This window comes from Gymnoscopelus braueri, assembly GCF_963280865.1.
Source record: "Gymnoscopelus braueri genome assembly, chromosome: 4".
NCBI classification, from domain to species: domain Eukaryota; kingdom Metazoa; phylum Chordata; class Actinopteri; order Myctophiformes; family Myctophidae; genus Gymnoscopelus; species Gymnoscopelus braueri.
The window spans coordinates 6136902-6269401 of NC_137605.1; the positions used below are offsets into that span (position 1 = coordinate 6136902).

At 41.2% G+C, this 132500-nt stretch overlaps 8 protein-coding genes and 1 pseudogene across 9 annotated transcripts in view; 4 read left to right on the forward strand and 5 right to left on the reverse strand.

Annotated features, from left to right (window-relative positions):
* Nucleotides 1-8875: 8875 nt before the first annotated feature.
* osgin2 (oxidative stress induced growth inhibitor family member 2) lies at nt 8876-20277 on the forward strand (the record flags this gene model as incomplete). Its single annotated transcript, XM_080426379.1, has 5 exons — nt 8876-8963; nt 10625-10761; nt 15406-15597; nt 17059-17150; nt 19017-20277. The coding sequence occupies exons 1-5, from the start codon at nt 8897-8899 to the stop codon at nt 20275-20277; spliced, it is 1749 nt and encodes a 582-aa protein (XP_080282505.1). The 5' UTR covers nt 8876-8896.
* An 8743-nt stretch (nt 20278-29020) lies between these two features.
* Nucleotides 29021-73375, reverse strand: nbn (nibrin). Its single transcript, XM_080426356.1, has 18 exons — nt 72985-73375; nt 69489-69610; nt 67465-67592; nt 64132-64291; nt 62058-62161; nt 60158-60275; nt 58600-58793; nt 57004-57107; nt 56011-56152; nt 53582-53757; nt 49379-49541; nt 46383-46719; nt 44055-44411; nt 40847-40936; nt 40048-40188; nt 39159-39272; nt 36877-36926; nt 29021-29672 (listed from the first exon to the last, which is right to left on the reverse strand). Exons 1-18 carry the CDS (start codon nt 73013-73015, stop codon nt 29636-29638), a joined length of 2568 nt encoding a protein of 855 aa, XP_080282482.1. The 5' UTR covers nt 73016-73375; the 3' UTR covers nt 29021-29635.
* LOC308083944 (beta-1,3-galactosyl-O-glycosyl-glycoprotein beta-1,6-N-acetylglucosaminyltransferase 3-like) lies at nt 53980-55965 on the forward strand (annotated as a pseudogene). Its single transcript has one exon. The product of its transcript is annotated as a beta-1,3-galactosyl-O-glycosyl-glycoprotein beta-1,6-N-acetylglucosaminyltransferase 3-like (transcript).
* Nucleotides 73376-76897: 3522 nt separating the features above from the next.
* Nucleotides 76898-79588, reverse strand: LOC308083945 (interferon-induced very large GTPase 1-like). Its single transcript, XM_080426377.1, has one exon. It carries the CDS (start codon nt 79452-79454, stop codon nt 78279-78281), a length of 1176 nt encoding a protein of 391 aa, XP_080282503.1. The 5' UTR covers nt 79455-79588; the 3' UTR covers nt 76898-78278.
* A 243-nt stretch (nt 79589-79831) lies between these two features.
* LOC308083937 (interferon-induced very large GTPase 1-like) lies at nt 79832-85516 on the reverse strand. The gene is made up of 5 exons (XM_080426367.1): nt 85464-85516; nt 85154-85276; nt 84589-84668; nt 83864-83923; nt 79832-83468 (listed from the first exon to the last, which is right to left on the reverse strand). The coding sequence occupies exon 5, from the start codon at nt 82109-82111 to the stop codon at nt 80213-80215; it is 1899 nt and encodes a 632-aa protein (XP_080282493.1). The 5' UTR covers nt 82112-83468; nt 83864-83923; nt 84589-84668; nt 85154-85276; nt 85464-85516; the 3' UTR covers nt 79832-80212.
* A 9289-nt stretch (nt 85517-94805) lies between these two features.
* On the forward strand, nt 94806-96686 carry LOC308083938 (ATP-binding cassette sub-family F member 1-like; the record flags this gene model as incomplete). Its single annotated transcript, XM_080426368.1, has 1 exon — nt 94806-96686. Exon 1 carries the CDS (start codon nt 94839-94841, stop codon nt 96684-96686), a length of 1848 nt encoding a protein of 615 aa, XP_080282494.1. The 5' UTR covers nt 94806-94838.
* A 2011-nt stretch (nt 96687-98697) lies between these two features.
* acbd7 (acyl-CoA binding domain containing 7) lies at nt 98698-103960 on the reverse strand. Its single transcript, XM_080426400.1, has 4 exons — nt 103872-103960; nt 100917-101034; nt 100125-100187; nt 98698-99433 (listed from the first exon to the last, which is right to left on the reverse strand). The coding sequence occupies exons 1-4, from the start codon at nt 103881-103883 to the stop codon at nt 99360-99362; spliced, it is 267 nt and encodes an 88-aa protein (XP_080282526.1). The 5' UTR covers nt 103884-103960; the 3' UTR covers nt 98698-99359.
* Nucleotides 103961-105508: 1548 nt separating this feature from the next.
* rpp38 (ribonuclease P/MRP 38 subunit) lies at nt 105509-113947 on the forward strand. The gene is made up of 5 exons (XM_080426384.1): nt 105509-105611; nt 107084-107297; nt 109522-109765; nt 111579-111944; nt 112711-113947. The coding sequence occupies exons 2-5, from the start codon at nt 107089-107091 to the stop codon at nt 112912-112914; spliced, it is 1023 nt and encodes a 340-aa protein (XP_080282510.1). The 5' UTR covers nt 105509-105611; nt 107084-107088; the 3' UTR covers nt 112915-113947.
* Nucleotides 113948-121919: 7972 nt separating this feature from the next.
* nmt2 (N-myristoyltransferase 2) overlaps nt 121920-132500 on the reverse strand; it is a gene marked incomplete at its 5' end in the record, with an annotated part of 29774 nt that continues 19193 nt past the window's right edge. The window contains 5 exons of the mRNA XM_080427211.1: nt 121920-122347; nt 125413-125550; nt 128468-128635; nt 129725-129895; nt 130027-130135. Of these exons, the coding sequence (XP_080283337.1) occupies nt 122327-122347; nt 125413-125550; nt 128468-128635; nt 129725-129895; nt 130027-130135 (607 nt within the window). The 3' untranslated portion in view covers nt 121920-122326. The remainder of the gene's footprint in view (nt 122348-125412; nt 125551-128467; nt 128636-129724; nt 129896-130026; nt 130136-132500) is intronic.

Below are 132500 nucleotides of genomic sequence, written 5' to 3' on the forward strand. Positions count from 1 at the left end.
CTTCCCCACTAGAAACAAACCGAAACTCATTTAACAATAGCGTCCTCGGAGCAGACAAAACCACGGAAAGATATTCACATTTTAACTTGCTCTTTCATCATAGAAACAAGTGGGCTTATAACCAAAACGATCCATGTTCTCTGGGAGAAGTGGTGTTAGTGTTCCGTGTAGAAATATTGTTAGTGGGAATGAAAACATAGTCGCACCACCGGAAGTGATGCGCTGAAGGCAGACCAAAACCCCGGTTTCCTTGCGCACGTGTGCTACGTCAACTTCCTCCCAGAGCCAACTGAGATAGTAAAAAACAGCAGAGGGCGCTGTTTTTCCTTTTCATTTGGCGATGGGTTCCCAGATTGAGGCCCCTGTAACAAAACCTTATAATGTTTTAATTGTCTCCATTGATAACAACTCTAACCAGTTTACAGGTAGCCTATAACATTGGCAGATTATTTCATGTTGTTTAATTGTTGTTGTTGTTGTTGTTTTGCTGTTTAATTTATCATTAGCCTATTTAAACAGGGTAGCCTATTAACACATTGGGTGCCAGAGGTTTATTAAAATAGTATACGTTGAGTGCCAGCATTTCTTCCATCCACTTGCGTTATACGATTCGTGCTGTGAGAAGCCCCGACGCGGAAATGCATGTAAACAAAGCGTGCGTGCGAGACGGCGGAGGGTCCCGACTAACGCCTGGAACAATAATATTTCCAACGCGACCCTCCATTGCAGCGTGATCGCCGATCGGAAACGGCTCGTTTCCACCACATTAAAAAGAAATGGAGATATTAAGCTTTTAATCAAGGAGATAACATTGAAAACGCCGACCGGAAGGATTTTTGACATGGAGCCAGATCCAGCCTCTTCTTCTCAGAAAATGCTTGGGTGATGTCAAAGTTTCGTTTTAGCGCCCCACGTGGCCCACATGTATAAAAATAGAATTGGGTCAAAAACGGTCCGGACCGTTTTCGGCACTTCTCGTTTGGACCCTCAAAAACGGTCCGGACCGTTTTTGGCATTCAATGTGTTAATAAATAGGCATTATCCATGAATGTTTTTTTAATAACAAATGATCTCCCTATACATATATATATATATATATATATATATATATATATATATATATATATATATATATATATATATATTATTTTTTTTCATCATCTCACCTTATAGCCTACAATAAATCATGTATCTGGACAAAATAGGACCGCTGGACTCGAATTCAGTAGGTCACCGATTACGATGTAACAGCAGTGAGGATGGGACGCACACAGTATAATGACGTGTCCATTGCATCATTTTATTATTTTGTGTTCAATGACAATATATTGTTAAAGCTACTAATTATCCTGGACTTAATTTGATGAAATTAGTCAGTGGAAAGTAACTAAGTACATTTTACTTAAGTACTGTACCTAAGTACATTTTTAGGTATTTGTACTTACTAATTTCCAATACTTTTACTTCTACTCCACTACATCTCAGAGGCAAATATTGTACTTTTACTCCACTACAATTATTTGAAAACTTTTAGTTACTAGTTACTTTTCAGATACATTATGATATTTTGAAACATACATTAACCACTTTAGCCCTATTTTATACCTAGGCTATTTGAAAATAGCCGATCGACAAGCTCACAACGCGATGCGACACGTTGTGAGCTTGTAGATCTGCTATTTTCAAACATTTTTGTACTTTTACTTTTGGTACTTTAAGTACATCTTGATGCCAATACTTTTGCACTTTTACTCAAGTGCATTTTTAATTCTGGACTTTTACTTGTAACAGAGTATTTATATATTGCAGTATTTGTACTTTTACTTAAGTAAAGACTTTGAGTACTTTTTCTATGTTTATTCAATTACTAGTAGGCCTATTTGCAGTGGCTATTATGCTGAGACATTCTTTAGACTCTGCTGTCGGGTAGGACACCTGCTGGTTGAATAGCAGTACTGCCTGAAGCTCATTAGTGCAATATCTCCTCTGGCCAAGCAGGGGTTGCAGTCTTGGCAGAGTGGTAGAAGTTTGGGTAGAAAATGATTGCATAATATGATAATTGGCCTTCAGTCGCTGTGTGTACAACTACAGTTCTGCAAAATCTGCATGTGAATATGCCGTTATGTTAGATACCTGACAACCTTAATGGATAATTTAACCCATTAAGACCTAAGGACGATTCTACAAATGTCTTCTAAATCAGTAGTTCTTTCGTGCCAAGGACCCCCCAAAATTACATTTGCCTGCGGACGACCCCCCCCCCATTTGAAAATGTTATGTGCCAGTGACGGTGCCTTGATAGCCGATCTACAAGCTGCGACGCGTTGTGAGCTTGTAGATAGGCTATTTTCAGAACGCAACACCCGAGCGCAACCAGACATAAAATGACGTCTTTTAGTTCTACTGGATCTCTTCTCCACTAGTCCCTCACTAACATTTTAGTCTAGTTTTTATTTGTTGACGAAATTGTCAATATATCTAGTCTTTATATTTTATTCTTTTTATACATTTTTTTTATCCCGCGATTTTTGTAACCCATTTTTTTCACCCGGTGCCAATTTCCTAAGTGATCCTGGGCGCTACACCTGCCCTACACCAGCGCTACACCAGTCCCCTTCAGCCTAGGGAGGCCAGGGCCGAGCTCATGCTTCCTTCAATGCATGAGAGCCAACTGACCTTCTTGTCACCTGACAGGGGGGAGTTTCCCTGGTAGGACGTAGCGCGTGGAAGGAACACGTTATTCCAACCAGTTCCTTTCCCCTCCATCAGGCGCCCCGGCTGTCATGGGGGAGGCGGTATAGCGACCAGGATTACTACATGTTTTTGTGAGGGTATTAACTACCCTAGGAGACACGGGGAGAACATGCAAACTCCACACAGAGTAGGCCCTTTCGCCAACCCCACCTAGGGTATGGGCGCTGATGACGCGGAGGAGAAGACACGCCCCCAGCGCCCACAGCGTCCCCGGCGGGAATCGAACCCAGGACCTTCTAGCTGTGAGGCGACAGCGCTACCGACTGCGCCAAAGTGCCCCACAATATATCTAGTCTTAGTTTTAGTCATCGTAGCTTAGTTTTTATTTAGTTTTAGTCAGTGAAAAAAGGTAGTCGACGAAATCAACACTGGTATGTGGAAAAAAACGTCTCACAGAGATACGTAGTTGCAAAAGGTAAAAGAAAAACACATTGGTTTTACTGTGCGCTCCGGGAATTCTGACTGACAACTTATCCAGAAGTTCACAGTGACAGAGTGTGTGGATCTATAAAGTAGTGGTAAAGCTTGAAGTTCCAAGTTTTGGAATTGAAGCACAAGCCTCCTCAAATGGCCACTGATAGTGATGATGATAATGTCTTTAATTCCACTGTCCTCATATCACTAAAATACCAACAGTTGTGGTGTAAGATACTCAACAAAATAAAACAATAATAATAATAATAAAATAATAATAAAATAAATAAAAACAATACATGTAAATGCATGGACCACCCATATGCAATACCTTGCCACCAGTTAAAAAACACTGAGATACATAGATCTTTATTGATGCAGAGGGGAATTTAGTTGTCATAACAGCACCGCTGTAAGGATGAAACATAAATACAGGTAAGGAACAAGTAAGACGCGCGAACGCGGGAAGCGAACGCCAAAAAAATTAAATAATAATGAAAAGATATTATTTAAAAAAAGTAACCAATAACAAAATATATAAAAAATACGAAAAAATTCCGGACTTTTACTTAACAACTGTTACGGACTTGTAACAGAGCACTCCTACAGTACATTGCAGTATTGATACTTTTACTTAAGTAGAACATTTGAGTACTTTTTCCACCACTGGACAGCGTCACCATCCTTACTGGAGGCAGAGCTTCCACATAAACGCAGGGTAAACAAAGCCTGAATGCCCACAACACGTCCTCAGCGTTCATTCAACTCAGAGAGTGTACAAATAGGCTCTATGCACAGCAACCATATTTTCACTGCCTTCACAGGTGTTACCAATGATACTAATGAAGGCTCTGTTCCATTTAGTGTAGCACAGTGGTTCTCAGATTTTTCAATTTCCACGACCCCCATAACTCTGAGAGTATACAAATGGAACCAAATGGACCCTTACGGGTCCATTTGGTTCCATTTGTACACTCTCAGAGTTACACACCTGTGAGGTTCCATTTGGAAACCCCTTAACTCATTCCCTGCCAGACTTATTTCTGGCTGTGTTTGCCCACTGCCAGCGATTTAGCGTTTTTTATAACTATTTTTTTTCCCATTATGATCGCAAGTGCAATCGTTTCTAAACACACAGGCGAGTCGTGCACGCCACTCAGACAACAAACATTCCGATCGGGGCGGAGTCTCTGTCCTCCAGCCCAGTGTAAAAACACCATGTTTCGCTATGTAAACGGAAAACTCACTTACTTTTTCCACCTCGCCACAGACCTCGCTAAATCCCTTATGATCGCGTGTTCAACTGTTTGTAGACACACAGGGTAGTTGTGTGAGTGGCCCAGAGAAGAAATGTTCAATCGGCGACATTCCATTTTGCAGTAGTAGCAGTTTCAAAACAGCGTCGCTAAACAGCATTCCACGGCGGAGAGATGCAAAGCCGAGAAAAGACCGTTTTTGGGGCGGGACCTAAACAGGAAGCGGACGGAAACGAAAATCTTCGATTTGACGTATTTCCGTATCCGGGTGTAAGGATAATTCCTTTTAACAGGTCCGTTCATGAAAGTCCTTGCGGTCTTGTTTCCAATGAGGGCCTGTGAGCAATTAGGGGTTAAGAGTCTTGCTCAGGGACACATTTCATTTCATCGACACATTTGCTGGCCTGGCCTGGAATCGTACCTGGGGCAACCAGGGCCTCTGGCTCCCTAGGCGGGCTCACTAAGCACTCAGCTATGGCCGCCCCTAATGCCCACTACAATGAAATGTGTCACTGCGAGAGATGAAGGAACGTGAGATCTTGTTTAAAAAAAATATTTTTAAAAATTACGTTTTTTACGTCCTAGGCAGGTTTGGTAATTGGAAAAAAATACGTTTTTTTACGTCCTAGGCAGGGAATGAGTTGTTAAGGACCCCTTAAGGATCAGCACCTAACCCTATAACCCTAACCCAGAATGGAACAGAGCCTTCATTAGTATCATTGGTAACACCGGTGAATGTCTTCACAATATGGCTGCTGTGCATAGAGGATATTGAACCAAGTGGACCCTTCCAGGTCCATTTGGTTCCCTTTGTACACTCTACGAGTTAAATTAAAGGGGGTGTAAGTGATATTGTTTCGTTAAAACTATTTTAACAAAACAATATATTAGACTATATAGAGAAGGGAAGGTGAAATGATAAAGAGATACTGGCGCTATCACCAGAGGTGGAAAAAGGACTCAAATGTTTTACTTAAGTAAAAGTATCAATGCTGCAATGCAGAAGTACTCTGTTACAAGTAAAAGTCCGGAATTCTAAATGTACTTGAGTAAAAGTACAAAAGTATTGGTATTAAAATGCACTTAAAGTACCAAAAGTAAAAGTACTAAAATGTTTGAAAATAGTGTTTTTTTTTTGTTTGTTTTTTTTAATAGCCTAGTTATAAAATAAGGCTTAAGTGGTTCATGTATGTTTTATAATGTAATCATTTATATCTGTTAAGTAACTAGTAACTAAAGTTTTCAAATAATTGTAGTGGAGTAAAAGTACAATATTTGCCTTCTGGAAGGCAAATATTTTGAATTTTGAACTCTCGACTTTTACTTGTACTACTTCTACATTGCAGCATTGATACTTTTACTTAAGTAAAACATTTGAGTAGTTTTTCCACCACTGTACAGAACCCTTAGGATGACGATTTGACGGGCCATCTATTTTTACGTTGATTTGTACAGGACATTATCGTACACAAACAATTCAAAGTGTCAGCATCAAGCGCCTGGTTTGGACCAACAGTTAGCATGAGAGAAAAACGGAGGGCTCAGCATAAACGGAGACAGACGGGGGCATCGTTTTAGGTTTTGACACAGGAAGCGGGAAGCATGTTTTTGGGCGGGAATCGGTGCGTGTCTGCATGTATGGCGGGGAGGGGGTGGTTGTTGTTTGCCTGGTGTCGGGGGTCTGTCTGCATGCCTGGTGCCACATTCCCGCGCTCGCGGCAGGGTGAAAAGAGGGCGGTCAGTGACATAAACAGCGACGGTGGGGATTAGGGCCCTACTCAGGGGAGTGATCAGGGGGGATTTGCCGGCCGGGCCGGGCGTACAATGGCACCGCCGCATAAACACGCACACACACGGCCCCCATACACACACACACACACACACACTCACACACACATACACACACACGCACTCAATGGCAACCGTTTCACAACAGAGCGAGGCCCCGGGGGCCGGCATAAATCTGATCAGAACCTCAACCTTTTGTCTTGGGAAGCGACAACACTAGAGAGAGAGACGGGGGAAAACAGGATAGCCCGCGGGCCGGCCCAAAACATCGGACGGGGGGAACAGTCATGCGTGTTGCAGAGTCGCGGTGTGTTGTGGCGGGGGGGGGGGGGGGGGGGGGGTCATTTGCACGTGAATTGAAGCCCCAGACAGAGGGGGGAGGGGTGTATGTGTATGTTAGCGGGGCACAATAACAGGATGAATAGAGGTGTATGCGTGTGTCTGTGTGTAGTCTGTAGTGTGTGTGTGTCTGTGGGTCAGCTGATGGGAGGGACAGTGGCTCTACGCTGGCATAAAACAACAACAACATGAGAGAGCGGTGGCGACAAAGACAGCACGGCCAGTTTGAGCTTGTCTGTGTCCGTCCGACATGACCCACAACTGTAGACACAAACCCAACAACGCTGCTGCCTCGGTTAAACCTCCCTTTAGAACAGCGGTGGGCAACTTTGATGATGGAGAGGGCCACTGTATTTCCACACTCACTCCAGAAGGCCACATTGCATATACTGTCTCTCCGTATTTTAACTTTTTTTCACCATTCTGTGTCACACAAAAGTAGCAAAAAATAGCCAATCTACCAGCTAAAACGCGTCGCACTGCGGCGCTTTTTGAGCTTGTAGAGCGGCTATTTTGCAATTTTTTTTTGGGAATCAATATTTTCTTTTGCTATTTTTGTATTGGAATCCTGAAAAGTAACATTTTTATTTAATTTCAAATGCATTTAGTTATACTTATTGTGTTAACTTTTTTTAAACTTAAATACAAATACAAATACATTGGACATAAAAAAGACAATAGAATTGTAATACTAGTCATTAAGATACTAATATAGAAGTAATTGAAGTGGGTCATGTTTGGAATTGTAACAGCTGAAATCAATAACATATCATCCCATCTTAACCTGCGGGCCGCATTAAGTGAAGGTGGGGGCCGCATGTGCCGCCAGTTGCCCACGTATGCTTTAGAACTTCATGCAGAGACAATACGGTAGGAAAGCTGAGATGGAGGCTCTGTAGGAGAGACGGCTAGTGGGACAGCCAAGTGTAGGAGAGACAGACGCGAACAGCCTTTTTGCATGTAGTTTGGAAGCCTCGCCCCGAGGCTTCCCCTATTGGGCGGGCGCGCGGGCGGGGACTTCTTTCCTCTACATTAGAAGAGTTAGGACGTCACATTCTAATACAGCCCGAATACCCAAAATTAGCATCGGCCTCAGTGGCGCACCTCGCTAATCATTAGACACTAAATCCCCTATCACTGGGTGTCTGGGTTCGACTCCCGCTTGGGACGATACTTTTTCAAACAACCGCAGACTACTTTTTTCGCCGATAAAGTATAGTTTTGGACCATGACGGAGGCGCGCCGACTCAGCAGACCTTGAGGCCGAGGAGTCGCACCCGAGCGCCTCCAGGCGCGAGTGCCCGCGACGACCGGCCGATGGTCTGCTAGTCGACTAAGCGCCGTCCGAGTTATGTACCGATAGGTACAGAATCGTAAATGATGTTGTGGGGACTGCGTTTGCCCCAACTGCCACTCAGTGCACTAACATAGCTTGCGTCGCCAGGCTCTCTCCCCACCCGCCACCCGCCCCCCGCCCCCTTGCGCTTAAACTAAATGCAAAAAGGCTGTTCGCGAGACAGACGGCAGGAAAGCTGGGAGAGCTTTGGGAAGCGTAGGAGAGACGGACAGTAGGAGGGAAACCAGTAGTGTGTGGAACGGTACTGTATTATCTTCATCTCTCTGCAGTGGTGGAAAAAGGTCCTCAAATGTTTTACCTAAGCAAAAGTATCAATACTGCAATGTAGAAATACTGCGTTACAAGTAAAGGTCATGGAATTCAAAATGTACTTGAGTAAAAGTATAAAAGTATTGGCATCGAAATGTACGTAAAGTACCAAAAGTAAAAGTACTCATCATGCGAGATGTCCCATTTCAAGTTTTTAAAAGTATGCAAATCGTTTGAAAATAGCCGATCGACAAGCTCACAATGCGTCGCAGCATCGTGAGCTTGTAGATCTGCTATTTTCAAATGGCCGAAATGTATCCACAAGTTTCCCTATAGGGCTGTGTGGGCATCACTTCCTGTCGATATCATTGGATTTCATTGGATTTCATTGGATATCATTGGATATCATTGGATATCATTGGATTTAATTGGATCAAATGGACAGGAAGTGATGCCCACACAGGCTAGGAAACGTGTGGATATGGGGCTGAAGTGGTTACTGTATGTTTTGTAATAATAACCAAAATCACCAAAAAAGTAACTAGAAACTAAAGTTTTCAAATAATTGTAGTGGAGTAAAAGTACATCATTTGCCTCTGAGATGTAGTGGAGTAGAAGTCAAAGTATTTTGAAATTGGAAGTACAGCACTTGAGTACATGTACTTAGTTACTTTACACCACTGTCTCTCTGTCGTCCTCTTCTTCCTCCTCAGTGCCGGCTCTGGCCCTGGCTATAGCCATGCCCCTACTGGAAGAGACCGCTCTGCCCAGAGAGCAGCCCCCCACCCTGCCCGTGGTCATCATAGGTGAGACAACCACCTTTATGAACAGGCTCTATATGCACAGCAGCCATATTGGAAAGAAATTGGGACTCTTCCTTACTTCCTTCACAGGTTTTTACCAATGCTACTATAATGAAGGCTTTGCTCCATTTCATGTGTGGTTCTCAAACCTTTTAATTTCAAGCCCCCCCCCTTAACTCTGAGAGTGTACAAATGGAACCAAATGGACCCATTTGATTCCATTTTGTCCACTCTCAGAGTTACACGCCTTTTAAGGTCCCTGGACCACACTTTGAGACCCACTGGTGTAGCAGAGTGTTTCCACTGAGCCAACATGACGCAACATCAGCACCCTGACTCTGTTTGAACAGAATGGAACAGAGCCTTCATTAGTATCATTGGTAACACCTGTGAGGGAAGTAAGAAGAGGCCCAATTTATCTCCAAAATGGTTGCTGTGCATTGATTGATTGATTGATTGATTGATTGATTTATTGACAATTTGCACATAACAAAACAATGTACACAGGGAATAGTCAAAAGGATAGACACAAGAAAGCCAGAAGCTTATTTCCATCGTGGTCCTGTTGATCTTGGTGTAGGTGCGGGCGTGCGTGTGAGTATCTATATGTGTATGCATGTGTGTGTGCGTGCGTGCGCGCGCGCGCCTGTGCGCGTGCGCATGTGTGCGGGCGGGGGCTGGGGAGGATACGAACCCTAATTAAAAAATGTACTTTTAGGTCGCACTGGTAGTGAGCCATCTTAGGGAGAACTTAAAGCCAGCCATGGAGCTAGTGGTCTTGATGCTTGTTGGTAGTTCGTAGCATAGAGCCATACTGTGTTGCATGGATGTCATGGTAAACACTAACACACATCCTAAACTCTCCTCCTTGTGGTTTGAGGTCTGACACACATGCGCGCACGCACATCACTCGCATGTCACATGACTAATAAGCAAACCACTGAGCTAATAGAGACAGGGAAGATGTGACAAATAACTTACATTTTCAAAGAAATGACTGACAACGACCGATACAATAATCAAATGTACTATGGCCAAAATAGGCCATATTTAATCATTTTATATTCAATGTTTTTTTTTTTATCTACACTTTGTGAGCTTGTAGATCTGCTATTTCCACTTTTTAATGTTTAAATATACATAAACATTTTCCAACATGGATTTTGGTGATTATGCAAATAATTGCGATTTGGCGATTATGTATTCATTGTGACAGCCCTGATGCATTGGTTCTCAAAGTGGGGTCCGGGGACCCCCAGGGGTACTTGAGGGTGTTCCAGGGGGTCCCCAGCAAAATGTGTTAATATAGCATCAGAATAGTTATGACCTTTTATACCTTGGCTATTCAAAAATAGCAGATCTACAAGCTCATAGCGTGGCACCGAGTGCCGCGCTATGAGCTTGTAGATCTGCTATTTTTGAAAAATCTTGAAAATGTGTGCAAATCTTTGAATATATATTTTTTAAAGCAAAAATTTGTAACTCAAATCTTTGCTTCTGGGGGGTCCCTGGAACAACATATTTTTAGATGGGGGTCCGCGGCCAAATACATATCAATTTGGGGTCCCTGGCATGAAGAAGTTTGAGAAGCACTGCCCTTATGCACCTGCTGCTTGCTCAGTGCCAGCTTCATGTGTCCTCCACGGACCTGTGTGTCTTACTAGGCAACGGGCCCTCAGGTATCTGTCTGTCCTACCTGCTGAGCGGATACGAGCCCTACCTGGACACAGCCGCTGTCCACCCCAACCCAATACTCTACCGCAAGCTGCAGGAGACCAAGCACCTACCCGTCACTGAGCAGGTAATCATCACACATGACGCACAGGCCGACATGCATGCAGGTGTGGAAAAAAGTACACAAATGTTTTTACTTAAAGGGATTGTAGGCAACATTAACACATTGAATGCCAGTCGCGTAGATCTACGCGAACCTATTTAAAGCCGCAGCGTGCCAGTCGCGTAGATCTACGCGAACCGCCGATTCCCATTGAAATTTCCCCAGGTGCACTTTCCGATTTTTTTTGATCCATTTCCGTTTCCGGTTTCCGGTCGGAAACAGAATTATTCGGGTTCCGTTTTTTTCGATCGTATCCGCTTCCTGTCTGGGATCCTGTTTAAAACTCGATTTTCTCGGTTGTTGTTTTTCTCCTCGCTGATCACTGTTTAGCGTTGATCCGCTGTATCGTATCTTCAAGATGGCGGCTCGCATTTGGAAACTATTTTCGCTGGCCGTTTCTCACAGATCCGCTGTGTGTTTAGAACCAAATGAACGCGCACTTTTAACTTATTTAGCGAGGTCTGTGGCGACATGAAAAAAACAAAAAAACAACAATAAAACGCTGGCACTGGTGAGTACATTATGAGATTAAACTCTGGCATGGAATGTGTTAAGCCTACATTTTAAGAATATTTATATATATATATATATATATTGCATTTTTTCCCCTCTATCAGCCACTACAGTATATAATGATGCTGGGGTGTTTTCCTGCATTGAAACACAGTCCTCTTTCTGAAATCCGTATTTTCCCTACTATTTATGTTTGTCCGGGACATAAATGAACGGACGCGCATGTGCGCGTCCGCCCGTGTGAACTGTTCGGGTGAAACCGAATGGGACCGAGTGCAGCCGACAAAAATGGAACGAGCCGCCATTGTTTTCTGTGGGCAGTTTATACTTCTTACTTTCGGTTTTAAAACGCTCTCAAACTTCTTTTTTGAGGCACGGAATTTACTTTTAAGATATCGTTTGGATAGAATTTAGTTGTTTAACTTCATATATGTGGTCAATTTATCATGAAAGAGCCTATTTATAAATAGAAATTCAGAGAACCGGCAGGGGCGGGCAGTGACACGCATTGTATCCGAGTAAAGAAGTCCCCCTGCGTCACCCCCTGGTGGTCGGGGAAACGAACTGCTGATGAGGAGGGGGGGGAGTGGAGGTGCGGTGTTTGACAATAGTTTTTTTCTTTTTTTTATCTCTGAACTTGCCTACAATCCCTTTAAGTAAAAGTATCAATACTGCAATATAGAAATACTGGTAACACTTTACTTAAAAGGTCGGGTCTATAATGCGTTATAACCGCATTTATAATGATTATAATGGCATAATAAGGCATCATAACACTTGTTATAAATGATTATAATTATGCATAACAACTTATAACAAGGTTTATGAAGTATTATAACTAATAATAATGTATAAATGCTGGTCATAATGCATTATAAATTCAGTGGAACAGCACATTATAACTACCAGGTAACACTTTACTTAAAGGTCGGGTCTATAATGCATTATAATCACATTTATAATGCATTATAATGCATCATAACGCATTACAATGCACTTGTAATGCTTCATAACACTCGTTATAAAAGGTTTATAATTATGCATAACAACTTCCAACAAAGACACTTTATAACTGACTACGTTATGGTAGTTATAATGTGCTGTTCTACTGAGCTTATAATGTATTATGACCAGCAGTTAAAATACATCATAAACATTGTTATGAGTACATGATTATAAACATTTATAACGAGTGTTATAATGCCTTATAAATGTGATTATAATGCATTATAGACCCGACCTTTAAGTAAAGTGTTACAAGTTACAAGTAAAAGTCCGGAATTCAAAATGTACAAAGTATTGGCATCAAAATGTACTTAAAGTACCAAAAGTAGAAAGTACTATACTCATTATGCAGAATGTCCCATTTCCCCCAAAAATGTATACAAATCTTTTGAAAATAGATCTACTGTACAAGCTCACAAAGCGTCGCATCGAGACGCATTGTGAGCTTGTAGAGCGGCTATTTTCAAATGGCCAAAATGATAGGAACCTTTTTTTTTCAACAACTTAGCCCTATATAGCATCCCTATTCTAGGGGGAACAGTCACCGAAAATAGCAGACCTAGGCTCATAACGTGTCGCGCTGCCATGCTTGTAGATGGGCTAATTTAAGAGGTTTGGTGTAGAGGGGAAAAGAGCAGACCAAGTACAGAGCCGCAGGTCAAGTATTGAGGGTTTAAGAAGTGGTTAAATGTCTGAAAATACACATCAACGTGAATCTGTAACACTATTTGATACAGTATATGAGTAGTGGGGGGCCCTGCTTCATCTCTCTCTCAGCTAAGGGGTCCTTGGCATGAAGAACGGTGAAGATCCCTGCTTTACTTCAAGGCTATCATCATATTTACACCAGTGCTTCTCCAACAGTGGTCAGGGGACCACCAGTGGTCCTTGAGGAGATTCCAGGTGGTCCCCAGCTAAGGAGAGTTGGTAACCAAATGGACTCTTATTAGATCTTCAACTCTTGAGAGCGTAAAATGAAACCGTACGGACCCTTAAGGGTCTCAAGAGTTAAATTATTGTTAAACATCACTTAAAGGGACTACACCATGAATTTAAAAAATAATAATAATATTTAATATCATATTGTTTATGTCCCTCAAACGTTTTTCAAAAGGTTTGAGCCTAAATCAAGCCTCAGATATACTCATTCCAACTAACTTCTCTCTGGCTTATAAAGCACTTTTACCTGCAATACCACATTGTCCTGTTTGGCACGGGGCGCTATTGAGCCAGTTTGTATGCATGTTAATTATTTCTTTTTAACGTTTAATTTTTTTGGTTGGAACAGGTTGGTCCCTGACGTGACGTCACGTCAGGGACCAAATCAGTTTGGCCTGTTTTGAGACCAATTTACAGAAAACCCCAGATTTTCTTTGAAAGCCTGAGTGTTCAAACTGGGGTATTTTTGAGGATAGAAGAGAGGTAGGGGAGACCAAAAACACACAAAAAATAAGAAAAAGTTCAAATTCATGGTGTAGTCCCTTTAATTTACAAGAAGTCTACACAATTAGAGAATGTAGAATAATTGTTATTTTGATCAACGTTTGGCTGTTATCTCTCCTAATGGTACCAACACCAATACAGCATGGAATTGTGGACAAAATCGTATCCAACGACAACAAAATATTCTATGTTTTGGGTCTGAGAGGCTAAATCTCATCAAACCGTGGTCCGTGGCTCAAATGCCGAATAAATAATGGACCTTGATATGAAAAAAAAAGATATCGAAAACCACTGATTTACACTGTCACGTGTGACTTAAATCACAGCTCCTAATAGTTAGGAGGGGTAACTAGAATACCAAAAATCCCAGACAAATCCCAGGTATGTGCAAATGACTCATAGGGCACGATTACAAATTTAAGTCGACGATTAATTGTCACTCAAATAATTGCGATTAACAATTTAATTGTGTGTTTAGCATTGAACATTGGAACATATGAATTAAAGATTAATTTCTGTTTGCCTATTACGCTTCGTAATTAAAAATTGCCCAGGGCAGATATATGACAAATAACTTTACAAAGAAATGATTGACATTTAAAGGTTTCATGACGTTCAGTTTTACCACACATTAAAAGTCTTTGTCATGGTCCTTCAAACGTGTATAGAAAGTTTTAACAAAAAAATCCACTCCATTGATCCATGGCAGGTGTTTTTCTCTCACATTTCTAAAGCCTTTTCAACTGCAATGAAAAAAGAAATCTTTGCCTGCGGGTGTCGCTGGTGAGGGATTTTGCCTGTCAATCATCGCCTCTGCTCCGCCCCCCCCCCCAAAGGAAAGGATAGGGGAGGGGCGCGGAGGAGAGTGGGCGGGATTAATCGGCTGTGACATCACTGCCGAAGGGCCAACCTTTTCAGCCTAATTATTCAGAAAACCCCAGACCACAGAAAATCCACTGAATGTCCAAAGTTCAGATTTTTTTGGGTGTAATTGAGGTCATAAAACCCCCCAAAAAAAACATTAAAAAAAAAAAGAATGTCATAGAACCTTTAATGTAAAAATAGCGGATATAGCTTCGCGGCGCGTTGTAAGCTTGTAGATCTGCTATTTCTGCTTTTTTATAATTGAAAATTGGTGAACATTTTTCAGATTAATCTAACATAATAGGCTCTACGCACAGCAGCCATATAGGAAAGAAATTGGGCCACTTCTTACTTCCCTCAAGTGTTACCAATGATTCTAATGAAGGCTCTGTTCCATTCTGGTCAAACAGAGTCAGGGGGCTGATATTGTGCATTTTGGCTCACTGGAAACACTCTGCCACACCAGTGGGTCTCAAAGTGTGGTCCAGGGACCCTCATGGTTCCTTGAGGGAGTTCCAAATGGACTCTAGCGGGTGTATAACTCTGAGAGTGTACAAATGGAAAAGGGTCCATTTGGTTCCATTATAGGAGTCCTTGAAATTAAAAGGTTTGAGAACCACTGTGCTACACTAAATGGAACAGAGCCTTCATTAGAATCATTGATAGCACCTGTGAAGGAAGTAAGGAAGAGGCCCAATTTCTTTCCAATATGGCTGCTGTGCATGGAGCCTATTGTGACGGGCCTAACGACTCGGCCGTGACGGTATACGGTTCTCTGTGCAGGACCTGGAGTACCTGAGCGAGGGGTTGGAGGGGCGGTCGGGGAACCCTGTGGCGGTGCTGTTTGACACCCTGCTGCATCCCAACGCCGACTTTGGCTACGAGTTTCCCCCGGTGCTACAGTGGCGGAGGGACAAGCAGCAGCACATGCCTCATCTGGTGCTGGGTAGGGCTACGCCTGGAGGGGCCTGGCATGTAAGTGAACTCATTCTTAGAAATATATAATAACTATAAAACGGGCTTCGCTGTTCCGTGCACATGCTAATGGTCAATGGCTGTGTGCAAATTCAGATCAATTGCTCCAGCCACTGAGGAGAACCGGGCAGAAGAGATTTTGGGCTCACCACCTCACCACACGCACAGAGCTTTGTAGAATTATAGGAGGACTAGTCTATACCCGTGGGGGGATATGCGCACATGATCTGGCAACCCGGGAGGCAGTTCGTCCCATAGCTCGCGGGGCCATCCCACAGCTGGGCAGCCCCGTAACCATGGTGACATTGTTTTACACAAAAACGCTAATAAACAGCTGAGATTTGGTGAAATCGAAAAACGGGCTTCGCTGTTCAGATCAAATTCAGATCAATTGCTCCAGCCACTGAGGAGAACCGGGCAGAACAAATTGTGGCCTCACCACCTCACCACTACAGAGCTTTGTAGAATTATAGTAGGATAAACAATGGTGGAAAAAAACATAAAGTAGGGTAAGTGATATTTTTTGGTAATTTATTTTGTTTTGTTAAAAAGGTTAAAGAGCTGGAGAGACATGGGAGACTCCATTTACTGAACAAACACTGTATAGTGAGTACAATCAGAATATTGAGCTATTTAACACTTATTCTAACCAAAGTAAATCACTTACCCTACCTTTAAGTAAAAGTATCAATACTGCAATATAGAAATACTCTGTTACAAGTAAAAGTCCAGAGTTAAAAATGTAATTGAGTAAAAGTACAACAGTATTGGCATAAAGATGTACTTAAAGTACCAAAAGTAAAATTATTAAAATGTTTGAAAATAGCAGATCTACAAGCTCAACGCGTCGCGATACGACGCGTTGTGAGCTTGTAGATCGGCTATTTTCAAATAGCCTAGGTATAAAATAGGGCTGAAGTGTTTAATGTATGTTTCACGATATCATAATGTATCTGAAAAGTAACTAGTAACTAAAGTTTTCAAATAATTGCAGTGGAGTAAAAGTACAATATTTGCCTCTGAGATGTAATGGAGTAGAAGTTAAAGTATTGGAAAAGCTCAAGTAAAGTACAAATACCTCAAAATTGTACTTAAGTACAGCAATTAAGTAAATGTACTTTCATCCACTGATAATAAACATATTGGCAACAGATCCTAGGACAGCTGTGGGTGAAGTCTGATTTATCACCCCGCTGGTAAATCACAATGTGTCACGCTGCGACGCATTGTGAGCTATTTTCGACGTGCAACACCCGCGTGCAACAGAGTATAAATCGGGCTTAACCCCACATGATGCTGTGACAGACATTCAAAAAGCACCGCCATATGCGGCGATTCTCAATCCTGGACCGACATTGACAAGACATGTAATTTGTCTCTATTGGCTACTTGAAATTACCAAATTTTTCACCCCCAAGGATGAAGGAAACTTGGTCTTATCTCATCCTGTCTTGTCCTTAGGCGATGGAGGGTTCCATGTTGACTATTAGCCTTGGTATCTGGATGGAACTTCCTGGCGTTAACTACCGAGACCTAACCAACGGAAAGCGCAGGTACTGTACATTTTAGGCTTTTCTCTGACGTTCCCAAAGCGACTATAGACAAGTTGAATCACTGACTAAGCTTCAGTTTCTCACCAATATTACGTGGAACCAATAGTAAGGACGGAGTGCAAGGGTCAGAGTCATAATGGTCACACAATATTCCATTGAACTTAGAAGGATCACGCCAGAGTATGGTGTATGGTTTGAGCTTGCAGATCTGCTATTTTTGCTACTTGTGTGTGACACTGTAGTATGACAAAGTAGGAAAAAAAAAAGAAAAAAAAACAGTAAAACTACATAAAAAGTTATATGGAGATAAGTGGTCTCTGCCTAGCAGCAACACTTTACAGCAGGGGTGATGCAACTTTAATGATGGAGAGGGCCACTATATTTCCACTCTCACTCCAGAGGGCCACATTGATATACTGACATTGACATATATACTGGCGGGCCCAGGGACGTGCAGAAGGATTTGGAGAGGCAGGGGCTGGAATTTCTCAAGGGCACCTATTGGACTTTACGAACAATTACCATACTTGTAGGCCCAAAAACCCGAAACAGTATCATAACGTGCTTAATGTCCTCAAAGTCACGCACTCAACAAGCTTTGAACTGAGCAGATTGGACCTTCTGTTCCAGAGATAATGGCCAAAACAACTTGAAAACGGCCACTTTCGCCGGTTTTCGATCGCGATTTTCGATTGAGTTTTGGTCATTTGTCGCCCGTTTTTCTTTAATAACACAGGCTAGGAAGGTCGTACGGCGACAAACTAGATACCTGAGGAAAGTTCACTTTGAGCTGCATCCAACACATCCACTGACATTTCCTTCAGCTTTACCGATAGGCCGCAAGGGGCAGTTGAAATATATTTTTGGGTAAAAAAAAAAAAAAAAAAAATTGTCTGGAGAGGGCACTTTTTTGCCGACGGGTAAAAGGGCAGGGGCTGAAGCCCCCTTTCATGTCTATGTGTGCACGTGCATGGGCGGGCCATTCTATGTCAAACAAAAGTAGCAAAAATAGCTGATCTACAAGCTCAAAATGTGTCGCAGTGAAGGTGGGGGCCGCCAGTTACCCATGTATGCTTTACAGCAGGGGTGAACTTTGATGATGGAGAGGGCCACTATATTTCCACTCTCACTCCAGAGGGCCACAACAATGCATATACTGTCGGGCCATTCTATGTCACATAATGGTAGCAAAAATAGCCGATCTACAAGCTCAAAACGCGTCGCAGCACAACGCGTTTTGAGCTTGTAGATCTGCTATTTTTGCTACTTTTGAATTGGAATGCAGATTTTTTTTTTGCTATTCTTTTTTTTTTTTAATCCTGAAAAGTAACTTTTATTTAATTTCAAATGCATTTAGTTATACTTATGTTAACTTTATGAACTTAAATACAAATACATTGGACATAAAAAAAGACAATAACATTTAAATACTAGTCATTAAGCTACTATAATATAGACTGAAGTCATTAAAGCGGGTCATGTTTGCAATTGTAACAGCTGAAATCGATAACATATCAGTATTCCGATATTAACCCATTAATACCTGGAACGCATCTGTGTCACTTTTAGATTTCTTTAGGCTATTCAAAAATAGCAGATATACAAGCTCATAGCGCGGCACCGAGTGCCGCGCTACGAGCTTGTAGATCTGCTATTTTTGAAAAATCGTGAAAATTATTTTTAAAATATTTTTTTTCCGATTTTTTTTTTAGGATTTTGAAAATGTTTAGAAGCGGCCTCAGGTCTTAAAGGGTTAACCTGCGGGCCGCATTAAGTGAAGGTGGGGGCCGCATGTGGCCCCCGGGCCGCCAGTTACCCATGTATGCTTTACAGTATCTTCTTACCTCTCTGGCTTGGTCTCTCTAGGGGTGTGACCAACGACAGAGCCACACCTGAGGAGATCTCGTCCTACTACCAGAACTACGTCAAGCTGATGGGCCTGAAGAAGAACTTTGTGGACGACGCCTACGTCACCTCCGTACAGAAACTCCACCGGCGGGGGAGGGGCGAGGAGGGCGAGGAGGAGGAAGAGCGGCAGCGGCGGCCGGAGAACGGCCACGGCGGCGAGGGCGACGGGGGCGACGCGGGAGAGGTGGCCGGGGAAGGCGTCACGTTCGAGGGAGTCGAGCGCGTAGACGGGGGAGGGGGAGGAGGGGGAGGTACTCTGTGGGAGGTGCGAGGGTACCGTGCGAGGGTACCGTGCGAGGGTACCGTGCAGAATGACGCCCACGTGCCCTTCCGCCTGTTCTCCGAGAACGTGGTCCTGGCCACGGGGGCGTCCGACGTCCCCGCCCGGCTCGGCCTGGAGGAGGGGGAGGACCTGCCGTTCGTGTTCCACAGCGTCTCCGACCTGGGACTGGCCGTGAGCCGGAAGAGACTGGACGCGAACTCCGACCCGGTTCTGATCGTGGGCGCCGGGCTGAGCGCCGCGGACGCCGTCCTGTGCGCCCGCGGCGCCCGCGTGCCCGTGCTGCACGCCTTTCGCAAGGGCGTCGACGATCCCGACCTCATCTTCAAACAGCTGCCCGAGACCCTCTACCCCGAGTACCACCGGGTCTACCGCATGATGCGCTCGCAGACCGACGCCGCGACGAGCGCTTCCTCCTCCGTCGCCGATGGCGGACCGCGGGCGCTCGGCGTCGCCTCCTCGGTCTGCGCCAAGATGTGCTCCAAGCCGCCGAACGCCACGACTAACGTGTCCACCAGTGGTGGCGCTGGTACCGACCCGTTCCCCGAGTACACTAGCTTCCCCGAGCACTGTGTGCTGTCCTTCCAGCCGGACAGGAGGTGCGTCCTGCAGGGGAACAACTCCCTCAAGGCCTTCAAGATCTCCATGGCCCTGGTTCTCATCGGGACCTATCCCAACCTGTTCTTCCTGAAGGGACGGGGTCAATACCTGGGCCTGGATCCCACCAAGCCCATCTCCTGCAAGCAGAACCCTATTGACATCCACCCGTACACCTACGAGTGCACCAAGGAGCCCGGTCTGTTTGCAATGGGCCCCCTGGTTGGTGACAACTTTGTCCGTTTTCTGAAGGGTGGAGCGCTGGGCATTGCTTCTTGTCTGCTCAAGAGGGTCAAGAAGAAGGGAAAGGTCATCACCAATGGAGGCAATGACTTTATTTAATGACAAGAGGAAGGCAACAAGTCAACTCCAGTATCATGCTGGCTGCACCTGCTATCTCAAGAGTGGTTACCAAAGGGGGAACCGTTTTCTTTTTCTCTTTCAAAGCTTTCTTTTCAGCGTTTAGTTGTGGTGTTTTCTAATCTAAACAGAGGCGTTCTTACCATTTTCCTGAGACATACTGAGCAGATAATGAGAATGGATGGGAGCACATTGGTTTCAACCTAACTAACTAGTTTTCACCTGAGTCTCGCGTGACTCCTTTTTTTTTTTTTTAAGTGTCCAGAAGTCCAAGCAGCAGCGTTTGCCCAGTGTTTGCTCAGTGTTTGCTCATCACATCTGTGTGACATATCTTATTTTATTCAGGGTTTCTTTTTTATCGTTCAACATGTCCTGTAGTGAAGCCCTACTCCCCAATTCATTATGCTACATTAAAACCCTACTCCACAATTCGTTACGCTACATTAAAACCCTCCTCCCCAATTCATTATGCTACATTAAAACCCTCCTCCCCAATTCATTATGCTACATTAAAACCCTACTCCCCAATTCATTATGCTACATTAAAACCCTACTCCACAATTCGTTACGCTACATTAAAACCCTCCTCCCCAATTCATTATGCTACATTAAAACCCTACTCCCCAATTCATTATGCTACATTAAAACCCTACTCCCCAATTCATTATGCTACATTAACACCCTAATCCACGATTTATAAAAACCCTACTCCACAATTCACCTCAAGCCCTACTCCCTGCACTCGCAATTCATTACACTGCATTAGGGCTGTCACTAGCTCCGACGGAACCTCTCCCTCCGCTGTATAGCTCCGAGATGAGGTTCCTCGTTGTTTCCTGCCGTTTGCGGTCGACATTGTCGCACATTTTCCACTTTACATGTTTCTTACCCCTTTCTGCACATCGTATCCAAAAAGTAAAGCATTTGCGCCACTCTCTCAGATGTTTTAAGTTCTAGCGGACCATAAAAGCTATCCAACGAGTTGAAGAAAGTATTTAATTTGCCTCGGTTTTCATCCGGTTACATGTTTTTAAGACATTGCGCAAGAGTTGCGCCCGTAGAGATAACATTACTGATTACCCTACTGGTCAAATGTTGAATTGCATCTTCTAATGCAAAATATTATGGAACCGGATGAAAACCGAGGCAAATTAAATACTTTCTTCAACTCGTTGGATAGCTTTTATGGTCCACTAGAACTTAAAACATCTGAGAGAGTGGCACAAATGCTTTACTTTTTGGATACGATGTGCAGAAAGGGGTAAGAAACATGTAAAGTGGAAAATGTGCAACAATGTCGACCGCAAACGGCAGGAAACAACGAGGAACCTCATCTCGGAGCTATACAGCGGAGGGAGAGGTTCCGTAGGGGCTAGGCTGTCACATGCAGCTGTGCAGTGAAGCCCTACCCCCTCATCAAGGGAAGGTCAAACCGAGCATGGATGCTCTTTAACCACTTAAGCCCTAAGGTTACTTTTGTAACCCCCGTTCTCTGATGATGTTTTTATACTTCGTAATACGGCGGTGTCACGCGGTGAAAATAGCCAGTCTACAAGCTCACGATGCGTTGCAACGCAATGCATTGTGAGGTTGTAGATCAGCTATTTCTGCTACTTTTGAAAATGTTTGCCTATGACAAGCTCATAATTGGGACGCCTGGGTTAACATGGCTTTTAATGCCCTATGTCAGTATTCTACTGGTGGCTGCTGAGCAGCTAAACTGGAGCCGTACCCGAACGCACCTACTGTGTTTGCCGGGGTAGGAGAGTAGTTCTCATTCACCCACCTCTTCATCTACTTCAGGGAATCAAACCAGCAACCACCCTGTCTTGTTGTCTTAACATCCGCCATAGAGGCTCATTCAATCTAGGACCCCCGATAGTTCACTCACTGTCATCTTTTCTTTAGTCACGCTAAATGCATTCTGCAATCTTCTCTACAAAACAGCGTTTAGCTTAACAATTTCGAATGGATTTTTCATATGATTTTCTTCAGCGCTCATCTAAAAGTTTTCTCTAGATTCTTGAAACGAAGGACATCAACGATACCGGTCTAAAGCCTCAGCCTGTAATAATGTGAACACTTGAATTCCACAAGCATCATTTTCATTCTTAGATGTTTAACTTACAGAATGAGCTGGGTTTGTGTCTTGGCTGCTGCTGCTACTGCTATTGAACTTGCAACCGTGCATAAAAGGGATGAGAACTGGGCCCACAAGCCCATGCTACAGTACACACAGTAACCCTTCAACTCAAGTTGCCATCAGTATACCAATTGAGACGAAAAAAACATCTAAAACCCAAATAAATCATGGACCCAACTCTTAAAAAAAACTTAAGGCATTGGTAAATTAGGCATACTGATGCAAACCAAGGCATGGAGACACAATATCTAATGACCTACTGATTGTAATAAAACATCTCTTGGGGAATGCGTTCCACACGGATGCTGGAACAAAATACACTTCAGATGGTTCATGGGTAAATGTTCCTGATGATTCTGAGCCTAAAGCCACAGCATGTTGTCCCTTTTCTCAGAGGAATCTTCTTATAGCTGCTATGTTGTACAATAGGTAGATGTAGCCGTATAGCCAGACAGAAGTGTAATTTAAGAGACTTTCTATGCAAAACAAGTATACAGTATACTTTCACCTGTAAACCTGAATGTATTCTGGGTTGTACATTTTCACTGTTAATTGACCACTTGAACCCCAGCATCCCTATTTTGAGGGGAACATTCGGTGAAAATAGCCGATCAGCTCAAGGAAAATACAAGTCATACAAGTATAGGGTTTAAGTGGTTAACTATCGTCACCTTGATAAAATAACGGCCCGTCGTTTTTTAAGTTTTTCAGAAAACAGAAAAAACTTGCAAACACCGGCCAAATTGTCACATAATATAAGAAAGAGGGAAAGAATTTGAAAATACCTGATCGGCTATTTTCACAACAATTTATCTGCGCAACCGAGTCAAACTAAATGTAAAGCCTCGACTCCTACAATTCCAAGTGTTTGACAGTCTTATAGACACACAGAGTAGCAGCTAATGAAGTAGATTCCCATCCAAGCCAAGTGTTGTTCATGTTGGAACAGTGAATTGAACGGAGCATCAGTTTGTATGTTTTCCGTTAGTTGTCTTGTAGTCTCGCCCATACGTAACTGTCGGTAGACCAGCAGGAACAGTGACCGTTATAATTGACAGAAGCTATTAACCCCTTAAGACCGGGAACGCGTCTGTGTGTCATTTTTAGATTTCTTTGGCTATTGATTATTTTTATTTTTTTTAGCAAATCTTAACATATATATATATTTTTAAGCGAACATTTGTAACACAAATCTTTACTTCTGGGGATTCTACAAAATGTCTTTTAAATCCTCAGTTTTTTGAAAAAACTTTTGTTTCTATATCTTATATTTCTATATAAGTTTTTTTCATGTCAAGGACTTCATGTCAAGGACCAAAATTATAAGTATTTGGCCGCGGACCCCATTCTCAAAATATGTTGTTCCAGGGACCCCCCAGAAGCAAAGATTTGAGTAAAAATATAAATCGCTTTAAAAGAAAAATAGATATATACCGAGTGCAGCGCTATGAGCTTGTAGATCTGCTATTTTTATGAATAGCCAAATAAATTCTTAAAATGACAAGAGATGCGTTCCCGGTCTGATTAATCCTATACCTGGATAATGAAACTGATGACATTTCACACAAATCACCACTGTACGCCTCGTGTGGATTCACTGTACAGTAACGTTGCGACCAGGTGCCAAACAACTGTTGTAAAGGTTGAATTAAGTGTACAGATCTGGTCATATTTTCCATGGTTTTTACATATTTTCATGTCGATGCTCGCATCCAGAAGCACTTAACAGTAATAAGCCAGCAGCTACAGTAGAGGTTTATCGTCTTTGCTCAAGGACACCTTGTCGGCACACACAGCCCGTTGACAGACACGCGTAAGACTGTTGCAGGGATCGACCCCGTCACCTTTTAGTCATGGAACCCCTGCAGTCTTAACCCAGGGAGTCCCCAAAACCTTTCCATTCAAAAAGAACCCCAAGTAGCCAATTATGGCTGTTAACATTATTCAGAAATGAAATTTGAGTATTGGTCTTAAAAATTGGTTAATATTCGAATATATTCGATTATTATTATACTTTAAGTATAATAATAATATATATAATTTTTTAAAAGTTTTTTTAATGTTTATTTGAGAGGGACAATACAAAAATGTTTTTATAACTTCATACGTTGTTTTTTTGTATTGTCCCTGTCAAATAAACATAACAAAAAATAAATCGAATATACATTTTTATATTTGAATATACATTTTTTCCCCATATTCGAGGAATATTCGAGTATTGGATATTAACTTACCAGCCCTAGTGGCCATATGGCTACACAATGCAACGTGTTGTGAGCTTGTAGAGACAATGTTTGACAATGCTAAAAAATGGGGACGGCCGGTTGGACGTGGTTAAACTGGCATAATAATCGTATGAATTGAAAGGACTTTTTTTTTCGCCCGCCTATAGGGCCCACTTTGAAAACCACTGGTTTAAACCCAGTGGGCTGCCGGCGCACACCACCAGTGGTGGAAAAAGTACTGAAGTGTTTTACTTAAGTAAAAGTATCAATACTGCAATGTAGAAGTACTCTGTTACAAGTAAAAGTCTGGAATTAATTCCAGACTTTTTTAATTTACTTAAAAGTACAAAAGTATTGGTATCAAAATGTACTTAAAGTACCAAAAGTAAAAGTACTAAAATGTTTGAAAATAGCAGATCTACAAGCTCACAACGCGTCGCGCCTACAGTGTATGTATAAAATAAAAGTGGTTAATGTATGTTTTATAATGTAATAAATCATATCTGCAAAGTAACTAGTAACTAAAGTTTTCAAATAAGAGTAAAAGTACAATATTTGCCTCTGAAGATGTACTGGAGTAGACGTAAGAGTATTGGAAATTGGAAATACTCCAGTCAAGTAAAAGTACCTCAAAATTGTACTTAAGTAAATGTACTTAGTTACTTTACACCACTGGTACACCACCACCTTTGCAGACATGGATTTGTTCTGGTTGGGACACACAGACACATCAGATGTTTTAGTGACGATGTCCAACGTCATCAAAATGCATTTAGGTACCATTACACCTACATTCACCCCCGGAAATCAACTTCTGCTGCCCAGACAAACTTGTACAATGAACATGCTAGGGCTGGTAACATTCCTCAGAAATGATATTTGATTATATTGGTCTTAAAAATTGGCAGATATTCGAATATATTTGAATATTATAAAAAATACATTTTATTTTCCTTTTTTTTTTTATCTCATTCAGTGCCAAAATTATTTCTGGCTTTATCACCCCTGTGCCAGGGCCAAAAATACATTGTAAAAAAAAAGTGCTATAGGAGCCGAGATACAGCCTTTTTCAGTAAGAAGTTAAAGGTAGGGTAAGTGATTTGCTTTGGTTAAAATAAGTGTTAAATAGCTCTATATTCTGATAGTACTCATTGCTATAGAGTGTTTGTTCAGTATTAGGAGTCTCCTTGTCTCTCCACCTCTTTATAAAACAGAAAATGCATTTTCGTTTCAGTTTCAGTTTCATTTCCAATTTTATCCAACCAGGACAGAGAACTCAATCAGGATACAGATTAAACAAGTGAAATTGGAAGTGATGACACTAAGAAATGAGCAGACAAAATTGGAACTGGAACACTATACAAATTAAGCTTAAAAATGGGTACTTTCTCCTGATTGGCTGAGATTTTGACACCTACCGAAAAATGTATTTTCTGTTTATTAAAGAGCTGGAGAGACAGGGAGACATCTGTTACTGAAAAAACACTCTATAGTAATGATTACTATCAGAATATAGTATTTTAACCTTTTAACAAAATACTTTTTGTTTTAACCAAAAAATATCACTTACCCTACCTTTAAACAAGAAGTGAATGGAGCAGCAAATCTTCAAATCATCATATCTTGGGTTCTGAACATTTTTTGTCAATTTTTTATTTAATTTTTATTATTATAAATTATTATTATTTTATTTAATTTTTTATTATTACGTCGGCGACGTCATTGGCACTCTGGGCTTATGAAAAACGTGACGTCGGCGACGTCATTGGCACTGAATGAGTTAATTATGTTTATTTGACCGGGACAATACAAAAAACAATGTAACAAGTGCTCGGATCAAAAAAATATATATATTTTGTTTGTTTTTATAACTTGATATATTTTTGTATTGTCCCTGTCAAATAAACATATATATATTAAATATATACATATTCATTTTCATATTTGAATATTCATATTTCCCCCCATATTCGAGGAATATTACAATATCGAATATTAATTTACCAGCCCTAGAACATACTAAGAAGAAAAGGGTGTGTGTGTGTGTGTGTGTGATTAACACTATTTTGGAGCACATACGCTCTTAAAGGGCAAGACCACTTTGGTAGAGGTTTGGGTTGTGTAGTTACCTTGCCATGATGTAACTCCAAAGGTGGGCAAGAAATAAAAAATAATTGCTCCATTGATTAGAAATTGATAATTCAAAATATGCTCCTCATTGACTTACATTGTACGGTAAAACAGCTCTCAAAGTCACTCTTTTAGCACATAAACGAACGCAAACAAAGTTGATTCAGACAATATAGAACATCACCAAACCCAGTACTGTTTTTTTTTAAAATATAAATGTCAACTTCCTGTTGATTTTGCCATTTTTAATAAGTAGAAAACCTGGACTGGATCCGCGGATCCGGATCCAGATCTTCAAATAGTAAAATCAACAGGAAGTTGACATTTTTATTAAAAAAACAAACAGTACTGGGTTTGGTGATGCTCTATATTGTCTGAATCAGCTATGTTTGGGTTCATTTATGTGCTCAAAGAGTGACTTTGAGAGCTGTTTTACCGTACAATGTAAGTCAATGAGGAGCATATTTTGAATTATCAATTTCTAATCAATGGAGCAATTATTTTTTATTTCTTGCCCACCTTTGGGGTTACATCATGGCAAGGTAACTACACAACCCACACCTCTACCAAAGTGGTCTTACCCTTTAAGTCTAGACTGACAGCCCACATCCGATTTCTGAATCAGATTGATTTTGATCAAGTTCCGAACATCAGAAAGCAACATGAACACTGATTTTTGCTAATCAGATTTGACCCACATTCCTTGGTTTGAAAGATGCGTCTCAGTCGAGACTCTCGGACACTGAAGCCTGATTTATACTTATACGGTGTTCTACCAACTCAGTACAGTACAGTGTTCTTAACCCATTGAGACCTGAAGCCGATTCTACATGTCTCCTAAATCTCAACAGTTTTCTGAAAAACGCATGTTTCTATATCAGTGGTGCTCAATCTTTTTCATGTCAAGGACCCCCAAATTTATATGTTTTTGGCCGCGGACCCCCATCAAAATATTTTGTTCCAGGGACCCCCAAAAGCAAAGATTTGAGTTAAAAATTTTCGCTTTGAAAATATATTATGTTCAAAGATTTGCACACATTTTCATGATTTTTCAAAAATAGCAGATATACAAGCTCGTAGCGCGGCACTCGGTGCCGCGCTATGAGCTTGTATATCTGCTATTTTTGAATAGCCCAAATTGTAAAATAATGCTTTTTAGCTCAAATCAAAAAATGACACAGTTCCAGGTATTAATGGGTTAAAGCTCACGGCGTGTTTATGAGTGTAGATTGGCTATTTTCAGCAATGTCTGAATACACAAATCCGATGTGATCACGTGCAAATATCAGTGTGTGGACAGTCCTTATATATAATCAGATTTGAGTGCGACTGTTCTGTGGCTTTCGCAGGGCTTCTCTACTCTGAGAATCAGCTGGGCGGCGACCTTTGACATCTGTATGCAAGTGCCTTACAGGTGGCTTCTTGATATGCATGACGGGACGACTGGAAATCGTTTGCGGAAATCTTGCATGTCCAAAAAAAACGTTACTTTTCAGAAGTAGGAGCCTGTGCTCCCAATGGATCCAATGTGGTCATTTAGCCACAAGCTTGTGTTAATGCGTTTCATTGGCTAAAAATTTAACCCATTAACTCATTCAGTGCCACTCGACGTCTAAGACGTCCGTTGTATCATAAGCCCTGTGCCACTGGGCGTCTAAGACGTCCAAAAAAAAAATGGAAAAAAATGTTCAGAACCCAAGATATCATGATTTGAAAATGTTCTGCTCCATTCACTTCTTGTTTAACTTCTTACTGAAAAAGGCTGTATCTCGGCTCCTAAGCATTTTTTTTTACAATGAATTTTGGCTCTGGCACTCTGAGAAAAACATTAAAACGTCGAACTATGGAGATGCAAGGTTTCTGCCCGACAACAACATAATGTTAACCGCTTAAGCCCTATTTTATGCTTTGTCGTACGATGGGTGTCGGGCAGCGGAAATAGCCGACCTACAAGCTCATAGCTGTGAGCTTGTAGATCGGCTATTTTCGCCAGTTTAGAAAAGGCTGAAGGTTGGTTAACGTTCCGTTCCCTCTCTCTTCCCAGGTTTCCTCGTGCATACTGTAAATGGTCTTCTGTTCATGCTTTGTGCATGTGCTAGCGTTATGACTCCGCTCTCTATTGCACAACTGAAATGGGTTTTTACCGTTTTGTACACTGTATTTTTTTTTTATTATCAACTAATAAAACACCTTTTCAAAAAGACACAACTTTGAATGTGAGAAACGGTTTTGTACATTAACATTTTTAATGTCTTAATCAACCCCGCAATGCAATTAGTAGTGTGCGGCATGAACATTATTTCGGGCAGTATATTATGAACAAAGAACAAGAAATAAAAACAAAACAAAATTTAAAAAAAAATATCTGCCACTGGTAAACATTCTTTCAGGTGATTTTTTTTAACACTGTGATCAAACATAACCCACAGTCTGAACTGTTGGACATTATTTTGGCTAAACTTAACTGACAATTGTAAATAAGCGTTTTTTTTTAACTGCTATAGACTCCTTGCTATTGCTTGCAGAGTAGAGTTTCCCAATTGACAATGGGAACAGAACTGTGTGTAGTAAATATCAAACTATTCCTGTGTGTGCATGTGTGTGTGTGTGTGTGGTGTGTGTGTGTGTGTGTGTGTGTGTGTGTGTGTGTATGTGTGTGTGTGTGTGTGCGTGTGCGTGTTGTTGTCGTTTTAGTCTGTGAATCAATGGTTCAGAAAGGCCATTCTAGAAACATCTCTGAACATTGTCGATGGTGGAATCCAACCCACTGGTTGTCTGGTGTAGAGCGACGTACATTCTCTGCCGGTAAAACGGACTCCTGCTCCCTCAGGTTGGATGCGTTTCATCTCTTCCTGATGTTGACTTTGCTGGGGTTGTACCTGCGCACACACAAAGAAAGACACACACACACACACACACACACACACACACACACACACACACACACACACTCTTCAGGATATCAGCATTTTAGAACGGAGATTTGGCGGTATGAAAATGTTTTTGTTTGTATTTAACCCTAAGCCAATAGCAGAGTCATTGCAAGCTCACAACGCACTGCACTGCAATGTGTTGTGAGCTTGTAGATCGTCTACTTTCGGTGCGCGGCATAGCCATGCAACTAAGTATAAATCAGGAATAACCCTAACCTCTAAATGCCTCAGCCTAATAAAAAAATAAATAATTATATATATATATATATTTTTAAACTCGGGATAACTCGTTCTTGGCACTGAGGGCATTCAGAAAAAACTCGGGATAACTCGTTTTTGGCACTGAGAGAGTTAACTCATTCAGTGCCACTGGACGTCTAAGACGTCCGCTAATGAGTGCCACTGGACGTCTAAGACGTCCAATGAGGGGGGGGGGGGGAATGTTCAGAACCCAATATATCATCATTTGAAAATATTCTGCTCCATTCACTCTTTGTTTAACTTCTGACTGAAAAAGGCTGTATCTCGGCTCCTAAGCACTTATTTTTTACAATGAATTTTGGCTCTGGCACTCAGAGCCAAACTGCCATAAATAAGCCGGGCACTGAATGAGTTAAGGACCAGGGAAATGGTCCTCACGTCTAATTCTCAAATTCTACTATAATTGTGGGGACATCTGGCCCTCCCAACTAAAGTCTCACACACACGGTTTCAATCCATGTTGGTGATACCTGGGCCTGGATTGGGGCTTTTAACATTCCTGCCGAGTCATTCCTCAGTGTTCTTGGTGGCATTTAGAACAAACAGTAAAAAAAAAAAAAGGGGGGGGGGGCAAATTAAGTGCTGTAAAACATGGGACAGTGTTTGAACAGCTCTTAAACCAAACATCCTTCCAGCGAGCCAGCGTCTGGACGCCTGCTTTCAGCCCAACACCGAAAAATAAAAGCGCTTGTTTTCTTTAGCGGCAGAGACTGTTCCCTGAACACGCATGACTGGCTGAAACACTGGGTGCACAGTGAACACACAGCTTGGCCCTGACACACACACACACACACACACACACACACAAACACACACCATCTCTCTCTCTCTCACATATACACATTCTCTCTCCAACTGTCTCTTGCTCTCTCTCCCTATCTCTCTCTCCTACGCACATTATCTGTCTCTCTCTCCCTCTCAGTCAGTCACACACACACACACACACACACGCACACGCACACGCACACGCACAGCCTCGTTTCTGCTTAGCCAGAGAAAACAAGACAGCCTTAGGGCCAGCTTACATCACCTCCGTTACCCCGGCAACAGCAGTGACGCAGGTACAGCTGAATTCGGACTGGATGAATAGTGTGTGAAAACAAGGCTGACATTTTTAAACAAACTTTTCTAAAATGATTTCTGGTTAAGAATGTAAAAATGACTTCAAATTACTATCAAAGTTATGAATATCTAATTATTTCGCATAATCGTTTCCATGTTGAAAAATGTTAATATATTTTCAAAAACGTTTTTAAACAGTGAAAATAGCAGATGCACAAGCTCACAAAGCGTCACGATGCGTTGTGAGCTTGTAGATCAGCTATTTCCACTATCAATGATTTTTTTAAAGTATAAAGTTATTCAATATGACGGTCATTTCTTTGTTTATTTAGGTTATAATTCGTCATATCTGCAACTTCAAATCCTACCATACATTCCAGTGTTCAACAACAGAAACACAATTCATTCGTTTAATCGCAAATTATTTGAGTGAAAATTAATCGTCAGGTAAAATCTCATAATCGTCTCAATGCTTTTCCACAGCGTCGGAACGCTGGACAGTAAGAAGTGCAGGGTCAAAAGTTGATTAAAACCTCAACCGTCCTGCGCGTGTGTACATACAAATATGACTGGCACAGAACGGACCTGCCGACCACCGATCGCAGCCGATCAGCTGAAGCCGCCCGATTCCGACCGGTGGCTGAGTGCTCAGTGCATCTGTAGAAACAACGGTAGCCGGGAACGCTCGCCCCAAAACACACTCGCCCCCCCCCCCCCCCGCCCCCTCTTGTATTCTTGTATTCGTTTTACTGAGGTTAGGTTTAGGATTACGTTTTGGTTCAATAATAAGGTTAGGTTTAGGCATAGTTTTACTGAGGTTACGTTTAGGAATAGGTTTAGGGTTAGGCGTAGTTTTACTGAGGTTACGTTTAGGAATACGTTTAGGCGTAGTTTTACTGGGGTTACGTTCAGGAATAAGTTTAGGTTTATGCGTAGTTTTACTGGGGTTACGTTTAGGAATAAGTTTAGGTTTATGCGTAGTTTTACTGGGGTTACGTTTAGGAATAAGTTTAGGTTTAGGCGTAGTTTTACTGGGGTTACGTTTAGGAATAAGTTTAGGTTTAGGTGTAGTTTTACTGAGTTTACGTTTAGGTGTAGTTTTACTGGGGTTACGTTTAGGAATAAATTTAGGTTTAGGCGTAGTTTTACTGGGGTTACGTTTAGGAATAAGTTTAGGTTTAGGTGTAGTTTTACTGGGGTTACGTTTAGGAATAAGTTTAGGTTTGGCGTAGTTTTACTGGGGTTACGTTCAGGAATAAGTTTAGGTTTATGCGTAGTTTTACTGGGGTTACGTTTAGGAATAAGTTTAGGTTTAGGTGTAGTTTTACTGGGGTTATGTTCAGGAATAGGTTAGGTTTATGCGTAGTTTTACTGGGGTTACGTTTAGGAATAAGTTTAGGTTTATGCGTAGTTTTACTGGGGTTACGTTTAGGAATAAGTTTAGGTTTATGCATAGTTTTACTGAGGTTACGTTTAGGTGTAGTTTTACTGGGTTTACGTTTAGGAATAAATTTAGGTTTAGGCATAGTTTTACTGAGGTTACACCCCGTGGCGTAGTCACGATCATGACATTTTACTCGATTAATTATCATACAAATAATTTTGATGAACAATTTTATTGTGTTTTTGGCATTGGAAAAAAAATGTATTTAAAAAAATCTGTTTGGCTTTTAGGCTTTGTACACCCAAAGCACAGGGAAGATATGACAAATAACTTAAATATCCAAAGAAATTACTGATATATTTAATAATTTTATAAAAATGTTTCAAAATAGTGGAAATAGCCGATCTGCAGGCTTTTTGATTGATTGAATACTTTATTAGTCAAAAAATGTATTCAAGTAATTCTGATCAGCAATCTACTTTTGAAACTTGATTTAATATGTTGAGATGATCAGGTAAGCGCATAGTTATTAACCCCGGAATATGAAGCGATACGCCGTTCTGCAAATACAAGCTTCGGCTGAGCGGCAAGCCCATTGAAACCTGTGACCCATAGAAAGGCGTTTCACAGGAGACCCATAGACTGAGGAAACCATGCGGAGCGCGTCGTGTATACAAAACAACATTTTCATAAGAATTAAGCAGCGGCGGTCACAAATCAAGGATGTACAGTAAAAATGGTAAATGGTGCATTTATATAGCGCTTTTACCCAAAGCGCTTTACATGGATTGTGCATTACATTCACCCGTTCACACACACATTCATACACCGATGGCGGAGGAAACCATGCAAGGCACCAACCTGCTCATCGGGAGCAAGTTCAGCGTCTTGCTCAAGGACACTTCGACACCAACTCTGGGGGAGCCCCGGGATCGAACGTCACGGTTCCCATCCGGCCACTCTACCCCTGAGCCACTGCCGCCCCATGTGTTAAATGTACGTTAAATGCATATGGTGGAAACACTGAATTTAGATAGCATGTTATTTAACCGGATGCCATGTTCGTTGTTAACTCTTTGACTGCCAGAGTATTTTCATAAAGTACTCCCCCAGTGCCGTGTTTTTTTGTTTTGTTATTTTGGTACTTAATTTCCATATAAACTGTCCAGGTTGGACTTTTGAACTCATACGATCACCCACCACTAGAGAGCAGCACATAGCCATCTTCATCATCAGCTTGATCACTCACTGGCCCTGTTCACAGCCAGTGCAATTGTCAAATACATGAATCCGGGTGTGAAGTCGTCACAGATTCTCTGATCGGCGAAAATTACGATGTGATACACGACGGCGATGACTGATCGTCACCCAGACCATAGATTATAGAAGAGAACCTGTCCGTTTGTTAGTTATACCATGTGAAAAAACGTTTGTTTACCTATTATGGACGAAAATGACCGGGGGAAAAGAATCAAAAACCGGAAACGGAACCCAGGTCATGAAACCGGATGCAGATGTGGGTGAAGTAAGTGGAACTCGAAAATAACATTGAATTTTAAGCAGCATAGCGCGATCAGAGATTAAACAATGAACGCGAGTCCAACGCGTCAAACGCGTCAATGGCGTGGGTGGATTAAGTAGTAATTGACGCGTTTTCGAGTCAATGGCGTTTATAGAGTTAAGCTGGTATCCCGTAGTTTCAATGCACAGATTGTTATTTCGATAGTACATTGTTTAGACTGATGCTGGGTTCTAGGTTTACCTGGGATCCTAGTTTTCTTGAGGCACTACACTTGTCTCTCTGCACGTTATGCATGTGATCACCTGTGCTTTACTGAAAGTCTCTCTGAATTGTGCTAAATGCCAAAATTGTAATTGTCTGATATAAGGAATGCGAGACAGGCCTGTTCTATCCTACTGATGTGTTCATAATAATGTGTTCATGTTCTCATGGTGAGAGGAACTGCTGTAAGAACATTGGTTCTCAACTTTTTCAGGCTGTGACCCCCCCCCCAAATAATCATATTTGAACTGGGGACCCCCCACCCTGACAAGCACTTGGAATGTAGGAGTTTGAGGCATTCAATTTAGTGTGACTTGGTTCCACAGATACATCTTGTGAAAATAGCCAATCAAGGCGTCGTAAGCTTGTAGCTCGGCTATTTTCAAATGTTTCGCCTCTTTCATTCAACAATTTGAATAATTGAATAATGAATAATTTTATTTTCTTTCTCTCTTTCTTTCTTTTCTCCAAGGTATTAACCCATTAAGACCTGAGAAGATTCTAGAAATGTCTTCTAAATCCTAACAATTTTTTGAAAAAAAAAAAAAAAAAATGTTTTCCTCGATTTTTCAAAAATAGCAGATCTACAAGCTCATAGCGCGGCACTCGGTGCCGCGCTATGAGCTTGTATATCTGCTATTTTTGAATAGCCAAAGAAATCTAAAGTGACACAGATGCGTTCCAGGTATTAATGGGTTAACACATTGCGTGCCAATCGCGTAGATCTACGCGAACCTAAATAATTGCGCAGCGTGCCAGTCGCAGGTTCACATTTCATTGTAGGCCTCCCTCGCCCACGACGCATTTCATTGTAGCACACCCGGAAACGGAAATATCCGTATCCGGAGATTTTCGTTCCCACCCGCCTCCCGCTCTAAATCTTCCCCTAATCCTCCATTATCTCGGAGTATTTTTTTCTCCTCGCTGATCGCTGTTTAACATATACCGCGACTACCGGTACTTCAAAATGGACGATCGCCGATTGAAACAGTCTTCTCTGGGCCACTCACACAGCTACCCTGTGTGTCTACAAACAGTTTAACGCGCGATCTTAAAGGGGTAGTTCACCCCCCAAATAACTTTTTTTCTATTGATTACTCACCCCATGGAGCCTTGAATTCATGGATATTTTTTTGTTTTTGTCGCATTCCTTCCTTTATTATTTGATTATAATAAATTTAGCCCCATTGATTCCGGTAGGAGACACAAATGCATTTGTGTCTCCTACCGGAATCAATGGGGACACATTTATTATAATCAAATTATTGGCTTAGGAATGTGACAAAAACAAAAAAATATCTATGAATTCAAGGCTCCAGATGGTCAGTAATCAATAGAAAAAAAGTTATTTTGGGGGTGAACTACCCCTTTAAGGTATTTAGCGAGGTCTGTGGCGACGTGAAAAAAAACAACAATAAATCGCTGGCACTGGGGAGTACATTATGATATTAAACTCTGGCGTGGAATGTGTTAAAAAAGGTCTTAAAAGTCCTTTAGTTAACTAGTTAAAGGGTCTGTCATCTGGGGGACCTCCCCCAAAATCAGGGGGGTCCCGACCCACAGGTTGAGAACCACTGCTGTAGTGGACGACGTGCTTGGCTGATCAAAGCCCTGGGCGCTATGACCATGTGAGGCTCAGCAGCCATATTGGAACGAAATTGGGCCTCTTCCATACCTCCTTCACAGGTGTTTACCAATGATACTAATGAAGGCTCTGTTCCATTCTGGTCAAACAGAGTCAGGGTGCTGATAGTGTGCATGTTGGCTCACTGGAAACACTCTGCTACACCAGTGGGTCTCAAATTGTGGTCCAGGGACCCTCATGGTTCCTTAACCCTTTAAGACCTGAGGTGATTCTTTAAAAAAAATCTAAATCCTAACAGTTTTTGGAAAAAAATCTAAACATTTTTTTTTTCACGATTTAAAAAAAATAGCAGATCTACAAGTTCATAGCGCGGCACTCGGTGCCGCGCTATGAGCTTGTATATCTGCTATTTTTGAATAGCCAAAGACATCTAAAGTGACACAGATGCGTTCCAGGTATTAATGGGTTAAGGGGTTTCCAAATGGCCCCTTACGGGTGTGTAACTCTGAGAGTGTACAAATGGAACCAAATGGTTCCATTTGTACACTCTCAGAGTTGTGCGGGTCCACTGTGCTACACTAAATGGAACAGAGCCTTAATTAGTACTCGACCATACCCGTGGGGGGATATGCGCACATGATCTGGCAACCCGGGAGCCAGCGAACACAAAAACGCTAATAAACAGCTGAGAGTACCAGGTCTTACATGACTTACAGTAACTTAAGACCTGGGGGGCGTGGCCATTGCTGTTTGGCCACTCAAAATATAGCCAAACAGCATTGGCCACGCCTCCAGGTCTTACGTTATTAAGTCATATAAGACCTGGTTCTTAAGACGCGCAAAACAGGGCCCTGCATGTGCCGAGGAGGACTTTGGGCTGGTCTCATGTAGCCGACACAATGCAACGTTGGCCTGTCACACGCCATGTTGACGCTTTGTGTGCTTGTAGATCCACTATCCTTAAAAAGTATGTGTGTGACAATTAATGTTCAAGTACAATGTCATGAGGGAGACGGGCCTAAATGAAGCGGCGAGTGGAGGTGAAAGCCAAAACCATGTTTTGTGTTTTACTCACGTGAACAGATCGTCTCCTAGGTTCTCGTCATTCTTGTTCCGCCGCTCCTCCTGACACAGGAACGCACACGCACGCGCACACACACACACACACACACACACACACACACACACACACACACACACACACACACACACACACACACACACACACACACACACACACACACACACACACACACACACACACACACACACACACACACACACACACACACACACACACACAGGTTTGTGTTACTTGGCCTGTCATCTCCATAGGGTTACCCTTAACTCTCTGCCTGCCAAAAACGTTTATAAACGTTTTTTTTTTTTAAATCAAAAACAATATAAAAACATTTCTAAAATTATTCTTTATTTTTTTGTTTTTTCCGTTCTTCACAAAGAACCAGGAGATGACATTTTCCAAAAAGTTGCTGCTCCATTCACTTCAATGTTAAAAAATAAACGGAGAAATAAATAGCATTTTTCCTATGTTTTACCATGTAAACTGCTGGCAGAGGCTGCAAACTGTTTTAGAAACTGTTTTTTTTTTCCTATTGATTATTCACTCAGTCACGAATTTTGGGGGTGAACTATCCCTTTAACACATTGACCGCCAGAGGTTAATCTCATAATGTACTCACCAGTGCCAACGTTTTATTGTTGTTTTTTTCACGTCGCCATAGACCTCGTTAAAATCCTTAAGATTGAGCTCTGCACTGTTTGTAAACATCGCGGACATCTCCCTGCGTGTACCAGTCCAAACCACGTGTCAAACGGAGCCGCCATGTTGTAGTTAGAACGGTTTATGTTAAACAGTGATCAGCGAGGAGAAAAACTACAATCGAAGAAAATGGCGTTTCAGTGTGCGCTTTAGAATGGAGGCCTACGGGATCTGCAAAACGTGATCCGGAATAATTCCATTTCCGGTGGTGTTACGATGAAATGTGCCGCACTAGAAAATTGAAAAAAAAAAAAAGGAAAAAGCACCACAGCCCGTAGGCTACGGGATCGGCGCTGTACAGTTGGATTTATCGGCCCGTAGGCTACGGGCCCGGCGGTGAGAGTGTTAACACTCGCGTGACTAGCCGGTCAATCTGGACGATTTTGATAATTTAAAGTGGATTATCTTCTCTCATGAAGCTCAGAGGAAGTTGCCCTTTCATGACTTTTCCTAACTATTTGATTCAAATCATCTAGGCTACATCTAGACATACCTAGGCTATTTGAAAATAGCAGATCTACAAGCTCACAACGTAGATCGGCTATTTTCAAATATTTAGTAATTTTACTTTTGGTACTTTAAGTACATTTTGATGCCAATACTTTTGTACTTTCACTCAAGTACATTTTTAATTCTGGACTTTTATTGGAACAGAGTATTTCCATATTGCAGTATTGGTACTTTTATTTAAGTAAAGAATTTATTTGAGTACTTTTCCCACCACTGGTCCTGTCTAACTGGGCAGAATGCTGCTGGCTAACACTGGGTGTCTAGATCAATGTTTATCAACCTTTTCAATGTCAAGGACCCCCAGTTTGATATGCATTACTTCCCAGACCCCCATTAGATATATATATATATATATATATATATATATATATATATATATATATATATATATATATATATATATTTTTTATCTCTGGGACCCCAGTCTACACTGTAAAATCCTCAGTATAAATTTAACTGTGAGAGTGTACAAATGGAACCAAATCCATTATGTGCCTATAGCTTATGGGTCCATTTGGTTCCATTTGTACACTCTCAGAGTTACGGACCCGTAAAGGGTCCATTTGGACCCCTGGTGGACCACCTGTGGGTCGGGACCTCCCCACAAGATTGTGGGGGGGGGGGGGGTCCCGTGATGACAGTGAAGTGACAATTTAATAAAAAAAAAAACGGGAAAAAAAGAAAGAAAAGAAAAAGACCATTAATGCATCAAAAGTAATCGACAAACTACGCTATTAATACTGGTCAAACATTGGCCAAATTGTCAAATAATATAAGAAAGAGGCAAACATTTTGAAAATAGACGATCTACAAGCTCACACCGCCTCGCGATCTGCTAGTTTCACAATTTGCATCTGTGGCACTGAGTGAAACGTACACTGTTCTTTAACCACTTAAAAGGTGGTTCACACAACGCCGTTCACAAGCTACCTACAGTATGTGTCACATTGGGAGCTTGTAGATCGGCTATTTTCACTGGTTTTGAAACTACACGCCGATAATGACACATGGCCAAAGTAGGTGGACGTGAGGCTTAAAGGGAGTTCAAAATGTGTCACATCATGTACCTCAGCAACATCTCGCATCCATTCGTCCAGCTCTGCGTTGGTGCTCCTGTTGAAAACCAACAAGTCTGATGCTCCTATGATGCTCGGTCTGCCTTCAGCTCCAGGAACCTGAACCTGACACACACACACACACACACACACACACACACACACACACACACACACACACACACACACACACACACACACACACACACACACACACACACACACACACACACACACACACACACACACACACACACACACACACACACACACACACACACACACAGGGAATTGATGCTAGCGATTGACCAAGATATGACTACCATGCAGACATTGTTGTTCTCATGTGTTTGTTACTTAGGTCGTTTTTTTTTTACCACAATGTTAACACATTGACTGCCATAGTTTATTCATAATGTACTCACCCACTGCCAGGGTTTTTAATCATTTTTTTATAGAAAAAAATTGAATTATTTGTCCGTTTATTTTTTAACATTGAAGTGAATGGATTTTTTTTATTTTTTTTTATTAATTTAATTAATTCGTTGTGAATAACGGAGAAAAATGTATACTCAAAAATTAGAGAAACCTTTTAGAAATTCAAAAACTAAATATATATATTTTTTTTTAAAGGGGAGAATTCTCCCCTTTGGCGGTGAGCACCATTGACTGAAAAGGGGAGAATTCTCCCCTTTGGCGGTGAGTAGGTCTTATGACATTCATTTTATTTTTTTATTTTTTTGTGGTCTGGGGGGGTTTTCTGAATAATTGGGCAAAACAAAAAGTGCTGGTAAAGGCCCCTTGCCTGTGACGTCATAGTCCCTTAATCCCGCCCCCTCTCACTAGAGTGACATGCTATCGCCTAGCGGTGCGACTCGAGGGAGACAAAGCGCAGACTGACCTTGCGGAAGCGTTTGAAATTGGCGGCGGAGCCGTTGCCCTGGAAGTGCCGTGGTTTGGCTCTGGAGGGCGCCGTCACCGTCAGAGATTTAAACTCGATCAGCACCGCAGCTTGGGGAAGATTCTCGTCCGTCGCCGACACCTGCGTCAAACCCCACACCCCACAAGGGAAAGCTGCCATTATTCATTAGAACCCGATTTAGACCGGGAACGCATCTCTGTCATTTTAGATGTCCTTGGCTATTCAAAAAATAGCAGATCTATTTTTGAAAAATCTTTAAAAAAATGTGTGCAAATCTTTGAATATATATTTTTTAACCCAATGAGGCCTGAGGTTCCGATTCTGCAAAATGTCTTCTAAGTCCTAACGGTATTCTGAAAAAAACTTATGTTTCTATATCAGTGGTTTTCAAACTTTTTCAAGTCAAGGACCCCCACAATGATATGAATTTGGCCGCGGACCCCCATCTCAAAATATGTTGTTCCAGGGACCCCCCAGAAGCAAATATTTGAGTTAATGTTCGCTTTAAAATAATATATATATTCCAAGATTTGCACACATTTTCACGATTTTTCCAAAAATAGCAGATCTACAAGCTCGTAGCGCGGCACTCGGTGCCGCGCTACGAGCTTGTAGATCTGCTATTTTTGAATAGACAAAGTGTAAAATAATGCTTTTTTTTTGGTCAAATCAAAAAGTGACACAGATGCGTTCCAGGTCTTAATGGGTTAAATTAAAACGGCAGATTTTTCAGCCAAGGGACAGACGGAGGAAGACAGACGGTTTCACCACGTCTTACGGGGGTCTCCAGTTTGACTTTGGTGGGGGGCTTCAGTGGGGTCTCAGAAGCGTTCGGCTGGCCAGCAACGCCATCGCCTTCTTCTGAATGCTAGAGCAACACAAAAGGACAGGAGATATAGGACACGTATAGGATTATCATCATAAAACCAGTGGTTCTCAACCTGTGGGTCGGGACCCCCCCCCAGGGGTATTCTGGGGGTGGGGGTCCCCAGATGACGGTAAAGCGACAATTTAAAGGACTTTTAAGACCTTTTTAACTCATTCGCTGCCTGAAATATTTCTGGCCGCGTTTGCCCACTGCCAGAGATTTTTAATTGAAAAAAAAAAAAAGTACTCAGGAGCCGAGATACAGAATTTTTAAGTCTTAACTTAACAAGGGAGTGGATGGGAGTCTAGATCTTCGAAAAATCATATCTCCTTGGTCTTTGGGTCAAAAAAAAAAATAGGTTTTTAGAATTGGTAATTGGAAATAATTACGTTTTTTATGTTCTTGGCAGGGAATGAGTTAATACAATTTTTTTTAGGTATAATAGAAATGAAAAACAACCATTAACGCATCAAAAGTAATCAACAAACTATGCTAAAAAAAACTGGTCAAACACTGGCCAAATTATCAAATAATAAATAAGAAAGAGGCAAAGATTGTGAAAATAGCTGATCTACAAGCTCGCCAACCCCCTCGCAACGCTTGTACTGTAGATCGGCTATTTTCACAATATTTATCTGTGGAACCGAGTTAAATGTGATTATTTTGGTGGGGGTCCCCAGTTCAGATTATTTTGGGGGGGGGGGGGGGGGGGGGTCGCAGCCTGAAAAGGTTGAGAACCACTGCTATCAGCCAACAAGTCTCTGTCCGGGGCATGACTCGGACTTGAATTCATGGATATTTCTTTTTAGACAATAATTTGATGACCAGCGGAACGGTAGGCAGTGGTTCTTCCGGTAGGAGACACAAAGGAGACTCTTTGTGTCTCCTACCGGAACCGCTGCCGGTCATCAAATTATGACTACTAATAAGCATGCGCCAATGTCACGCACTTAAAGTATTAAGGGAATGGGTGGGAGCCTTTTCTGGTTCATTTTCAAGACAAGAAGAAAGCACGGATAATGTTTCTTTTGACCACATATCTTGTTTGACAGAGAAATGCTTACATTCCAATAGTGATGATACTTTAAATAGAAGATTGAGTAGAGAAGAAGTGCAAAAGGCTAAGGTTTAACGTCTGCTGAGGTTAAAAAGGCTTTTGGTGTAGATGAATTACCAAACGAAGTGTTGAAAGCTTCCAATTCGTTTGATTTATTATTTTATTTGTTGAACGTGTGTTTTGATCAGGGTATTATACCGTCTACTTGGTTTAAATCAATCATAACCCCAATTCCAAAATCAATAAACTGTATTCTTCTGTTCTAAATACTAGATTAGTTGATTTTCTTAGAACAAAATTGGAAGAACAAAATGGTTTCAGGAAGAGAAGAGCTTGTTTGGATCCTATTTATACAGTGACTACAGACAAGTCAAGAAAACACACCTTTGGTTGCTTTATTGATTTTCAGAAAGCATTTGGCCTTGTTGGTCACAATCTCCTTCAGTATAACCCATTAAGACCTGGAATTGTGTCATTTTTAGATTTGAGCTAAAAAGCATTATTTTACACTTTGGGCTATTCAAAAATAGCAGATATACAAGCTCGTAGCGCGGCTTGTAGATCTGCTATTTTTGAAAGTTCGGGAAAATGTGTGCAAATCTTTGAATATATATATATTTTTAAAGCGAACATTTTTAACTCAAATCTTTGCTTCTGGGGGTCCCTGGAACAACATATTTTGATGGGGGTCCACGGCCAAATGCATATAATTTTGGGGGTCCTTGACATGAAAAGGATTGAGCACCACTGATATAGGAACATACGTTTTTCAGAAAACTGTTGGGATTTAGGAGACACGTAGAATCGGCTTCAGGTCTCAATGGGATAAGCTTCATCAAATTGGGGTAAATGGAAAGTTCTATCAAGCTATCTTCTCTCTACACATACAAGCAACCTGTGGCTTGTGTAAAAGTGAACGATTATTTTACAGAATGGTTTCCTACGCCCTCTGGTGTTAAACAAGGGGATGTTTTTGTCACCAACTTTATTTGCCGTTTTTATGAATTGTATCTGCTCTAGCAGATTCTGCCGGCAGGGCATTAGGAGGCCTTATAGGTAAAACCAAAAACGTTTGAGGCACATGGGCTATTTTACGTACTCTAAATTGTATCAAACATGTGTATGTCCTATTTTAAATTACATTTCGGGGGTACAAAAGGTTTCAGTTAAATGAACGTGTCCAGAATCTGGCAATTGGATTCTTCTTGGGCCTACATAAATATGGACCAATTACAGCTTTTAATGGAGATATGGGGTGGGACTCCAGTGAAATTAGTTGGAAGGCCAGCATGGCGAGTCTCTGGAATAGGTTGCTGGGTTTGCCACCCAACTAGCCAATCTTTTGGGGATCTGTCTGTGCAAGGGGAATGGGTCTCTGAAAAAGAACAACTGTAAATGTGTTTGTGGAGGAGTTTAGAGACATAATCCGTGAAAAATGCATACAAGCCTGGGCAGGAGAAATTTGGCAAAAGCCAAAATTAAGAACATATTGTCTATTTTAAAAAGATTGTAAACGTGAAAAATATATTTGGTATCATTTGGCAAAAAGTTACACATCAAAACAGGACGATATAGGGGCGTAGCTGAGGAGGATAGAATATGTGAATACTGTGATCTGAATGAGGTGGAAAATTAAATCCATTTTATTTTGTCCTTTGTATTCATAATCTGAGAAAAATATTGTTTTAAAAAAATCCACATCCCTGATCTAAACCTGATTTAGAATTTATTTTTAGTCATATTTTTGCATTTTAAGAATATCTTTATAAAGCGTGGGATAGGATTTTTCCTTTTTTTCCCCTTTATATATTCTATGTGCAGGTCGATATGAATGTCTGTACTGTATGACCAAGGTACGGTACTTCAAATCAGGCTGTATTATGAGTTGCTGGCTGGGTATACACTGGAATAATTATGTTTTTTTTTGCTTTTATTCATGTGTCTAATAATAATGTGGGATGGGTCAATAAATTGTCCGGACACGGAAATAAAATATTCACTCACTCACACTCTCTCTCTCTCTCACACACACACACACACACACACACACACAGTCCTCACCACGACAACAGACACCTCCTCCTCTTTGGCCACCTGCCAGCGCTCGTGTCGTTCGGACCTCTGATTGGCTGCGGCGTCTGCCGCAAGCTGTGGCTGCTGGCTCCCATTGGACGAAGCCCGCTCCTCCGTTTCGAGGCTCTGGTTTCTATTGGACGGTGAGAACTCCTCGACTTCCATGCCTGGCAGCCGACTGGCCACACCGCTCTCTTCCGGGTCGCGCCGCGGTCTCTTGCTGGACAGTTTCCCGCCACTTAAGGCCTCTTTCTGATTGGTGGAGAGGCGTTCGTGCTGCTTGGCGCTTGCAGGGGGATCGGGTCGGGTTCCGTTGCGTTCCGCTGGTTGGACCTGCTGGTCGGGCTGTCAAGAAAAGGACATTTTAGGTAACAATTAATTGTCATACAAATAATTGTGATGAATGATTTAACCCATTAGGACCTGAGGACGATTCTACAAATGCCCTCTAAATCAGCAGCTCTCACACATTCAAGATTTTTTTTTAATGTTAAAAAATAGCAAGATGTACAAGCTCGAGCATGTATATATATCTGCTATTTTTGAATAGCCAACGCAAACATCTAAAATCACACAGATGCTTTCCCGGTTTTAATGGGTTAATAGTTTTTGGCATAGAACATTGGAACATATGTATATATAAATGAATTAAAAAAATACATTTCTGTTTGCTGTTTAGGCTTTGAACAGGACAGAAAAGTTACATTTACAAAGAAATGACTGACAATGATGGGTAAGAATAATCAAAATAAATAATGTACTATGGTCAAAACAGGCCATATTATGGTACTTTAAAAATGTTTTTTAAGTAATAAGTTAACCATGAAGTGAATGGAGCAGCAAATCTTCGGACCACGATATCTTGGGTTCTGAACGTTTTTCAAAAGCAGGTCAAACACGTCATTTGCACGTTGCGCCATTGCGGAAAAACACGTCAATGGCACAGAATGAGTAGTAGTATATAAGTAGTTAATATGTAGTATATTTTAGAGTAGCCAATTATTTTTAACCCCTTTTTCTCCCCAATTTTGTCGTTATGCCATTTGATTCGTCCCCGCACACATATCTGTGTTGTCACTGCTGTCGTATCCTACCGACTCATCTGCCAGTGAGGAGCCCCCACCAGGAGGACGTAGAGCCACATAAAAAAGACAATAGAATTTTAATACTAGTTATTAACTCTCTCAGTGCCAAGCCCCGAGTTATCCCGAGTTTTTTTCTGAATGCCCTCAGTGCCAGAACGAGAAATCCAGAGTTTTTAATTAATGTTGTTTTATAGACCGTCACGGTCTGATCTTGAATCCGAACTGTAGCACAAACGGATACGGAAATAATGGATTTAACGTCATTCCGTTCCCGTCGACTCCATGTTTGTAGTTTTTTTTTCCCCGCCTGTATCTCTGTTCTTTTTTTTTGTGTCCATTTTTCCGAGGAGACGCGTGTTTCCAACGGCCTGACAGCGAAGGGGACACTAGCTCCGGATGCAATGTTTTGCTTCCGGAGCAATAGTCAAGAGACTCCTGCTCCGGAAACACACAGTGAATCGATCGATAAATATGGATCTAAACTTTTATGACAACTTTAAAACTACTAAAAAACACAAAAATCGCTCGAAAATCGCTCGGCACTGGGTGAGTACATTATGAAAATACTCGGGCAGTCAAAGGGTTAAGCTACTAATATAGACTGAAGTAATTAAAGCGGGTCATGTTTGTAACAGCTGAAATCAATAATATAGCAGTATTCCCATATTAACCTGCGGGCCGCATTAAAGGAGAATTCCGGACAAATTAAGTGTTATCTTTGATGTCTCGTTACTCACCTACCGACGTAAAAAGTGGCGTTCTTTTTTTCCATAGATTCCCCTGTCGTCATTTTTTAAACCCCCTCCGTTGTCATAATGGGAGCGCGTGGGTTAGGGAAATTCGTCTATTATAACCGATGCAAAGTTATTTTTTTCTCTACTACGATTCATTGTAGAGTCTCATGATAGTCAAACATGCGCTGAAACTTCCTGCGAGGCTACCGTTAATGGCGAACGATTTAACACTGGATGCTTGTTTCTTTCCAGAACCTGGCAACTCGTGTTGCCAGGTTCTGGAAACAAGCAACCAGTAAAAAATGACGACAGGGGAATCTATGGAAAAAAAGAACGTCACTTTTTATGTCGGTAGGTGAGTAACGAGACATCAAAGATAACACTTAATTTGTCCGGAATTCTCCTTTAAGTGAAGGTGGGGGCCGCATGTGGCCCCCGGGCCCGCCCAGTTGCCCATGTATGGTCTAGTTAGTAATAACATCGTTGACAGGCCTTACCAGCTGGTCATCGAAGTCGTCCATGCCCTCGGACATGATGGACTCCAGCTCCGCCAGCTCCAGTCCCGCGTCCATCTCTTTCCTCTTCCTGCCCTGGTCGGGGTGGGAGAAGACGGTGGAGGGAGACCGATCCGGGAACAACAGCAGCGCCGCCGTCCCCGAGACCTGAGGCTGGGTTGGGCCAGCAGGGCCACTGGAGGAGCTGTGGCCTAGCGGCTGGGTGTCGGCGGAGGGCGGAGGTCTCGAGCCGGAGGAGGAGGAGGAGGAGGAGGGAGGAGGAGGCATGGCCCGCTTTGACTCCAACTCCACGGGAGAGGAGTCGTCGAATTCCCGAGGCCTGCGAACACAGTGGTGTAAAAGCAGCTGAGTAAATTTACTCAAGTACTGTGCTTAACACATTGGGTGCCAGAGGTTTATTAAAATATTATACGTTGAGTGCCTGCATTTCTTCCATCCACTTGCGTTATACGTTTCGTGCTGTGAGAAGCCCTGACGCGGAAGTGCATGTAAACAAAGCGTGCGTGCGAGACGGCGGAGGGTCCCGACTAACGCCTGGAACAATAATATTTCCAACGCGACCCTCCATTGCAGCGTGATCGCCGATCGAAAACGGCTCGTTTCCACCACATTAAAAAGAAATGGAGATATTAAGCTTTTAGTCAAGGAGTTAACATTGAAAACGCCGACCGGAAGGATTTTTGACATGGAGCCACATCCAGCCTCTTCTTCTCAGAAACTCCTTGGGTGATGTCAAAGTTTCGTTTTAGCGCCCCACGTGGGCCACTCGTATAAAAATAGAATTGGGTCAAAAACGGTCCGGACCGTTTTCGGCACTTCTCGTTTGGACCCTCAAAAACGGTCCGGACCGTTTTTGGCATTCAATGTGTTAAAGTACAATTTGGAGGTACTTTTACTTTACCGGAGGTGTTTCCAAATTGTCTATCCTTTCACTTCTACTCCACTACATCTCAGAGGGAAATGTTGTACTTTTACTCCGCTACAATTATTTGAAAACTTTAGTTACTTTGTAGATTTTGATTATTATTACAAAACATACATTAACCACTTTAGCCCTATTTTATACCTAGGCTATTTGAAAATAGCCGATCTATAAGCTGAGAAAATTAGAAAACAACAAAGAAAAACAACTTTATTAGGGGGGGAAAAAACACTAAGAAAAGGCTAAGACTAAAGGTCATTACACACCAGCGATTATATGCGATGCAATGCGAATAAACGATCCGAAAATGCGAAATATTCGGCTACACGCTTATCGTGACACGTATAGACTCCTTAACTCTTTGACTGCGGTTGACTCGATAACGCCTCAAATGCTAGTTTGTCCAGTTGGCCGTCGACGCGTTGGACGCGCGTTCATTGTTTAATCTCTGATCGCGCTATTCTGCAATGTTTCACTCTAGGATTCGAGTTCCACTTACTTCACCCACACTTGCATCCGGTTTTATGACGCAGATTCCGTTTCCGGTTTTCTTTTTTTTTCCACAGTCATTTTCGGCCAGAATAGGCAAACACACGTTTTTTCACACGGTATAAAATACGAACGGAGAGGTCCACTTCTATAATCTATAGTCTGGGTGACGAACAGTCATCGCCGTCGTGTATCACATCGTAAATGTTTGCAATCGGAGAATCTGAGAACACGTCACATCCGGTTTGACGTATTTCACTGTTTGGCTCTGTTGGGGGGGCGGGGGGCAGCGAGTCAGCGAGCTGATGAAAGTGTCTATTTGCTGCTCTCTACTGGTGGAACCATCGTATGTGTTCAAAACCGCAGCTAGACTTACCATATGAAAATTAAATAACAAAATAACAAAACAAAAAAACACGAAAATCGCTGGCACTGGGGGAGTACTTTATGAAAATACTCTGGCAGTCAAAGAGTTAACAGACGACATCACACTGATAAGAACCAGTATGCGCGACAATGAAACCCATTCTATCAGGTCTCGCCAGGACGCTCCTCACTAGCCAACACACAAGAGGGGGTTGGGCTTCAAATATTTATTCAAAAATTACAAAATAATGATGTTGCTACATACTGTAAATAGCAACAGGAACCCCAAAAGGGGTTCCCGTCCTGAAAGGTATAGTTACAAATAGGGGTTCCCGCCCTAAATGGGTTAATATGAATATCCAGATTTCATACGTTCTGCACACCATTGGTTCTCAAAGTGGGGTCCCCAGCAAAATGTGTTAATATAGCATCACAATAATGTTAACCACTTTAAGCTTTTATACTATTCAAAAATAGCAGATCTACAAGCTCATAGCGCGGCACTCGGTGCCGCGCTATGAGCTTGTAGATCTGCTATTTTTGAAAAATCGTGATAATTTGGGCAAACCTTTGAATAAATCTTTTTTTTTAAAGCCAACATTTGTAACTCAAATCTTCGCTTCTGTGGGTCCCTGGAACAAAACATTTTGAGATGGGGGGTCCGTGGCCAAATACATGGCATTTCGGGGGTCCTTAAAGGACGACTTCACCACTTTTCAACATATCTTCATATAATAGGTCCTCACTAATGCTCATGATAAAATGATTTAAAAAAAATCTACTTGGTCTGTGTCTCATAGGAGGGCTGTGGACAGTCCAGAAACCCGTCTACCAGTGACATCATCGTTAGGCAGGATTTTTTTCCCCAAAAAGATTACCATTTTTGTATTCCGATTTTTATTAAGACGAGAACAATGGGATCTATTATTGCATTGCAACTTTCCAGGAATACAAAGCCTGCAGTTTCTATTAGCTTGGATTCCCCATCGATGATGTCACTGGTAGACGGGTTTCTGAACTGTCTACAGCTCTCCTCTGAGACACAGACTGATTAGATTTTTTTTTACCATTTTATCATGAGCATTAGTGAGGACCTATTAAATGAAGATATGTTGAAAAGTGGTGAAGTCGTCCTTTAACACGGAGAAGTTTGCAAACCACTGCTGCACACACACACACACACTGGAGGGCGGCTGTTTACCTTTTCTTACTGAGTGGCTGAAAGAAGCTGGTGAGAGCGGACTGCTTCTGAGGAGACGTGTCTGCAGAGGGCTTCTGTTTGCGGGGGGACTGCTTCTGGGAGAACGTGGTCCCACCGCTGGCAGCCTTGGACGGGACCGGACGCACGGTGCGGTCAGCTGCACCTGCCGTCACAACACCGGTGTTATATATGTCACAGTACATTTGGAGAACCAGTACGATTGAAGACAGAGCGCTCGTTTTTAGGCACGGGGCTCCTTCGGGGCGAGGCGGGGCTTTTCGAGACAGGGTTTATTAGCGAGGCTCGCGAGGAGGAGAAGGAGGACGCGGCACTGCGAGGCGGGGGTTTATTACGCGAGGCTCGCGAGGAAGAGGAAGAGGAGCCTCCTCCTCCTCCTCCTCCTCCTCCTCGCGTAATAAACCGTCCCGTCCTCTCCTTCTCTCCTTCTCCTCCTCGGAGGAGGAGGAGAAGGAGAACGCGGAGAGGCGGGGCTTTGATGCGCCGACGCGGACCTGTCTTTTGTTGTTCCCCCCCACATAGCAACCAGGAAGCTACGCTAGGGGAACCATAATATCTATGAGGGGAACGCTGAACACGCGTTCACACGCACACGCTTGTCCATGACGGAGGCGCGCCGACTTAGTGGAGCTTGAGGCCGAGGAAGCGCGCCCTCGCGCCTCCAGGCGCGAGTGCCCGCGCTGACCGGCCGATGCTCTACTAGTCGACTCAGCGCCGTTTGAGTTGTAAACCGATAGGGACAGAATAGTTCTTTTCATGGATCACTGTGTGTGTGTGTGTGTGTGTGTGTGTGTGTGTGTGTGTGTGTGTGTGTGTGTGTGTGTGTGTGTGTGTGTGTGTGTGTGTGTGTGTGTGTCAGGGAGAAAGTAAAACAAAAGCCAGAACACAATAAAAGTATCTAAACAGTCCTGCTTTCAATAAACCAAAAAAAGCATGAGCGCGTGCGCGTGTGTGTGTGCTTGTGTGTGTGTGTGTGTGTGTGTGTGTGTGTGTGTGTGTGTGTGTGTGTGTGTGTGTGTGTGTGTGTGTGTGTGTGTGTGTGTGTGTGTGTGTGTGTGTGTGTGTGTGACTGTGTGTGTGTGTGTGTGTGTGTGGCCATATATGTTTGTGCACAAGCCTGGCTTGTGGCTCCCTCTAGTGCTGGGTGGGTGGTAAAAACGAGCGCGCTTTCTTCAATCGTACTGGTTCTCCAATCATACTGTAACATATACAGTTGGTGCCTACTGAGTTTGTCGTTTCTCACGTGACTTTTTTTTCACCTCACCGCACTTCACGCAGCTATTTCACGTCACGTGGTAAATTTAGTTCCAAATACTACCACGAGGTGGCGCTTTGGAGTCACTAAACAGACAGACAGACAGACAGACAGATGGATGTCTTATATTATTATTATAAATAATAATAATAATAACTAGCAATAATGAATTGTGCTTAGAGCGTTTAAAATTTGATTGGGTTTTCTGTTCAGCGTCAGGCAAGCACCTTCTTGTTGTTGATTTGCTGTTAACATATCCCGAATAAAACTAAAACATATCTAACTCTTAACTCTTTCAGTGCCACAATACGTCAAATACGTCATGAAAAAGAATAAAAATAAAACTAAAAAACTAAAAAAAAGATTTTTTTTTTGGAAAAACATGTTCAGAACCCAAGATATGATGATTTGAAGATTTGCTGCTCCATTCACTTCTTGTTTAACTTTTTACTGAAAAAGGCTGTATCTCGGCTCCTAAGCACTTTTTTTTTTACAATTAATTTTGGTTGTGGCACTCAGAACCAAAATTCCATAAATAAGCATGGCATTGAAAGAGTTAACTGCTGTGTTTGACCTTGACTTCTTTCCTCTAGAAAACAGGCAGATTAGGCAGTGTAGCGGTTAAGGCTGAAGTCTAACGAGTAAACGGCCCGGGTTCGAATCCAGCAGCAGCAAGAATCCAGCAGCAGCAAGACTTGTAATAAAATGTTAATCTTTAAGTTTTTGTTGACATTAACCCATTCAATCCTAGCCTGGCTCCACCCCCTGAATCGTTTGCCTTGCATTCAGGGTCTGGTGACGGTGTCGAAGGCGGGTGTTTCTCGGTTGAAAATCTGTACGACGAATCGGGATCGGGATAATCCAGTATGAACCAATCGCGTTGGTTCATAGTGGAGTCCCACTTTGGCCACGCCCCCATCTCAGAAATCGGCTGCATTGAGAGGGCTTTCAGACTGAATAATGGAGTGAAACGAAATGAAAATTCAGGCTGAGTGGACTGTGTGGGGACTAAGAAGCGGCAGGCAGTGTGTGTGTGTGTGTGCCAGGGTTTCCGCTAGGCATTTTTTGGGCCGGCAGGATTATATTTTACCGGCCAAAGAATACATTTACCGGCCATATATAATAATTAACGTCACATGCGTGTTTGCACTGCATACATGCACCCATCTGATCATTACACCTTGTTACGTTAGAGCTGCGCTTATTTCCACTTTATCACAGATGCAATCTGTTCCTGTTTTTATAGATAACTAAATTATATGATCTACCATATCATGCAGAGATGTCGCTTGCCAAAAATGAAATGAATAAAGTGGGCATGAGTGAACTGCTGCGCGACGAATACCAAAACACCGCTCGCTCCAAAACACACAGTCGCCCCGGGGACAATCCGGCTGTATTCGCCTGGTATTCCTAAACATATCAGTAAACTATGCCTAAACCTAACCTTATTCCTAATCTTAACCTCAGTAAAACTATACCTAATCCTAAACCTGTTTCTACCCTTATCCTCAGTAAAACAAATACAAGAATACAAGAACCGCTGGTCCACCTGAAAAATGGGGGCGAGGGTGTTTTGGGGCGAGTCCTACGGTTACGGCGCGAGCCTTTCCCTGCGCGACACCGTCGCACAGTATAAACACATTAATATATATGACCCACACGCGTTCGGGTCCCTTTATCGACAATTGGGTCCGGCTTGGTTCAGATTCTATCACCTCGGAAAATCCCGGTTCTGTTTATCAACACCCGAGCTAACTAGCCTCGGTCCCAGCCTCACTCATCTGCGAGCGAACCACCCTACTCAGCGCTGATTAGGAGGAGGCAGAGCTGTGTCTCTCAGCTGTGTTGTGGCGTATAAAAAATAGCAGACATACAAGCTCACAACGCTGCACGTTGCAACGTGCTGTGAGCTTGTAGCTCTGATATTTTCAACGCGCGACACCATCGTACAAACGAATAGGCTAATCTGCAACTGCAGCGCACAGCAGCAGCAGCAGAGCAGGCTGTCGGGAATTAAACCACACAGTCAGATCATGATAAAAACTTTAAATGATTATGATTTGAATGGTTGTAGCCAACTAGCCTGGTAAACCCTCCCTCCGGAAATCTCATTTCTATTTGATTCCAGGAGTGAGTCTGGCCTGATAGCCCATTGTGGGGGTTTCTAGTGGAATTACCAGCTAACCGAGCCTATCAGCGTCGTCGCACATCGTTCTGTGATTGACAGCGACAGTTGGCCAATCAGGTGGCGAGTTCGAGTGAGCCCAAAACACGAACGGCAGCCATCTTTTTCTTGTCTGCTATAATCTCCGCTATTTTTTTACTTCAAAAAGCTCTCTAACTTCTATTTTGAGGCACGGAATTTACTTATAATATATCGTTTGGATAGAATTTAGTTGTTTAACTTCATATATGTGGTCAATTAATCATGACAAAGCCTATTTAAAAATAAAAATTTAGAGAACCGGTAGGGGTGGGCAGTGACACCCATGTATCCGAATAAGGCAACCCATTTTGGCCATGGCTGTCTCAAAAGTCCCGTTGCGTCACATTAGACTGGTGAACTGGTGATTGGCTGAAGGGGAAAAAATATCATTGGCTGAAGGGGTTGTCAGTCAACGGTATTACTTCCGCCCAACTCAGCCTGCAGCCAATATTGCAGAATGGGCGATCAGCCCAGACTCACTCCTGGAATCAAATAGAAATGAGATTTCCGGAGGGAGGGTTTACCAGGCTAGTAGCCAACTACTTTATCCAAATAATAATATTAATAATAGGCTTAAATGATAAAATAGCCTAATAACAGCATTTCCCCAACCGGCCACGGTGGCTGGTGGTGTTTATAATTACCGGCCAATCAAACATTTTACCGGTCAATGGCCGGTAAATACCGGAATAACGGAATCCCTGGTGTGTGCGTGTTATACCTTGGTGTGGTGGGCGGGCGTCACTCTGCTGCCTGTGGGAGGCTGTGTTCTGTGTGGAGCTGAGGGACGAGATGATGCTCTCAGCCACCGTGGTCACTGAGCTGCCCCTGTCGCCCTGCTTCTTCTCTGGGGTTTCTCCTACTGCCGTCACCCCCGTTATCTCATGTTGATCCACACTGATGCGACCACACACACACACACACACACACACACACACACACACACACACACACACACACACACACACACACACACACACACACACACACACACACACACACACACACACACACACACACACACACACACACACACACACACACACACACACACACACACACACACACACACACACACACACACACACAATTATAGATTAAAGATTATTAGAACAAGCGCAGCAAAACATCAGATCCTTGACATAGTGGCCACGGTCCTCAAAGACCCAAGATGCACCCAAGAGCATTCTTTCCAGGACGGTTCTTAAACAAACGCTGGTCATTACTACTGTGTGCTGTACTGGGGCTGGGCTTGTTGCTGGGTTTGTTGCTGTTTGTTGCCTCTGCGTGGCGCTCAGTGACTGGCCACAGAGTACTACAGGAATACGCTGATGACCTGGCGGTCTGCATGGCCATCGCCCAGGGAGGGATTGTGGGCCAGAAAGATGAGGTTGCTCAGCTTTTGGGTAATAAGAAGAGACTATCAGAGGAGTTCTACCTTAGCACGACAAAGGACTGTAAAGCTTACATGGACAACAGGGGGTTCATTACAGAGCCACTCAGTGCAAAGGAGAGAGACTTTCCCATTGCCTACTCCATGGCGATTCATGCAGATGTAGAGATGTTTGAGCGACTCCTGCGTTCCGTTTACAACCCTCAGAACGTCTACTGCGTGCACGTAGACGTCGACAGAGGGATTGACAGAGGGATTTCAGAAAGCTGTGAGGGCAATCGTTTCCTGTCTCCCTAACGTGTTCATAGCCAGCAAACTAGAAAGAGTGTTTTACAGAACCTGGTCTGGAGTGCAAGCCCATTTGAACTGCATGAAAGATCTCGTCCAGTCCCCCGTCCAGTGGAGGTACCTGCTCAACACTTGCGGCGCAGACCTCCCCATCAAGACCAATGCAGAAATGGTTCAGGCTCTGAAGCTGCTCAATGGAAAGAACAATTTGCAGTCTCATGACATGCCAGAGTCCTTTAAGGAACGCTGGCAGTACCATCACGAAGTCATCGATACTAAGAGTAAGAATAATCATATCGATACTATCACCAGAACGGGAATCAGGAAGACCCCCCCACCAATCCCCATGTTCTCAGGCAGCGCTTACTTTGTGGTCACAAGAGACTTTGTCAAACACGTGCTGGAGAACAAAGGTTGTCAGAATTTTATGGAGTGGTCCCGGGATACGTACTGCCCCGACGAACATGTGTGGGCCAGTCTGAACAGGATGAGCTCTGTACCTGGGTCGGTGCCTGCTCACAGTAAGTACCACCGGTCTGACATGAATGCCATTGCTCGCCTGGTGCGCTGGGAGTACCCCTGGACTGTCGGTGATGTAAGAGAAGGTGCACTTCAACGGTTAGAAGAGACATTATGTGTATATGGGACTGGTGAGCTCCAGTGGTTATTTCAACACCATCACCTCATGGCGAACAAGTTTGATTCAGAAGTCGATGACATTGTTATTAGATGTATCGAGTCAATTCTCCGTTTCAAAGCATTGCGTGAACTGTAGACAGAATTTAGTGGCAGAGCAAGCTTGCATAGTGCACAAATTATACTTGGTCTGGCTGTAAGGGTTGACTTATTTGCCTTCCACTGTAAATATTGCTGCACCGGACTGGCTTCCAGAGGTTTTTGGGTAAAAAATAAAAACACCCTAAATGGTATTTCTGGACTTGTTAACACAAAACCGTGAATTCCCGATTTTGCAAAGATGCACATTGAGTGCCATAACCGGAGATCTCCGTGAAGCTATTTTTGCCAGACCCAGGGGGTCGGGCCTACATGTGGCTTTGTCTCACCCCCTCTCCAAACGTTCTTCTCTATACATGGGCATAAAAGAGGTCCGTCTTCTGTCCTCTTTTTGATTGGCCAAGCTTAGCGTGACGTATCACGCTAAGCTTTATCCCGATGTCTTTCAACCACTAGGGGTCTGGCAGTACCAGGTCTCCTGGTTCCCTTGTTTTCCCACAAGGGGTGGGCTAGCACAACCTTGGAATCACCCACGATGCCTCTTAAATGGAAGGGACAGATGGATCACCATGCCAAAAAAAACGTGCATTCTTGCCGGATATGGTGCCTGCAGCCTGTTCTATCTAACTCAGGCTCTAACTCAATGTTGTATATTGGACATTTTTGATATTTTTTTAACTTTGCAAAAATGTCTGTGTGTGTGTGTGTGTGCATGTGTGTGTGCGCGTGTATACCCTTGCGAGGGCTCCGTGTTGACAGCGTATGCTGTGATGTCCACAGATTCTCCTGGCAACACCGTCTCCTCCACTGCATTCTGGGACAGTGTGGCGCTTGGAATTCTGGACTTTGCACTTTGCCCGGTGTCTGAAACCCCCGCTGAAAACCCCCCAAAAAAGAAAGAAAATGTTAAAGCAATGAAAACCAACAAAGGAATATGTATTTACAAACTACAACCGCATGTACTGCGTTGCATACTGTGGATCTGCAGAATGTGTTTAACCCATTAAGAACCGGGAACGAATACTCTGTCATTTTTAGATTTCTTTGGCAACCGAGTGCCGCGCTACGAGCTTGTAGATCTGCTATTTATTTTTTTTATCGTGAAAATGTGTGCAAATCTTTGAATATATATATTTTTTAAAGCAAACATTCGTAACTCAAATCTTTGCTTCTGGGGATTGCACAAAATGTCTTCTAATTAAGAAAAAACAGTAATTTTTTTTTAAATATGATGTTGCTATAATATCATAGCCTGGTAAACCCCCCTCCCTCCGGAAATCTCATTTGCATTTGGTTTCAGGAAGGAGGGTCTGGGATTGCTCACAGAGTAAAGCTGCCCGAACCACTGCGCATACGAACCAATCAGCGGCTGCTAGGGGCGGGATCATCCAATCACCTGCCTAGTAGCTTGAAAAAATGAAACTCCGTCTGTCATCGATTCTGCGCCCGGAGTCTCAGATGCAAGTACGCTGTGAAACAAAATGTGTGTCGCAAGCTTCTTCCATTTGACGGAGTGAGGTTAATAATATCAGTGGTTCTCAAACATTTCATGTCAAGGACATCACGATTTTTCAAAAATAGCAGATCTACAAGCTCGTAGCGCGGCACTTGGTGCCGCGCTACGAGCTTGTAGATCTGCTATTTTTGAATAGCGCAAAGAAAGAAAAGAAAATGACACAGATGCGTTCCCGGTCTTAAAGGGTTAACTTCATTAGACAAAAGAATACCTGTGTCCGTCATGGCACCGGTTGTTGGATTGCAGTATTTGTCACAAGAGATGTAGATGGCAGCCAAGCCAATCTCCGACTCTGGGATCAACCGCAGGCCTTGCCTTGGTCGAGGCAGAGACAGCAGCAAGAAAGAGCGTAAGTTAGACGCAAGTATGATAGCTTAGAAAACAATCAGCCAATCAGCCAACACCAATACTGCTAGTTATAGATCGCCATTAACACATTGACCGCCAGAGGTTAATCTCATAATGTACTCACCAGTGCCAACGTGTTATTGTTGTTTTTTTGTTTTTTTCATGTCGCCATAGATCTTGTTAAAATCCTTAAGATTGAGCCGTACACGGTCTGTTTACATCTCACTGTATCTCCCAGTGAAAACCGCATGTCAAACGGATCTCCATGATTGTAGTTAGAGCGGATTACGTTAAACAGTGATATGCGAGGAGAAAAAACTACAGGAAGAGAATTGAGTTTCAGTGTGCGCTTTAGAATGGGAGCGGACGTGATCGTCAAAACCGGATCCCAAATAATTCTGTTTCCGGTCATCAAACCGGAACCGGAAATGGATAAAAAAAAATCCGAAAGTGCACCTGGAAAATTTCAGCGCGAAAAGACCGTGGACGTAGGGGCTACGGTCTCGGCGCTTAACAGTTGGATTTAACGGACCGTAGGACTACGTTCTTGGCGGTTAATGTGTTAACACTTCCATGAAGTGTTGTTCGCTAACCCTAAGAATGATGCCTTGCCAGTCAGAAAAAGGATAGACCCGGACGGTTTCTTTACTTCCCGTTTATTTGTGGAAAAATGGCCTTTTCTCCGTTAGTTGCTTTTTAGGGCAAAAACAAGACACATTTTACCGGCCACAACTATGCAACGGATTACCGCTAACGGGACAATCCCCCCCCCCCCCATTCTACGAGACCCCCGTGCGTGTAATGAGGCGATCGCCTTGAGGACGGCGATCACGGAAAATATTCCATGATTTTTCAAAGGTTCGCTTGGATTCGCTGGCAGTGGCGTGACATTTTTCTGCAAAAACTCTGGCAGTTAAAGAGTTAACACATTGAATGCCAATCGCGTAGATCTACGCGAACCTATTTAAAGCCGCAGCGTGCCAGTCGCGTAGATCTACGCGAACCGCCGATTCCCATGTTAATCGCCCAAGGTGCACTTTCCGAATTTTTTTGATCCATTTCCGTTTCCGGTTTTCGGTCGGAAACGGAATTATTCGGGTTCCGGTTTTTTCGATCGTATCCGCTTCCTGTCTGGGATCCTGTTTAAAACTCGATTTTCTCGGTTTGTTGTTTTTCTCCTCGCTGATCACTGTTTAGCGTGTATCGGCTGTAGCTTCAAGATGGCGGCTCGCATTTGGAAACTGTTTTCGCTGGACGTTTCTCACGGATCCGCTGTGTGTTTAGAACCAAATGAACGCGCACTTTTAACTTATTTAGCGAGGTCTGTGGCGACATGATAAAAACAAAAAAACAACAATAAAACGCTGGCACTGGTGAGTACATTATGAGATTAAACTCTGGCATGGAATGTGTTAACTATAAAGATGGACCCCCCCCCCCCTCCAGCGGGTATACTTACTCATGTAGAATCCTCCTCACGGAGTTAGCCCAGTCGATGGTGGAGGAAGGCAGTACGGAGGCCTGGGAGTTCCCGGCGACCGCGTCGACCACGCAGCTCTGTGGCGACTGCAGCAGCGGGCGGGGAAGACTGCCCTCTTCCAACAGCTGGCTCCGCCCACCTCCAAAACCCACCGCCGCGCTCAGGCGTTTGAGCTGCGGACAACACACAAGGACGCCATGATGAAGCTACTAGACAACTGAAGAGCTGCACGGCCGCTGTGTGCATGGGTATAGGACAGTTCACATCGGCAAATACATGAATATAAGTCAATGCAGTGGTCACCCCCCAAAATATTATCATATATATATATATATCATCATCACATATTATCATATTTGAACTGGGGACTCCCAAAATAATCATATCCCCTTCCCTTAACTCATTCACAGCCAAGGACGTAATTGACGTGTTTTTTTCCAAATGCCAATGACGTAAAAAACTTTATTTTCTTTATTTTGAGGTTTTATAACAGACCGCGCTGTTCTCTGTCACCCAAGTGATCAGGTTCACTTTCCACTCACCCGGAATCGGTTATAACGCCATGCGAAGATTTCCGCCTGCGTCCACTTCCTGTTTAACCTTTTCATTAAAACGGCTCTATCTTGAGTTGACCGCTTTTGCCCTGGATTTCGCGAGGCATGATATTTTCAACGTGCTGCTAAAGAGAAGGGGCCGATCGCGTGTGGAATGTTTGTTCTCTGGGTGATGCACACGGATACCGGGTGTGTTTACTAACGGGCAGATGAGCGATACTAATGGATCTAAATTTTCTGTGGACAGTTGAAAAGGTTAGAAAAGCGTGCATTTTTGTCGAGAAATGGTCTATTCACATGCTGCTAGAGGGCAAGGGGCCATCGCGGTTGTAATATTTTTTTTTAAAAATTGCGTGTGTTTAAAAACGATCGGAGAAGCGATCATAATGAATATGCATTTTCTGTGACCAGTTGAAAGGATAAAAAAAACTCCTGGCAGTGGGCAAACGCAGCCAGAAATAAGTCTGGCAGTGAAAGAGTTAAACTGGCACAATAAGCTTATGAATAATAAAGCATGGGAAACTGGCGGCCCGGGGGCCACACGCGGCCCCCACCTTCACTTAATGCGGCCCGCAGGTTAATATGGGAATACTGATATATCATTGATATCAGCTGTTACAATGCCAAACATGCAAACATGACCCGCTTTAATTACTTCAGTCTATGAGTAGCTTAATGACTAATATTAAAATTCTATTGTCTTTTTTATGTCCAATGTATTTGTATTTAAGTTCATAAAGTTAACGTAAGTATAACTAAATGCATTTGAAATTAAATAATAATGTTACTTTTCAGGACTCCAATTCAGAATCTACAATCTCAAAAGTTTGAGCTTGTAGATCTGCTTAATTTACGAAAAAGGTTAAAATACAGAGATAAGAGGTGTCTGCCCAACAGTATATGCAATGTGGCCCTCTGGAAATATAGTGGCCCTCTCCATCATCAAAGTTGCATCACCCCTGCCTGCCATAGGAGGAACAGACCTGTTTGTTGCTGAGGAAGACGAAGGTTTTCCCATCAAAGAGCCGCTTGCGTTCTGGTCTGGCCGTGAGATCCACCTCCTCTCTATTCAGACTGGGCTCATCCAACTCTGGGATGAAACTGAGGACAGCAGAACAGCATTAACCCATTAAGACCTGAGGCCGCTTCTAAACATTTTCTAAATCCTAACAGTTTTTCGGAAAAAAATGTAAAAAAAAAAATTTCACGATTTTTCAAAAATAGCAGATCTACAAGCTCGTAGCGCGGCACTCGGTGCCGCGCTATGAGCTTGTATATCTGCTATTTTTGAATAGCCTAAAGAAATCTAAAAGTGACACAGATGCGTTCCAGGTATTAATGGGTTAATGCTTCCATTGTCCATGTCATCAATTGGTTGCAATTACTTGAGTGGCTACGATCAGTAAAAAGCCCCAGGCTTTCTACATGTATACAGACCAGTGGTGTAAAGTAACTAAGTACATTTACTTTAAGTACTGTACTTAAATGGCAAGACCACTTTGGTAGAGGTTTGGGCTGTGTAGTTACCTTGCCATGATGTAACTAGAAAGGTGGACAAGAAATCAAAAATTGCGCCATTGATTAGAAATTGATAATTCAAAGTATGCTCCTCATTGACTTACATTGTACGGTGAAACAGCTCTCAAAGTCACTCTTTTAGCATGTAAACGAATACAAACAAAGTTGATTCAGACAATTTAGAACATCACAAAACCCAGTACTGTTTATTTTTCTAATAAAAATGTTAACTTCCTGTTGATTTTACCATTTGAGGATCCGGATCCGCGGATCCAGTCCGGGATTTTGCTAATACAAATAGCAAAATCAACAGGAAGTCAAACATTTTATTTAGCTTTGTTATAATTCAAAATAAGTACAATGTAAGTCAATGACGAGCATATTTTGAATGATCCATTTCTAATCAATGGAGCAATTATTTTTGTCTTTTTTATCTATTTCTTGTCCACCTTTGGAGTTACGTCATGGCAAGGTAACTACACAACCCAAACCTCTACCAAGTGGTGTTGCCCTTTAACCCATTAACTGCCAGAGGTATTTTCATATTTTTTTAGCCAGTGCCAGAGTTTTTCATTGAAAAGAAAAAAAAGTACTCAGGAGACGAGATACAGAATTTTTAAGTTTTAAGTTAACAAGGAAGTGGATAGGAGTCTAGATCTTCGAAAAATAATATCTCCTTGGTCTTTGGGTCAAATTAGAACAAAAAAATATTAAAACGTTAGTTCACGTAGATCTACGCGATTGGCACGTGGCGGCTTTAAATAGGTTCGCGTAGAGCTACGTGATTGGCAGTGAATCAGTTAAGAAGAAAGGGAGTCTCCTGCAGCGCCTCAGCCAAACGAAGGCAGGCCCGGTGCGTCACACAGGACCAGGACAACTCAGCATACATGTAGAGAACACTCCGGAGCAGCTCGGACAATGAAAGCCTTTTTTATCAAGGTGCCGAGTACAACAAAAATATGACTGACATTTCAATACTCTGAGGAAGATGCAGTAGTATCGAAACGTCAGTCATATGAAATATGAAATCTTCATAGTGTCTCATCCCTACTAACGGCTACAATGTATCTACAAGCTCACACCGCGCCGTGACGCGGCTATTGTCAGTGTGCGACACCCACGCAGCCGACCAAGTATCAGGCATGCAAACAGCCCCGAGGTGAAAAAGGTGACAACATGTTGTTTTCTTTCGGGTCAGGTGTCACACAATTGCCCTATTTGGGTTCAAAAAGGTGACTGTAGCTGAAAAGTGACACTTTTGCATGTCTGAAGTATAACTTGGGTGTGAATTAGCACTTTTAAGGTTTGCAAAAATGTAAAGTGCATAATAGAATGTATTATTATTATTATTTTAAGGCGTTCAACCTGTCAGCTTCAGGGAGGGCCCGCCTCTGCTGCATCGCTCCGCTCAGCTCACTGATGAACTCCAGCTTGATGATTGGTCGACAGCACAGGAGAGCACTTATAGTCTGTAATGAAGGGAGATTAACTCTTTAAGACCGGGGAACATGCCATTTATAGATTAAAATGTATTTAAAGATATTTTGAGATGGGGGTCCGCAGCCAAATACATATCATTTTGGGGGTCCTTGACATGAAACAGTTTGAAAACCACTGATTATAGCAACATAGGATTTTTTTTCTTCAAAAAAAACTTTAGGCTTTAGAAAACTGTTAGGATTTAGAAGACATTTGTAGAATCCCCCCCAGAAGCAAAGATTTGAGTTACAAATGTTCGCTTTGAAAAATAAATATATTCAAAGATTTGCACAAATTTTCACGATAAAAAAAAAAAAAGCAGATCTACAAGCTCATAGAGCGGCACTCAGTGCCGCGCTATGAGCTTGTATGTCAGCTATTTTTTAATATGAAACAAACATAGGGCTCGGAATTCACTTTTGCGCTCCAAGGTTTTATTCAAAAAAAAAACTTTCGCTTCGGCCTTTTTCAAGTATATTGAAAAGGACTTTTTCATATACTGTATGTTCTTACAGTTAAAGCTCAGCACCAAAGAACGGAGGATGTGCGTTATTTGTTTTTCGGAGCTATTTTTGAACAGCCAAAACAATCTAAAAATGACACAGATGGGTCCCCGGTCTAAATGGGTTAAAACAAAACGAAATTTCACGACTGGAAATGTTGGTATGGCCAAGTCCTAATGTAAGATATGTGAAACGGTGTGAAAGGAGACACTGGCGCTGATTCCTGAACAATTAACACAATATGTCAAATATGATGATGTTTTAGTGATATTGTCCTTGCTGTTCTTCTTAAGTTTGACCACTTCAAATGCTCTAATCTTAGAATAATAACCGAAAATAGCCTATCTACTGCACAAGCTATCAATGCGAGCTTATAGATCGGCTATTTTCGCTGCGCAACATGCTTCCATAGAAGACATGCTGGCTTCTATGAAATCCAAATGACGCGTCGTGGCGACTGAGAACTTTCATCGATGAGGGAGACAACACAACTTGCAAAAACACACCGCATTCTGCAGAAAATACACACACACACACACACACACACACACACACACACACACACACACACACACACACACACACACACACACACACACACACACACACACACACACACTTTCAGTGAACGAACGATTTCGTTCGCGGCAATGATTCGTTCACGTTCTCGTTCAGTAGCGCTATTTTCTAGTGAAAAACACCATCGCGGGAGTACGTCGCGCGTACAGCCCGCCCTCCCGTCCTGTGTACGGGGGGAGGGGTTGGGGGGCATGAACGATACGATACGGGCGTAAGTTTCAGTTTCAGCAAGCGAACGAGCTCTTTCACGTTCACGGCAAGTTCTTTTGAACGAATCGATCATGAACGACCCATCACTCACACACACACACAGTGGTGGAAAGAGTACTCAAATTCTTTACTTAGGTAAAAGTATCAATACTGCAATATAAAAATACTCTGTTACAAGTACAAGTCCAGAATTCAAAATTTACTTGAGTAAAAGTACAAAAGTATTGGCATCAAAATGTACTTAAAGTACCAAAAGTAAAAGTACTAAATATTTGAAAATAGCAGATCTACAAGCTCACAACGCGTCGCATCTCGACGCGTTGTGAGCTTGTAGATCGGCTATTTTCAAATAGCCTATGTATAAAACAGGGCTAAAGTGGTAAATGTATGTTTCATAATATCATAATTCATATCTGAAAAGTAACTAGTAACTAAAGTTTTCAAATAATTGTAGTGGAGTAAAAGTACAATATTTGCCTCTGAGATGTAGTGGAGTAGAAGTGAAAGTACTGGAAATTGGAAATACTCAAGTAAAGTACAAATACCTCAAAATTTTACTTAAGTAAATGTACCGTTACTTTCCACCACTGCACACACACACACACACCTGTAAAGACACACATAGTATGCTTAGACGAATGCAGTGACAGACGGTGATGGTAACTGACCTTGATGGTGACCTTGACAGTGGGCATGACCAGGTGAGTACAGTCCTGTGTCCAGCTGTTGACCAGTTTACCTCCAAGAGGGAGCAGCGCCTGAGAGAGCCTCGCCTTGCCCTCACTATCCACACATGATGAACACACCACCAACCGTACCCTGTCCACACTGACACACACACACACACACACACACACACACACACTTGGTGACTGGGCGCAAGGGGTGGGACGATATATCGATATCGCGATACATCGCGATACTTTCTCCCGCGATAAATAATCGATATACTGCCGAAAAATATCGATATTAAAAAAATAAAGAAAGAAAATAGTTTTTTTTATTTATTTTTTAGTTTGTGATACGTTGTTTTTCCTACTCTCTATTTGTGTAATGATGATTTTGAACTGTTTGGTGCTATTTTATGTGTTTATGAATTGAATACAAGGACTATCGTGATATATCGTTGGTGAAATTTCATGCAATATATCGTGATATCGCAATATATCGATATTTTCAGATATCGTGATATATCGTTGGTGAAATTTCTTGCAATAGATATCGAATATCGTGATATCGCAATATATCGAATATCGTGGAATATCGTGATATATATTGTTATCGTGGGCCTAATATCGTGATATATATCGTATCGTGAGGTACCCATATCGTCCCACCCCTACTGGGCGCTACCCATAAGACGACAGTATTGTACTGTTGACCACTGGGGGAGCTGACCAGTACAACCACAGTCAACCACAGACCATTTTGTTTACTCTTATACGATACATCGTCATTTTGAATATACAGTACTCTAAATTATCAGTAAGTCAAAACTCAAGTCTCTGAGCCGATCAGCTGTGCATAGGACTTTTTTTTCCCCCTAAAATTAAGAATCATAAAATCATAAAATTCAACATGGTAAATATAAGGATTTGCAGTGTTTGGTTGTTTGAAGTAACAGATAGGATATTATGTGCTGGATAAAACCCATTAAGACCTGCAACGCATCTGTGTCACTTTAGATGTCTTTGGGCTATTCAAAAATAGCAGATCTACAAGCTCGTAGCGCGGCGGCACTCTACGAGCTTGTAGATCTGCTATTTTTGAAAAATCGTGAAAAAAAATGTTTTTATACATTTTTCAAGAATCAGTTAGGATTTACAAGACATTTTAAGAATCGGACTCAGGCCTTAATGGGTTAACAGTGACTCACTATCGCAGAACAAAACACACTCTCCATTCAGGTGCGCGAACAGGCTGCCTTTCTCGCCGGATCGTAGTAACTTGGCGACGAGTTATGTACCGTTGGGGACAGAATCATAGATCATCACCCCCACTATTCCACCACGAGGAGGAAAGCCGGGCAGTGCTATCTCCTCCTGGAATGTGACGCATGACTAGGGGAGGCGAAGCAGTTCCGCGTGAGTGACAGAAGGGGGCGTCGACGACGCCAAATTACTACGATCCGGTGGGAAACGCCCGGTCACGGTGCTGGTTAATCTCATGTTTGCTACACCCACTTAAAAAGGGGAATACCACTCATTTTCAACATTGAACTATGTCAATAATACACCTTAGAGCTGTTGTGTGGAAATAAGAACTAAGCCCCCACCCCCCCCCCCCCCCCATCTGTGTTGCCTAGAACTGGAGAATTGATTGTTGGGGTCATGTGATCAGTGACATACGGACGGCGTACTCTTTGACTCCGCCCTCTAGGCTGCCTCATTCATAGAATGGGGAGTCCTCAATTCCAGCTGAAACAGTGCGAAGTTAAGACTTGTTAGAGAGTTGTTCTACAAAAACGTGCCATTTTGTGTCCCTCAGAACAAAACCGATTTGTAAATTTGAATTAAAAAAGATAAAATAAATCATAATTTAGTTTCCTTGATGTGTTTTCAGAACATAAGAACAATAACGTTTTTGTTTTAGAGGGTTATTTAAACACTTTTTTTTTTTCTAACTTTTTTTATCCCGCGATTTTTGTAACCCTTTTTTTTCACCCGGTGCCAATTTCCTAAGTGATCCTGGGCGCTACACCAGCATTCAATGTATGAGAGCCAACTGACCTTCTTGTCACCTGACAGGGGGGAGTTTCCCTGGTAGGACGTAGCGCGTAGAAGGAACACGTTATTCCAACCAGTTCCCTTCCCCTCCATCAGGCGCCCCAGCTGTCATGGGGGAGGCAGTATAGCGACCAGGATTACTACATGTTTTTGTGAGGGTATTAACTACCCTGAGACACGGGGAGAACATGCAAACTCCACACAGAGTAGGCCCTTTCACCAACCCCACCTAGGGTATGGGCGCTGATGACGCGGAGGAGAAGACACGCCCCCAGCGCCCACAGCGTCCCCGGCGGGAATCGAACCCAGGACCTTCTAGCTGTGAGGCGACAGCGCTACCGACTGCGCCACCGTGCCTTTTAAACACCTTTTTAAACACAAAAAATCATGGCCTTGGATTTATGCATACATGGCCTCGGCCTGTCCCTCTGTATGACTGTTCAACTTTGACCAGATATTGAGCCCAAATTTTTTTTAGTGTTGAATTTCTTACCATTGAGCTAATAGAGCCTGCCTGCTTGCTCAGGGGATAAATTGAATGTTGACCATCAGGGTCAACATTCGTGTCAGATCCTGTGTCTAGGTGAGACATGACCTTTGACACGATCTAAATGTCTCAATAGAAGAGCAGGGAGACAAAATACAACCACCCTGATTGCATCAGTTATATCGTATTAACATACCATACAGATTGGACAAAATTACTTTTTATTAATCCATTTAGACCGGGAACGCATCTGTGTCATTTTTTGGCTATTCAAAAACAGCAGATCTACAAGCTCATAGCTGGTAGATCTGCATTTTCTTTTTGAAAAATAGTAAAACATTTTCTTTTGCACATAAAATTGTTAAACTCAAATATTTTCAGGGGATTCTACAAATGTCTTTTAAATCCTAACAGTCTTTTGAAAAAACTTATGTTGCTATAATATCAGTGATTCTTAAACTCTTGTATTTGGCCGCGGACCCCCCATCACACAATATTTTGTTCCCCCCCCCCCCCCCACCAAAGCAAAGATTTTAGTTAAAAATGTTCGCTTTAAAAACATATATTATCAAAGATTTGCACCAAACCAACGTAAAATAGAAGATCTGCAAGCTCATAGCGTGGCACCGAGTGCCGCGCTATTAGCTTGTATGTCTGCTATGTTTTTGAATAGCCAAAGAAATCTAAAAATGACACGGATGTGTTCCCGGTCTTAATGGGTTCAAATAAAATGGGCATAAACTAGGCTTAACCAGATCATCTGTACGTTGTCATTTTAGCGTCATTACCTGAACTTGCTTTCGAACACTCCAAAGGTGACTTGGTCCCCTGTCTTCAGGCTCAGCGATGTGTTCTCTGACAGACGCCCGCCATTGACAAATGTCCCGTACTTCGAGCTGTCCTTCACTGTTAGGGTCTGTGGGGGGATGGAAGGACAACCATTTACGTCACTGTTTCCCAAACACCAAACAGTGAACCCATTTATATGGGTCACAAGTAAATATCCCTTTTTTTTACCATTTCAAATGTTTGAAAAAAATCTTAACGTTTTCTGAAATTAAAATTTCAAACCTTTCGCAAGAGAATTTCATGAATTACAAACAAAACTAAAAACTAAAAACTACAAGCGCACAACGTGTCACATCGTGACACGTTGTGAGCTTGTAGATCTGCTATTTTCACTAGTTTGGGTCCCATATCAAATTTCTCTTTTGGGTCTCGGGCTAAAAGGTTTGGGAACCATTAGTCTACATTATACATGTCAGGTATTTCAATAATCCGCAACATTACAACTGACATAGTGGAAAGACAATATTATGATCCCAAAAAAGATCACGCAAGTGGGATATAGGGACAAGAGCGCAGAAGTTAAAACGCATTATTTTCCTTTACATAATAAACTTGATATAATACCATTACACTTACATTACACAATATTCGCTTTGATAAGTTAGTCTACTCATATAGCCACGTAGGTAGATAAACACATATCATGCGTCGGTGGGGTATTACTTTGCCTTTCCAAAATCAAACTGTTGAATTTGAGCCACTGTACCACTGAGCAGAAAGCTAGTTTCCAGTCCAGTCAGTGTAGGCTGACCAATGCAACAGTGCAATGGCGCCATCTACTGTGCAAGACCACCATCACAGAGGATGAAATAAACGTATTTTTCCAGGTTAATAACATACACACAATAATGATGAACACAGAGAATAATAAAGTGCTTCTCAACCTGTGGGTTGGTATCCAAAACAAGGCTGTGAAATCCTTCCAGGTAATTAATTACATTCACCCGATGTTTTAGGTCTAATTTCGTTTTGGAGAGCTGGGATTCGTAGTTGGCTTTTCCGCCCTCCAACCATAGTGCACGGCAGCTGGTCTGACCTCCAGCTGTGCTGCTGCATATTTGACCTCTAAAGCAGGGGTGTGATGCAACTTTGATGATGGAGAGGGCCACTATGTTTCCACACTCACTCCAGAGGGCCACATTGCATATACTGTCGGGCCTGTTCTATGTCACACAAAAGTGTCCAATTCCAATTCAGAAATAGCAAAAAAATAAATCTGAATTCCAATTAAAAAAATAGCTAAAATAGCAGATCTACAATAGGGGTGGGACGATATGGGTACCTCACGATACGATATATATCACGATATTAGGCCCACGATAACAATATATATATATCACGATATTCGACGATATTCGATATATTGCGATATCACGATATTCAATATATATTGCAAGAAATTTCACCAACGATATATCACGATATCTGAAAATATCGATATATTGCGATATCACGATATATTGCATGAAATTATATCATGAAACGATAGTCCTTGTATTCAATTCATAAACACATAAAATAGCACCAAACAGTTCAAAATCATCATTAAACAACGTATTACAAACTTTAAAAAAAACATATAATAATAAAATCGATATTTTTCGGCAGTATATCGATTAGTTATCGCGGGAGAAAGTATCGCGATATATCGCGATATCGATATATCGTCCCACCCCTAATCTACAAGCTCAAAACGCGCCACGCTGCGACGCGTTTTGAGCTTGTAGATCTACTAGATCTGCTATTTTTGCTACTTTTGCTACTTTTGTGTGACATGAAAGGGCCCGACAGTATATGCAATGTGGCCTTCTGGAGTGAGAGTGGAAATATATCATCAAAGTTGCATCACCCCCTGACGTAAAGTGTCTTGAGATAATGTAGGTACAGTATTTGATATAAATAAAGTGGACTGAGGTGTGTGAGGTGTGTGAGGTGTGTGTGAGGTGTGTGAGGTGTGTCTCACCTGGTCAGTGGCAGTGAGGGTAGCGTGAGCTCTGCTGATGGACTGGTCACTAGACAGCAGGATGTCACAGTTCTTGCGTCCCACGACATGCTCTTTACCAGGGAGCAGGTAGTGGCTCTCACCTGCCAGGGTACAAGCTAACAGTCAGTGGACCTTTTACAGCACTATTCAGTGATGGAAACATTTTTCGACCCTGCGGCTTATTATCTATGGATTTTTACAGCAAACGGCCACTAGGGGACCTCCTAAATCTATGGATTTTACACCCGTGGCTTATAGTCCAGTGCGGCTTATATATGTACAAATCATTCAATTTAGCTGCTGCGGCTTATATTCAGGTGCTGCTTATAGTGCGAAAATTACGGGTACTCAAATGTCTTACTTAAAGTAATACTAGGTAACATTTTCAACAAAACTAAAGTTAAATTGTATATCTTTTGTGAGTGGCAAAAGTTTCACAACACCCACTCCATGAATTTCACCCCCGGAAGCCTTTTATTTATATATTTTCTATTGAACGGTGACGGGGGGGACTTTCCCGGGAAAATGACGTCATCTGGCCGGAAAACGGAGGCGGAAATGCACTGGTTTCCTGTTTGGCCAGGAACTACCGCAACGGTTTCCTGTTTGGCCAGGAACTACCGCGCTAATAACAAAAAGGAACCTCACGCTGATTTTAAGAGAATGTAGGATTGGAAGATCGAAAAAGAACAGAAAAAGAAAACGCAGCTCATGGTAACTAATGCTCCACTGGCTAAGAGAAACGATCCACAGATAGTATAAAACAATTAAAAGAACGCTTTTTGAAACGCTTCCGGCTTCCGGTGAAAACAAATGGAATTCTGGGTAATCGAGGACTACGGAAATTGTATGCAGTGACGGTTGTGACCAGCAGAGGTTGCTAAAAATCGTTATTTGTGAATCTGCATTGTACAACTTTAAGTAAAAGTATCAATTATACTGCATGGTGGAAATATATACTCTGTCACAAGTAAAAGTCCAGAATTCAAAATGTACTTTGAGTAAAGTATAAAAGTATTGACATCAAAATGTACTTAAAGTACCAAGAGTAAAAGTACTCATTATGCAGAATGTCCCATTTCTAGTTTTCAAATGTATAAAAATGTTTGGAAAATAGCAGATCTACAAGGTCACAACGCGTCACAACGTGTCGCATCGCGACGCATTGTGAGCTTGTAGATCGGCTGTTTTCAAATGGCCGAAATGGATGTATGGCTAAGTGGTAAGTGGTTAATGTAAGTTTTGTAATAATAATCCCAAATCTGCAAAGTAACTAAAGTTTTCAAATAATTGTTGTGGAGTAAAAGTACAATATTTGCTTCTGAGGGTCCCTGGAACAACACATTTTGAGATGGGGGTCCGCACCCAAAGAGGTCCTTGCCATGAAAATGTTTGAGAACCACTGATTATAGTTTTTTTTCTTCAAAAAACTGTTTTATTTAGAAGACATTTGTAGAATAGGCTCTATGCACAACAGCCATATTATCCACTTCCGTCACAGGTGTTACCAATGATACTAATGAAGGCTCTGTTCCATTTAGTGTAGCACAGTGGTTCTCAGATTTTTCAATTTCCACGACCCCCAGAACTCTGAGAGTTACGGGTCCATTTAGTTACACACCCGTAAGGGCCCATTTGGAAACCCCTTAAGTCAGGGGTCTTCAACGTTTTCAGGCCAAGGACCCCCTAGCTGAGAGAGAGATGAAGCAGGGACCCCCTCTATATTGTATACAATTGTGTTTCAGAACTTTTTTTGTTTACTTGGTCTGCTCTTTTTCCCCTCTACACCTATACCTCTTTGCCAAAAAATAGCAGATCTACAAGCTCACAACGCCTCGCGCTGCGAGGCGTTGTGAGCTTGTAGATCTGCTATTTTTGGCTAAAGTTCTCCTCAGAAAAGGGATGCTAAGGTTCAAGGTAAGGTAAAAAGGTATGGCAAAAATAAAATCATATCACACAAAGATTTGGCGGAGGACCCCCTGTAGTAACTCTGAGGACCCCCTGCCTTAAGTTAAGGAACCATGAGGGTCCCTGGACCCAAATTTGAGACCCACTGGTGTAGCAGAGTGTTTCCAGTGAGTCAACATGCACAATATCAGCACCATGACTCTGTTTGACCAAGAATGGAACAGAGCCTTCATTAGTATCATTGGTAACACCTGTGAATGTCTTCACAATATGGCTGCTGTGCATTTGAGTTACAAATGTTTGCTTTAAAAAAAGATATATTCAAAGATTATAGACTTAGGGCTTGGCAAGCATTTACATCAAATATAACAACAGTCTTTAACCAGAAATACCTCTATCGATGTTGTGGGGATAATTATTGGGGCTTTCATAAAATATTTACACAATGAGGTTTTTGATCATCAGTAATGCTGCTATATAACAACTAAGTTGGTAAAAGCAAATAATATAACAGCTAGAAGAACAGCCAGGAAAGTCCAGAAAATCCATCACTTTACTGTAGACTGTAAAAGCAGACCACTAAACAAGACAACAGAACTATGTTTAGATACTTTTACTTTACTGTGAGTATTTCCATGTGTGGATACTTTATACTTCTACTCCACTACACCTCAAAGACTGTATATAGTTCCCCCCCATACAATTATTTGACAGCTTTAATTGTTTACTAGTCACTTTGCAGATTGAGATTATTATGACAAAACATACATTAGTTTAGTTATAAATAATTATGCATTATTATAGGTTAAACTACTCAGCAGCACATGAGTAATTCAAATCAGCCCCATTTTTACCAGCTGCAATATTAAAAGTGATGATGAACACATTAATGCATTTACTATAATCCAATAATATCCTTGGATCTAGACTATCATAGATGTATTTAATAGAGTCTGATTTTTACTTTTGTAGATGTGCACATACCAAAATCGATAAAATACATATATGATAGTCTTGATCCAAGGCTAAACCAATAATATGAAATGAACCATTCTGCATAATGAGTACTTCTATACATTCTGTACTGTATAGTCAAGTAAAATGTAACAATTTGAATACAGGACTTTAACTTGTAACAGAGCATTTCTGCATTGTGGTTATTTTACTTATCATATTTAATAAAAAAAAAAAAAAAAAATAATAATAATAATAATAATAATAATAATAAATACAATTATAATAATATTACTAAATATAATAATAATAATATATACTAAATATAATATAATAATAATAATAATAATAATAATAATAATAATAATGAGTACTTCTTCCACCACTGACTGCAAATGGGAAGAACAATATTGAATTGTCTGTCTGGTTCATAAACAACATAGTGACACTTCAGTAACATCGTGGCCCAATTGTACAGTTTGTCAACCCTTTTCTGATAAAAAACCCCCGATCTGTTCCTTTAATTTGGACCTAACTTCACTTAAAGTGTTGTTTGACTAGATCTGAAAGCAAAGATGGTGGTGAACTACTTAACCCAACGATCTGAACTCACCTCCGGCTTCCAGGTGCTTCAAGATCCACATTCTGTCAGAAAGGACAACATTCACTACATAGATGATACTGTATATAGATCAGATGTATGAATATGTGGGTTGTATGATCCAGACGCATCCAGGGGCTTCTGTTGTCACTGCGAACCACAGCAACTTCCGCGCCAATTCATGACGTCAAATTTACGCGCCACGCAAGCGCTCACATGACGTTCGTCTGTCACAAGCGTCATGGCGCGACTTGTTCCTGTTTTTTGAAAGTTTTACATTTACAACCAGTACATCTACTTAAACGTTCAAATTTCAAATATAAAGTACTGACCCCCCCGGCCACGGATGTTACAAGTTAAAGCGCATAAGTCTAAGTACCCGTATCTTCCGTATTGTTCAATAAAAAGGTTTTTAATCCGATCGCCAGCCATTTTCTATTAAAGCATATAATGTATCAGTGTGCAATACACCTGGCAACCGATAGGGGCGCAGAGAAAATCTTATGGAGAAAATTCGAAATAAATGGCCAGCGATCAGATTAAAAAGCTTTTTTTTTAATAATACGGAAGATACGGGTACTTAGACCTATGTGTTTTAACTTGTTACATCCATGGCCGAGGGGTCAGCATCAATATTTGACATCTGAACGTTGATGTAGATGTGCTGGTTGTAAATAAAACTAAAAACTAAAAAAAACAAGACCAAGTAGCGCCATGACTGTCATGCTATGATGACAGTCATGTTTCAGGACTAGCGCCACGCCTGATCTTTATTGACAACAGAAATCACACACAATGTTGTTAGTGATGTGTTAGTGATATGACAACCAGTCACCACATGGTGTCACCAAAGTACCACACAGAAGACCCTTGACCCGTGGTTCTCAAACCTTTTCAAGTCAAGGACCCCCAAATTGATGTATCTGGCTGTGGACCCCTATCTGTTTTGAAGATGTATGTAAAAACAATATTTAAAACAATATCCACGAATAGCAGATACACAAGCTCACAGCGTGGCACAAAGTGACACGCTGTGAGCTTGTATATCTGGTATTTGTGAATAGCCAAAATATAAAATATGGATAAAGTGGTTAAAATGAGAAAATTGAGAACCAATGCCCTTGACAGTGTGCGTGAGCTTTAAACAATTTAATTGGATTACAAAAGTTGGTGCTGTCAATTGTGATATTCAGGGCTATTTTCAAAAGATTAAAAAATGTTTTAGACATACAGTACATGACCACTTCAGCTCTATTTAAACTTTGGCTATTTGAAAATAGCCGATCTACAAGCATAGCCTACAACACATTGCATCTGCTATTTTCAAAATATATATTTTTTTAATTGTACACATGATAAGTTGTGAAATGGGACATGCTGCATAGTAGGCCTACTTTTACTTTTGGTACTTTAAGTATATTTTGATGCCAATACTTTTGTACTTCTACTCAAGTCATGAGTGATTACCGGACTTTTACTTGTAACATAAGAGTATTTCTTCTTTACAGTATAGATACTTTTACTTAAGTAAAAAATGTGAGTAGCCTATACTTTTTCCACCACTGCCTGAAATGTTAATGTTTCTGTCCATCCTCATGTTTCTCAATGTGAGACAGTGAGTCTACTCCACATAGTGTCCAAACCTCAACCTCGTCATGACCACCTGTTCTCCTGTTCCACAAAGTGACGTTCCCTCCACTAACACTATTTCAACCTATCCTCTCTTTTCCCTCTCCCACTGATTCTGCCACCTCCTAGCTATCTCCTCCTTTATTATTCTGTGGTACTCAGAGATGCCCAAGGGGCCTCTGCTATGCCCACATCCACCTCCTCTCTCCTCAAGACTGTGGCTGCCACATCAACAGCCACGTTGCCCTCCACACATGAGCTGATATCTAGGGTTGCCAAACGTCCCTTGAAATAAGGAATGGTCCCTTATATTATTTGGAAACTAAAAGGCGTGTCCCTTATTGGTCTGATAAGGGACACACTTTGTTACTTAGGCCTACTTGTGGGGAATCAATCAACGGCACACATCTTACAAGTTCAAACAGCTCATATACATACGTATACTATAGTAGGCCTACAGGTTGTTACTATAATATACCAAAACTGTACAATTATCTTTTTTCTGGGTGCCTATATTTGAATTTCAGGTAGTTGGCAGCCCTAGCTGGAACCCATTAAAAACTCACTCTACTTCCAGGTCTTGCAACAGAACGTGTTTTTTCTTTTTTCTTTTTTATCTGTTTATCTTTACTGACAATAGAAATCAAATAGAACTAAGTAATTAAAGGGGCATTTCACTTTAAAACACTTCTTGGGTCATTTTAACATCTACTCTAACTGTTGTGTGCACCCAGACATTACTCAAGTTGCTTGATAATAGATATTTGGTATACATTTTATCATACACGCCCTCCTCCTATATACTGTAAACCCATTGGTAACTCCAAACCACATTTTAACCATGTTAGGGGGTAGTGTTCTTTTCAATTACCTTTTTCATTCATTTTATTTTATTTTATTATATTTTTTATTTTCCAAAATAATTATTAAGACAATGAAATTGTTATATTTTTTATTATTACTATTATTGCTGCTAATACCATTAAACATATTTTCTATTCTTATCAGTACATAGTGCATTACTTTGTCCTTATTTTAAGGTTAGTGTTAGTGCGGCGGTCTCATAAACTAAGAGGAATTAAAGTGGTGAAAGACTCGCACACCACAACAATATGCAAGGATGACCCCTTAGACAGACACTGGAACAATTAACTTTTTTCTTTATTTATTACATGCTCAACCACGTGCTAAAGTGCATAAGTGATAGGAGGACAAATGTTTCGGTCAAAAGACCTACTGTATATGGCACTGTCGTCTTTCACCACTTTAATTATTCTTAACAGTGCACAACATGTAACAATAGAGGAACCTTGAACCTTGAACTTCCAATTTAGCAAAGTTTTACTCAGGCCCAGTAGAGAAGTTATTGGCCCTGTTATTCTGTTTTCTTCATGGTGGATGCCATCTCTCATGAGGGGCGGCCATAGCTGAGTGGTTAGTGAGCCCGCCTAGGGAGCCAGAGGCCCTGGTTGCCCCAGGTACGATTCCAGGCCACGCCAGCATATGTGTCGATAAAATGAAATTTGTCCTTGAGCAAGACTCTTAACCCCTAATTGCTCACAGACCCTCATTGGAAACAAGCCCGCAAGGACTTTCATGAACGTCCTGTTAAAAGGAATTATCTTTATCCTCTCTGTTCTGAGTTAATATGCTCATTGCTATGGGCTTCCTGTAAGGGTTATGGCGTCACACAGTGAGACCAGGACTGCTCTTCTTTGAATAGACATGTGTGTCACTTGGCAAGGTGACAAGCCATGCTAATACTGTAAGGCCAGGTGGTGGCAGTGTACACTTACCATTGTTATAAAGAGGAACACACATGTACAGTAGTATAGTTTAAAATACTGTATGATACGTAGTTGGTGAAAGTAGATCTTATAGGATTATCATGTGAACACCTCGTCTCACAGATGCTTTTTTAGTGTGTGAATTTGATTCACAACATAACCAGAGGACTCAACAGTAAAACCTCCAAAACCTGCTCATAATACTGATTAAACCCACGTATACAATTACCCTGAAATGGTATATTTTCATGTATGCTTTATTTAGCCCACAATATCTTGTGACCTTGATAGCTCTGGCAACTATTACTGAGTGGTGAGACAGTGAGCCAGGGGTGACCCAGTGAAATGTGTAAATTCATTCAGCATTCTGACCACTGCATGTCATTTAAATACCAGCATGTAAAGTCTATATCTGTCACATTTAGAGAACATGCACGAAAACATTGGACAAGTTAATATTTTTTCCCCCTTTTCTTAATGGAGCATTCTCTTTAATATCCATCCATGCATGAATGATATTTATACATTCATGTGTGGTATTACGTCAACATTAGTTTGGGTCTATAGTGTTTTGCTCACATTTTGCAAGCAGTAATGTCAAAATGGGTACTGTGGGAACAACTAAAAACGATTAGAAAAAACGACATCTTCTCTTTCACACTTACAGTACATTTTGTAATTTGAGGCAAGAAATAAAATGGGAAAACTGTAAAACCTTTCAAATGTATTTATTATTTTCGCCAAATACAGCAAATGCATTTTCAATGCAAAATGTGATTACAATGATCATACATTGAAGGTGTGAAAAAAGTCACATTCAGTCAGAATTATTCAACTCATATTTTTTTGTCAAACTGTTCACATTTTAGGTTCAAGACTATAATAACCATATTGGCTTGCTTTCTGCTGACAAATTCATCATTTCTGTTTTAGTGTTTATACTTCTGTTTACTGTTATATCTGTTTCTTCCGATTCCATTCCAAACAAAAGTTGGAAGGGGCACATTGTTTCAAATGCATTTTTTATTTCATATTGAAGGACTCTTTCAAGACATTCAATCCTTGTTCTGTTATGATGCTCCTTCTGGCCTCTGGAATATCAGCTGGCTTGGCATTATTCAGCAAATGTCTTTTCATGCTTATTTTGAAGAGCTTATTCTGTAGATTTGTTCTGCAATGTTGAGTTTTCACTTTAAATGGGACCTTTAAAGAAAAGTCTTTAGATTTCTCCATTCTTCATTGAATTTACTATTTGTAATTGTTTGTATTTGTAATTGTTTGTCTCAGCTGTTTAACAGATATGTGTCCTCCTTTCAGACCAGGTAAATAGTATTTACAGTTACCCAGTCCACATCTTTCCAAATTCATCTCTCAATTGTTCATCCGATTGTGTGACATCTCGTTCACACTTCATTTTGACACTGTATTTTCTTTTTCTGTGTCCCGAGTCATTTTTGTGTTCATTTGCTTAGCTTATGGACAGTTCAGTGTATTGTTCGCATCCTGGGTGATTTCTCATTCAAGACCATTAATGTCACTAAGAATGTCCACTTTGGATTTCTCTATACAATTAATGTTTTTGCCCTGTCTCCTGAATGTTCTCTCTTCTTCTTCTTTTTTTGGCTCTTCTCTTTTCTGATGCTTCAGATGATGCAGTAGCAGTAGCCTACACACTGTTCATAGCTTTGTTATGGTCAAGAAGACGATCATAACATTTGCTTGCATTCTGCTTACAAGGCAAATTCATCTGTGAATTCCATGTCCTTGTCAATTCAGAGCTGCTTGTTCAAGTACAAATGTACATTTACAATTCATAATCATTTAGCAGATTCCAGTTCCTTTCCAGTTACATTCTGTTAAATGTTATGTCTGTTGCTTCAGATGCATTTTTCATTTTATATTGAAGGTCTCTTTCAAACCATTCAATGCTTGTTCCTCTGTGATGCTCCTCCAGACCTCAGGAACATCAGCTGGTTTGGCTGTAAATTCTTCAGCAAATCTCTCATTGTATGTCACCAGTACATACTTCCAGTAGTCAGATGCCTCTGTGGAGGGGTCTGGTTGAATGTTCCATTCTGGATAGTAAGTGCGGTATTCTTTGTAAGGATGAGGTTCCCAGTTGGTTTGTGTGTTTCCGAATGTACCATTACCATGCACATCTGTCGTACACAGTGATTGAGCCAGCTTTTGAGTTCTCCGAGATCTGTATTCACCAAGTCCTTGTGGCCGATGCACAGATGCATGATGTAGTGCATGTTCTTTACCTCCGGCCTCACATGGAACTTTACAGAAGGGACATTGTTTTCCACAGCCAAACATCCGCTTGAAGAGCTCATCCTGTGGTTTGATAGGAAGGTTGTTCAGTGTTTGAGTGAGTGTTTGAGTGAAGTCTTCAGTGTTTGAGAATTCCTTCTGGAGTTGTTCTTTTAATTCATGCAGCGATGTCTTGAGGCTTTCTGTAAATGGTCGGCATCTGCTTTTTATTTGAAATAATGCTACCTCTACATCCTCCTTTGAAATTGAGATGTCCTTCACTAAGTGTTTGTGCATGTTGTCAATGAGTTTTGGGATGCTTTCATTGTTATCTGGCAAAGGAGAGCCATCCTCTCCAGTTGATGCTGAGTCAATTGCTGCTGTTATCTTCTCAACTATTATTGTCAGATTATCACTCTTCAGTTTGCACAGACATTTGTCCTCTGACATTTTTGTCAGGATGTGTTCAAGTATCCAATCCTTGACATAAAGTTCATAGTTGCTCATGTACTTGAGAAAACAACTGAAGTCTTTTTGCAGCAATTCTTTTTGAAGGGAATACTGGAAGTATGAACGTGAACTGTATTCTGCTGAATGATCGCTTGTCAAAATTGTATCCACGATGTTAATTCCTAAAGCTCTGTTGATATAGTCTTCCATGGCTGGTTTGATACAAGACTGACTAAAATCAGTTGCTTTGCGTTTGCAATCATCTTTCTCTTTGTACAAGTCTAGGAAATCTAATAAGTACTTACTTTTGTACTTCTCCAAGCGATTCTTCGGGCTATTTTCCATCAGGAATATTCTGTGCATTTGAAGGAATTCCCTTGAAGCAATGCCACAAATGTGAAATGTCAGGTCAACATCAAACTGAGCATTGCCTTTGTTGCTCGTGCAGCTTTCTTTAAGGTAACTCTCAATTTTTTCCAGAAGGTCTCTTGTGAAAGTGTCATTGTAGTCTTTGTTTGTTTTTGCTGTTTCAAGCACAACCTTTGTGCAACTATCAATTACACGTTTGGAGATGCTCTACATTTCTCTTTTCAGGTCTTTTACGAAGAGCTGATTCTTAATCCACTGAAGTCCAGAATTCATCTCCAAGTGTTGAGTTCTCACATTAAATGGTTCTTTTCCGATTTCTAGCAAGTCTTTCTCCAGGTTTTCATTGACATTACGATTTGCAAAGTGTTTTCTCAACTGCTGGCGAATATTGGCAGATATGTCTTGCTCTTTCAGACCAGATATATTTACAGTTGCTGCAGTCCACATCTTTTCAAACCTGTCTTTCAGTTCTTCTTCATCTAGTTTCACACCTTTGCAATCACCCAGGCACTTCATCACCTGTTCTTCAATCAATTGTCTTCCTTTCTTTCCAATGTCTTCAGCCCTTTCTGTGTTTATTTTGAGCTCAAGTGCATAGTCCAATTTATTTTTCACTGACTGTGTGATTTCTCTTTCAAGACCATTGATGTCATTTAAAAATTCTGCTTTGTATCTCTCTATAATATTTACATGTTTGTCCTTCTTTTTGTAGTAGTTCTGAAGTTTCTCTCTCATTTCTTATTTTTGGATCCCTATATTTTGTGATGCTTGAGATTTTTTGCATTCCATCGGTGAGTGTCATTCTCATTTTCTGCAGTGGAAATCTCCAGTTCTGCCTCTGTTTGCCAAGAGAGGATCTCTTTTCTGAATGCCCATTCCCACTGATTATACTCTTTGCAAAGGTTGTCATAGGCCTGAGCCACAAGAGTGTTTCTGAAGCTAAAAATAAAGTTTTCATATTTCACTGCTTTCCAGAGGCTGCTCATCCATTCCAGAAAGTCAGGAATCTGTGAGGCCTCAAAGTTTTCTCCACTTTTTAGGGTCTGCAGAAGGTTATTCTTGAAATCTGATACCGCTTCACTGTATCCTGTGTTCACTGGTGCCATGGGGGGTGTCCCATGCCATAGTCCTGGAATGTACCATGTGTTTTTCTCGATGTCATAATCTAGCACATCTGTGAATGATTTAATAGAAGACTGGTTCTCCATTCCGGCTGCAATCAGTGTTGCTTCATTGAGCTGATCCAAGAGATGTTTTCTTTCTGTCAGGTTCTTGCTTTGGGCGGCGACTCCAGCAACATTTTGGTGTACAAAATGACAAATTGTCTTTTTGCCAAGTTGCTTCATCCTCAAGAATGCATGAGTTGCTATTTGCAGGATATCTTTCATTTCTGCTGCATTCTCCATTGCAATGTTAACAATAGTGACATCACTTAAACCAATGACCAGGGTTGCAAGCTGGTTGTCATGCGCATAGCTGTCTTCTAGTTGTGCCAACTCAGGAGACTTCAAGCCCTCTGTGTCGATGATGAGTATAAAGTCACAATTCAAGTTGCTCTTCATATCTTCTCCAATTCTGAGGAACTGCATGTGAGCTCCTCTGGTGCATCTACCACTGCTGACAGGAAACTGTACACCAAACATGGTGTTGAGCAACGTTGATTTCCCTGAACTTTGTACACCCAACACAGTCAGCACTAAGAGTCTGCTCTTACCTCCAACTTTACTGTTGAGCTCTGTTAGCACATCTGTCACCCACCTCTCTGGTATGTTGGAGGTATCACCATCCAATAGCTCTAAAGGATATCCATCTAGGAGCATTTCTGCAGCTAGTTGAGGCAGAGAACGTATCTCATCAGGAGCTTTAATAGAGCTGTAAAAGGAAACCTCGTAGATTTGTCCTATCTCTCTCATGTAATGCTCTAATCCCAAAGAGCAAGCCAAAAGTTCTTGATCTAACTTTAAGATTTGTGTTTTGTCTTGTTTCTGGCAGTGCTCTTTGAAGTCACTGCGCAGTTTGGACAACTTCTTCCGTGACTGTGAATCTAGCTTGAGTTTCATCCACTTGAGAAAGTAATCTCTTTTCTCTTTTTCAGTTGTGGATAAGGATGCAATAAACTTCTTCATTGCTTTTGTTGATGTGTGTTTGCTTTGCTTATCACGGATTTCTTGTTTTTCCGTGCGTAGCTGAGCTTTGTACTCTTCTAAAGTAGTGTCATGGCCAGCGTTTTGCAATCTGCATTCTTCTTTCTCCAGATTAGCTAAGATTTTCAAATCTTCTCCTTGCAAAGGAAGCTGAGATTTCTTGTAATCTCCTATATTGCGAACACCAATGCCTTGCATGATCTCAAAAGCTCCTGTCTTTTTTAAGTTACATTTGCATTCATCCACACAAATGCCAAAATCAGCTGCTTTTGTAGACATGTTTTCAATTGCCATCATTGTTGGTTTATCTCTCAACACTTCCTTGATGGTTGTACCTAATTTCTTTGAAAACTCTGCAATGTTTATGTTCTGGCGTCTGATTATCACTTTGTGTGTCAGCTGTAAAGCTTGAATTGTCTTCATGACAGCTTCAAAATCCCCTCCAGCATTCCTCTTGAGATTACAGACAAAGAATAGTTTAGATATTACATCTTTTGGAAGAGACATCAATGCCTCGTGCTCAGTTTCTTCAACTCTGTCCAGGAAAAGAAAGGTGGCTGCTGACACATCAGAAAGAAATTCGAATTGGTCCAACTATTATCACGTGGGTGTGCGTGTGAACGCGTGTTCAGCGTTCCCCTAGCGTAGCTTCCTGGTTGCTATGTTGTTGTCGTCGTCAGGTGTGGGGGGGGAACAACAAAAGCCATCGCATCAAAGCCTCCTCCTCCTCCTCCTCCTCGCGCCGCCTCGCATCAAAGCCCCGCCTTGCGCCTCCTCCTCCTCCTCGCGAGGAGGAGCGCCTCGCGTAAAAAAACCACGCCTAAAACGAGCATACCTTTCCAATTTCCCAACGAATGCCAATTTCCCTGTGACATATACACTTTTACCAATCATTTCCCTCTATACCAGCAGTCATCAGACACTGGAGTATGGTGGTGTTTACCTGCAGAAACACATTGACCTCTGGCTGTAATTTGATGTTTTCACTTTTTGTTTTGGTAGACAGGGACGTTTTTGGGCTCAACCAAAACAAACAGTGGAAACACCAAAATACAGTAAGAAAGCAGTGTGTCTCTGCAGGTAAACACCACCACACTACTCCAGTGGCTGATAGCTGCTGTTATAGAGGAAAATTATTGGTAAAATCGTTTTGTTATGTAAACGCAGGGCAAAGTTTATACAATAACATTTAATTTTACTTGCACTTTGTAATACTTAAATGTTTTTAAAGCTAATACTCTTGCACTTTAACCTTAGTAAAATGTTTGACTGAGTAACTTTTACTTGGAGTTGAATAATGTTTTAACTCAAGTACTGTGGTTGAGTACATTGCCCACCACTGGTCGTAGATTACAGTATATGAGTGTTTAGCAACAGCTGTCACTGTTATTAGCCATTTGGAATCCATTAACTGAGATTTTCATACTTAAACTCAAAATAAATCATTCTTATCGTCAATCTGTAACTAAATAATAATAATAATGGATTTTATAATGCACTTTACATTTGTGAAAATCTCAAAGTGCTACAATAGGCAATTGCATAAAAAGACGAATCATCACACAATTAACGAACATCTAAGAAACTGAAAAAAACATGAGGATATAAAGCCTAGAGGGACATAAAGCCTAGAGTCAATCAACTGTGGTGCTCTCAGGTGGTCAGGGAGGGCGTCCACAGTTCGGGGGCAGCCGAGCAGAAAGCCCGGTCGCCCACGGTACGTAGGTTGGTCTTGGGGGTTTTGAGGAGGTTAGTGTTTGAAGAATGGAGGTTGCAGGTCGAGGGTTGTGGAGAGACTAATTCCTTGAGGTAGGAAGGAGCGTTGCCGTGAATGCACTACCCCCATTTGATTCCCTCAAAACGCCTAAAATGCCATGAATGTTTAAAACTATATAACTATATTGTAACATTTATGTATGAAAACAAAAGTTCATATGAAACAACATTTTTGGTTCAGAAATGTGAAAATTCTATGTAGGCCTATCCATGATTTTGCATGAACATACAATGGCAACCCTTTTTTTCTGACGGCTGGATTTTTCTGTTAAACTACATCATTTTCCTGCTTAATTTTACTTTTTACTGCTTACCTCATGACAAAGGTAAGAAATTAATAATAAGAAAATGTTAAAGTAATAATATTAACTCATTCACTGCTAGACTTATTTCTGGCTGCGTTTGCCCACTGCCAGAGATTTTTCATTGTAAAAAAAAGTACACGTGTCAGTATGTGTCTTTATAGAGTAATGTATGCTGTACCTTGATGGTCTTCTGTTTGTCTGTCCATTCTTAATACCTCTGTCATTCCTCCATGCTTCACTACCAAGAAATAAAAAATAAAAATATGTTATTAAAACAATAAAAACATTGACTGCAGCATACAAATTATTATTATTATTATTATTATTATTATTATTATTACCCTTATTCTCATCATCGTAGAAAGAAAAATGTTTAAATAGAGCTGGCAATACATATGTCTATCTGTAATAAAATGCACAAGAGAGGCTCAAATGAAAATTAATGAGACGCTTTCTCAAAAATGATTCTGTATCCAAAACTATTAACGTACTAACTAGAAATAATGAGAAACTTTCTCAAAATAATTTGTATCTCAAACTAATGACTCAGTATCTCATAGACAGAAATGAAATGTTCTCAAAATAATTTGTTAGTGGCTCAAAATAATTTGTTAGTAGCTCAAAATAATGAGAATATATCATTTTGTAATACTAACTCTGGTATTAAGTCATTATTCTGAGAAGGTGTCTCACAATGAATTACAGTATCTTTATTTTTTGTCACAACAAATCTATTGAATTTTGTCAACAATTACTCATTGAACAGACAATGGTAAATGATGTAGGTTATTTATAGCGCCTTTATCCAAAGTGCTTTACAATGTGCATTAGGTCTACATTCATTCACACACACACACACACACACACACACGCACACACGCACACACACAAATTGATACTCACTATTGGGAGGAAAATCCATGTTTGATGCATCCTCTAGGTCCATGCTGTTACTTCTCCGGACAGCTGGCAGGGGTTGTCACCTTCCTAAAATAATGTAATTATTTGAGGACATTTTTATTTTTGCCTAAATTAGTTCTTTCACCTCTGGTAAAATCGCCTACATCCTTTAAAAAAAAATTGTATCATGCTGTTCCCACCCCAGTCGTTTAATGGCCTATGTCAAGGGTGTGAGCTATAGGCCATTTTATGTTGTAATAAAATGGCCTATATTTAAAAAATGGCATAAGTCTGGAGTAAGGCAGGTTTACAATTGCCTAAATCAAAACAAAAATTGTCCTAAGTCATTTAATCCTCTTATGTTACATAACTGACAGACAGCGTTATTTGTATTGTATGTCAATAGTCATATATTGTTATAAACCTTTTTGGTGAAATGATTAAGAAATATCATAAAGTTTGTATTTGGTTCAGGTTTTTTTTGTTTTCTTTAAAACTTAAAAAACAGAGGCCATTATTTAAGCAAGGTGACGACATTCACACACAAACGGCAGAGGAAACAAGGCACCAACATGCTCAGAGCAGTTAGGCGTTCAGTGTCTTGCCCAAGGACACTTTGACACAAAGCCAGGAGGAGCGGGGGATCGCACCGGGAACCAGACGGACACTCTACTTCCTGGGCACCGCAGCACTAACACACAATTATGACATCAATTATGAAAACTAAAACTACTATGTTGATGCAAATGTTATGATTTTAAATCTTGCACAGCTTGTGCACAATCACATTTGGCTATACAGTATGTATCAACTCACAAAGAAGAAGGGCATGGCAGCAAAATAGTACAAATATTTACAATATTTGTAATATTACTTACCTACTGCAGCAGCTGAGAGGTGGATTGTTGAGACTCAGAAGCCTTTAGATTCTTCTCAAGTGGGGAGATGGGTTGGATAAGACTTAATATACAGTATTATCAGTGGGTGTGTTGGAGGTGGATTCTTTCATGACCAATCAAATTATAGCTTTCATTGGGCTGTGCTCAGTGCAACAATTCCGGTAATTGTTATGGAAACACCAGTTTGTCAAGGGCAAACTGGTGTCCTTGTGTGGGAAGTTCATCCACAACAAATATGGTACCTCAAACAGACCACAAGGAGACTATCAATGATTCATGAATAACATAATAGAGATAAATATATAATATGATCCATAGTCATAAATTATATTGCTTCCCAGAAGCTATTAATGATCTTTTGTGATTTACCACATGAACCCTAGCATAACTATTCTGGGCAAGTCATATTAGTCCAACAGTCCAGCAAAAATAGCAGACATACAAGCCCACAACACATTGTGAGCTTGTAGATCTACTATTTTCAGCGCAGAGATTTGGTATAAAGGGGAAAAGGAGTGGTCAGAGTATAGACCTTTGGGGGATACTGGTTAACAAAGTAGAGTTTAAAGGTTTAATGACATTCACTTTTACACCACATTCAAAGTCTTTGTCATGGTCCTTCAAAAGTGTACATAAAGTTTTAAGTGAAAATTCCATTCCAGTGATCCATGGCAGGTGTTTTTCTCTCACATTTCTAAAGCCTTTTCAACTGCAATGAAAAAAGAAATCTTTGCCTGCGGGTGTCGCTGGTGAGGGATTTTGCCTGTCAATCATCGCCTCTGCTCCGCCCCCCCCAAAGGAAAGGATAGGGGAGGGGAGGGGCGAGGAGGAGAGTGGGCGGGATTAATCGACTGTGACCTCACTGTCGAAGGGCCAAGCTCAGATTACTTTTCAGCCTAATTATTCAGAAAACCCCAGACCACAGAAAATCCACTGAATGTTCTAAGTTCAGGTTTTTTGGGTGTAATTGAGGTCATAAAACCCCAAATAAAACATTGAAAATAAAAAAAAGTGAAAATGAATGTCATGATACCTTTAAGTGGTTAATTGTCATCCAACTTGGCTAAAGGACAATTTAACAGTTTCTATTAGTCAAAGTAAGTCAAAATAGTCAGTCAATAAGTTTAAGGGAGTTGAAAAAACATACAATAAATGACATTAGGTTCACTATAACTTCAAACAGACAATCACAAAAGTTTATATCACTATACACACTATACATACACCAGTAAAATGTTTATTCAAGGGGTCTCAGTCAATGAGCTTGAAGATACTGTACACAATTACATTTCTAATACCAATACCAAGAATTCGGAGCATGCCACTCCAGTTCTTAGGCTCTGTGCCAAATAATTGATTTCAAAATACTACCGTTGGTTTATAAAGCGTTGAATGGTTTAGGGAAGGAGTCTTCAACATTTTTCAGGCCAAGGACCCCTTAACCGAGAGATTAAGCAGGGACCCCCTACTACATTTAAACATTTTCATTGATTTCATAGATCACTTCATAGACTTGTTTGACAGCACATTGGTGTAAGTTTATGTTTTTGTGTTGGTTTGATGGAAAAACAAATTCAATCCACACACCAGTATTATGTTCCCATGTTGTAGGATTTATTTGGTAACATTTCGAACCGGGAGGATCTTCCACGTACCTTAACACATTGACTGCCAGAGTTAAAACATCGGCTATAGCTGCCCTTGCCAGGCATTTTTTAGCATTCTGACCAGTCTTTCAAGACCCCCAGAATGTTTTGTGCTAGGACTATGAACACATGGAATTACTCAAAACAAAGATTATAATCTCTACTTTAACCAGAAAAAAAGTTGTTCCTAGCATGTTCAGTTCTTTAGCTATTGGTAGTTGAATATAGCTTGTTTTCACCAAAAACAGCTGTCTGGAACAAAAAGCTGAGATAATTACATTTTTGTGAAACAGTCTCTCAGGCAGAAAAGTGATTTAGGTCCTTTTATTTTCACCTTCAGTGACACATTACTAACATCAGACATCTGTACAGTAGTTGTTTTCAAACTAACACTGAGAAAGTGCTTTTATACTTATTGCTTTTTCACGTGTAAATTCAAGTGCAAACGTGTGTAAGCGTAGTTCAGCTCATTTCAACGTTTTTCTTTTCAAAGTTATATCAACTAAAGTGCAAAATGACACACCATTGTGTGTGTGTGTGTGTGTGTGTGTGTGTGTGTGTGTGTGTGTGTGTGTGTGTGTGTGTGTGTGTGTGTGTCTCCCCGTGGCAAGACTTGGCCTTATCTGTGCCAAATGTTTACACACCATTATAATGTTCTTATTTTGATCATAACACTCAATTACTGAATGTCAGTCCCCCATAACTCTTGAGTGTGTACAAATGGAACCAAATGGACCCGTATTTGTAAACATTGTACTGTAATGGTCATTTAGGGCTAGCTCTTTATGTGTTTGTCAATATTGTATGTCCAGGTTTTCTTCAGATTATGACACCGATTCCATTTTTACACAAGAGTTAGACCTGCTAGTTCTGCTCATTCCAAACTCAATGTTTTCTCTTTTCAAAGTTATATACATCAAATAAGTACAAAATGACACAACATATCATTGTGTGTGTGACATTACTGACAAGTAAGAACGATGCCAGATGCCATCTATAATATAAACCAATCAAATCAGAAAATGTTTGACATTTTAGTGAGTGAAACAGTCTTATATACTGCCTTATTTTGATCATAACAATTACAATGTCAGTCCCCCATAACTCTTGAGTGTGTACAAATGGAACCAAATGGACCCGTATTTGTACACATTGTACTGTAATGGTCATTTAGGGCTAGCTCTTTAAGTGTTTGTCTATTGTGTTGTAACTGGAGCTAAATGATATGCACGACTACGCCACCTCCCGGGGGCAGGAGGAACCCCTAAACCTTAGAATGTTCAACACGGTGTAATATGACCAACTTCCCTTAAGCAGGAACAATTTACCAGAGGCAGTTTGTGTAAAAATAGAACATACTTTATTAAACAACTATGTAAGACATGGGTTATTAAAATATCAGGCCATATAAGGCAAGAATATAAAGTGACAAGTTACAGTTACTCTCCTAATAAGGAAGGGCGGGTCAGCCCGTACACACGTTACTACCAGGGTAGGCCTACTATTGGGGAAAGAGAAGGGGATAGGCCTGGCACCAAACTCATGCAATATAAACAAGACCAGGAGACCTGGTTCTGCCAGACCCAAAATGAAGTCCTAGTATGTAACACACCTACAAACCACTTTATAACTGAAGTTCATGATGTCATGAATAGTTCGTGACGAAAGGGGACGTCACAAACTTTTTTTTGGCTGGGGCCGGAGGACAAATGACCCCTGCCAAAGTATGGACGAAACAGATACAAAGCCTCATGTAAGCCCGACCCCTTGGGTCTGGCAAATATAATAGTCAATACAAAACATGCAGTGTCAGGATTTTACATACAATAAAAACCAAAGGTCCCACAGTGCAGTCCCAAGAGAGGAATGGAAGGCGTGTGTAAACAGGGCGGAACCGGCCTTGAACACGGTTACACTGTAACATAAAGAAAACCAATTAAAACACGTCACTATGAATGCGAATCTAAAATCTATGCCTACTAAACCTCAAATGAATGGACTCAAATAAACAACACATCAAAATCAAATCAAAACAAAACACAAAACAGCCCTAGTATTTAAACATAATGCAAACACTGTATTCAAAGCATTAAAAAGAACAGCGTAAACCTACTTTGCTTTGCAGTGAATGCACACAATGCAGTACAATGCAGGGACAAGGGCAGGGGACAATTCCAGCACCACAGCTAGAAGACAGTGATGTTACAAAACTAAAATATACATTAAAATACACAAAGATGCAATGCATGCATAGAATGTATACAGTTGTACCAACATCTCCCGGTGTCTACTGTCTAGACACAGCACAGCAGTTCAACTGGAGGCAACATCATTTGTAACCTCACTCCGTCAAATGGAAGAAGCTTGCGACACACATTGTGTTTCACAGCGTACTTGCATCTGAGACTCCGGGCGCAGAATCGATGACAGACGGAGTTTCATTTTTTCAAGCTACTAGGCAGGTGATTGGATGATCCCGCCCCTAGCAGCCGCTGATTGGTTCGTATGCGCAGCGGTTCGGGCAGCTTTACTCTGTGAGCAATCCCAGACCCTCCTTCCTGAAACCAAATGCAATGCAATGCATGAGATTTCCGGAGGGAGGGGGTGTTTACCAGGCTACATCATTTGTAGACTGAAATAAAAACAATACATTTGAATAAAATCGAATAAAACACAACAATGTTAATACAAATTAAAGTGCCAAAGGCATGTCAGCATTCATGTGCTCAAACAGTAGGCTATCAAACAAAGACCAACAGTAGCATGTGCTAAAACAAACAATAGCCTAGCAGTAGCATTAGCTGCAACAAACAAAAGGGTAGCCTTACACTGGTTATGATGTGCTACACAAAGTTCAGCTTTGGCCTACCATGCGTTCTCCTTCACCCTTCATGAGAGGGGAAACCATAGACATATAAAAGGTAGACGCCTCCTTCGGCTCTGAGGCATTGGTATCTCGGGCGCCATTTTAGCGTAGGAAAGCTGTGGGCAAGCTTCCCTGTGTGTCACAGAAGGGGGCGTTCGGTAGGCCAATCAGAGCCAGGTGGGGGCGGGCATTTTTGTAACCCAGCTCTTAACCCTTTAAAAGGCAGCAGCTGTGCAGCATCTAGTTAGTTGGAACTTGGCAACTCCACACTCTGGATTTGTGCAATAATAAATCGTCTTTTACTGTTTTACAGTTCCTATGCTTTTGGCTGTCTTGGAGTATTTGTGTTATATGTTATGCTTTCAGTGCCATTAAAATATGGAACATTTTCATTTGTAATTCTCAAATGAACAATTATTTTCAGTCTTTCAAAGTTGATAGCTCTGTTCTGACCTGAATAGCGAAAATAAGGATGTTGGATAAAGGCAATTCTGCAATGTGGCCAGCATATTTCATGTAGTCTGCCACTGGCAGACTGCCAGTGAATGGAGACAAAAATATTTTGTGACTATTACTGTTACTTGAAAGTATTTTGGTTTGAAAATATGCAATTTAGATGTAACCAAATATAGGCATGCCTACTGGATCCATCCATAACTCTTAACCGCTTGAAAATAGGTTGAAAATTCAGGGAGTTGTGATGATTTTAATTGTGGAGAGACCGTCAGCTTCAATGGACATAAATGCATTAGAACAGTGCTTTTCAACCTTTTTCATATCAAGGTCCATTATTTATTCGCCATTTGAGCCACGACCCAAAACTTAGAATATGTTGTTACTTGTTATCGTTCGATAAGATGCTGTCAAAATAACAATTCGTTACTTTCTCTAATTGTGTACATGTAGGCCTGCAGATGTTTAACAATTTGACTCTTGAGAGTGTGAAATGCTATACTCAAGATTTAAAGATCTATAAGGGTCCATTTGGTTATCAACTCTCCATCATTTAGCTGGGGACCACCTGGAACCCCCTCAAGGACCACTGGTGGTCCCCGGACCACTGGTTGAGAACCATTGCACTGACAAGTCCCGAAAAAGACGCACTGTGATTGGCCAGTAGTCAACGCACTGTGAGCGCTGTGATTGGCCAGTAGTCACTTTGAGTCTCAGTTTGCCTACGCTAAAATGACGGCTGTGATACCAGTTGCTCCAACGAACTGCAGAGGCCAATGAGGTATCTAGGTTTCTATATCTATGGGGGAAACACCATCCTCTGCAGCAGAGTCAAATGGCTCTCTACTTCTTCTTCTTCTTCTTCTCCTTTTGTGTTTCCGGCAGGATGTACAAGGTAGTGTGTAATGCTGCCCTCCACAGGTGATTGGTTAATATATCTCATTTGGAGCAAATTATAAAAAAAAAATAAAAAAATCCCACCCAGTGATCCCGAGCCGTTCCCAATATCCTACTCCATTCTATGACCCAGGCCCAGCGGCCTGAGTTTGCGCATCTCCTTCCCTCAAAAGCTTATCAAGATCCTCTCCACTTATTTCTTCTATCCTCAGGTATCTCCTGGCTGCTTCCAATATCATCGCAATTCGTTCTGATTTCCCCTTCATTTCGACTGCACAATTTATCACCATAGCAATAAAAGCCAAAAATCTATTTTTGTCAAAGTACATGCTCATCTCCTCTCCATTACTTCCCCCCTCCGGTTCTTTTTGCTCTTCCCCGCGTTCCTTCCCCTCCAGCTCCAGTCTCTTGACAGCATCGGCATACGTAATTCCATTTTCCTTGTTCCTCATCCTTTTCACCTCCACTTCCTTTCCTTTTAGGGCATAGAGACACACGGCCGGAAGCGATGGAGCAAGCGATGTCAGTTATGCCCAAAGATAGGGTCTATGATGTCAGTCTTGGATGTTTCGGTTGTCTCCATATATGGGGCTCCAGGAGGGGTTCTCTGATGTCAGAGCTTGGTATATTAGTTATCTCCATTCATAAGTCTATGATGTCAGACTTGGTTAGGTCGGTTGTCTCCATATATGGGGATTGGGGAACTCCATATATGGGGAGGTTGAGATTGAATAGGTCACTAAAGGTCGGGACTGAATAGGTCATTTATCCCCCTATATGAGTATGCTCTGAATGTTCTCTACACAAGGTATATTTAGGCTACATAACAGCATGGGGGGAGGCTTATCTAGGTCCTGTTGTAAATTGCGGACAGGTGCTCTTTTATGGTAGTTATGAGCACCCTGATGTTGTCAATATATATATACTAGATGTCAGGGCCGCTTTGCGGCCCTCACATCTAGGCCCGATCCGAGGTTGGTCCAGACAGAGTCCAAAACCCATCATCGTCCAGCGATGGCCAGCGACCATTGCTGGCCTAGTCACTCTGCACACACGTCATGCGAAGTCCGGCCCCTCTGGCCTCTCCTCTCCTCTCCTCTCGGCTCCTCTCCTCTCCTCTCCTCTCCTCCCTCCCCGCTTTGCTTTGCGGCCCTAACCTTCCTGTCCAACCTCGGTCATGTGATAAAGAGGTCAGACTTCCTGTATCTGGTTGCTATGGCAACCTGCCAGATCAGGCTGAGGGTCTGAAAGGCAAATCAGAGAATCAATCAAGCCGAGAGTCTGATCACTAATCGAGGTGGGGTAAGATGCCTAAAACATAGCCATAGCTCTGATCAACAGTCTGTGGCGGGTCTTGGAGGCATGTGGAGTGATCCTATGCTTATATAGTAGTAAGATAAGATAGTAAGATAGTAAGTAAGACCGCCTTCACACCAGGCACTGCACTCCCAGGTGATAGGCTTACACACCGAGTTTGAAGTTGATCGGTGAGACGTTTCTTGAGATATGTGAAGGACAGACTCATGCACGCACGCAGAGATTTGCGTAATTTATTTATAAGGACTAGACGGCTGCCAACTCGGGAACGATGCATGGAGGAGACACATACAGGAGACTAGACTTCCTTTTCAGTGAGTTGGATGTCTTTGTTGAATGTGAGGGAACTTATGTACAGTACGTGTTTGTGTGCATAACAGTGCGTTCACCTACGACAGTATAGCCCAGGACAAAATAGTGATATTGTGTTCCAACATCAGCTGCACACTTAGATGATTGAAGATGGAAAAGTAATCTGATTAAAGAATTATTACAAATAACTACTTAATTTGTATTTCTCTAGTCCCTGATATGCAGAAAACATTATCAGTATTATTTGGAGACACTGGCAATGTCTCTCAGCCAATCACAATGCGAGGCCGGAACTAACCGTGATGTCACAACCAACATAAAAGACTTGAGTAGGCCGGCTGCTTGCACACAAACAGAGAAATGCCCAAGAAAGCTAAAGAAAAGGCACAGCGGGGTGGTGATGAGGTTTCCCCAACAACAGCTGTGAAGAAAGGAAAGAAAGATAAAAAGGCAAAAAAGAGCTTCTTTGAGGAGCTTGCCACACATGACAAAAATGAAAAGGAGCATGAGGCATCTGTGAAGGACACACAAAAAGAACAGACTCAAAAAAAGAAAAAACAGCGGAAAGGGAGAGGTGGAGAGGGAGATGAAAATGTCATGGGCATGCAGAAGATGAAAAAACAGTCAGTGCAAGCCAGTGATGAAGATGATGAGGAGCCTGCAATTGCTCCCAGTAAACGTGCCAAGACAAATAAACGTGAGAACATCTTTGCTATTCTCGCTTCTTCTACATCTGATGAGGACGATGAGAAAACAAAGGATGATCTTAGTCATTGTCACAGCGATGATGAGGGAAGCTCTTTAGATGAAGATGATAGACCTTCAAAGAAGGAGGTTGAGAAGGTGTCTAAGGGCAAGAAAAAAGCTAAATCCAAGCCAGTGAAGGAGAAGGCTACATCTAACAAGGAAAATAAGAAGACAGAAAAGGCTGTTCTCAGTCATTGTCACAGTGATGATGGGGAAGACTCTTTAGATGATGATAGTCCAAACAAGGAGGTTGAGAAGGTGTCTAAGGGTGGCAAGAAAAAAGCTAAATCTAAGCCTGTGAAGCTGAAGGCTGCATCTGATGAGGTAGATGAGAAAAAAAAGGATGATCTTAGTCATTGTCACAGCGATGATGAGGAAAGCTCTTTAGACGAAGATGACAGACCACCCAACAAGGAGCTTAGGAATGTGTCAAAGGGCAAAAAGAAAGCTCAGTCTAAGCCTGTTGTGAAGGTTAAGGCTGAATCTGACAAGGAAGAGAAGACAGAAGAGAAGGATGCTGTCAGTCATTGTCACAGTGACGAGGAAGGCTCTTTAGATGATGAAAGACCACCAAAAAGGGAGGTTCAGAAAGTGTCTAAGGGCAAGAAAAAAGCTAAATCCATGCCTGTGAAAGTGAAGGCTACATCTAACAAGGAAGATAAGACAGAAAAGGCTGTTCCCAGTCATTGTCACAGTGATGATGAGAAAGGCTCTTTAGATGATGATAGTCCAAACAAGGAGGTTGAGAAGGTGTCTAAGGGTGGTAAGAAAAAAGCTAAATCTAAGTCTGTGAAGTTGAAGGCTGCATCTGATGACACAGAAAAGGATGATCTTAATCGTGATGATGAGGAAAGCTCTTTAGATGGAGATGACAGACCACCAAACAAGGAGCTTGAGAATGTGTCTAAGGGCAAGAAAATAACTAAATCCAAGGCTGTGAAGGCTGAGAAGGCTGAAAATGACACATTGAAGAAAGATGAGAAGAAAGCTGTGAATAAGCTCAAGACGAAACCCAAACTGTCCAAGGACCAAACACAACAGAAAGGAAAACCGGCTCAACCACCATGCAGCAAATACGAGGACAAGGAGGAAGATCAGAGTGATACAGATGACACCATGATGTGTGCTGAGGACGTTATAAAAGAGCAGGCCAAGAAGCAGGATGACGACCCATGTACAAACCTCAGCAGGAAGGAGAAAAAGAAGAAAAATAAACAGATGGCGCATGAGAAGCAGGTTGCCCAGGATGCTGCAGAAGAGGACTTCTCTTTGTCCCAAGCTGAGATGTCCTCTAGACAGGCCATGCTGCAGAATGCCTCCGATATCAAACTGGAGAGGTTCAGCATATCAGCTCACGGAAAGGAGCTCTTCATCAATGCTAACCTTCTGGTTGTGGCAGGCAGACGATATGGCTTGGTCGGACCAAATGGCAAAGGAAAGACCACATTACTGAAACACATTGCCAACAGAGCACTAAGTATTCCGCCCAACATTGATGTGCTGCTGTGTGAACAAGAGGTTCAGGCGGATGACACCCCTGCAGTCCAGGCGGTGCTGAAGGCAGACACTCAGCGTCTGAAGCTCCTGGAAGAGGAGAGATCGCTACAGGCCCAGCTGAAGAAGGGAGAGGACGGTGTGTTAGAGAGACTAGAGAAGGTATATGAAGAGCTGAGGGCCATTGGAGCTGCAGCCGCTGAGCACAAAGCACGTAGTATATTGGCTGGCCTCTCTTTCACTCCTGAGATGCAGAACAGACCCACCAAGAGGTTCTCAGGAGGTTGGAGAATGAGAGTGTCCCTTGCCAGAGCTCTGTTCATGGAGCCCACACTCCTGCTGTTGGATGAGCCCACCAACCACCTGGACCTGAACGCCGTTATCTGGCTTAACAACTACCTTCAAGGCTGGAAGAAGACTCTCCTTGTCGTTTCCCACGATCAGAGTTTCCTGGACGATGTATGTACAGACATCATCCACTTGGACAACCAGAAACTGCACTATTACAAGGGAAACTACCTGACCTTTAAGAAGATGTACGAGCAGCAGTTCAAGGAACTCCAGAAGCAGTACGAGAAGCAGGTGAAGAAGCTGAAGGACCTGAAGGCTGGTGGCAAGTCAACCAAACAGGCTGAGAAGCAGACAAAGGAGGCGCTGACCAGAAAACAGCAGAAGGGTAAGAAGAAGGGAGGAGGTATGGACGAGGAGAGCCAGGAGGGCACAGAGCTCCTGAAGAGACCCAAAGAATACACTGTCAACTTTACCTTCCCCGATCCACGTTCGCTCCAAGATGGGTGGACACCCATCATGGGACTACATAGTGTTGACTTTGGCTATGATGGACTGACCCTGTTTAAGAATGTGGACTTTGGAATTGGCAGGGAGTCCAGGATTTGCATAGTCGGACCCAATGGTGTTGGAAAGAGTACCCTATTACTGCTCCTCACTGGAAAACTGACCCCATCCAAAGGTGAGATGAGGCAGAATCACCAGGTGAAAGTTGGCTTCTTCAACCAGCAGTATGCAGACCAATTGAACATGGACGAAGCAGCCACTGAGTATCTCCAGAGGAACTTCAACCTGCCCTATCAGGACACCAGGAAGTGCCTGGGTCGCTTTGGCTTGGAAAGCCACGCGCACACCATTAAGATATCCAAACTCTCGGGAGGACAGAAGGCGCGTGTAATGTTCGCCGAGCTCGCCTGTCGCCAACCTGATGTACTGATCTTGGATGAACCCACTAACAACCTGGATATTGAGTCAATCGATGCCTTATCAGAGGCCATCAATACGTACAAAGGAGCTGTTATAATTGTGAGCCACGATGCCAGGCTTATCACTGAGACTAAGTGTCAACTGTGGGTGGTCGAGAACTGCTCGCTCAGTCAGATTAACGGAGACTTCGAAGACTATAAGCAGGAGGTGTTGGAGGCACTAGGAGTAACGCCGGTCCACAAGGCCAAGGAGTGACCTCCAAGAGAGATGGCCCTCTCTAAACCCTATATACGTTGTTGAATAGAGTCCCCGAGGGGTCGAATTTGAAGCTTGAACTACCAAGATCGATGGTCTATGACAGGGGTCTTCAACAAGGGGTCCGGGACCCCTTGGGGGTCCTCAGAGTTACTACAGGGTGGCCGCCAAATCTTTGTGTGATAGGATTTTTTTTTTTTACATTAATCACTTGAACGCTAGCATCCCTAAAAAATAGCAGATCTACAAGCTATCAACGCCCCGCGCTGTGAGGCGTTGTGAGCTTGTAGATTGGCTATTTTCGGCAAAGAGGTTTGGTGTAGAGGGGGAAAAGAGCAGATCAAGTACAGAGTGAAAGGTCACATTTACTAAGTATTGACAGTTTAAGCGGTTTAATGTCTGAAAATACACATTTAACATTAATCCAACATCCACTGATGATGGTGCTGTCAAAAAAGTCTGTGAAGCTTTCTATGAAATCTATGAAAAAGTTTAATTTGCAACACAATGTAATACAATATGTAGTGGGGGTCTCTGCTTCATCTCTCTCAGCTAAGGGGTCCTTAGGCTGAACAAAGACGTCGAAGACCCCTGCTCTATGATCAAGTCCTGCAAAAAGACAAAATCAAGAGACAGTGTTCGTTCGTTGCAGTTTTCAGGCCACGTGTTTGGAGTTGAAGAGAATCATACCAGTTGTTATGAATTCAACATGACAGGGGGCTTAGAGAGAGATTTATTGTTTTTATTTATTTATTACTTTATAGTTATTGGGTAAATTTGCCAATTAGGTACATGTAGTACATACCTAGAATTCGTCCTCTAGTCTAACCCATCCTAACTATGAGGAACAGTGGGTCTTTTTGCCAGACCCAAGGGGTCGGGCTTACATGAGGCTTTGTACCTGTTTCGTCCATACATGGGCATGGTCACTTTGTCCTCCGGCCCCAGCCAAAAAGAAGTCTGTCCCCCTTTCGTCCCCTTTCGTCACGAACTATTCATGACATCATTATTATGTCACAACAAGTATGTAATTAAGTAAAGCTCATCATACTAGAACTTAATTATGGGTCTGGTCTTTTTTTTTAACAGCACCAAGTTGGGGTTCAGTGTCTTACTTAACCCATTAAGACCTGAGTCCTTCTAAATCAGTAGTTCTCAAAGGACCCCCAAAATGATGTATTTGGCTATGGACCCCCATCTGAAAATGTTTGGTGCCAGGGACCCCCAGAAGAGAAGATTTGTGTAAAAGATTGTTCTAAAATTTTCAAAAATAGCAGATGTACAAGCTCGCAGCGCGGCACAAAGTGACACATTGACACCACGCCAGGAGGGGGGCGGGATCGAACCGTTTACCTTCTGGCTCCCCATACGGCTGCTCTACTCCATGAGCCACTGCTGCCCTCATCAGGAACAAAATAAAAGTCAGTTTGCACTATACAGGTTTGTAAACTACAACCCTATATACAGATCTATTGAGCTTATAGATCTGCTATTTTTGCCCGAATGTTCATCCCAGAATAGGGTTGATGTGGTTAGCCAATGGGATGCCTGTGTGAACTTAAAAAGACAAAAATAACGCACATCCTCCAAATCCGGTGCTGAGACAAACTGCAAGCACAGCAAAATCATCAAGGGAGGAAGAGCTCGCAACTCACTTTAAAGATGCTCCAAACTTTAAAGGGAAATAAAGTTTTCAAATTAATACAGATATCTAAATACTGAATCAAGCAACATGAAAACTATCTGGGGTGCTCGCAAAAGCCTGAGTAGACGATAAAAAAGTGAAATATCCCTCAGTTTCTTCAGGTCAACAAGTGAACAACACTTGTTCACCTGAAGAACACCATAAGGTCGAAACGTAGTAGTCTTAAAAATGATTTGGGAGCCCTTCCTTCCTTCACGCCCATGTGAATTTACCCAAGGATGAACGCTCACACACGACACGAGTGGACTGAGATCCAACATGACAAGTCTGTATCACTTCACTTTATTCAAGTACAACACAGGAAATGTTAAATAATTAGTCTTTGTGACATTGTTGCTTGAAAAACAGTACAAACCATCAAAAAGTGCAGATAAAACGGAGGAGTTTGTTATGAAAACAATTGTTCTAATTTATGCATTGGCTATTTAATTAGCATGTGACAAAACAGAACAGACATTTGCATAAAGTTTACTCTTTTCCTCAGTGGAAGGCCGGTCTCATCATTTTCAGATAATGTTGGCTGGCAAGTTCTATTGTTCAACTTTAACTTATTCTTGCATAACGTAACTCCTCCTTCAAATCAGTAACGTTAAAGAGACCCACAAGAGTTCTACTTGAAATCTACATTAAATCATCAATGACCTCATTCACTACCTTTTATTTTGGCAGCTCCCTGTGGTTAAATGTAAAATTCAAATAAAAAAAACACACCTAAAAATGTAGTTTGGGTCCTCAAACTAACCTCACTTTATTATCATAATAAACATGAATAGATTATTAAAACAGTAAAAATTAAAAAGGTAAATTGGTGATCTCAATCATTTCAACATGTTATAGTGCAAATCGGAATTGTTCAATTAGCTCCATTAGATAATCGACTTAAAAACAGACAGCTAAATTAAAAAGGAAACAGTTATTGCTATAGGAAGCTTTAGGGTGTGTTCTGCTAGATAGTGTCATTGCCTTCCTCACATCCCATATTTGGCGATGATTTCCTTAGCGAGTGTGACGTACGCTGTCATGGCATCTTCTTTGGACATCCCTGTAAAAATGTATAAATGATTAAATCTGCAAAAAGAAACAGTTTCAAAAAGGTAATCTGTTTGTGTGTGTCAGACAGAACTAAAGAATTGAGGACAGTTCATCACTGTCATACAGAAGCGTCGCTGGGCAACGCAGGCAGCTGCCCGCTCATTTGAGCCCTTGCCCGCTGCTGAAAGACGGACCGAAAAATTATGATAATGATATCCCGACTCCACTACATCTCTGAGACTGGATGCACAGGTGATTGTTTCATGCAATCAATTCTCAACCTGTTGTTTCGGGGTGCGCTGGTTTCAGCACACCCCAACCCCCTCTTGTGTGTTGGCTAGTGCTGAGCGCCCTAGCGAGACCTGACAGAATGGGTTTCATTTGCAACCAGTATGACGCTTGCAACCAGTGTGACGTCTGTGAAGGGGTCTATATGGCTGCTGTGCATAGAGCCTATTAGCTCCACACTCACATATGTGCGATATTATAACGTGGTAGTAGTCACCCGCATGCCGAGGCGCCAGACCACCACGCCGTTATGCAAACTCCACGTGACAGCATGTGATGCGGAAGAAACGGAGGCTCCACCCCTTATATATTAACATTTTGCAACGCAATGCGTTTTTAAGGTAAACGCAATTCTAACTTTGAACATCTTTGAACAATATTTGAAGGTTTATACTGTGTGGTTGTATATTTACCTTTCCTCGAGTTCCACGATTCCCACTTGGCTTTTCCCTTCATGTCCATCATGCCAGGTTTATCTGGGGACAGAAAACGTCACAGCAAAGTGACTTAACCCATTAAAACCGGGAAAGCATCATTTGAGATTTTAGCTTTATAGAGCTCTTATCCAGAGCAGCATAGAACCCTTCTCTGTAAGACTTTATATTAACGTTGGGTCTAAAATGTGGTATAACCACATTTGTAATGCATTATAATGCACATATAAGGCATTATAACACTTGTAATAAATGTATAAAAAAGGTTTATGAAGTATTATAACTTATGATACTATAATTAAAGTGCTGGTCATAATGCATTATAAATAATTTGTATCACATTTATAATACATTATAATGCACTTATACGTGCAGTATACTTATATTATATTCATAACACTCATTATAAATGTTTATAATGATGCATAACAACTTATAACAAAGACGCTTTATAACTAGCTAAGTTATGGTAGTTATAATGTGCTGTTCCACTGAGCTTATAATGCATTATGACCAACACTTATAATACATTATAAACATTGTTATAAGTTGTCATGCATGATTACAAACTTTTATAACAAGTGTTATAATGCCTTATAAGCACATTATAATGCATTATAAATGTGATTATAATACATTATAGACCCGGCCTTTAGGCAAAGTGTCATTAAGTAGTTTTACGGATATTCATTTGGAATTTTCGTTGACCTGAAAGCCAAACCTTTTGACGTTTGAATCTGAACAACAACATGTAATAGATGAAGGCTGTACCAATGTTAATGTCTCCAACGTTGGCCTGTTTGTAAAGTCCATACAGCTCCAGCAGCTCCTGGTCTGAAGGTCTGGTCTTGATGTTCTTCACATCCTCTGCTGCCTTGTCAAACTCTGCCTGCAGGGCGGCACACACGCACGCACACCGCACACACACACACGCACGCACACCGCACACGCACACACACGCACGCACACCGCACACGCACACACGCACACAGTGTCAAATAGAGTTAATTTAACTCTGACAGTGAACAAATGGAACCAAATGGACCCATAAGGGTCCATTTGGTTCCATTTGTTCACTGTCAGAGTTACAGACCCTTGAGAGTCCATTTGGTTCCATTTGTTCACTCAGCTCTACAAATCAATAAATGAACGCTCAGGATTTTACCGAGTAGCATTCTCTCATTCTTTACATTACTGTTTCTCCTTAATGGACGACAGGCGAGATATTCCAGGGGGTCACCCCCGCACAAAAAACAACAACATAATAACTCTTCTAATAATCATATAAACCCATCTGACCACTTTTGTCAAGGGGTCAGATGGGTGGGCCTGTCAGTCCAGGTGATATTATTCCCAAAACCGGGTTAATCTTCAGTTTGGCAGAATGCACACTTTTGTTTTTGTCCATGTCAAAATGTTAGTTTTAATAGCATAACATAACCTCTCTTCTCAAGAGATACTATTCACCTGTTTCCTAGGCTGTGTGTTTTCCACTTCCTGTCGATTTGATCCAATGAAATCCAATGAAACTGGTCAGATGACCAATGATATCCAATGAAATCGACAGGAAGTGGAAAACACACAGCCTAGGAAACAGGTGAATACAGTCCATTTAAACTGACTGCATGTCCTCAAATAGGCAGTTCTTCTCATACATTAATTTCATATAGGTTACAATTGACAATTTAAGCATTTATCAGATGCTCTTATCAAGAGTGATTTACAACTGCAAGATCAGAGTAAATATAATTAATTCTAGGGTAAATTGTCACGTAAGAAAAAATAATTAAGTGCTTCAAGGACACAAGGATACCAGGTCAAACCTAGCATCTGTCTAAACAACATGTTCTTACACATAATACTGTTTGTGGTCAACCAAACACAGTATATGTAGACAGTGTGGAAAGTAACTAAGTACATTTACTTAAGTACTGTACTTATAAGTGCAATTTTGAGGTATTTGTACTTTACTTGAGTATTTCCAATTTCCAATACTTTTATTTCTACTCCACTACATCTCAGAAGCAAATATCCACTACAATTATTTGAAAACTTTACTAGTTACTTTGAAGATTTTGATTATTATTACAAAACATACATTAACCACTTCAGTCCTATATCGGCCATTTGAAAATAGCCGATCTACAGCTTGTAGATCTGCTATTGAAATATTGAAATGGGACATTCTGCACAATGAGTACTTTTACTTTTGGTACTTTAAGTACATTTTGATACCAGTACTTTTGTACTGCTTTTTGGCTGCGGAATGCAAAAAAAAATAAAAAAAATCTCACATGAATTCAAGGCTTCATGAAGTTCATGGGGTGAGAAATTGATAGAAAATAAGTCATTTTGTGGGTGAACTACGCCTTTAACGGGTTAACGAGTTGAAGACACTCGAGTGTGAATGAGAAATTGGAGCCCGGCTGTCTGTGTGGCCAGAACCCAGGCAGCAGCTTTCAGCCCACATTACACAAACAATAGGCTCTCATTCAGCACAGAGCTGAGACAGCCTCTGTGTTCCATGTGAATAATGAGCTTTACAAAGTGCCTGATCTGGGACATTGCAGCACACAGCATTATTATGGCCTTTAAAAGGAGCATTTCAATACAATATCTGAACTCTTAAGTTGGCCTCAAACTTCAGTGAAGCCGTTTCTCCCAAGATTATTTAAGAGTCTATTCATTACATAATTTGCATTTAATCTCCTTAAAACGTACAACACACACATTGCACAATGTCCCTGAGTGAGTCTTGAACCATATGGTATTAATGTAGCCTATAACATCATTTCATTGAGCATTATGTTATGCACCATAGACTAAGCGCACAAACAACCCATGTGTTATTGAGAAGTATCCTTCCAGTGAGGTTTTCATTAATAATAAAATCACTGGGAGGACTAATTATTAATTATTTAATTATTCATGATTAATTACTAGATTATTAGCAGTTTTGGGGGATACATTTAATTTCAATATACTGCTTCCTATGAAACACACCATACTGGTTAATTGTCTTGTACTGCTGTAAACCACTCAATTACTGGCGTTAAGAAGTAGCAGATAGCTACAGTATATATAAAAAAATACAATAAAATAAAATAATAATGTATAATAATATATATATATATATATATATATATATATATATATATATATATATATATATATATATATATATATATATACACAAGCGTTATAATGTGTAATAATTGTAAGTGAACTAGGCCTCAAGTCAAGAGAACTGCAAGTGCAAACTGATGCATCTTAAGCATCATTATGTTGTAACCCTATCTGTGGGGAGCCTATAGCCTATTTTGAATACGTTCTCACGACAGGCACTCACTTTAAAACCACCTTTTAGCATAATGTGTTAAAGATTCAGGAATCATTTAGAATCTAAAATGATTCTATCATGATCTAAATGTCGGATCATAGTGATATCATAATGTTTTGGTTTTCATATAAATAAATAAATAAACTTCTAAGCTGCAAAAAAAAAAGGGCAATATTTTAGCTTGGTGGCCCAGTTCTCCCATATATGCACCAATAACCACAACAACAACCCAGTTCTGTCCAGCAGGGCCCAGTTCTCCTGATAGGCTACATTACAATTTAAACAGCTGATCATACGAAATGCAACGGATTGCATTATTTCCTCCCATCATCAGACCAACAACCAGAGTAACAACAATAAGAGTTATTAATATTATTATTATTTACCTGAAGAGACATATTTCAGCAGGTATGCAGCATGCAGCATCAAAGTGCAGTGGAGTCTGTTGTGTTCTGGACGGGTTCTGCACACTGACTGCAGCACATTCAGTGTTGCCATATTCTGTGAGAGAAATAAGCCCATTAAGACCTGAAGCCAATTTCTACAAAATGTCTTCTAAATCCCAACGGTTTTCTGAAAAACATCAGTGGTTCTCAAAACGTTTTCATGTCAAGGACCCCCAAAATTACATGTATTTGGCCGCGGACCCCCATCTCAAAATATATGTTCCAGGGACCCCCCAGAAGCAAAGATTTTAGTTAAAAATGTTCGCTTTAAAAGAATATAAATATATTAATTTGCACATATTTCCTCGATTTTTCAAAAATAGCAGATCTACAAGCTCTGTATAGCTGCTATTTTTGAATAGAGTGTAAAATAATAATGCTTTTTATCTCAAATGAAAAAATGACACAGATGCTTCTTCAGGTCTTCTTGGAAAACAAGCCCAAAAGAAGCGACATGAGCACGTTAATCCTATATGCATCGGCTATTTGAAAATAGCAGATCTACAAGCTCACAACGCAAAAGATTGTGAGCTTGTGGATCTGCTATTTAAAAAAAAAAAACTCTTGCAATAAAATGTGGAATATTTGAAATATTTGAAACATTCTAACACGAATTCTCCCTGTGGCACAAACCATTTTCAGTTTAAACAATGATTAAAACATTGTGAAACAAGCCTAAATAAGCAACTACACATTAGAAACAAGCCTAAATAAGCAACTGCACTTTAGAAACAAGCCTAAATAAGCAACTGCACTTTAGAAACAAGCCCCCAAAAAAACGCAACCCACAAGCAAAAAGCAATAAGCGGACATGGCAACCCTGAAACCGGGCTTCTGTTCTGACCTGAGTGACACAGAGGCGGGACCAACGGACTGGCCAGACCGCTCTGAAGAATCTGATTGGCTTAGTGGGGGGGGGGGGATATCTGATCAGTGTGATTGGCTGGGACGGTTGTCAGTGGATGGGACAGGGACGCTGTAAGCGTTATAAACGAATGACGACATTAACATGTATGCAGTGGTGGGAAAATTACTCAAATGTTTTACTTAAGTAAGAGTATCAATACTGCACTGTAGAAATACTCTGTTGCAAGTAAAAGTCCGAATTCAAAATTCACTTTAGTAAATGTACAAAAATATTGGCATCAAAATGTACTTCATGTACAAAAGTAGAAAGTACTCATTATGCAGAATGTCCCATTTCACAAGTTTTCAAATGCATAAAATGTATGTTTCGTAATACTAATCTAAATCTACAAAGTAACTAATAATTCTAATAATTGTAGTGGAGCAAAAATACAATATTTGCCTCTGAGGTGTAGTGGAATAGAAGTAAAAGTACTGGAAATACTCCAGTAAAGTGAAAAATACCTCAAAATTGTACTCAGTACTACTTGAGTAAATGTACTTAGTTACATTACACCACTGCCATTTACACTGCATATCCTCTGACAGGTAGAGTTCCAAAAGAAGGCAGCAGGTGGCGCTGAACGACCATCATACATGAATAAAATAAAATAAAATAGAAATAGAGAGAGACTTCCGGTTGCTGTTCTGTTGCCAATAAAGTTGTCAGATTCAAAACAAGATGGCGGCGCCCTGTAGTGAGCCCATGTTGTTGGAACAGAAACACTAACCGGTTGGTTTAAAGGAAAACAAAAAACAGAGTTTACAGTCCAGGTAAATCAACCTTTTACTGTTGATGTTTACAGTAGGATATTTTAACGTATAAACTGTACACACAGTGGTGGAAAAAGTACTCACATTCTTTACTTAAGTAAAAGTATCAATACTGCAACTGCAATTATGTAGAAATACTCTGTTACACGTAAAAGTCTGGAATTCAAAATGTACTTGAGTAAAATGTACTTGAGTAAGTACAAAAATATTGGTATAAAATGTACTGAAAGTAGCAAGAGTAAAAGTACAACAATGTTTGAAAACAACAGATCTACAATGCACACGTTATGTGAGCTTGTAGATCGACTATTTTCCAATTATGCCTAGGTATAATATAGGGCTAGAGTGGTTAATCTATGTTTTATAATATAATAATTTATATCTGCAAAGTAACTAGTAACTAAAGTTTTCGAAATAATTGTAGTGAAGTAAAAGTTCAATATTTGCCTCTGAGAAGTAGTGGGGTTTAAGAAATACTCTTTTATTTTTATTTTTATTTTTTATGCATTCGTAATTTTTCTCGAGTAAAAGCTCAAAGTTTGTGATCGAAATATGCGTATGGCACCTTTAACAGTTCAGTGGTTAGAGTGTCCGCCCTGAGACTGGGAGGTCGAGGTTCGATCCCCGGCCGGGTCATACCAAAGAGTAAAGTCTATAAAAATGGGACCCAATGGCTCCCTGCTTGGTACTCAGCAACAACAGGTTTGTCAAGAATACAAATTTTAGTTGACGATTAATCTTCACTCAAATAATTGCGAGTAATGATTTAATGTTGTGTTTGGCATTGAACACTCTCTGGAACATATGAAGCCTTTTAGGCTTCGTAATCAAAAGTTGCACAGGGCAGATATGACAAATAACTGAAATATACGAAGAAATTATTGACATATTTAATAATTGTATGCATGTAAAAATAGCAGAAATAGCTGATCTACAAGCTTACAACGCGTCACTGCGACGCGTTGTAACCTTGTAGATCTGCTATTTCTGCTATTTTTAATATTTGAAAATGTGTGACAAAAGTTCAACATGGAAACGATTATGACGATTATGCATTGGACGATTGTGTTATTATTGTGACAGGCCTAAGTAATCTCACACACACACACACACACACACACACACACACACACACACACACACACACACACACACACACACACACACACACACACACACACACACACACACACACACTTTCATCTTGTATAATAAGGAACCTTGCTTGCGTCTTAAGAGCAGTGTTGCCAGATTCTGTGAGAGACGCAAGCAACCAGGTCTAGGAAAACAAGCCCAAAAAGAAGCGAAGTGGGCCACACATGCCCTTTAAACCTACACGTCGGCTATTTGAAAATAGCAGATCTACTAGCTCCCAACTCGTCGCATCTGTGATCTTGTAGATCTGCTATTTTCAAGAATTATAATAAGCAGACCTGGCAACACTGTCTAAGAGGTGTGTTTGTCCATTTCAGAAGTCATGGCCACGCCGGCGAAGCTCACCAAGAAGCAGCAGAAGCAACAGAAACAGGTTCCGGCCAAGACGTCGCTGTGTTCTCCGTACGGCGCTCAGTGGGGGTCGCTCCCTCAGCCCGACATGCTCTTCATCCTGAACGCCCTCAAGGACAAGCTGCGGTCCGTCGGACTGGAGAAGAAGGAGACCAATCCGTTTCGCCCGTGGAGGAAAAAGTAGGGATAGGACAATGCAATGTCATCGTTTTAACCCATTGAGACCTGAAGCCGATTCTACATGTCTCCTAAATCTCAACAGCGTTCTGAAAAACGCATGTTTCTATATCAGTGGTGCTCAATCTTTTTCATGTCAAGGACCCCCAAAATTATATGTATTTGGCCGCGGACCCCCATCAAAATATGTTGTTCCAGGGACCCCCAGAAGCAAAGATTTGAGTTAAAAACTGTTCGCTTTAAAAATATATATATTCAAAGATTTGCACACATTTTCACGATTTTTCGAAAATAGCAGATCTACAAGCTCATAGCGCGGCACTCGGTGCCGCGCTATGAGCTTGTATATCTGCTATTTTTGAATAGCCCAAAGTGTAAAATAATGCATTTTAGCTCAAATCTAAAAATGACACAGTTCCAGGTCTTAATGGGTTTTAATCACAGTAAAAAAAAAGCACTCCTGATATTTGCATTGCAGATAATTCAAATTATCGAGGAATGTTCAATATCCGCCATCATGTACTACGTTGGTTCTCAAAGTGGGGTCCGGGGACCCCCGGGGGGTCCTTGAGGGAGTCCCCAGCTAAATGATAGGTAGTGAGGAACCAAATGGATCCTTATGGGTCTGTAACTCAGAGAGTGTGCAAATGGAACCATGGTTCACATTTGCACACTCTCAGAGTTAAATTAACATTGATTTTACAATATAAATTGGGGTCCCAGAGATAGAAATGCCTTTAAATGGGGTTCCGTAGCCCTAATGCATGTCAAACTGGGGGTTCTTGACATCAAAACGGTTGAGAATCACTGCTAGAGCCGTAAAAATCTTCTCTTATGGGGGTCCCTGGCATATCTTTTCAAATGGGGGTCCGCTAAGGGGCTAATAAGTGTCAATTTGGGGGTCCTTGACATGAAAAAGTTTGAGAACCACTGTACTATAGGATCAATTTGATTTGGCCATGTTGCTTATCCGGTCTAGATAGAAACAGCAGATGTGGAAGCGGTCTGTGTGTGTCCATGTATTTGTGTGAAAATGACATAAATGTTCTTTATGCCGCCGTTTACATTCCAAATACAAACCAGGCTTTCATGCCTATGCCACGTTAGAGTGGGTTAAAAGATAAGTTATGTGTCCTGTGCAATTTTTGTTTTACAAAGCCTAAAAGGCAAACAGAAATGTAATTTTTTTCATTCATATGTTCCAATGTTCAATGCCAAAAACACAATTAAACCGTTAAATCACCATTATTTGAGGGACAAATAATCGTCAATTAAAAGTTCAGGATTGTGGCCTTAAGAGGCAATACAAATATTTGTTTCTTAACAAATATGTGTTTTTTTTGGCCACAATGTGACACAACATTTTCATATGATTTATGAATTGTTATATTATAAAACACACATTAACCACTTTAGCCCTATTTTATACATGGGCTATTTGAAAATAGCCGATCTACAAGCTCACTCGCGACGCGTTGTGTGCTTGTAGATCTGCTATTTTCAAACATTTTAGTACTTTTACTTTTGGTACTTTAGGATAAGGATTTAAAGGATTTAAATGAAGTATATTTTGATGGCACTATTGTACTTTTACCCAAGTAACATTTTGAACACAGGCCTTTTACTTGTAACAGAGCATTTGTATAATGGTACAATAATAATAAAGTGGTATCACTACTTTTACTTAAAGGTAGGGTAAGTGATTTTCTTTGGTTAAAATAAGTGTTAAATAGCTCTATATTCTGATAGCACTCATTGCTATAGAGTGTTTGTTCAGTAAAAGGAGTCTCCTTGTCTCTCCAGCTCTTTATAAAACAGAAAATGCATTTTCGTTTCAGTTTCATTTCCAATTTTATCCAATCAGGATAGAGAACTCAGTCAGGATATAGATTAAACAAGTGAAATTGGAAGTGATGACACTAATAAATGAGCAGGCAAAATTGGAACTGGAACACTATAAAAATGAAGCTAAAAAATGGGTACTTTCTCCTGATTGGCTGAGATTTTGACACCTACCGGAAAATGTATTTTCTGTTTATTAAAGAGCTGGAGAGACGGGGAGACTCCTGTTACTGAAAAAACACTCTATAGCAATGATTACTATCAGAATATAGTGCTTTAACCTTTTAACAAAATACTTTTTGTTTTAACCAAAAAATATCACTTACCCTACCTTTAAGTCAAAAAAAGCTAGTATTTTTTCCACCACTGATGATCCCATCCCTAGGAAGAAGACCAATGAGAAGGAGCCCGTGACGTCACCACCACCGGTCATTCCCCCGAGCAGCCCCAAGAGCGGCTGGACGGCCGTGGAGGCCAGGAACCAGCTGGCCATCGGCATCAACGAGGTCACCAAGGCTCTGGAGAGGAACCAGCTCAGCCTGGTGCTGGTGTGCAAGTCGGTGAGACCGGCCCACATGACCAGCCACCTGATCGCCCTGAGCAGGAGCAGAGCGGTGCCCGCCTGCCAGGTAGGGCTGCAGATTATTGCTGCTTCTTTTTGAGTGGTGCCAGCCACTCCTACACTTGACCGTGTGTGTGGGTCCGTCCGTCCGTTTGAGCACGACCTCAACAGCTGCAGCTGATTGCAACACAAGGATGCAACCAGTTACACTAATTCAAAGGCACCCAGGGGCGCTGGAAGTCATTTATTCCAAGGGGGGCTGGGCTTGGCAGGGGACTCGGCACGCGAGCACCTTTTTCATGTTTTTTCATGTTTTTCAACAAATATTTTATTCCCCAAAGTTAAATACATCATTTTTTTAAATATATAAGTGTGTATATAGACTTTAAAAATTATATAGTTGTTTAATTTACAACAAAAAATAATCTAAAATAAACAATTTTTCCCCCAATTTTTTTTCATTCTCTTCCCCACCACCAGGGGTGCTGCAGCACCCTCAGCACCCCACTTCCAGCGTCCCTGAAGGCACCACTCTCTTCACACTGGGTGTGATTTTTTTTTTTTTAGCGGTTTAATTTTTCAATTTAATGGAATAATCTCGAAGCATTTTTTTTTAAATACTTGTTTTATTTATTTATTTATATGTCTATGAATCAAGCCGAAAAGAAAAACAACAGTCGAATCTTTTTTTTTAAATCGACCAAACGACCGATTAGTCTGATGAACCACGGCAGAAACCAGCTAACTCCAAAATGTTCATTTTTCAGGAAATGAAAAGTTGGTGGATTTAGGAGGTTTTGTTCATCATTGATAAGAACGGCTGAATGGACCTCCAAGCTCACAATGAGGTTGGAGGTCAAAAGGGGGTGGAGCCTGGAGTCAGCAAAACCAGCTAACTCCACCCCCCCTTTGGTGGGGCTGGTTTAGCAGAAAGTTTGAAGATCCAATGGAGTTAGCTGGTTTTGTCAGAAGCGCTTTTTAATGCTTTTCATTGGTTAAATATTTGTTTTAACAACACACATGAAAGGGTTTTCAATGGCCCTGATTTATGGACAAAAAATGCAAAAGCGTCAAAATGTTTCTTGCTGAAATGGGGGATCTGAGCTTGTAGAGCTCTTTTTTTTTTGCTAGTTTATTAATAATTGAATAACAGCCCAAAATGTATTATCTAATTACAATTGATAACTATTTGTAGTCGATTAACCCATTCAATCCGGGAACGCAGCTCTGTCATTTTTTCGAGTTCTTTGGCTATTCAAAAATAGCAGATCTACAAGCTCATAGCGCTATGAGCTTGTAGATCTGCTATTTTTGAATAATCTGGAAAATGTGTGCAAATCTGTGAATATATATATATATATATATATATATATATAATATTTATATATTTTAAACATTTGTAAAATATGTTGTCCCAGGGACCCCCAAGAAGCAAAGATTGGAGTGACAAATGTTCGCTTAAAAATATATATATTCGAAGATTTGCACACATTTTTAAGATTCTTTTCAAAAATAGCATGAGCTTGTAGATCTGCTATTTTTGAATAGCCCAAAGACATCTTAAAATGACAGAGATGCGTTCCCGGAATTTAACCCATTAAGACCTGAGACGATTAAAAAAAATAAATAATTAAATCCTACCAGTTTTTTTAAAAAAAATCAAAAATAAATAAAATGTTCACGATTTTTCAAAAATAGCAGATCTACAAGCTCATAGCGCGGCACTCGGTGCCGCGCTATGAGCTTGTATATCTGCTATTTTTGAATAGCCAAAGAAATCTAAAGTGACACAGATGCGTTCCAGGTCTTAATGGGTTAACGGGTAAAAAAATCGAGTATTAGTTCGACTAACCGTTGCAATACCCCTTCCTCCCCACAAGGTTCCACAGCTCAGCCCCACCGTCTCCCAGCCACTGGGGCTGAAGAGCGTCCTGGCGCTCGGCTTCCGCAACCGCGGCGGCCCCGCCCAGCCCCACCACGGCGGGATCTTCGCCGACACGGTGGACGCCATCGTCCCCAGAGTGCCGCCGCTCCACGTGGAGTGGATGCCGGACGTCACGGCGACGGGGGCGGCAGCAGCAGCAGCAGTGACCCGGGAGGAGGAGGAGGAGGACGACAACGCGGGGGAGCAGAGAAGAGGCAGGGCGCGTTGGACCCGGCCCACCGGCCCTGTGTGTGCCCCCACTCTTAATCGCAAGAGGAAGTTTGAAGAACCGAAAGACGGCTACGCCGCCGAAGAAGTAGAAGTAGGCCTGTCACAATTATTGCATCATCGTCTAATCCAGTGGTTTTCAACCCTTTTCATGCCAAGGACCCCTACATTGATATACATTTGGCCGCGGACCCCCATTTGAAAATGTTTTGTGCCAGGGACCCCCAGAAGCAAAGATATCAGTTAATTTCTGCTTTAAAAAATATGAATATTCAAAGACATGCACACTTTTTCAAGGTTTTTCAAAAATAGCAGATCTACAAGCTCATAGCGCGGCACTCGGTGCCGCGCTATGAGCTTGTAGATCTGATATTTTTGAATAGCCAAAGCTTAAGAGGTTAAAAATTATTGTGACGCTATGTTAACTAATTTTGCTGGGGACCCCCTGGTACCCCCTCAAGGACCACTGGTGGTCCCCGGACCACTGGTTGAAAACCACTGGTCTAATCGCAATTATTATTGCATAATCGTCATAATCGTCTCCATGTTGAAAGATGTTCACACATTTTGAAATATTGAAACAGCAGAAAGAGCAGATCTACTAGCTTACAACGCGTCACGAACGCGTTGTAAGCTAGTAGATCAGCCATTTCTGCTGTTTTACGTAAACAAATATTAAATATGTCAATAATTTCTTTGTATATTTATGTTATTTGTCATATCTGCCCTGTGCAATGTTTGGTTACGCAGCCCAAAAGGCAAACATTCTAATGTTCCAACGTTTGACGCCAAACACACAATTAAATCGTTAATTATTTGAGTGACAATTAATCGTCAACTTAAATGTGTCATCGTGACAGCCCTACGAAGAAGACGGCAAAATGGAGGTGGAACGTGATGAGGACAAAGTGGACGACGGGGCAGGGAGGTCGGCCGCCGTCGTCGTTGACGACGCCACGAAACCCACGTCCTGTTCCCTCCAACCGCTCAAAGTGAAAAGGATCATTCCCAATCCTTTGAAGAAGAGAAAGCAGAAGAAGAACAAGAAGAAAAGTAAAGCGTAGGTTATCCCGGGGCGATGGATCTCTCTCCGCGCGGCTGACTGTGTGCCGTGAGGATGCTGCAAGTGGGCTCCCAGATAGTTTGCAAAAACGCTTAATATTTCCCCTCATTGACGTCTACATTCGTAGCGAGGTGCTGCATGATTGGCCTTAGCCCATTAACCCATTAAGACCTGAGACCGATTCTACCAAATGTCTTCTAAATCCTAACAGTTTTCTTTGCTACTGTACATCAGTGGTTCTCAAACGTTTTCATGTCAAGGACCCCCAAAATGATATGTATTTGGCCGCGGACCCCCATCTAAATTTTTTTTTTGTTCCAGGCCCCCCACCCCCCCCCCCCCCCAGAAGCAAAGATTTGAGTTACGAATGTTTGTTTTAAAAATATATACGTTGAAAGATTTGCACACATTTTCACTTTTTTTAGCCCTAGAAAATGTTAAAATGACACAGATGCGTTCCTGGTCTTAATGGGTTAATGGGTGAAGGTAGATAGATTTGATGAATTAGAGAAAATGGAAGTGCCATCTAAGTTTATTTCCTTTGTTACCGCATTTCAGTGGTTGTTGGTTAGACTTCCATGTGAATCAGACTGTGGTCAAGGACATGGGAGTTATTTGGAATAATAACTTTTTTTTTTTTTTAAAAGTATGTTTGTGTCATGATCAGAGTTGCATTTGCAGGGTTGGAGGGGGGGGGGGGGTCCATTTTGTCTCCCCTCATTCATTTTGATCACTAGTGGGGATATGTTTTATCTCTGCTTCTGGTCAGACTTAAATGCATGCATTTTATTTTTGGGAAATGTAGACAGTCTAATATGTTTATTCATGTATGAGGTGATATTTAAGTTATATTTGTTAAAACAAGTGTTGAATAGCTCTATAGCAATCGTTGCTACCGAGTGTTTGTTCAGTAACAGGAGTCTCCCCATCTCTTTTAGTAAACAGAGGGATACAAATTTCATCCAACCAGGAGAGAGAACTCAAACTCATACATAGGATAAACAAGTGAATTTGGAGGTAATGACACAAAGAAATGAGAAATTATTCATTAACTCTTTAACTGCCAAAAACGGGAATTCCTGTCCGATGGCTCTATGGCTATCATGGCCATGGACGGAAATGACGAAAATATGAAAAAAATTTGAAATTTTTTTTTTTTTTTTTTTTAATTTTTAGAATTTTTTGGTCTTTTTTTTTTGTGGTTTATCTCAAAGGAACTAGGAGATAATGCTATCCAAAAAAATGCTGCTCCATTCACTTCAATGTTAAAAAACAAACAGAGGAAAAATGCACCTTTTTCCTGGCACTGGGACGACACAGTCTGAAATAAGTCTGGCAGTGAAAGAGTTAAAATGAGAATATTTTGGAAACTTTTAATTTTGATTCTTTTTTTTTTATTATAGGGGAAAAAATCTACACAAACCCCATATACACTATATACTTTGTACAACATATACTTTGTACAACAAGGTATATAGGGAAGCGGTTTATTTTCTTTTAAAAGTTGAACCCTGGTCATGATGAAGAAAATAATGCAACATCTTTAGCTTTTAAAGTGAGTTTATTCAATCAAATATCCATGCTGGTATAACTGACAAGGTGTGTGCTGAAACAGATTGTAGTCATTGACTTGTTCGGGCTCATGTCTAAACGATGCTGGTAACTGCTTGTTTTCTCTTCAGCTTATTTTCACAGCCTGCAATGGACTCGGAATAAAAATATTGTTCTTCAATTAGAGAAAAGCTGCATGTTATTTTTAAACTCCCAGATATCTCAAAGAAAAATAAATCCCCCTCAAATAAGGCAAGTACTTAAGGTCGAGCTCTAATCAAAAGGTTGTGCCTTGTAATAAGTTGTAGAATTGTCACTGCAGTTGAAAAACTGACATGCTCAGAGCTCATACAAGCAGCAATGACACCAACCCGCATCCACGAGGCACCCTGCTCACTCAGTGAAAATGAATGCCATTAGTTAACTTTTCCAGAATGGGATTACACTCAACAGCGAGGGCATTTTGGACCACAATGGAAATAAGCTCTTAATCGGCCAAACATCGGTACCGGCCGGTACTCGCCCTGTCGCCGATACCGTCGATGTATCTGCAAGTAAGCTGACATCCACAGATGCCAGTGGCCGATGTTTAGTTTATCATTTACATTAGTAAATCTATACGATTGAATTTGTGCTTGTTAAACGTTAGTGTGATGAAGGCCCGAAATACTTTTAAAAAGTGTTTTTTTATAATTCGTTTCTCTGGCACAAAAGGGGGAATACAAAAAAAACAAAACAACATGCATCGTCTATCGACCCAAATCCTTTTGACATACTCTTATGTACAACATGTTTATGCAGATTCATTTTCTCAAAGTCAATATTTTATAATGTGGTTCTTGGACACGGGTGAAGTTCAGGGGACCGAGCTGAATAACGCAAAATGTCCTGGCTGTTGAGTGCCACCCGCTGCTATTGAACAAGACTTCTCAAAAGATAGGTCCCCCCATTGATCACCAGTGTTCCTGTTCATGAATATGTTTCCTACAGCCCTATTAAGTAATGTGAATCAATGACCTTTAATACAGAAGAACGCTAAATGTAACAGCTAGCAGGCAGCGTTGACCTCTTTGTTTTGCTGAACCTTGTCAACGACAATGTCAAACATAGAGCCATGAACTCAAGATAGGTAGAGCTGAAATTGATGCGCTTTTAAAGGGGGTGCAAGTGATTATTTTGTGCTAAAACAAGTGTTAACTAGCTCTATGTTCTGATGTAATCATTGCTATTAGTGTTTGTTCCGGAACAGGGCTCTCCCTGTCAGCTCTTTAGCAAACAAAATTACACTTTCAGGTCGGGATACCATGTACAGTAGTGAGTTCTCTGTCCTGATTGGATAAAATTGGTATTCCAACCTGAAAACGTAATTTATGTTTACTAAAGAGCTTGAGAGATGCGGAGACCCCTGTTACTGAACAAACACTGTAGTCTAAAGCGATGTATAATTACTATCGGAATATAGGGCTATTCAACACTTATGCTAACAATACAAAACAAAGACTCACTTACACACGCTTTAAGACTCATTTATTCTCTTATCGTACAACAATGTCATATGCCGATAATAGAAGATCTACAAACTCAAATGTGTCACATCCGTGTGAGCTTGTACGTCTGCTATTTTTTGCCATACGACAGAGCATAAACCAAGCATAGGCTCTATGTACGGCAGCCATATTGGAAAGAAATTGGGCCATACGACAGAGCATAAACCAAGCATAGGCTCTATGTACGGCAGCCATATTGGAAAGAAATTGGGCCTCTTCTTTACTTCCTTCACAGGTGTTACCAATGATACTAATAAAGGGTCTGTTCCATTCTGGTCAAACAGAGTCAGGGTGCTCCTCTGCTTCACCACCAGTGGGCCTCAAAGTGTGGTACCCGCATGGTTCCTTGAGGGGGTTCCAAATGGCACCTTACAGTCGTGTAAGTGTGTGTGTAGTTATGGGGGTCCTTGAAATGAAAAAAGTTTGAGAACCACTGTGCTACACTGAACGGAACAGAGCCTTAACCCGAGTGCCGCGCTATGAGCTTGTAGATCTGCTTTTTTTTTTGTGAAAATTTGTGCAAATCTTTAGGTTGAATATATACTTTTTTAAAGCGAAAGTTTTTAACTCAAATCTTGTAAATCTTAACATTTTTTTCCCCTAAAGTTCTTTTATATATATTTTTTATTTATGTTCCTCATTATTATTATCAATGGTTTTCAAACTTTTTGTATCAAGGACCCCCAAAATAATATGTCTTTGTCCGCGCCCATCTAAAAATATTTTGTTCCAGGGACACGATTTTTCTAAAATCTGCTATTTTTGAATAGCCAAAGAAACCTTATGACACAATCATGCGTTTCCTTCCCGGCCTTAAAGGGTTAATTAGTATCATCGGTAACACCTGTGACGGAAGTAAGGAAGAGGCCCAATTTCTTTCCAATATGGCTGCTGTGTGAACGTACCAGCACACCTCAAGCAGCTGGTGGTTAGACACATACATAACAACAGGAGTATTTTGACAATGTTAGGCAGGATTCAGTGGAAGTCCCCCCTCCTCTGTTAATCCTGCACGTGGCAGCCATCCATCGTACAAGTATCCATCGTACACAAGTATCCTTTTCATGCATTCCGCATGGATCATGCTTTGGTAATGCATTGCAGGCAACGCATTCTTTTCATTTTTTTCTCTCCTGGATTGTTCTAGACGAGAACCAAAGAAAAAGCCTGTGTCTGAACTGGGCGACAGCATTTGGAACAACTGATGTCTGAAGAAACATTGTGGTTATCTGTAAACGCTTTAAACGCTTAACCATTTAAGCCCTATATACTTTGTCGTAGGACAAAGTAAAAAAAAAGAAGAAAAGACAAATAAAATACAATAAAATTAAATGTTTGCCCATAATGGCACACCCCCAAGATAGGAATGCCAGGATAATATGGTTAAAGAAAAGTAAACCTGAATGAAACAAATGTAGATTTATTTTCTGTGAATACATGACTATGCTTATTTAATACAGTGGAAAGAAAACCAAAATATGCATGATAAAAAAAGAAGGGAACAAAGAGAAATCATCTTATGATGAAGTACATACATATACATGATTGGGACATTTTTCAATGATAATAATAATAATAATAATAAAGAAACATTACAACATTCAACGGAATATTTTGTTTCCTTTCCACCAGTACAGATTTTACAGTCATCTACTCAGAAAAAAATAAATCTGATTTTGTTTTACGAACATTTTATTTATTTATTTCCTTTAGACCGTTAAAAGACTTTCAACCTGGTCTCTATTTTGGGCATGTCGTTATATAGCAGAACATTTTCTGAAATGTGTGGACATAGCCGATTCACAACGTCGTAGACCCGCCATTTTCAGGAAAAAACAAAGTGGAAAAAAAGGTGGGAGTGTTACAATGGCTCCATTCCATTCAAGACAGTGTTTTGTCGTACTGTATGATTGTTTTACATCACAGACCATCATGCTGGTGAGTCTAACACAACGAGCTGCCAAATCTTCCAAACCGTTTTCTTTTTTCCCCCTTCTTTTTCTTCTTTTTTTAAAATGTTGCTTAAAGTTATTTGAATTGGAAATGTTCAAAGGAATACTGAAAACAAAAGCCATGACACAAACCCTGTGGTAAGACAAAGAGGACAATTCTAAATGTCAGAACTGTTCAGGGAATTCAAAAACAATTTAGCTGTACGACACACACAACAAAAAAAATATATACCCCAAAAATGGACCTACACGTACTCAGACACGCAAATACAGCATCATTCAAAAAAAAAACGACAACGGAAACAAACGAAACAAAGTCAGTAAATTCAATAAGAATGCACCCGGGAGGAAAAATGCGGGATAGTTCAGCCTTCACAACCACTCGCCTTACCTTGATGTCATATAGACTTACATTTATACAAATCTTTTTCCCTCAGCTATTCTTCACCCCTACATCGCTCTAGTCTAGTGCATGAGGACATATTCATGTCTTGAGAGGATCAATCTAATACTTTTGGCTTCAGTGTCTTGCTCAGGGACACCCAAATATTAAGAAAAAAAACCTAACAACTCAGTAAAGGGGCATTTCATAAAAAAAAAAGTAATAAAGGAATGCTTGTTTTACTCTGAATAATGGCCACCAACATCAAAAGTATAAGCTATAAACCATGTTGCTCTATCGCAGTAGTTCTCAACCTTTTCAGGCCACTCCCAAAATAATCATATTTGAACAGGGGACCCCCCAAAATAATCATATTTGAACTGGACCCCCCCCAAAATAATCATATATGAACCGGGGACCCCCCACTCTAACAAGCACTTTGACATGAATTGTAGGAGTTGAGGCATTACATTTAGTTTGACTCATTTAGTTTCCCACAGATGAATATTGCGAAAATAGCAGATCTACAAGCTCTCAACGCCTCGCAAAGCGAGGCGTTGAGAGCTTGTAGATCTGCTATTTTTCACAGGTTGAGAACCACTGCATCACATCAGTCTGGAGGGCTTGAATTGTGTTCTTCTGCTGATGTGGCTAGGATGTGTCAAAGTGTGTACAAAAACAACACACTAGCGCAGTGGTTCTCAAACCTTTTCACATCTAAGACCCCCAAATTAATAGCGTTTGGCCACGGACCCCCATCGGAAAATATGTTGTGCCAGGAACCCCCCAAGATTTGTGAGAAAGAAAAACATTACAGATGTAAAAAAACCAAGATATTTTGAGAATAGCCGACCTAACAAGCTCACAATGTGTCATATCGCGGCACGATAAGAGCTTGTAGATCTGCCATTTTCAAATAGCCGATGTATATAGGGTTAAAGTGGTTAAAGCCTCACTATGTAACTTTTCTTTTTATGAATAAAACATAATTTTGTGAAATCTGTATGGTAGAGTATGTTAATACAATAGAACTTCTACAATTGGGGTATTTTGTCCCCGCTTTTCTATTGAGACATTTAGATCGTGTCAAAGGTCATGTCTCACCTAGACACAAGATCTGACATGATGGTCAAGATTACATTTATCCCCTGAGCAAGCAGGCAGGCTCCATTACATGGTAAAAATTAACCCATTTAGACCTGAGGCCGATTCTAAAAACGCCTTCTAAATCCTGACCTGAGCTTTCTGAAAAACTTCAAATATTTATTCAAAAATTACAACAAATGTATGTTGCAATATAGAAGAGGAAAGTCACATAGTGCTGCTTTAAACTCATTTTGATGCTGTATATTAAGTGATTTTGCTGGGGACCCGCGGTAGTCTACATTTAATGGAATTCAGACCGCAGAGAAAATCCGTCTCAAAGACTCATTTAAGAGTGAGGACTGAGATGACATGATCTCAGATACTGTAGAGATGAAATGCCCCTTTAAAGAGATGCTTCTAATGTGGCTGTCATATTAATCTAATTCAATACAGGATGTTGAGTTCTTGTTATGCTATAAGCTCTGTCTCATCGAGTCCTTGGGCGTCCTCTTGGTGTTTCACCATAACGAGGACACTGTCCTTTGCCCACTTCGAGCAATCCAGATGGCGGCAGATGCCTTTTCTATTGTGTAATACTTTAGTGTTTTCGCTGTTGGTATCTAATTGAATATTACGACACATTGGTCAAATCTGTTCAAATCAGCACACATACAGTATAAAATTGAACTACACTATCTCCCTGATAAACATAAAAGTGCACATAGTAGCAAACCAAGCTCAGCTAAGCATGTCTTTGACCAATGAGATAGTTTTCTGCTGCGATATTTACGCTAACATTTTAGAATGTCATAAAAAAACGATTCGGTCTAGAGACAGGTGTAAGTATAGCACATCAAGATCTCTCCTTTGGAACCCCTAGAAGCTGGACCGCAGTGCAACATGTTCGTTTTGGACATTTTAGGCGAACTACCCCTTTCAAGGACCGTTTTTGCTCGATTAAAAAAACAAACAAAACAATACAATACACTCAAAATAAAAATAAAATAAATTGTGCTTCATTGATGCGATACATTCTTCATCAAAAAGTCCCTAAAATCAACTGTTCATAGAAACTCCAAAGTCAATGACATCTACACTACTGAGGAAAATACTTTGGGAGTGTCCTCTGGAACCCCCAAAAAACTCACACTACAGGAATAAATATGATCTCGCATTGAAATGTACAGGTAACTACATATATATAGACTTTTTTTTTTTTTTAAACAAAAACATGAAAATCAATGCACCAGTTGGATGAGTCTTTCCTTGGACATAATATCCGTCGCGTCGTGTGCATGTATGGAACTTATGTGTGTAAATTATAAGACTGTGCGTTATGTATAGCGTGTAAGTTTGTGTGTGTGTGTGTGTGTGTAACTTACGTCTGATGTATACGTGCACTGCGCATCATGTCGTCCACCGAAATAGCTGATCTACAAGCTTGTAGATCAGCTATTTTTGATGAGCGAGACCAGTGCGCAACTTAGTATAAATCGGGCCTTAGTAGTAGTGTGTGTTTAGCATGTAGATATGTCAACAGATCATCCTCGTCAGTGTGTGTGTGTGTGTGTAGACATGCCTATAAAGGGACATCCTGTAATTTTGAATTTCAGTCCGATAGCTTCTAAAGGCTTTGGCGAAACGTGTCCAAATCCAGCGCGTCCCCTCGGCGACCTCCCTTCAGCAGCGCGGGCCGTTAAAAAGAACCAACTTGCAGCTTGAGGTTTCAAGTTGGGACGGGCCTTTTCAAAATGATTTTTGGCTGTTCCCCCCCCCCCACCCCTCCTCTCTACGTGACCAATTTTTTTCCCCACTTTAGAAATAGACATGGTCCTTGGGGTAAATGGGAAAAAAAAGTTAAGTAAACATCTACGTCTAACCCTGAAATGGAAAGATATCCCGTTTGTGTAACCCAAGCCTTGAATGTTTTACACTTTGTTTGACCGTTACTGTGTCTTCACGTCGCAAATCGGTCTATTGGCCGAGTAAGATCACGCACACATTTGTAGATGTGCTGTGAACCATGTTCAGTGGTGGAAAGTAACTAAGCACATTTACTCAAGTACTGTACTTAAGTAAAATCTTGAGGTATTTGTACTTTACTTGAGTATTTCCAATTTCCAATACTTTTACTCCACTACATCTCAGAGGCAAATATTGTGCTTTTACTCCATTACAATTATTTGAAAACTTTAGTTACTAGTTACTTTTCAGATATAAATTATGATATTATGAAACATACATTAACCACTTTAGCCCTATTTCATACCTAGGCTATCTGAAAATAGCAGATCTACAAGCTCACAACGTGTCGCATCGCGACGTGTTGTGAGCTTGTAGATCTGCTATTTTCAAATATTTTAGTACTTTTACATTCGGAGTTACATTTTGATGCCAATACTTTTGTACTTACTCAAGTACATTTTTTATTATGGACTTTTACTTGTAACAAGAGTATTTCTATATTGCAGTATTGGTACTTTTACTTAAGTATAGAATTTGAGTACTTTTTCCACCACTGACCATGGTGACTCAGCGTCTGCGTGCGCGTGTGTTGAGTGTGTGTGTGTGTGTGTGTGTGTGTGTGTGTATATGTGTGTGTGTGTGTGTGTGTGTCAGGAGCACTGTGCTTGCTCTCAGGCGTTAGCATGAACTTCACATTCAGGATGTAGATGGTTCGTTCAGAGGGTTCAGCTCCCGGGTGAACGGGGAGCAGATGGACAACAGGTGAGCGTGGGGGGGGGGGGGGGGGGGGAGCGAGCGAGCCTCCCACTCACCTGCCGCTGGGGGGGGGGCGGGACAGGCAGGGGGGGGGGGGTTTCTCGTCAGAGGTGTCATTGTCTAGCATTGCTCCGGCCTGTGTGTTCAGGCAGGTTGACAAGAGCTGAACCGGCTCTACTGCAGCACCAGGCCCACCTGAAAAACACAACGTCGTTACCCAGTGGTGTAAAGTCACTAAGTACATTTACTCAAGTACTGTACTTAATACAAAAAATAAAAAAGAAGGGAAACTGTAACTGCCATTGAATTTCCCCTGTGAAATGGATGGAACTTTGACCGGTCATATTCGACACATTGCTGGCCAGGCCTGGAATCGAACCTGGGGCACCTGGGGGGACTATGTCGCCCCAAAAATACGATGGTTCTGCTTGAAACTGGTGGAAACGCGGGCCGGTTCGCTGTTGGTTGAGTGAAAGCATCAAAGGTTCAAAGAAACTAGAACGGAACCAATTCTAGAACCAAAGTTCTTTCGGTGGAAAAGTGGCCTCTTAAAGGGCAAGACCACTTTGTTAGAGGTTTGGGTTGTGTAGTTACCTTGCCATTATGTAACTCCAAAGGTGGACAAGAAATCAAAAAGAATTGCTCCATTGGTTAGAAATTTATTTATTCAAGTTATGCTCCTCATTGACTTACATTGTACGCTGAAACAGCTCTCAAAGTCACTCTTTTAGCACGTAGATGGACGCAAACAAAGTTGATTCAGACAATATAGAACCTCACCAAACCCAGTACTGTTTTCTTTTTAAATAAAAATGTTAGCTTCCTGTTGATTTTGCTATTTTTATTTAGAAGAAAACCCGGACTGGATCCGCAGATCCGGATCTTCAAATAGTAAAATCAACAGGAAGTTGACATTTTTATTAAAAAAACAAACAGTACTGGGTTTGGTGGTGTTCTATATTCTCTGAATCAGCTTTGTTTGTGTTAGTTTATGTGCTAAAAGAGTGACTTTGAGAGCTGTTTCATCATACAATGTAAGTCAATGAGGAGCATATTTTGAATTATCAATTTCTAATCAATGGAGCAATTATTTTTGATTTGTTGTCCACCTTTGGAATTACACATTGGCAAGGTAAATACACAACGCAAACCTCTACCAAAGTGGTCTTGCCCTTTAAAGGAATATTTCACTTTCAAACATGTTTGGGGTCATTTTAAAGTCTACTCAGGTTTTTGTGTTTCACCCCAGACAGGTTTTAAGTTGCTTGATTCAGTATTTAGATATTTGATCTTTTTTATCAGACACAAGTTCAAACTCCATTTTAACCATCTTAAATTCATTGAAAACACCCATCCTTGGTTCTGGCGACTGATATTGTCCTTCTAATACATGAAGGGGCCGTGTTTTCTCAATTATGTTTTTCATATTTATTTTATGTTTTGGGGGAAATTATGATATTTAATAAAATAAATGAAATCAAATGAAATTTCATTTTTAGAAGTGAATCTAAATGAATCTAACACGGTTAAAATGGAGTTTGAAGTTACAACGGATACTGAATCTAGCAACTGTCTGGGGTGTTCACAAAAGCCAGAGTAGACGTTAAAATGACCCCAAACATGTTTGAAAGATAAATATCCCTTTAAGGGCTAATCGCTCCCGAATTCAAATGAAAGGCACTAAGCATTGTTACTTTACAGCGCCTTACATTTCTGTCATACTACAGGACGCAAGATACAGTATGTCACGATGAAAACTTCAGACGATATCCGTTTCCATTAGGGACAGATTGAAAATTACTTTACACTTGACGTTTAACCACTTGAACCCCAGCATCCCTGTAACTGGAGGGGAAACATTCGCCAAAAATAGCCGATTTACAAGCTCACAACGCAGCTCGTAGATCGGCTCTTTTGGCTCTTTTTAGGATTTTAAAGGTATCATGACATTCATTTTCACTTTTTTTATTTTCAATGTTTTATTTGGGGTTTTATGACCTCAATTACACCCAAAAAACCTGAACTTTGAACATTCAGTGGATTTTCTGTGGTCTGGGGTTTTCTGAATAATTAGGCTGAAAAGTAATCTGAGCTTGGCCCTTCGACAGTGAGGTCACAGTCGATTAATCCCGCCCACTCTCCTCCTCGCCCCTCCCCTCCCCTATCCTTTCCTTTGGGGGGGGGCGGAGCAGAGGCGATGATTGACAGGCAAAATCCCTCACCAGCGACACCCGCAGGCAAAGATTTATTTTTTCATTGCAGTTGAAAAGGCTTTAGAAATGTGAGAGAAAAACACCTGCCATGGATCAATGGAATGGAATTTTCACTTAAAACTTTTTGTACACTTTTGAAGGACCATGACAAAGACTTTGAATGTTGTGTAAAAGTGAATGTCATTAAACCTTTAACAATTCCGATTCCCTTGCAGGTCTGTAACTCTGAGAGTGTACAAATGGAACCAAATGGACCCGTACGGGTCCATTTGGTTCCATTTGTACACTCTCAGAGTTATGGTGGTCCTCGAAAGTAAAACGTTTGAGAACGACCGGTATTGTAATGGTGTAGCAGACGAGAAGTCCACATAGCAGCTCTGACGGTGTGGTAAAACCGGAAACGGTTTGCGGTTCCTCAATGTTGGATCCGGTTCCACCGGTTCTTACGGTTTCTGGACCCCAACCCCAGTGGTGGAAAGTAACTAAGTACATTTACTTAAGTACTGTACTTAAGTACAATTTTGAGGTATTTGTACTTTACTTGAGTATTTCCAATTCTCAGTACTTTTACTTCTACTCCACTACATCTCAGAGGCAAATATTGTACTTTTTACTCTACTACAATTATTTGAAAACTTTAGTTACTAGTTACTATTCAGATATAAACTATGATATAATGAAACATACATTAACCACTTTAGCCCTATTTTATACCTAGGCTATTTGAAAATAGCAGATCTACAAGCTCACAACGCGTCGCGATGCGACGCGTTGTGAGCTTGTAGATCGGCTATTTTCAAATATTTAGTACTTTTACTTTTGGTACTCGAAGTACATTTTGATGCCAATACTTTTGTACTTTTACTCAAGTAAATTTTGAATTCTAGACTTTTACTTGTAACAGAGTATTTTTATATTGCAGTATTGGTACTTTTACTTAAGTAGAGAATTTGAGTACTTTTTCCACCACTGCCCAACCCAACCCTGCGATAGACCTGGATGGTTTTTGCCGGGCGACTGGCTGTCAAGACAGGGTGTCACACCCACCTTGTCAGTCTCCATGGGGGGGCATTTCCAGTTGTAAAGGTAATACTGCAGGTTCCCGTCGCCGATGCCAAACTTCAGCTTCTCCAGAAACACCTTGTTCTCCATCAGGTCCAGAGCGTTGAACACGTCAAAACCTTTCTGTTAGAACGAACACACACACACACACACACACACACACACACACACACACACACACACACACACACACACACACACACACACACACAGTTTAGCCATTTAATTTACTAGAGGTTCGGACTGCCGCACCTATGTCGCACCGCCGATCCGACCGATGTGCCCATATATGGGCGTATGAGAGGCACCCAGGGAACCCAATGCGCAAATCTGTGTTGTTCATCATCATCATCATCCATATATGTTGTGTCTGTCGTCTGACATCAGTGCATGTTGAAAATGTCCATGGTTTCCGTTGTGTCCGACATCAGTGCATGTTTAATGGTTTCTGTTGTCTTATATCAGTGCATGTTTAATAGTTTCTGTTGTCTTACATCAGTGCATGTTTAATGGTTTCTGTTGTCTTACATCAGTGCATGTTTAATGATTTCTGTTGTCTTATATCAGTGCATGTTTAATGGTTTCTGTTGCCTTACATCAGTGCATGTTTAATGGTTTCTGTTGCCTTACATCAGTGCATGTTTAATGGTTTCTGTTGTCTTACATCAGTGCATGTTTAATGATTTCTGTTGTCTTATATCAGTGCATGTTTAATGGTTTCTGTTGTCTTATATCAGTGCATGTTTAATGGTTTCTGTTGTCTTACATCAGTGCATGTTTACTGGTTTCTGTTGTCTTACATCAGTGCATGTTTTAATGGTTTCTGTTGTCTTACATCAGTGCATGTTTAATGGTTTCTGTTGTCTTACATCAGTGCATGTTTAATGGTTTCTGTTGTCTTACATCAGTGCATGTTTAATGGTTTCTGTTGTCTTACATCAGTGCATGTTTAATGGTTTCTGTTGTCTTACATCAGTGCATGTTTAATGGTTTCTGTTGTCTTACATCAGTGCATGTTTAATGATTTCTGTTGTCTTACATCAGTGCATGTTTAATGGTTTCTGTTGTCTTACATCAGTGCATGTTTAATGGTTTCTGTTGTCTTACATCAGTGCATGTTTAATGGTTTCTGTTGACTTACATCAGTGCATGTTTAATGGTTTCTGTTGTCTTACATCAGTGCATGTTTAATGGTTTCTGTTGTCTTACATCAGTGCATGTTTAATGGTTTCTGTTGTCTTACATCAGTGCATGTTTAATGGTTTCTGTTGTCTTACATCAGTGCATGTTTAATGGTTTCTGTTGTCTTACATCAGTGCATGTTTAATGGTTTCTGTTGTCTTACATCAGTGCATGTTTAATGATTTCTGTTGTCTTACATCAGTGCATGTTGAAAATCAAATCTCCCTACATGTGCATTTGGTTTATGTTGTGTTGTGTTTATGTTGATCTCCATTAGGGGTGGAAAATATAATCGATTCAGCAATTAATCGCGATTCGGACATGGACGATTATGAATCGATTATAAAAATAAAAAAAATGATTATATATTTTGGTTGGTTATCAGAATATTGAGAAGCCTTTGTTATAAGCCAGTATTATTTTACAAAAAAGGACATGTTTATTTTCTTGTTGGTTTTCTGCAATTGTTGATGTTGGCAAATATAACCTTCCAGCTGACAGTGACACATCTCTTCCATTAGTTTTTATTATCAATAAAAGATAATGGAAGTAAATTAATCGTGAATCGCAATAATTGCAATTTAATTGAATCGTAGCCCTCGGAATCGGAATGTAATTGAATCGTCAGGTACCTACCAATTTCCGCCCCTAATCTCCATATATGGGCATTTGACGGGGGCTATATGTGCATTTGCCCCCAGGCTCTGGAATAACCTTCCCCTTCACATTAGATCCGCCCAGTCCACCGAGGCTTTTAAGTCCTTGCTTAAGAACCACTTCTTCGACTTATCACAGCCGAGCTTAATTTAAATTGGATCAAATCCTGTTTGTTTGATTGTATTTGATTGTATTGTTTTGTTGCATTGTTTTTTGACCTGTGCAGCACTTTGGTCGACTTCGGTCGTTTTTTAAGTGTGCTCAAGTTTGATTTGATTTGATATTTGACTCCCAAAGGCCGTGGTGAAGGTAACAACAACACTCTGCTACACCAGTGGGTCTCAAAGTGTGGTCCAGGGACCCTCATGGTTCCTTGAGGGTTTTCCAAAAATGGCCCCTTACGAGTGTGTAACTCTGAGAGTGTACAAATGGAACCAAATGGACCTGTAGAGTTATGGGGGTCCTTGAAATGTAAAGGTTTGAGAACCACTGTGCTACACCAAATGGAACAGAGCCTTAAAGGTAGGGTAAGTGATATTTTTTGGTTAAAAACTAAAAGTATTTTGTTAAAAGGTTAAAGCACTATATTCTGATAGTAATCATTGCTATAGAGTGTTTGTTCAGTCTCTCCAGCTCTTTAATAAACAGAAAATACATTTTCCGGTAGGTGTCAAAATCTCAGCCAATCAGGAGAAAGTACCCATTTTTATAGTATTCCAGTTCCAATTTTGTCTGCTCATTTGTTAGTGTAATCACTTCCAATTTCACTTGTTTAATCTATATCCTGATTGAGTTCTCTATCCTGATTGGATAAAATTGGAAATGAAACTGAAACTGAAATGAAAATGCATTTTCTGTTTTATAAAGAGCTGTAGAGACAAGGAGACTCCTTTTACTGAACAAACACTCTATAGCAATGAGTACTATCAGAATATAGAGCTATTTAACACTTATTTTAACCAAAGAAAATCACTTACCCTACCTTTAATTAGTAACATTGGTAACACCTGTGAAGGAAATAAGGAAGAGGCCCTTCAATGAATTGAATGTATGCATGTGTTGCTAATGTAGAATGTAGCTTTATGTACATCAACCCCCCATCTCTCTCTCTGTCTCTCTCTCTCTCAACAAAAAAATCTTGTAGATCTAAATGTAAAAAGTCAGCTCAGCGGTGTGCTGTGCTGTGCTGATGGGACATTACCAATTTGGCCAGTATGAGTGTGTCGTTCATTAGCTCCAGTAGAGGGGTGTGCGTGTGGACGCTGTAGAAGGAGTAGGCTGCCTTCAGGCTGCGGTGCAGCGGGTGGTGCATCACCGTGGACGGCAGGGTGTAGAAACTAGTCATGTCTGTCAGTACGCCACCTTCACCCTGCGGGGAGACAGAAGGACAGCCAGAGAGGGACAAGAGAGAGACAGAGAGAGATAAAGACAGTCGGTCGAGAGGGACAGAAATAGAGAACAAAACAGAAGACGCACTGTCAGTAGAAGGTACGATGGTATCGTGTGCCGAAAATGATCTATCTACAAGCTGACAACGCGTCACAGATGTGATGCGTTGTGATCGGCACGGCGCCTCCAGGATTTGCCCCAGAAAATGTGTGGCTTGACCCCACGTAGACGCCACACTGGCCACTGGGGCAGCACGTCAATGAATGCCGTCGTAGATCTACGCGAACCGCCGGTTCGCGTTGATTAAACCCCAGGTGCACTTTCGGAATTCTTTGGTCCATTTCCGGTTCCGGTTTGACGACCGGAAACAGAATTATGTGGGATCCGGTTTTGCCGATCACGTCGGCCCTCGTTCTAATGACGAAACTGAAACTCAATTCTCTTCCTGTAGTTTTTTCTCCTCGCATATCACTGTTTAACGTAAAGCCTTCTAACTGCTCCGTTTGACATGTGGTTTTCACTGGTAGATTCAGTGAGATGTCGCCGATGTATACAGACAGTGCACAGCTCAATCTTAAGGATTTTAACAAGATCTATGGCGACGTGAAAAAAACTAAAAAACAACAATAACACGTTGGCACTGGTGAGTACATTATGAGATTAACGTCTGGCATGGAATGTGTTAAGAAGGGCAGCTTGACAAAATTCCACTGCAAGAAAAATGCCAAGTCGTATAAAAGGACCCGAGACTAAAAGTTGTATGAAAACCCGTTGATGCATCACTCCAATGCGACATCTATACGGTATGTGTAAATATCTACGGTTTCACACGAAATGAAAAAAATTGAGCTTGCACAAAAAACGAATTTCACCCACAAGTTTTATACCTGTGAACCTGTACCTGTGCTGTGACAAAGTTGATTCAGATTATTTAGCTATTTACTGCTACAACAATGTCCAGCATTTTGATGCTGATCAGGTGCAATCAGTCTCCACAGTCACCACATGTGACAGCAAACGCTGGGGAAGTGGCAACTTAATAATCAGACATCTCTGCGTTTAGGCCTACCTCCACTACGAATGTGTCGATGATGTTCTCCTGTGGGAGGAACCAGTGCGCCACCTCCTCCGGGCCCATAGAGGGCGCCAGGTGGAACCGACGCAGGTGTCTCTGCAGCAGCTCCGTCACCTGAACAATGTCGCCGCGCTGCATAGGCCGCAAGCCTGGAGTCTTAGTGGTCTGGACAGACAGACAGACAGACAGACAGACAGAGTAAAAAGACAGTGAGACATTTCCCTTCCACTGTACAGTAGTTAAGTGTTGGTAGTGTGTAATAGAGTTTGTGTATAGTGTTCGGTGGAGTTAGTTACATCAGGTAATCTGTAGAGTTTCATGGTCCGTTGTAGAGTCATGTTTCTACTCAGATGGGAGAACTTCACCTCCACCAGTTTCCTGGGGTTCAGAGAGCGATGCCAGTACCTAGACACACACGCACACAGAATAAAAAAACATGTTTTTAGAACAACACAACACTGCCTCAGTCGGTACAGTGACATTGTCAGATACTTGAATGTGTCCTTATATTATCATCACTTTACCCAAATACAGCTCAAGTGGAGTAAGGAGGTTTTTTTTTTTTTTTCTTACATTTTTATCCCGCGATTTTGTAACCCTATTTTTTACACCCAGTGCCAATTGTCTATGTAATCCTGGGCACTACCTTCCCTCTGCCAACCTAGGGAGGCCAGGGCCGAGCTCATGCCTCCTTCAATGCATGAGAGCCAACTGACCTTCTTATCACCTGACAGGGGGGAGTTTCCCTGGTTGGACGTAGCGCGTGGAAGGAACACGTTATTCCAACCAGTTCCCTTCCCCTCCATCAGGCGCCCCGGCTGGCCAGGGGGAGGCAGTATAGTGACCAGGATTACTGCATGTTTTTGTGAGGGTACCTACCCTAGGAGACACGGGGAGAACATGCAAACTCCACACAGAGAGGCCCTTTCGCCAACCCCACCTAGGGTATGGGCACTGATGACACGGAGGAGAGAACACGCCCCCAGCGCCCACAGCGTCCCCTGCGGGAATCGAACCCAGGACCTTCTAGCTGTGAGGCGACAGCACTACCGACTGTGCCACCGTGCCCCCGAGTAAGGAGGTTTTTGACCATTAGCCCATTAACTCTCTCAGTGCCAAGCCACGAGTTATCCCGAGTTTTTTCTGAATGCCCTCAGTGCCAGAACGAGTTATCCAGAGTAAAAAAATAATTAAAAAAACAAAACTTTTTTTGGTTTAAAAAAAATAATAATCAGAACCCAAGATATCATTATCTGAAGATTTGCAGCTCCATCCACTCCTTGTTTAACTTATAACTGAAAAAGGCTGTATCTCGCTTCCTAAGCACTTTTTTTTTACTTCATTGGCACTGAGAGAGTTAAGACCTGCAACGCATATGTGTCACTTTAGATTTCTTTGGCTATTCAAAAATAGCAGATATACAAGCTCATAGCGCGGCACCGATGAGCCGCGCTATGAGCTTGTAGATCTGCTATTTTTTTTAAATCTTGAAAACTTTTTTTTTTTATTTAAAAAAAGAAAAAACTGTTAGGATTTAGAAAACATTTTTAAGAATGGCCTCAGGTCTTAATGGGTTAATGTGGAGATAAGTCTTTTTCCCCGTCTGACTTCTTCATTCTAATCAGTGGGGGACAAACAACCTAACTCCACCGAAGTTGAAGTTAGGTGCTTTGAACGGAGATTTAGTCAGAAGCGCTTTTTAATATTGTTTCAATATTTGTAAAAATCCACACACAGACGTAAAGGGTGTTCAATAGAAAAATGGAGGTAGAGCTGGTTTCTGCCCGACAGCGACAATATCCTGTCTTGCATGCGTGGATACAAGATCCTAGACTGGTATCCAGCCTGCTTCGCTACGTTCGGTGGACTTTTTTTTCTCTCTTCGCTTCTCAGTCTGGAGAGCACCCTATTGACTCGTTTTGCAGAACTACACTGGAACTACATATGTTACGTTGGGCAACGTCGTTGCTGATTGGATGTTGTTCAAACGAATGACGAATCACAACGATCACACTGTTTTTTTTGTCCCGCCCCGCACCACAGACCAATCAGAAGCCACGGTTCGATTCATACCTTATGCCATGTCCCGCCTCCCTTGGAGATAGGAGGCTTTCCAGACTGAGAAGCGAAGAGAGGAAAAAAAGTCCGCCGAACGTAGCGAAGCAGGCTGGATCCCAGGCTAACAAGATCCCTCCGAAAGCGATAGAGCTGTGTGTGTAGGCCTGTTTATTATAAAGGCTACTCCCTCTGCTTTGATTCTGTTATCAACAGATTTAATGTCAACGTCAACATCCAATGCCGTCATGGCGCGTGCGGTCATCGCATGACCATGTGGCTCCACATGATTGTGTCATTTTTGCTGTCTGATAGTCGACACACACACACTGGTCTTACGAGTATAGAACAGCTTAATTTATACAGTATAATCCATCGCACGGGATCTCACTTCCCAGAAATGACGAATCTATAAGCTAAAACATCCATCCATCCATCCATGTGAGATGTGATATACATACACATACAGTAGATTGAAGGTTGTTCTCTGGTTAATATGATTCAGGAAATTCCATGGTCTGAGGTTTTTAACACATTGATTGCCTAGATCGAGTTAACTCGTTTTTAGGAAGAAAAAAAATTTTAAAAAAATAATAATAAATAGATTTTTTAATTTTTTTAATTATTTTTTTAAATTTGACCCAAAGACCAAGGAGATATGATTTGTCGAAGATCTAGACTCCCATCCACTTCCTTGTTAACTTAAAACTTAAAC

Coding starts and splice junctions, on each gene's coding strand:
- nbn (XM_080426356.1), bottom strand. CDS start 73,015: ATGTGGATCTTGAAGCACCTGGAAGCCGGAG. Junction 58,794..60,157: donor TCTTCCTCAGCAACAAACAG/GTCTGTTCCTCC, acceptor TGTTGTCCGCAG/CTCAAACGCCTGAGCGCGGC. Junction 40,189..40,846: donor AAGTCAAACTGGAGACCCCC/GTAAGACGTGGT, acceptor GGTTTGACGCAG/GTGTCGGCGACGGACGAGAA.
- LOC308083945 (XM_080426377.1), bottom strand. CDS start 79,454: ATGCACAGAATATTCCTGATGGAAAATAGCCCGAAGAATCGCTTGGAG.
- acbd7 (XM_080426400.1), bottom strand. Junction 100,188..100,916: donor CGTTGGAGACATTAACATTG/GTACAGCCTTCA, acceptor TTCTGTCCCCAG/ATAAACCTGGCATGATGGAC. Junction 99,434..100,124: donor ATCGTGGAACTCGAGGAAAG/GTAAATATACAA, acceptor ACATTTTTACAG/GGATGTCCAAAGAAGATGCC.
- LOC308083937 (XM_080426367.1), bottom strand. CDS start 82,111: ATGTCTCTTCCAAAAGATGTAATATCTAAACTATTCTTTGTCTGTAAT.
- rpp38 (XM_080426384.1), top strand. CDS start 107,089: ATGGCCACGCCGGCGAAGCTCACCAAGAAGCAGCAGAAGCAACAGAAA. Junction 109,766..111,578: donor GAGCGGTGCCCGCCTGCCAG/GTAGGGCTGCAG, acceptor CCTCCCCACAAG/GTTCCACAGCTCAGCCCCAC. Junction 111,945..112,710: donor ACGCCGCCGAAGAAGTAGAA/GTAGGCCTGTCA, acceptor TCATCGTGACAG/CCCTACGAAGAAGACGGCAA.